Here is a 144,179-nt window from a genome sequence, read left to right on the forward strand (position 1 = left end):
AATCTTTAGGAAATTATAGCTACGTTAAACGCCTGAAACTCCGCATCCATCCGAGTTCAGCCGTTTATGTGCACTTTTGGGAAGGGTTTTGTTAAGCCACAAAGGCGGAACCGTCAAGGCTGCTTGGACGAGAGCGGGCCTCTCCCCAGTCCTGCTGTCACCCAGCAGACACAGAGCACGCCTTTTCCACCGCGTACAGAAAATTTCGTGAGATTTCTGTGTTTTCTAGGGATCTTTTCATTAAAACCACTAAGCCTGTTCCCCGGCAGGATGCGCTGGCGCTGCGGGCGGGACCAGCCTGTTGCGGGCAGCAGCGCTGCCGGGGCTGCGGGCGGCCCTGCCGCGGCTCGGCACCGCTGCCGGGGACAAAGCCGCCGGGGCAGGGACCCTTCCCGGCGGGATCAGTTCAGGGGTGCCCCGCAACGCCGTCCCCGCGCCCCGTCTCCGCCGCGCTCCCCCGCGCGGGGCGGGAGCGCCGCGGCGGCGCTCAGCGGGCGCTGCTCTCCGCGCTCTCGCCCATCGCCGGGGTAAACGCGGCCGCTCCCGCGGTGCCCGGCGCGGCGGGGACAGCCCCGCGAGCGCTGCGGGGACGCCGCCGAGCCCGTCCCGCCCGTCCCGCCGGTCCCGGCCGCTCCCGGGGCGGGGGCGCGCGGGAGGAGGCGGCGGGGCGGGGGGAGCGGCGGCGCTGCGAGGTCCGGGGCGCGCATGCGCGCTCCGGCGCTCCGTGACGGGGGCGCTCCCGCGGCACCGGGGCCCGGCTCGCGCTCCCATAGGCTGCTTCCCCCGGCAGGCGCGCGCCCGCGGCGCGGCTCTTCCTACCGCGCTCGCGGGGGCGCGCGCTGCCCGGGCCGTGCGCCGCTGTCACCGCTGCCCGCGCGCCGCTCCCCGCCCTCGGCGCGCGCCCTGCCCGCGCCCCGCGCCCCGTCCCCGCCAGCTCCGCTCCGCCGCCAGCGGGTTCCTGCTTCCGTCTCCTCCCGCCGCTCCCCGCCCGCCAGCCCCGCCGCCCCCCCGCCCGGTACCCGTGGCAGCGGCAGCGCGAGCTCCGCCGGCGGCGCCGGCACTCCGGTAAGGGGATGCGGGGGCTCAGCGGCAGCCGCCGCGGCGGGGAAGCGGGTACCGAGGCGAGACCGGGCTGCTCCGGCCAGCGCTCCCCATCCCTCCCCCGGGCCTGGCGCCGCCGCTTTTGCGACTCAGGCGCTGCTCAGCAACCGCTGCCGCCGCCGCCGGGGCGGTGATGGCGGGGAGGGGGCCGGTCCCTGCCGTGTGCCGGGATCCCCGTGGGCTCCCTCACCTGAGGGTCGCTGCCGGGGCCTGAGGCCGCCGGAGAGCGCGGCGGGGGAAGGGGAGGCCGGGGCTCGGCGGGCGGCCGGGGCATCACCGTGGGCGGCGGCGGGGCCGGGCCGGGCCCGGGAGGGAGATGCGTGCGAGCCCCGGGCGGCGGCGGTGCCCCGGGCGCGGCGCGGGCAGCGGGGCTCCCGCAGCGCGGCTGCCGCGTCCCGTGCGCCGCGGGCGCAGGGCGCGGGGGGCGGCCTCCAACTTTGCTTGTCCCGGGAACTGCGGCCGCCCGAGGGGACGCCGGCTTTTGGCACGGAGGAGGAATACACGGGGAGCGTGGGCTGTGAGCACGGACCTCCCGCTCTAGGGCCGCCCGGTAGCTCGAGGAAGTGCTTGCCTGACACGGGTACAGAGCCAGCGGTTGTTGCCTGGGGCTTTTCCCACGGCGACCTTTCCTGTATTTCGGCACAACTGGCTGTGGTCGTGGATCCTGTTACTGGTAGGCTCTGGCGATTTACCCCTGGGCGAATTAGTGCTTGATGTATGCTCAGGTCTTTCACACGTGTGTGCAAGTAGTGTGTTCTTGATGCACTGCGAAGACCAGGCTGTGACCCTCTGCTTTCAGAAGCTCCTGGTTGAGGGTGCAAGAGGCAGAAACTCTAGTGCTGTGGTGCAGATTGTACCAAGAAGCCTAAGGGCAAAGGCATGAGCTGTAAAATTGCTTGTTGAAAGACTGTAACTTCCTCGGGGCAGTATCTGCTGTCCTTGCGCCCTCAACGCACACATGGTAGGCTGTGATGCACATGCTGTGTGTACATGGATGTGGCAAACAACCCTGTGCTCACAACAATCCTGTACTTTATCTGTGATCTTGTATTAGCACTTGGCACCTCTTGTTCTGTGTGTGTTTGTATACTGAAACATACACATCAGCTGAAAATTGTATGTTTCAGTGTACATGTGTACTTACATATATATACACACATACTCTTTGTGTCCTGAAGTACAGGATCTTAATGTCTAGGCCTGAAAGTTACTGGAGTAAATACTTCAGAATAAGTGAGCATGAAAAGGTTTCTTGATTTTATAGTATTAATCTTATTTATTTTTCCAAGTAATTTTCCACTGCAAGTCATGAAAAACTTCAGAAAAGTTTGAACTGCAAAAGCAAATAAGTGGCCAACTTGCCTGTGCTGCTGGTGCTTGAGGTGCTTTTACAGATGACTGTTACAATTCCTTTCATTATTAGAGAAAACTAGTTATGAGGAGTTGGTGACTCTGCTTTGATGTATTTCCAGTAGTGTCTGTTTCTCCGGTTATTGCAGGTATGCTTACTGCCAGATTTTAGTGATGCTTGCTAAGTTTTATATGTATATCTACCTTAAGCAGGCACAGTGGCATATTTAAAAGTTTGCACATTTTCCCAACTACATGTAATAAGACAGCCTTTTTCAAAGTTGGAAGTATAATTAATTACTCATATTTTCTGAGCTAAAAGCTCAACAATGAGGGAAAGGCAGGAATCAACTCGGAGTGTTGAATCAGGCAAATTCACTCTTTCAGTGATGCAGCTGCCAGGACATTTGACAACTGGGAAATACACAAGGTCAGTTGTAAGTTGCAGCTTTCTTTCCCTTTTAGTCAATTTTCTTCATCTGTTTAAAATTTTGGCGGTTTCATTAGCTGAACGACTGAAAATATACTAGTTCTAGGTAATACAAGGGAAAAAATAAGTTAGCTATACTTGCTGGAGTAGAAATGGAGCTGCTTCACCTTAAGTGAATTGGTAAAGGCTGTACTAAACCACATAGGGACTTCTCTTTGGTTTGACATCTGTGGTTTATGATCACTTTATTGAGACTTCAAATAGAGACTTGATTGTATAATTGAGTGCTTGTGTATTACAAATATTGCACACCATTCACAGTGTAAAAATTTCATTTTTGGTCCATTTCTGTCTTTGTGTGGCTGTATGCAGTAGGTGCTTTATCTGTCAGATCTTTTCTAAACCAAATCATTTTCCCAGGCTTGGAATGTATGCAGTTAAAAATAATAAATGATAATTTTATTTATATTTTATCAGATCAGTCTGTTCATTGACATTTCAGTGGATAAAGAAGAAGGAGATTTGGATTTGAGTATTTATATCTTGTTGCAGAGTCAGAATTAAAGTAAAAAGTCATTACTAGAATCTTAGGCTGGTCTGGAGGGGGAGCTAGTGTCAAAGCAAAAGTGACTTAATTAAAGCTTGTTGTCTGGTCATAGAATATGCTTCTAATACAATAAGGAAAACAAATATAGATGATGCATGCTATGTATGATTGCATTAATATGCATCTCGTGTATGATGAAAATCATCTGCAAGTGAAGTAATGTGTGATTATTTTTTTGGGAAATACAGTATGTGTTTTGCTATCGTGCAACAAAAACTGTATCCAAAGAACTTCTAAGTTGCAAGATCAAGCTCTTACAAATCATGAAATGGCAGAATCAGAGATTCTTGTAATGTGGCCTATAAATGTAGGGTTAAATTTTACATTTTCCCCTACAATGTTGCTTTCAGTTTACAGCATAGAATGGCATAGATGGCATTCAGTGTGCCATACTGAATCCTTTTTCTTGGTATCAAATAATGTGTGGCCTCAATATTTGTTTATGTGCTGTTCATACTGTACTTTCTTAATTTCCTCTTTTGCTGTTTCATTACCCTCAGTCTCTAGTGCTTGCATGTTTCACTAGTAATATTTTCATATAAGTCTCCAGAGATATATTATGTATTCCTTTGTGTTGAATATCCAATTTAGGACCTTTATGATATGATTTTTCAAAATAATCTATCCATGTTTTAATGATTTATGTGTTCTAAGATGTTTTCCCATAAAGGTCTAATTTACTAACAATAATCTGGCTTTTTTTGGTTGTTTTTAATAAACCCCTCAACAGGGATCCATGAATGCATATCTGGAAAAGACCTCATTGCTTGATTTGTAGTATGGTGTGTGCTGATTTAGACTGCAGGTATAAATACTTAAATCTGTTGCAGTTTAACCCCAAGGTACTAAGTCCATAATTTTGATGAAGAGTGAATTGCTCATTAAAAGTTTGTAGAAGTTTTTGATATATATATTTTTTCTTTTAAAGATAATTTGTGCGCAAGAAAGAAGAACATAAAAATTTCCAGGACAGTATTAATTCCCTCACTTTGCCTATAATACCTGTCTTATTAATAACACAGTTGCCAACATTTGCAGTGCATATGGCAAGGTCCTTATATAATATAATATTATTTATTTTTTTCTAACACGTTCTTCAGTAACACAGCAATAGTACCTTGAGCACAAGGGCACAGGGAGCAAGATCAAATAACCTTTAATTTTTGTGATGTGACTATATATATATATATTTTTATTGATGGTTAGGTTTTTGGTAGTCAACTGTTTAAAACTCCACAAAATTCTGTGCACATAAGCAAAATGTTCAACATTCTAGATTTAAAAAAAAGTCAGAAAACCTGATGGACACGAGGATACCCTCTGTCTTGTGGGATTGCACATATGACTAATATGTATATAGCATATAAGTCTTTAAAAATGCTGAAATTTGTCTATTTTGCCGTGAGACTTATGCCACTTGAGCTAGCTGGGAATGTGATACTAGTAATCTGTAATTCAGCTGTGCTCCAAATGATGTTGTCTGTGTATTGTTTTCTGAGAATTTGAAGTATTTGAAAGTAGAGGTGAAACTCTGTAATCTTGGGCTCTATTCCAGGCTCTGGGAGTGAACATATTCTATTGGATGCTGATTTTTCTGCTTATTCCTTGTGTGATATCCCTGTCCTAATCTTCTTTGCCCTATCCTGAATTTTTTATTGCAATTCTATTTTCCCCAAGTAAACAGTTTGTTTCTTGCTAAAGGGCTTTCTAGTACTGCTGTGCATAGAGGTTCTAACTAATAAATTGTTTATCCCAGTTTCTTTCACTGTTTGAATCACTCCTAGCTTTTCACAGTCTTGTCTGCTGGTCTCAGATTTCTGTCTACTACCCTCAGTTTCACATCCAGTTCTCTGTCATAGAAAGGATCTCTCCTCTCTGTGTTGTGCATTTCCTCTGGCTCCTGTTCTGTCTTCTGTAGTTTTCCCCCTTCAATTTTGTGCTTCATTCTTCCTGGCTTCCCTCATCTGAATTTGTTTTTTCCTTTCCTGCCTGTCTTCCCAGCTGTCACAGACTTGGTCTTTATCCCAAATTCAAGATTGTGTTCATTGTGTCAAGTGTATCAGCTTTTTCCCATGTTGCAGTTCTTTCTTTAGTCAAATTTTATTGGTTCCTCTCTTTTAAACTCTCTTGTTTACATGGATAGCTTGCGTTTTCATACTTGTTGAATCCAGCAGGGGTATCACTGAGATGATAAATTTAGATGCCAGTGATCCATCCTGATAGGAAAGCAAGCAGGCCTATAAAGAGATGAGCTTGACTGTGTGGGGAACTCATGTCTGAGCTGCAGTGCAAAAATGGGATATACAAACAGGGGCAGCTGGGATAGCTACGAAGGAGAAATTTAGAAAAATTGTCCTGGTATATAGGGATGACATCAAGAGAGCCAATGCTCATCTAGAGATGATGCTTATGAGGGAGATCAAGGGCAGCAAGAAGAGTTTCTTCTGGTACTTGAGTAGTGAAAAGCAGGACAAGTAAAAGATGAGCTTCTTTTGGAATGTGATGTGTCATAGTGGACCCAGATAAGGCTGGTGTACCCTGATCCTTCTGTTCCTTACTGAGGCATCACCAGCAGGGTCTCCCCGGCCTCTGTGCTTAGTAACAAGGGTTTGAGGAGAGCAGCTGCCAGCAGTGGCTGAGGATTCGGTTGGGGATTATTGAGATGACTCGAATCCTACCAGTGCATGGGGCCAGAAGGACTGTGCCTGTGAACTTTAATAGAGCTGGCCAGTGTCACAGCGAGGTCCTTCCCTAGCACCTTGGATACCAGAAGACCCTCTCAATGGCTGAAAAAATGTATATGTTGCACCCTTCAAAAAAGGCCAAAATACTGCCCAAAGAGCTACACACTGGGTAGCTTCCTTTTTGTCCCTGGGAAAATAAGGGCATAGGTTTTCTTGGAACACATTTCTGGTCACAAGAAGGAAGTGAATGGGAGCAATCAGCATGGATTTGTCAAAGGTAAATCATGCATGACGAGGCAGATTGCCTTCTGTGGTAAGCTGACTGAATATTTGGAAGAGGTAAGAACAGTGGATTTAATTTTCCTGAACTTTAGCAAGATTTTCAACTCAATCTCCAATGATATTCTTCTATTCAGATTGAGACATTACAGATTGCTGGAGAACTAGAAGATATAAAAAAGACTGGTTGGATGGATGGATGGATGGATTCAAAAAGAAGTGCTTAATGTGTCATATAGGGAGCTTGGTAACAAGAGGGGTACTGCAGTGATTTGTGCTGAATAGTGCCAAAGTATGCTCTTGTGCTTGCAGATGACACCAAACTGGGGGTGAGAGTTGTGCTTTTTGATGGGGCTGCTGCTCAGGGGGACTTTGTCACTGTGAACACAAGGCCCATCTGGAGCTTTATTCAAGAACTGCTGCAAAGTCCTACACTGGTGAAAGAGGAGCACCTTGCAGTGGTACAGTCTGGGGACTGACAGGCTAGAAAGCAGCTCTGCCATAGGCAGGGACACTTCCACTAGAGCAGGTTGCTCAGAGCCCCATCCAGCGTGGCCTTGTATACTTCAGGGATGGGACATCCAAAACCTCGCTGGGCAGCCTGGTCCAGAGTTCCACCATTTTAACAGTAAAAAATTTCTTCCTAGTATCTTATCTAAACTTTCCCTCTTTCAGCTGAAGGTCATTTCCCCTTGCCTTATCACTACATATCCTTGTCAGAAGTCCCTCTCCAGCTGTCATGTAGACGCCCTTTAGGTACTGGAAAGTGCTCTAAGGTTTCAAAGGAGCCTTCTCTCCTTTTCCTCTCCCTTTCCCTCTCACTCTCCACAACCCTGAGTCTCTCAGCCTAATGAAAGGAAGGGCAGCAACATCCTGGACATTATGAGAAGGAACACAGCCAGCAGAGAGAAGGGAAGTGGTTGTTGCTCTCTACTTGGTGTTCATTAGATTGCATTAGAGTGCTGTGCCCAGTTTTTGGGATTCTCAATACAGGAAAGACATTGATAAATAGAAGTGAAGTTGGTGGAGGACTACCAAGATGATTAGCTGCAACACTCGTCCTGTGAGGAGGGGCTGGGAGAAACAGGTGATCTCAGTGGGATCACACAACAACATACTGGTTTTTTTTGAGGACATCACTGAGAAGATGGAGTCAGGCTCTTTTACTGAGGTGTTTGGGGAGAGGACATGAGGCAGTGTTCATCAGTTGAAACACAGAAGGTTCAGGTTTGATATAAAGAAAAACTTTCCATGGGGGTTATTGAAGCTGTGTAGGAGGTTGCCCTGAGAAGCTGTGCAGCTTCTGTCTTAGAGGTTTTCAGGACCCAAATAGGAAAGCTGAGCAACCCATTCTTATATCTGACTTTGAGTGGGGGATTGGACTGAGGGACATGTGAAGGTCCCTTCTAAGTTATGTTATCCTGTGAGTCTACAGCTGTGGATCTTTAGTTCCCAGAAGTCTTACAGGAATGGAATAAGTACAGACAGAATATGTAGGTGGCTCAGCTGCAACATATCAAAACACAATCAGTAACAGTAACATTACAGTGAGCTTGACAAAAGCATCACTTGTATGTCAGAGTAAGCATTTTGCTGTCTCTTAGAAAGATGCATGTACAGCTTAAAGCATATGAGTGATTAAACTTTTTGAAGAAAACCTTTTGTGATGAGGCAAAAGTGTATTTTTATGTAGCTTTCCTTGGAAGGAGGAAAAATATGTTTTGCATATCATGTAAAAGTTGAAGCAGCTTTGACATAGACACCTGGCACAGAGTGGGTCATCTTGAAAAGCCTTTGGCAACTTAAATGAAAAAATTATTCTTCTACAAGGAAGTATCTGTCAGCCTTAAAAATTGGTGATCTCTCTTGGTTGTTTGTCATGATATGTATGTATATTCATATTATGTAGCTCATAATGCATCATTTCAAGGTTATGATTTTCTGACAACCTGTTAAATCAGTTGCAATCAATTCTGATTTCCAACCCCCCCGCCCCCCCCAAATATTATATACTAGATCCCTCAGATGATTATTGTTTCTTCCTGCTCTTTTCTCCCTCCCCTGCCACATTTTCAGGGTGAGGAATAAATAAAAGAAGAGATGTAGTCCTAAGATGCAAGGAGCCCAGTAACTTTTTTGGAAGACTTTTGGCTAAAAGTCTTCAAATCAGAAGAGTTGCCTGTTGCAAAGAACTACTGTGAAATAACACGGTGGGTGTATATGTATAGTTAAAATTTATTTTTCTTTTTTGTTATTTAAGTATGAGATGTTATATGAGGAATGATCTTTTTCTGAGGTTTTTGCCTCTTCATTAGATATCCTCCCTAAAACAAATGGTGATTTCTGTAGCAAAGCATAGTTTCCATGAATAAATGATTGTATTTAGTTCCTTCAAATATTAGATATTTATAAGTATAATGTGCATAATTTATTTTCAGAATATATAACATGGTAAAAATAAATACTTCATCTGTTGGTCATTCTAGAGCTTGATGAAGTTTGTGCTGCTACAATTGCTTTGTGGTAGCAATATTCTGAATTTGAATGCTTTTTAGGAGTGTGCTTTCATTATATGCTTGCTTCATAATCTTATAGTATGATGAATAATTTTCTGTAATGTTAGAGAATTTCTTTTGTGAGGCAGTTAATAGCAATAAATATCACAATGACATTATTAATTCTGCATTCTACAGACTCTTCAGAAGCTTGTGGAACATTGCTGTGAATATCTTACGGACATCAATTTTGACTTGCTGTGAATTAAACTCTTTCTTCAAAGCATTGCTCTTACAAAAGGTTTTGTAGAAGAGCAGTAGGAATTCTCTTCCCATAACCTCCCAATGTTCATCTTTGGTTTGTTATATTACTTTTGTTGTACTTCAGCATAGTTTGTTTGCGCAGTGACAAAGTAACTTTTCAAAGTAAATCTGATTTGTATAGGTACCAATATATTTGTTAAGCTTTTTGGAATTTATTTAAGTTTTGTTTTTAATGTATGTAATAAATATCAAAGTAAGAATTTATCCAATACGCTGTTTATTGAAGACCTCATAAAACATATAGTAAAAACATTTGTTTAAATCATTGATGTATTCAATTACAAAAATTTCTTCTTAAAACCCTTTGTCTCTAAGGAAAAATCTCTTGACCAAGTTCAGAATGTGAGCTTTCAGATTGCATGGAACCTTTGTCTTTAGCTCTGTGCCTCTATTTATGATGATAAAATATGTAGTATACCTGATATGCTATACTTAGCTGATATTTTTTTCTCCTTTTGAGTGCTTGCTAAACAACTTCCTTTGTTTGACAATCAGTGCTCACACAGCAACAGCAAAAACTGTTCCCTCTAAAGGACACAGTCATGTGGCTGTAATGTGTTGATGTGTCTGTCCCCCTCACCCCCTTTTTGATTTTCTTCCACCCCTAGTTGTATAAAACCATTCATGGCAGTGCACCTATGTCTTTAGTTTCTCTCAGCTGCCTAGGCAAGCATTTGTTTCTTATTTAGGGCAAGATTTGAAAATACAAGAGAAAAACTTAAAACCAAACATAAATGTTTTCCTTATTTTTGAGGGTTTAACTGAGATATCTTTGTGGTATTGTGCCATGTCTCAGTATGCTTAGATAGTCTCTGCCCTTCCTTTTTCTGTAGTCTGGGGTTTAGAATGACTTGTTCACAGTTTAGAGTCTTCTCGATGCATGTCTTCACATTTCTGTTCAATAACTAAATCTGTTTCACAGTTATCTTGGGATTTGTTTTTTAACAGTACAGCATCTGACTTTTTGATCTGTCTATTGCTTGGGGTGTTTTTAAGTTATAGCAGCTAGGACAGCATAAATTACACCTTTTTCCTCACGTGGCCCACTGGAGGCATTCAGTGGCATTGAAAGATGTTCTCCTTGAGTTATTCTTCATTACAGATGCCTACTCAGCAGTCTGGATTTTGGACTGAACTGCTAGACATTCTCTTTGCAATGGTTTTTGTCTTGTAACGTCAATGAGGTGGTGCTGGACTAGGTATCAATACTCTGGAGTTTGCTCTGCCAGGCTGTAAAGATGGATGGCAATTTTGGTAGTCTGGCAGCTTACATTACATCCTATGACAGTATTTTCAAATTCTGCAGATATATGCTTTGTGTACTTCCGAGGGAGCGGGGGATGTCCCCTGGCAGGTTGTTGATGTTTTTTTCTGATGTAACTTTTTTTCAGTGGCAGCAGGATCCTTGTAATGCATGTGAGAAAGCCCTTTTATCCTTCTTCACTTAATTACAACAGATAGTGCTCTTACAGATGAGGAATTTGGTATAAGTAGAGCAGAGAAGGTTTGTCTCTCAAGGAGCCAGGCATACATATGAGATACAGAGAGATCAGCATAATTTAAAATGCATGTTTGATTTTCCTGTACATCGTACTGCAGCATCATGCATAGGTAATGTTAAAAATTCTGCAGATTCTGTGTCTACAGAAGAGCTGAGAGACCATGGTCTGTACTCAGTTGGTTGCTCTTAAGACCCTTCTCTATGTGTACACAGTCACTCACAGTTTATCCTTAGGCACATTAAACACATCTAGTTGTTTCAAGCTGTTGGAATAAGAATAGGAAATATCCCAAGGACTGAAATCTGACATAGGGTCATAAAACCATGAATTGAGATGTAACAGGGTATGCTGGCATCTCTTCACCAGAGATGTTTTGATGCTAGACTTTCCAAAGAATGAGTTTGAAATACTGTTTTACAGAGCATTGATTTTTGCTTACTTCCAAATCCACTGTGTCCTGAAGTCCTGCAGCAGATAAGATCCTGCTATCCTGGCTTTGAAGAGACAGTCACAGTTTTGTGACCAACTGTATTTTCAGTTAAGACTTTCAAGACTGTGCCTTTTGTGTTCTTATGCAGATTGAGAGTACATTTACTATTCTAACTGTATCAGTCTCAGGTTTGCTGTTTGGGTGCTGTGGCTCTTTGGGCTGGGCTTGCTCATTTTTCACAGGAATGGAAGGGGAACTGACACATTTGTATGCCTGCTGAGTGGATTAGTTAACTGCATGCATGTCTCCAGTGTTGGTTTGTTCACAATTACAGGTTTCACCTGTGGTTAAAATACCTTTTTATCCAACTTTTTATGTCAAGTGGACACGAGTTGTCATTAGGAAAGATTAAATCTAAGTCCTTTTTAGCTGCAGTTTTTTGTTGATGTGACGTGTTGATGTGACATTTCCCCCCCACCCCATCAGATCTTTGATTGGTCCTTTCATATTTGTTAACTTTGGGGATGCCTTTTGTTGTACTTCGGCCTGTCTGATTCCAAGTTTTCTCCTGCTTACCTAACATCCTGCTTTGTCTGGTGGAGAGCCCTTTTCTTAGAGTAGACATTTGGAAGATGAGCATAAAATTGACTGTGGTACAACATAGTTCAGATTTTCAGGAGTTTTCAAGTCATGCCATGCTGATTAAGGCATTGGTTTGATATCCTGAATGTTATGGAGTCATAGAATGGTTTGTGTAGGAACAGACCTTTAAGATTATTCATTTCCAACCCCCCTGCATGGGCAGGGATACCTTTCACTGGACTCCCTTCAGGTACTGGAAAGCAGCAATTAGGTTATCCTGAAACCCTCTCTTTTTCAGGCTGAACAAACCCAGTTCTGTCAGTCTTTCCTCATAGGAGAGTTGTTTTGCTATAGATTGTTTAGAAAATGAAATTATTAATTTTGGCCATTTGATTTTATAGATTTATATGACTAATTTTTATGCTTTCAAAAATCTGAGCTAGTAAATGGAGTTAATAGTTTAGTGTCCCATCAGAAATGTTAACCAAGGTGTCAATTACATGGTTATATTTAGAAATAAGTGGGAAAAATAGTAAGCAGAATTGTATCTTATTTATTTCATAGTGCTATTTTGAAGGTGCATGCAGGCCTTTTGATGCTGAGTCAGGCCTTTTGGCTTTCTTCATGTTCATATAGCTAGTATAAATACAGAAACACTTTTTCACAGTTCCTAAATTTTCATTTAAATATATTTCCTTGTGACGCTGATGTGAGATGCTGCAATATGGTCATATTGTGTTAGACAGCAAAGGTGCAACCTGGGTGTTCCTGAAAATGTTTATTGCTGAGAAGTTTGTAAATAGTGGGTAAAACTCACTGGCAACTATAAGTCAAACATATTTAGCCAGTTTCTTGTTTCTTAAATGGGTTTACTGTGATCTGACTTCTAGGACAGTAGAAACCTGCTTGTGTACCTAATGTTCTCTGTGCCATTTTGTTATGCAAGACCTCCTTGAAGTCATAAGCAAATAGGAAATCTTTAGATTGCTAACCTTTTGTTAGTGGCTTTTCTCTTGAAGTCTTCTACAGTTGTGTAGTACTTAACTTCTTACTGTCCTTGGCAGAAGCAACCACAATGAAATTGATTATTTATCTGGTTTAAACATATCTTATCTAAAAAGGTTATAGTTTTAACTGTTCTTTTCAAAATCATTAGTACTGTGAAGTGGAAGCATTTGGAACGCTCCTTTGGACAGTTGTTTTCTTGGTTTTTCCTTAAAAATATTTCATTAATATGGTGTTTATTAACTGCCATCACCTGGTGTTGAATTGTATCTAGAGTTCAGAGCTCTATTATGGCTTTTTTTTTATTCTTACGTTAGGTCAGATGTGATTGTAGATGAAAAAATGCTCTGAACTGTGGATTCCCATCTGAGAAATCTTCAGCTGTGTTTGCATATGCTGTGTGAAGACTTACTGATATTTTGAAGGTAGATAGTCCGAGATGTGCAGTTAGTATGTGCTAACATAAAAAAAATACAGTGTGACAGTATATAAGAGTAAACAATGGTAAACCAAAATGGAATATTGTCATTTGAACTGATTTCTAATGGCATTTGTACTATTACAAGTGTCTGTCTCCCCTTAATTACTCTAATTACATATGTGTAATTGGTGACAGCATGTACAGTGTGTAAAGATATTTGGAAGGCAGACTCATTAGTTTTTGAGGGTGCATTTTGAGCTTCAGCAAAACATTTTGTCTCTCATCTGTCTTTTATGTTGTGCTTTCTGAGCTTTAGGCTTCCAGTTTCCTGATGGAAGTGTATGAAGTGTAGTGACAAGTTTGTCTTTCTTTATCCCGTAGGCTCTCTAATGAGTTCAGTGATGGACAGCACTGATGTCAAACTGTGTCTCTGTAAAACTAAATGTACAGTGAGAGCTGCTACAAATTTTGCTTGTATATCAGGTTTAAGATTACATATTACATTTTTTTAATGTTGTCTCAATGTCTTTTCTTTCATGTTTCCCAGAGTTCCTCCATATACTACCTTTTCTTTTCTTACTGTCCTATTCTGGGATCAGGATTTAGCAGAAACCCCATTTTCATAATTCTGTATCTCTTGGTGTTTGAATACTGCCTTGTTTTCTTTGCTTGGTGTCTGCCAGCATCTCTTGACTGATGGGAAAGGGTGATCTATGGTTAAATGAAGCAGCTGTTACAAAGGAGAACAGAAGTGATGCTTGGTAAAATTTGTAAAGTTCTTTGCTGTTTGAAAACTGGGTTATATGTATAGGGTAGATTAAATTTATCCATATTATATGCATATAGACAGAGGTATGTACAAAAATATATAATTATAGCAGATTATACTGGTCACATAGTGTGGCTTGTGTCACAGTCGTTGGGTATTGTAGGGAAACCTGACTTACTACCAATCTATGCTTGCTTTGGGTGTGAATGAAGCACTTTTTTGTGGAGCCTTTAACCCATGGTAAATTCATTGCAGTGTCTGTCTGCTCTCCTTCATACAGTATAAACTGAAAGAGAAAAAAGAGGAAATTCAATTAGATTAAAAATCAACATGTAACTTTTTTGCTTTTTATCCCTAAGTAGGAAGGACATATGTATAGTTTGCTAAATATTTTTTTTATAAATTAAACATGGGAGGAGTAAGAAAATTTTACAAGATTGGCTAATGGATAGTAAAAGTGGGAGATAGGAAAACAGCAACCACTTCAGGAAGAACATTGAAGTGTACATTTGAAGGAGTAGTCTCTTAATATCATGCTGCTTTAGTCTGTTTGTGGTGAAGCCTGCTCAAGGAAAAGATGTCAAAAATTTTTCCAACACCAGCAACTTAAAGACCTCAAATTTCTCTGAAATGAAATGTACCCTAGTATTGGTACATATTTTTTTTCCTAACATTTAGGTTCTGTAAAACTTGGTGTGCAGTATCAAGGAATATATTCCAAGGCATTTTCTGCTGCACCGAATGATATAAATTACATGGGTTTTCTGTATAATATTAATACTGATGGAGTTATATTTAATACAGATTTTCAGCTTCCTTCATTATCAGGCACCTAACAGGCATTGCAGAAAAGTCTTTCGGATTTTGTTACTGAAAATCCCTGACCACTTCTTTGATCTTAATTCCAAGGATCTTAAATTTGATAGTCTTCTTGACTTTGTTTGAAGATTTGTTTGAAGATCTACCTTTGAATAACCTGTCTGATAAACATGGACATTTACCATGTCTGATAAACATGGAGCTGCACTGCTCTCAAGGGAAGCAGTGTTGTGTGTTCCTTTTTTTTCTCAGCTTCCTGGTTGCTGAATGCTGCTTGCATCTGTTCTTAGCCTTCCCACGGAGGAGCAGTGGCAGCAGTACAGAATTGATACTATCTTTGAAATCTGCACAGCTGCTGGTATGGGTCTGAGTCACAGCAGTGAGGTTGACCACAATCTTGTTAATGCACTGCTACTTGACCAGTCAGTTAATAAATGCAGAATCACTCAAGCTGATCGATGATAGACTTTGAAATAAAGTGCTATGATTTTTATTTGGTTCTTCTTTGAAAAGCTTTAAAGAAAAGATGAAATTACGTATGAATTCCTAGTATAATTTCCATAGCAAAATCAAACCATGTGCTCACTGTGGGTGGGTTTGAAGAACTTACCTTTTTCAGAAGGTAGAAAAAAAATGAAGAAAGAAAATGGTGAGGCATCTAAGGCACAATAGAAAATGTGGTTTCTTTCTTTTAATTTACTAAATTAATTGTTTCAATTCATACATAGAGGATTTTTAATAATTCTGTTGGTATTTTCCTTGTGTGTTCACATCTCTTTCAATATAAATTTTTTTCTGACTGTAAAAGACTTGAGTAATGGTATTTGTAGGGGTAGCTGGTATTTGCAGTGTAAGGTATATATTTTTTAATTTTAAAAAAACTTCACCTGCTTTATGACAGAACTTTGATAGTATGAATTAAATTCCACAGTTTAAAATGATTCTGCAAAATTAATAGCAATATTCTCTAGCTTTTTTAATATAAACATGAACCAGAAACAAATAAGACTTTTTTTAATTGGCTTACAGCCATGTTCCTTTGTGTTGTGTTTTCAGCATCACAGTTGTTTTTCAGTAAAATGTATGGTACTATCTTTCTTCTCTGAAGCTTGCTGATTTTTTTTTCCCTGTGGCTGTCAAACATTGTCTTTTAGTAGGGTGGACTTTCTCTTTTGAACTAATTACTGCAACTGATAACAAATAAACTGAGTGAACAATTTACTCCCTCAAATTCAAAGCCTTTAAAAAAAAATTGTTTCTTGACCTGATTTTAAATGAATGGGTTTTGCCAGCATTTCAGCTTGTAGATTGTTGTTTTTTTCTATATGTTGACTGTATTCTCAATTAAAAACATTCTTAATTGGGTTTTCCTGACAGCTTTTTTCCCAGTCTTTTCATTCATTAGCCATTGTCTTTAGAGTGTTCTTTCTGTGTGGTTTTCTTTCCTTTATATTTTCTCATTCTTTTGGTTGAATTTCTAAAGATACTTACTACTTTCTCCTCTTTTTTTAAATGTACTTTTCCAGACTTTATCTGCACTTAATTTTAGTTTCCTTAAGCTGGTTTGATTTCAAATCCCCTTTGACTGCATCATCACTAATAAAGTGGACCATTGTCTGTTACTGAGGACAGCTGGCACAGATTGAGATTTGTCCTTTCTGTTAATCTTTCAGCCTTAAAACAGGTAGCTGTGTGCGCAGTGCTGTTGGAAGTTTTCCCAGCCATGTGATAACCCTCAGATTGTTCCCAGAGGTTGGGAGAGTGCAGATAGCCTTTATCAAAAGTATTTCAGGACTTGTTCTGGCATGATGATTTGCATTTCAGTGTCTGGGAAAGTTTTAGTCTTTAATATATTGATGTAACCTTTCAGGTTAACTTTGTAAATGTAATAGTTAAGCCAGTTACTAACTAGAGGTTAACTTAGTTTTATCTGTGATCTGCTTCCTAAAAGGCCTGCTCTGTGAATCATTAATATTAAATCCTATGCTTTGAATGATTCTGCCAGCTGTCTAGAAAAAAACCCAAACTATACCAAACAACCAAAAAAACCCTACAAAACAACGAAAGAAACAATCTCAACAGTCCATCCATCTCCCTCATCCACTTAAATTTTCTGGTTTGGTAATTTATAGGAGGTCTACATTTTCCTGCTCATTGTAACTTCCCCATTCTAATGTTATGTGGAGTGTTTAGCTTCTTTTGCAGTCTGTATTTCAGAGCAGACTAATTTGTAAATATTCAAGAGAAGACTTCCTTCCCCACCCTATATATCTGTCCTCCCTGAGCCAAGTGTGCCTTCTAACAGGATGGAGGATCTCACGAGATGTGTTGTGTCAGTTGAGTTATATTTTTGTTTACTTTCCAAGATTTGCAGCCACCCTTTTTTTATTCCCATAGTTCTTGTGTTAGCTTGATGCGAAACAGAAGTTTGCAAAGAAGCTCTGGAGATATTCTGCTGTTTGCCACCTTCTCCTCCCTGTGACCCTTTAGCTACCCACGCTTGCCACTCATTCCTTTGGAGCTGTGATCTAGGTTGCCATTTGTAAGTCTTGTTATTTTATTAAAGAGGACAGTCTTTGCCTTTAATTTGCTCACTGGTGATTTGAATGACAGCAGAGTTTTAGCCTGCCAGGCTGGGAAGCACAGATGGCACTTCACATGGCTGAGAAAAAGTGGAACTCTGGGGAAAAGAAGCATATGTTTTCCTGGATTTGAGAGAACAAAAAGAGGTCCAGTGCTTGAAGTGTTTTTCCAAATTTTCCCCAGATTTGCACTACACATGCAATAATGTAATGCATTTAGCAATGTTACTCTAGCATACAGGAAGCTCTGTAAAGTGAAAAATGTAGGCCTGCAGACACTGAACAACAGTGATGTGTCTTCCAGGAATGATGGGATGTGTCAGCTAGGGCCATACAGATAAAAGGGAGAAATGAGTCAACTGGTTGGGCCATTGTGTCTTGAAGGAGAAGAGCAGGAAGGAACTTGAGAACTGTGCAATAATAGGTTTATTACCTTCTGAGTCACCTGCCTGCTGGCAGGTGGATAGGTTAAAAATGTGCTTATATTTGAGATGTTATTTTGTAACTTAGTTCTTCATTTGGCCCTTTAATATGTCCATGAAAGAAGTCAGCAGATTCTGAACAGTGCACTGTTCTGCGTACTGCATCAGTTTTGTAGTGTTCTGAGTTTGTGCCTTGAGAAACCATTAGATGTCAAAATTTCAATATCACGAAGAACCTTTGTACCTTAAAGCAACTATTTTATATTTTCTTCTCCAAAGGATAAGCACTTAATCATAATAAATTTTGTTTCTATATATTATTTGTGCTGTTAAAATGGTGTACTCTTAGAACAAGGTCAAAGTGGCAAAGTACTGTGTTATGAAGAAAAACAAGTGTGGGGAGATCTTTGTATTTTATGCTTATTTTGATGAATATTGAGGGAAAATGCTCCCAGATCTGGCTTGACTGAAAGTGGAATTTCATTGACCAACTTCTATGTTCTTCTCAAACCAGTGGTAATCAAAGCTTATTTGAAGGGGAATTTCCTGTACCAAATTGAACTGCAGAAAGAATCCTGTGCACTTCTCTGCAAAACAGATGATTCCTGGGAGCTGCTTCTCTGTGCCGCAGAAGTTTGATGATTTGACTTTGTACCTTGCATATGCCAGCTTTTTTAGCTCTTAGGAGTAAGGAATCTGAATAAAAAAAGCAGCAGAACCAAACCCCAAACCATTATGTAATGTATGTAGAAAACCGTATATGACTTTTAAAATATATACATTAAAAAGATTAGCTTTCCTTCTGTCTCCATGGGATGTTTTTCTTTCCATATTTGTTTAAGGAAATTTGCTTAGTACCAGCAATTAGCAATTAGCAGTGCTACCAGGCAAATGGATTGATGGGTATAGGAGAAATCAAATTCAATTTTTCTCCATTAGAAACGTACATTATCTCTTAAAACTGGAAAAATAGTGTTCTGAGCCTCACTTGGCCTTACAAAAGGAATAATTTTCCATTTCTTTTTCTTTACCAATGTACTGATTTTTGCTGTAAGTGGTTTTGTTGTGTTTAAATGTTTTAAGTTGTTTAAAATAGATTCCTTTCATGCAGTGTTCTCCCTAACATAGGTTCAGTCATTTCTCTTGAAACTTGAAACTGTAGAGCTGGCAGTGGAAGATGTGGGTGACTTTATTAAAAAGCTAGTCTGTGTGCTTCAGAAATTGCTTGGACTAGAGAAGGTAGGATTATCATGCTTGGGAATAGATTTATGTGATTGGAGTAATAGAAAATGTTTAATAAATAAAAAATAGGTTGTAAATTCATGTACTTGAGCACTGGTGAGAACTCTGGATAGACCCAGACTGGTGATCAGAGGCAGATTGCTGTTGTATGACCCAGCTCATGATCCACTTCCTTCTCAGATGATGTGGCTTGGTGAGAGTAGCATGGTTCTAAACCACACCAGCTGGTTTCTAGCTTTTAAAAACAGATTGTTAGGACCAGCCAATAAAGCATTAGTTGATCTACATTTAGATTGGCATTAGCTCTGATCACAGTCACACTCAGAAAAGAGCAAGTCATTTGGATAAGAAAGAACTGGTAGTGTGATTAAGCTGAACTTGCCTTCTTAGAGGAGAAAGAAAGCATTTGGCAAGTAGGACCCGGGAAGAAATAACAATGGTCTTTATTGTGTGTGAGGGCATATATGGGAGAGAAACATCTGAAAATAAATATATCTGAGGCATAAATTTACAGCAAAATCTTGTTTGAAAATCAGAGGATGAGGTCTAGTCCCAAAAAAGAGGAGAAAGAAAGTCAGTGGCTCAAGATGATATTTTATGAATTTATCTGAGAATACTGTGTAAGATGATGAGGTTGATCATGGACTCAGAGGGTAGAGCAGATAAGGAAATATATGATTGTTATTTGTCATAAAGTTTTCAGTTTTCTGTTCAAATTCTGTTCATCAGATGTACTACTGGTATCCTGTCCATACCTAAAGGGAATGTTAATGGTTTTTATTTTTTTCTCTTCTGTGCATGTTTATATTCTTCTGAAGCAGAGACAATTTGCATTCTCTAAAGGTGGGATTTTGAGTGATGTGTCTGATTGTCCTGTGGTATTGGGAAAGTAGTCCTGGCCTGGCATATGGGTCTAGTGTCTCTGTTCAGAATTAAATCAGTTTGCCCCAGTCAAATGGAGAAAGGATGGGAAAAGTGTTTCCTTTTTTTCTTCCTCCTTGCTGCAACCCTCTGTATTCCTAAGGTGATGCAGGTATTTTTATCTAACATTTCTGTAGCTACAGTCGCTAAAGCATGGCATCCTTGAACTCTATTACCTTGCTCTTGTGCTTTCAAATTTTTTGTCTTTTTGAAATGCAACTTAAATTACATGAAAAGTGTTGATGAAATGTTTTGAACTTGGTTTTGGTTGTAATGCAGGAGACTGGATTGAACACCACAGATATTATTGAATCCTTTATAAGGATATATATATATAAATAGATTAGTTTAAAAAAGAGAAAGAGAAAAAAGGTAATGACTAGTCTTCCCCAGAAATCCAAAGTCAGAACGGGGCATATAACTAAAATTTTCTATCCATAAGTTCACTTCATTACCTTTGTCTCCAAAAAGATCTGTGTAAGGGAGCAAATTTAGCTGGAAGGAGCTGCTGTCTAATTAGTGATATTTGTAAATACTCTTGAGGTGGTTGAAGCAGAAATGCAAAGATTTTTAAAAATACTTCCAGTCTTTACATTATGAATAGAATTAAAATCTCAGGGATTTATTAGTAATACTGGGTTGTAAAATTGTAAACTTTTTGGTAGTTTTGAATGTTTCAGAGTAGACTGGCTGTTTTAAGATAATCACAATTTATGTAAAGTGACTGTATTCTTTTTATGGAACTGTGGGAAAAAACCAAAAGAGCTTTATTTCTGTCCTTTTAGTAAGGTAGAGCACGGTGATTTGCCCAGCCTGGTAGGACTGGAAGGCCTTTTGGTACTGCTTGCAATTCTGTTGCTTACAAATAAATCAACTTGTAAATTTAGTAATAGTTCTTTTCATTATATGAAATTTAAATGTTTCTATTTCATGTTTACCATGAGTCAGTCTGTCTAAATCTATTTTTCCATATGTATGGCTCACATAATGTGCTACCTTCTACTTGTTAATGAGGTTGGAAGCATGAACTTGTAAGAAAATACATCATAATGCTTCATACAAAAGTAAGAATAAGCATCATTCTAGACCATGCTGTAATGTGTTCCCTCCAGGGCTACCTCTTGCAGCATGTGGACTCTGAATTTTGTTCTGCTTGGCTTCTTGAATCACCTTCAGCTGAAATTTTTCAATTTTTGTGAAGCAGGCAGTGCAGCTGATTTGATGAGAGCTACAATAAAATAATGAGTTTATTTTTTCTGATTTTGCTTTTTATACATGGAGCAACTGGGTTGTATTTTTTGATTAGAGTTTCTGAGATGCTTTATCACAGCAAAAGCTATAACCTTTTCATTGAGTGCCTTAGCCAAAGTACACCCAGACTATCAATCTCAAATAGAAGTGAAAATAGGCTATCTCCCTGTTTCCCTCAGGCTTTCCATTTTTGGAAGTTCATGGGCTCTGACTTTGTAGGTGCTGATTACTTTAAACAATTTATTACATGAATAGGAAAACAGAGAATTCAGATTTGTTTTTTATCACTGTTGCTGCTTTTGAGAGCTTTAACATTGCCAATTCACCTTTAACAGTACAGCTGCTGAAGCTTCTCTTTGAAACAGAAAATCACTTAATTTTCATTCAAAAATAAGACTAATTTGGCAGAATTCTCATTGCAGTAAAAGTCAGTTATCTGAAGCAATTATATTTTTTTTCCTTTGTTCCTGGTACTATTGTTGCTTTAGTTGGTTTCCTGTTTATTTTTTTTTCTTTCTTTCGTTCCTTTCCTTGAAGTCAGGTTCACAAATAAGCTTTTTCAACAACCATTTTCTTGCTGTTTCAGAGTCTGATAGTGCAGCTTTTGATTGCTTTTTTGTTAAATGGCCAAGGATCAACGTTTAGTTCTGTAGTGTGCTGCCATTCTGAATTAGTGAGACAACTGTTAGGAAATTATGTACTAACTCCATGCCTTGATAACCCCAAAGTAAGATTTTGTTTAAAACAGTTTTTTCTTCACTGAAAGAGTTGTCAAGCACTCTAACAGGCTGCCCAGGGAAGTTGTTGAGCCTTCATCCCCTGGGTGAATTTAAAAGATATGTAGGTGTGGCTCTTAAGGACAAGGTTTAGTGGTAGACTTGGTAGTGGTAGGTTTATGGCTGGACTTGATGATCTTCAAGGTCTTTTCTAATCTAAATGATTACATGATAAAAACTAACGAGCTTTTCCTCTTCTACTTTCAGAGACTTGTCTATGCTTCAAAATGAAAGTGAGGAAGAAGAATCCCCGAAAGTATTAATTTGAACAATAATTATTGCTTGTAAGTACTTCTCATTCTTTATGATGTTGCCTTCACAATTGGAAACTACTCTTTTGTTGATAAGTCTTTGCCAGCTGAGAAGAGGAAACTTTGCAAAAGAGAGGTCAGGTCCTTCACTTTTCAGTGATCAGTGACAAAATGGGTGAATCAGATACCCGTTTCACTGTTTGTTGCTCTGTACACCTGTTTCTCTCCCTTCTCCTCTTTGCCTCTCATCTCTCAAAAGAGAAATTCTTTGGTAGATTCATTATGTGCCTTCTGTCTTATGTACAAAATCCTGTATTTCTCTGGCAGTATTTCTGGGCCCTTTCCATCTCTATTACAGATATTACAGGTATTTCTCAGAGGTAAGCTGGTCTTCTGCAGAGGCTGGGCACAGGCCCTACTCCATGAAGTTTTTCAAGAGTTATAAGCAGCTAAGCTGTTGTGGGTGGAAATTATTGTGTGCTCTGAGATCCAGTGCTTCAGATTCTTGTGGTTTTGAAGGTCTTGGCAAGTACCATAATAGTCCTGTTTGAGGACACATTTTTTTATTTAAATAAAACTTAGCAGAAAGGTAACTTTCTTCATTTCGAGAAGAATGCTTAAAGAATGAAGTGAACTTTGCTGAAACGTGAATCTGGGTGTGAACTTGAAAACCAAGCATGTTATGACTTTATTCTTTTTTGATGCAACTGTGGAAAAGACTGTTATGATCAGTATTCTTAACTATGACAAGAAAGTTGTGAAAATTTCTTAAACTTCAACAATTGAACAAATTTGGCTGAGTTCAAGCAAATTTGTTGCAAATTTGATGCTTTTACAGTTCCCCCAACTTCACTAGTGGTTGTCAAGCTGGCAACATCTAAATAATGCTCTCAATTATTTTGATTTATTTTGTGCACTTATAACTTTAGAAGTACTGTGGTATTGTAGAGTTTAATGAATAGTTTATTAAAAAAAATAAAAGTGGGATTTCAGATAATATTCTAGGGACCTTCTGGCCAGGCCATAACAAAGAATATGGTGATCGCTTTCCAAGTGTCCAGGTAGGTGTCTTGAAACTGGATTAGGTGTTTTGACTGCTTCCTGTTGGTGAGAGGACTTGTTTCCATTTCCTGAACCCAGCTTTCTTCTCTGACTCCTACTGAAACGAATTAACTATTTACCTCACAAATCCAGAGGAAAGGTTTTGGTTCTTGGCTCTTGGGATGGATCAGCTCAGATGACTGTTCAAAGAAGTGTCCAAATGGTACAGAAGAAGCAGAGAGACTCTGCAGGCAAGAGCAAAGTGTGGCTGTGTGGGAGCATTAACCTGTCCCTTCAGGCAGCTGCCAGTCAGTGGATTTGCCCAGCAGTTTGTGGTAATGCTCTCTTGAAGTTGTTAGGCTGGGAATACATGATTTGATTTTGGAGAAAAACAAACTTCTGTGGAAGCTTCAAACTGGAATTGGCTAATCTTGCTAGATCCCACCCAGCCATTGCAGTTAGTCAGAATGGTTTATTGATATGGAGTAGAAGCAATGATTCAGAGGGAAAAAAATCCTAGCAGGTAACTAGGAAATCTGTAACAGTCTTTCCCCCACCCCACCCTCCAACTCTCCAGCCCCATGTGTAGTATGTGTGTGCTCCAGGCTCTGAAAATGATTCAAAGGTAGAAGAACTTTCATGACTTCTCAAAACCTCACTTGTAGTCAGAATTTGCTGGTCCCTTGTACATGATGTTACGTAAGAGAACAATTTGTATCTTAATTTGAAGTTTTGTAAATTAAAATCTGTTTCCTTGTGAGAGCCTGCTTGCAGGCATGCATGCATATGTGATCGCTTGCTTCTGTACTTCCTGTTGTTCTTGTTCACAGTCCCTTGTGTGGTCCGGAAGCTGCGGTGATGCAGTGACTGTCTTTAGCAGAGATGTGCTCCTTTCTTCAGCAAGAAAGAGACACAGTAGTTGAAAACTTCTTCTTGCCTTTTCTGTTTAGTTTGTGTGGGAGGGTAATTAAAAGGATTTGAGCAGGTCTATAAACTGCAGTGCCTGGAGCTATAGTTAAGCTGGTGGTTTGGTATTGCATTGCTCAACTACAGAGGGAGGTTGAGCAGTGGAGGAAAGCAGATTTGGGCTCAGTGTCTAGGTAAGATCTAGGTCATGCTGCTGGGTTGAGACAAGTAACTGAGCGCTACAGTGAGGTGAAATCTTCCCCGTAATATTGATTATGCAATCCATAGATTGTGTTGAATTCCTGCTTCTGGTCAGATTTTGTAATAAGCTGCATTTGGAATTATTTTCTGGCTATCACAGTATGACTTGGGGAAACTGTATTATCATCCATATACTTATTTGATTTTTTTCCTGATTCTTTTCAGATATAAAAATGTTTCCATGGTAGCCTTTCCTTTTTTTTCCCCAAATCATATTTCACACTTAGTCTAATCCATTCCATCTATGAACTGCTGTTCTGTAGTTTGTTGAGAAATAAAGATAAAATCAACATTTTTTATTGCATTCTCTAACACTTTCTTATCCTTTCTCGGATATTCTCTCAGTTAGATTAATCTGCAATGGGCATTTCAAGATAAACTAATCTCTGGAAAAGGCCTGTATATCTTGAGTTTTATTTATTGTAAGGGCATCTAAAATCTCAGATACATATTCTCTGTTTCTACATATCTATATAGATCAGTGTATGATTCTTGATGGAAAATACCTTTTCAGGAGGGTATGTTGCTGATTTAGCCCTGCCATTTTATTAGAACTGATCTTACTTGCTACTTTCCCTCTTGCCTGAGGATCCGCCAAGTCTGTTTCTTGTTCTAACATTTGGCTTCAGTGTGCTCTTCTATCCTGGTAGGCATTTAGATTGGATTCTTCTTTGAAAGATTGCTTCCTGCTTCTCTGTCTCTCTGAACTATATTCTTTATTAAAAGTGTCTTCTAGATAAGTCATTTCTGATGCAGAGGCACAAACAACAGTCTTTTATGTTTTTCTTTTCAAGAAAAGAGGATGCTAATGGATCCATTGACACACATGTTTACTGCAGTGAAAAATGATACCAGGCTGAGACACTGCAGAGAGGTTGGAAGATTGGAGGAGAATTTAACACGAAGCAAGAAATTAGAATGAGCAGGGAAAAACAGGATTCAAGCCATTAAGGGCAAACTTAAAATCCTGATTTTAAATTAAAGAAAAAGAAAACAGGGGAGTCCAGGACAAGGAATGAGAGTTCTGAAGAAAGAAATTGAGGGTTAAGAGCTACCTTAAATCAAGAGTATCATGCACAAAAAGAAGTTCTGAGAATGTAACATCACACCAGGATGAATAAATGAAAGTGCTGTCATTGAGCACTGTAAAACTGATGTAGATCTCTCTGCACAACCTAGGGTAGAAATGGAGTCACCTGGGTCATTGTGTGCAGTTAGGAACCATGCACTTAATGCACACCAAGAAATCAAAATCATCTTGCTGAAGTGGAGAGTCCAGGAGAAAATAGTATTGCAAATAAAAGGTTTGATCCAAGACCTGTGAAGAGAGGTTGAAATAATAAGAGGCTGATTAAGGGGTAAAAATTTCCCCCCCCCTTAATTGTCTGTCTCTTTTGTGAATGAAGCATAGGGAGAACAGCTTTTTGCAAATGATGCTGAGAAGGAGCATAGGATCTCTTCCTGCATATTGCAGGTTTTTAAAAAAATTTTTTTAGCTTAATACTTCTTTCAATGGACCAAGTAACATTTTATCTTGAATGCATCTAATTTTAAACTTAAATAGTCCAAATCTAAAATATAAACTGAAAATTTGAAAAAAAACTAGACATGATAACCTGGTGGATATTATTTGACTCTAAATTAGTACTATTTTTACAGTGCCTGAAAAGCCAAATTTCAAATACCACTGGTAGTCTATATCTTTTAAAATGTCTAGGATTAGTCTGTTACATGAAACTAAACTTTTGTAATGACAAGTTGTTTAACAGGACAAGATCAGAGGAAATAGCCAGGAAAGAAGTTTCACAATTTGCAAGCTTCACAAGTTTCACAACTTGCTTCACAAGTTCTTTCAGTTAAATAAATGAGGATGTACATCACAGGATTTTTAAAACTTTGTTTATAATATGAAATAAAGAGATAATGTATGTGGGATAAATGTATCTGTGAGTTGTGAATTTTTATTTAATATTATAATTTTTAGATGAAATTGTAAGAGGGGGTGATAGTCTTGCGCACTTTTTGCTGTTGAGTGAAGGAAATTGTTGTCATCATGGGGAGAAGAACAAGATGTGGATAGGTGTCAAGGCGACATCTACAGTATAGAAATATTCTGCAGTTGTTTTGGCATTGCTCTTTTTTTAATGATGTAATTATACTACATTGATAATTCAGTACTTCTTTATAGTTTGGATTATATTAAATAGTGGCTAATAAATACATCTGAAATTAGCAGATCCTGTTAGCATAAGAAAATCTTAATTTAATTTGTTCTTGGTTTTTTTGACTTCAGTCTTGGTGTGTTGGTGGTGTTTTTTTGTTACTTCTTTTGTTCTTAAACAAATGTTGAAATAAGCCAAGTCTAAGGGGAATGAGAAAAATTAGATGTTTGCCAGTATGTGGAAAAAAATCTAATCAAGACAGAGGTTAATTGTAAGGTGATTCACTTGAAACTGATCCTAATGATACTGTCTTAATCACATTGATTTTGCCTAAGGATACTTGTTGTAACTCATGTTAACTGTATTAAAATTGGTTAATGAATCCAAAAACCTGTCAGTAAGGAGGGAACTTTCAAACTCTAAAGAAGGCTCCCTCATTGCTACATGGCAGGAGGTTCTTGGTCATTGGCTTTAGCTCTTGGGAAGAATGCATTGCTCCTAATAAATGTCTAAATTTGATAGAAAGAGATCACTAACTGTTAAATTGCCTGGCAAGTTGAACTGGAAAGTATTTGGATAGAGCCAAATGTGTGATCTCAGGTCTAGAGACCAATATTGTAGATTGCACTTATGAATTAGAGACAATGGTTTTGAATAACACAAGCAGGGATGTAGGGGAGGTGATATTAACTGCTGTATACAATATTAATGGGCTGTGGTGAGTGTATAATGGCTAGTTTGGGGTTCCTAAGATTAGTCAGAAATAGTCTTAAGAGGTTTAGAAGAGAGCTGTAAAAATGCAGGTTCTGGGAAAGTATATCTCATTTTAGAGATTTAAGAAGCCTGTTCTGTTGAAGTGTTACTTGAGCAGTTTTGAAGACGTGAACTTTAATCCTAAATTAAAAGGCATTGGTGAGAGCTGAAAACAGACGTTTGGTAACTAAGTAGTTGAGCAATTTATCTGGGAATCATTTGTTCTCTCTCATTTTCTCTTTTAATGTGTTTGAACCTCATGTATGGTTTTAGTAAAACATGTGCCTTTTCTTGGAGAGCATGTGCGGTGCTGATGCTAGAAATAAGAGAAAGTGTGTGATCATTGGCTCACAAAGCAAAGATGGTAGTCATGATGTATTGGAGTGCAGCAAGACAGTATAGCAGAATATACACATTCGATGGAAAGAAAGCAAGGATTTCCATCGGGCTTGCAGATGGAGCTGAGACCTCATGTTGTGGCTCGGGAAAGGAAGATATTGCAGACTACTGTCAAGCAATCCCAGCCCAATTCCCTGTGCCCTGTGCCCCTCTGGGGACAGGCTATTAATACACCCTTACCCAAGTCAGCATGTTACTGGTTACATTTTTGTCACAAACACCATGTAAAATACAATGTATCACAGTAACAGGAATTTAAATCTGTGAAATCCATCCTTGTCTCAAGGCATTACCAGCTCCTTTTTTGCCAGCCGAATGCATTTTCAGGCATCGTAATGCATCTTCTTATGCAGTGGTTGTATTACTCCTTTCTCCTTTCTAGATGGTGTATAGATTTTTCACCTGTTGAGCTAATGGTAGAATCCTTCTCAATGAATGCTGGCTTTGCACTCTTCCACTGAACATGTTCCTTTCCAGGAAATATGCTCAGTACTCCTTTCCCCTCTAAACTTAAGATTGTCTTAGGAAGGCAGAACGACTGTATATCTCTCTTCTCTTGATTCATCACAGTGTAGAAATTCCCTTTGTTAAAATGTGTTTTTTCCTTCATGTTACAGTTGCAGCACTGGGCAAAGGCCACGTTTTTAGTATCTCTAAATGTATGAGAATAGCTATTTACTTTATATTTCCCTTCAAGCAGATAGTAGTCTGGAATTGCAAGCTTATGGAGGGCAATCTTTCCATTTTGCACCATTGTCAATTGACTTGGATTGTGTCATCAGCATTATGTGCAGTTGTGTTTGGCATGAACATCGTCTGAAGGGTGCAAGGAGGTTGCTGGTTTTCCTGTAACTGTAAAGTGAGTGACCTTACAGCTTGGAGCTTTACTCACAGACCCAAAAGCACCACTCAGCACTGTGCAGGTGGTCAGTGAACACTTGCAGCAGTTGATGGTTTTTGTGCATCATCTGTGTCATGCATCCTTTCTTCTTGATTATCTTCATTTCAATGTGTTTTGGTAGTTGCCGAAGTAAAAAAAAAATACAGAAAAATTATGTATGCTATTGTTATATGTTCATAACACTCCTCTGAGAAGAATTCATGTATCTTCTGGAGAGTGGCTGAATGAAAACTGGTGTGATGAGCCACATGTATTTCATAAAGGGGACACTGAAAAGCTGCTAATGAAGTTGTGGGAAGTGGACTCTTGAGTCCTGATAATTTCCTGAATGCTGTGATTAGCATCCCACAGAGCATTGTAAAACCATTTATAAATCATAGTCAGTGACAAAGAAGGTTCTGGAATGTCAGCTGTGTTGTGCACCTTTCTGTGGTTACAAAATCTTGTGAACAGGGGCCAGAATATTTACAAAAACAAGTATATGTGTGCTGTGATGGGCACTCTTAGCAGCAGTATGACAATTAATGCTTTCGGGAATAAAGAATAAATGGAATAAAACTTCTTCCAATGTAGCAATACTATTAGACTAGGTTCTTAAGTTATTTTGCTAAAAAATTTTTTATGATCTTTGTATTTTTCTGTTACTAAACCCTTTCTATTTTAAATGAACGTTCATATTAAAAATGCTTGCACTAATTTTGTCCCACTGTTTCCCTTCAAACAATTTGTCTAGCTGTTTTCAGTTTGCTGATCTACATATTTTCTTATTATTTTATAACATTTTATCCTAGTGTTCCAGATATGCCAGGGAACTAATTTACATATACCTGAAATCTCTGTTTTTCATTTAATATTGTTGCTGTTAACTAATATGTGTTTTTTAAAATGTGTTCTGATATAAAATGATTAATCTCAATTACTAAGCTCCATTGGATGGGAAAAATTAATGCAGATATTTTTGGAAATTATTTTGCAAAAATGGAAAGTTGAAATTCATTCTACATCAGTGTTACAGTGTTTATTTGAAATGGTATATTTCTGAAAAGTGTTCTAAAGCATACACTTGAATTCAAAAGTCACTAAATCAGAAGTATTGTACTGATCCCTAGATTTTTCATCTAGCAGCTTGTATTTAATTTTTGCTCTTTAGTCCAATAGCAATATTCCAGAGAGTGTTATTAGGATGTGACCAGTGAAAAAATAATCTCTGAGTTTGGGAGAATTTTACAACAGTATATATTAGAGTGGACTCATATTTTGGTGTCTCACCAGAGCAGGGAGCATAGCTTGAAGCAAGGTCAAGAAAACTGATAACTTGAGCTCTGTTTAGAAAATTAGTGGAATGTAGTTCATGCATTCTAAAGGCTTCAGAGGGTATTTTAACGTAAGCTTTCCACCTCTTGTTCAGCTTTTTTTCTTCCACGTGCTTTGTGGAGCACTGATCTTTCAGTCTTGAACTCAGCAAATCCCTTAAATTTGGCAGAACTTGAAGGTTTTCCGTTTGTCTTCTGTTGCTTATTGCCTGCTTTTCATTTATTCCTTTGCATCAACTTTTTCATAGTTGAGTAACTGTAACTGTTGTAAACATGTCATCTAGAGATGGAGTGGATGGCAGAGAGAATGGGATCTTTTCCTAGTGCTTGACAAACTAATGAGTAGGTTTTGTGTGCTTTCCTAAAAATTTAGGGATTTTCTCCAGATCTCTGTGCACTGAGACTGAAATCTCTTCTGTAAAGAAGCATCAGAAAAATTAATTGATAGCTTGATACAGAAAGTAATCAGAACTTTGATGCAATTCAGTACTCTGTGCATGTATGTGCTCTTTCCATATAGTTGCTCACTAAGTAATGGCCAACTACTTCTGTTGCGGTCTTGTATTTCAACAGTATTTTAAACTCTGCCATTTCTCTAGACATGTTAGGAGCATGTATCCATATGCACACAGAAAAGAATTTAAATAAATTTTTATCTATGCCCTTTTTAGCAGTCATAGTATGAAGAAATGTTTTTTTTTTTTTCTGCTTTCTGTTTTGTTCACATTTAGAATACTTTTTCTAAAATGTAATTTATTCTGGTACTCTGCTTAAGGATGTAACTTTTTTTGGTCTAATTCCTGGCCTGTTATGATGAGTAATCAAGTGTTTCTTTCATCTAGTAAGATTGTTGTGTTTATGAATTGATTATCTTTCTTCAGCTGCTAAATTTCTCAATTCTGTTTCTAAGAGTGTTCAGTGTTCTTCAAGGCAAGAAGAATTTTACCTTTTTTTAACTCTGTTCCTCTGGCCCAGTCCATGCAGTCAAATTGTGGAGAGGACTCTAGACTTTTTTGCTGTGTGAGCATGTTTTATCTTTCTCAACCTGTCATTTAATTAGACAAGATTAAGGAATGAAGTATAAAAATGCATTTTTTCTAAGCAAGCATTATTTTTGGAATGATTTGGATGAACTGGTTAAAAAGTGTTTGTGGGAACATAATGTTTTTCTTTATCTATTGTCAGAATTTATTCCCATTCTCCCATTTTCTTGTTGGTAAGTCTCCTCAGACATTTTAAAATTATGATTCTCATTTCTAGAAAGCTCAGAACTGTAAGTTAAGAATGTTTTGTCAGTGTGTGATTGTAATGTAGCATCCATTTTCATGCCTTTTTATTGGTATCCTAACATTCAGTGTTTGATCTACAATTTTTTTGGTCAGGCAGAGAATACCTGAGAGAATGGGGCAGGAGAGAAGAGTCAGCTCAACATTTAAAATATTAAAGTGTCCCAAACCAACAAACAATCAAACTAACAAAAAAAAAAAAAAAAAAAAAAAAAAAAAAAAAAAAATTAAAAAAAAAAAATTGTTCCAAAAGTTTGTATTGCATGTGAGAAACCTTTCTCAACAGGAATACAAAATGATGGCCCACATCGCTCTCTGTAAATGTGATTCCTTCATAGGTTACCTTCATCTTAGTTGACTATACTTCTGTACTAGGATCAGATCCTTTTGATTATAGAACTGACTTCCTCGTGTAACTGTTGCTTATGTTGGTCTCGACACCAGGAAACTGGAAGGTGCTCTACTTAATGGAACATTATTTTACAAGAATTCTGAAGATGGTCCTTGAGTTAAAAGATCTCTAAGTTTAACTCCTGTTAAACATAACCATGAAAAGTTATTGGATGTGTGTTCAACTATGGTATGTTGAAGAGGAGCCAATGCAGAGGTGACCTGATCAATAAACTATAATTAAATTGCCTGTTTTTGGCAACGCTCTTCAACAATTGCTTTTAGAAAAATGAAATTTTGGGGAGAAAAGAGAAGCAGTTTTTTTAATAACTTTGTAGCCCTATAATGGAATAGAAAAAACCAGAATATATGGTTATTTTTTGTAATGGTAACAGTGTAATGCAAGGTTTCATCTTATCCTGCTCAAGGCCCTGTGCTGGGTCATGTGTACTTCATCATAAGAATAAATTGTCTGGAAAATAGAATCTCTTGAGCTTTTCTGGATACAACCTATATAAGAAACTTCAACATTATATTTATGACCAAATAATCTTGGCATAATGTTTTCATTTTAATTAATTTTTTGTGTGTGTGCTTCTCTAATATAGACAGTGAGTGAAGGAAGTTGGAAGTGAGTACATATTGAGATTTGGGAAGAGCTCTTCCTGTGGTCAGGTAATGAATAAAAAATTCAGAATGGTATTAAATGAACCTGTGTAGCATTCCATGAAGATACATGATATATGTTACTTGGTACAGTGTGTCTAGTAATGGATCCATTTAAAACAAATCAGAGTTGTGTGTTTTTTTTTGTTTTTTTTTTTTTTAATTTAATTTTTTTTTTAATTTTTGATCACCTTTTGAAAGTCTTAGACTTTCACCATCATCTCAGACCACCATTACTGTAAAAAACAGGGTATACTGCTAGTATATTTAAAATACATATTCCATTGCATGCTGTTTTAAAAAAGCTTAACTTCTTGTGTATGGCTGAAATGAATAAAGATATTTAAGCTCAACTCTGGACCCAGATTATTTATTTATCTCTGGAAACAGCTGTGTAAATCACAGTGAGATAAAGACAGTATATGAAATTTCTCTTCCATCAATTGTTGCATAGAGAGTTTCTCCTAGGGAAGTCTTATGAAATCAATTAATAAATATTTAGACTATTTATAAGTGATGTTGTATAGAAGTAGGAAGTGGTGGTTCTTTTTATATGTCATTAGGGAACCTTTTTGTAGTGTTACATATTTCTGTGAAATAATGAGTAAATGTTTACAACCATAAATTATATGCTTACCACTCTGTTGTTTTTCAAAAGAAAACAAAAATATTTTGCTACATATCTGGTATTTGAAAATTAGCTAATTTAGCTAATAAACACATCCTGGGCTAGTGAGTAACAGGATGTGAAATTTTCTAATAGATGTCTGGTTACTCTTGACTGTCTTTCCCTCAATATTCCCGTCTTTAATATTGATTTGAAATATATTTAGTAAGTAGATAGCAAAATTCATCTCGCTGTCATATTCTGGTAGCTGTTTTTTAAAGTTTCATTTATTTAAGAAAGCTTGCATCAGTTTTAACCTCCTGATATAAAGAAACTCATGTCCATCACCACTATGCTTTGGAAAAGGGAAGGTTATGTTGTGAAGTAGAGTATCTTGCAACCAGACCTGTAAATATTTTAAAGTGCTAAAGAATTCTACTGACCATAGCAAAAGACACATCATTCACTTGTGTTGAACAAACACTTTGGTACTGAGAGGCAAGATAACAATGACAGTAGTAATTATTGGTGCTGCTCTAGGTGCAAATAAAAGGCACAGCATTCTTGTTTAACCTTGGTGTATAGTTTATTGAAGGAATTTATCACTTCATTTTGTTCTGAAGTTAAAAAGGAGAAATGTTATTGAAAAATTTTGCACACCTTCTGCAAGAAATTCAACGTGAACATTCCTTCTGCCATGCAAGCTGTTTAACTTCGTCAAGGAAAAGGCTAAGATTTTACTCCAAATAGGTGTAGTGGCTGCTACTAACAGTCTTGAAATAGTTTACATGGAATTAATCAACACCTGAAAAGGTGGCTGAACAGACCATAAAACTTATTTTCAGAGGAACCAGTTATAACATTTTCAACCTCAGGTGATGTTATTATTATTGCTTAGCATCATAAAAACTGGACACCCATGTGTTCATATTAGTATTACATTTCAAGTTGGTGCCTTTATGAAAAATCTGAAAACAGCAAATTTATGTCGTCCAAGATTATTTAGATTTATATTAAATTTGAATTAACTGTGATTAGAGGAGACAGAATTAGAATTGCATCTGAAATACTGTAACTATATTTTGATTCTCATGTCTTTGCAAACAAGTCGATGTTTGCAAGTTATAGAGGTTGAGAAAAAGGAGATTGGAAAATACAGGTTATATTGCAGATTTTAAATCTGTAAACTACAGATGGAATTTTGCAGATTTAAAATTTACCATTGTTTACAGATTGTAAAATGCAGTCAGAATTTTGGTGGCTGTTTGATCCAGTCTCTATGAAAGCATATTTATATGCAGCAGGCAAAAGCTGCTGGAGAGCTGGTATATCTGAAAAGTTCAATTGAGCATAAGGAATCTGTTCTGAAGTAAGAATTCCAGTGCTAGTTATGTTGGTAGTATTGTGTAGTGATGGACGGAGTGCAGGGAGAAAATCATCACTTTATCAGTGTTATTTGTCCAATTTTCAGGTCATGTTTCCCTATATACTACACTTCTAGAGTATCTGAATAGCAAACATAAAGAATTTTTAAAATTTAAAACATATAGTTCCCTGAACTTGGAAAACATGCTTTAGTATTATCTAAATGTACTTTTTCCCCCCTCTGACTTGAAATGTAATGCTTTATGATTATGTATATTTTAAATGAAGTCTCTGGGTTTTGATGTTTTGGCAGTCTAATTCTTTTCCTCTGTATAACGTGGTTAGAAAATGGGTGAGGCACTATTGTCCTGAGACACTTTGGATGTGTGTGGATGCTTCTGTGAATGCTGGTTGCAGGATCAGGCTCTAAGTTAGGGGTGCAAAGCAGGAACAGTAAGTCCTTTGAATACAAAAGGACTTAATTATACCAGCAGCAGCACGTGACACCCTGTGAGCACTTTTGTTTTTTACATGGTTCTGAAAAGTGCAGTCTGCCTGTGTTTTAAGTAGTCCATATACAGATTAAGTGGTGAGGTTCCTAAATTTAAGCAGGAACACAAAGTGTTCACATGCGCAGATTTCACTGTGATGTAAAAATCACATACAATTACAAAATTTCTTCAATCTTCTTTTCCTAATGGACTGCTTTTTGGAGCCTTTAACTGTGTTTGTCCTAATAATGCTCTGTTAGTTTGTAGAACATAATAATCACTGCATTTACAAAACTAAATATTTGGATTTTTAAATAAATTTTTTATGAGGGATGGAGAGCTCTCTGATTAGAACAAAGTTACAGATAAAACGTAATAAGTTTGTTTCTTCTAAGCTCCAGTACTGATAGTTTTATAAACTACAGGTAAAATGTTATGTTTCATGTTTTAGGTTACCATCCAAGTATCTTTCGTAACTTTTTTTAGAAATGCTTGTCTCATCTTTCTCCATTTTCACATGACTGGTCACACATTGTGACTTCTTTCTATGTTTTACTGCTGCTTTTCATTAAAAGAAGAGTGTGAGAGAAAGCAATCTTAAGAGTAAAATTTATTTTCACTGTAATGTATATTTAATATGTATTAACATTGACATTGGTAAGGCTTAGTTTTGAAAAAGTTTTCCCTAAATACTCCAGCAGTATGGGTTTGTTGTATATCTGCAGAATACAGCTCTGGCTACCTCCTTCCAAATGCTTGCACATGCACTGTGCCATTCCAGCCAACTCCTAAATAATTGCTTTTGAAATTCGTGCAGTGAAAATATTCTCCCTAACTGGTGCTCCAGAAGTTCGAGTTTATTACATTAGATATCTTGAAGACTCTTAAGAACAGTATCAGAGCTCTATCAGAACGGGTTGAGTTCTGTGGCACTGTTTATTTACTGTATTTTGCTGCAATTTTCTTCACTTTTTTCCTTCACTTACTGAATAGATTTTCAGCAATGACCATGCCTACATAAGATTCAGTCAGAAAAAGTCAGATTTAAAATTAATGTGATATGAGCTTTTGTCTGCAAAGTCTCCCTGTCCTACTCAAATGTCAGTAGCAGTTATCTGTAGAAGTGGAAGCAAGCAGCCATGACCCTTGTAGCTTACTTTCTGAGCTTCCAGGACTTGGATTGCCCTGAGACAGATGCAGTTTTGTATCCATGGATAGATTTTTGTAGAAAGAATATCCAAGTCTGCTTTCTTTTACATATCAAATTCTTTAAACTCAAAGCATTTTATTTACAGTGAATTTCACAATCTCGTAGCGCCTTCTGAAAATCCTAATATTTTACATCAACCAGGTCTCCCTAATTCCATGCTAATTTAGTTTTTAAAACTTAGTCACCTTCTGAGGCATAACATCCCTCAAAAAACCAATGTTCTTTATTTCCCAGCATCTGGTATTGATTGATGTGCCTATTGTTTCTGATGAGTATTGTAGTTTCCTAGCTGCAAGAATTCTTCTGTCATCTTCTTTGTGAATAAAGATTTCAAGGTAGGCATTGAAAGTTCCTTCTAGTAACTGCGAATGCATTTATTTCATTTAACTTTCCTGCTGTAGTCCTGCATTTAATGTGCTGTAATAATAATCTCAAACATAATTTGCATTTATGGCATCTGTGTCAAGTCTTTCAGTTCCACTGTGCTTTAAAAATACTTGCTATAGCTTTTATGCATGTCAGAATTGGCTTCTCAAAACTTCTGTAGACTTTAGTAACTTCTGATTAAGCTTCATCACCACCTCTCTGCTTGGTTTATGTGTGTAATAGGGAGAAAAAACTTGGTCATTGATATTTTACAAAGCATCTTAAATTGTACTCCACAGACATCTTTTCTGCTGCTTCTGGTGATTGTGTCACCAGCTTCTTCCCAGTGTTTTCTAAAAGACCATTTAGTTTTCTTATAAAATTCTGTCTTTATTCTCAGCAGTCATTTCACCACAGAGCAATCAGTGGTGTTAAACAGCTTGTTATCTTATACAGGTGATATTTTATACCTCACTGTATAACCTGCCTCCTATCCTTTAGAATCCCTGGTAGTCTCCACATAAGAAGGATGTCTGTATCATCTATTTATGGGACCATTTATTTTGTCAAAGTTTTCTTGAGGCCCACTTGTCTTGGCAGTCCAGAGTGCTCAAAGTATTAAAAAATTGTTTCCTGTACTTATGTGTCAACGTGGCACTTTGGGACATGGTTTGGTGGTGGCCTTGGCAATGTTGGGTTAATGGTTGGACTTAGAGGTCTTTTCCAGCCTGAAAACTCTTATGACTATGTGAATCTACTTGTCTGTCTAGAATATTTTGCTTTTAACAAAACCAGCTTCAAAAACCATTGTTTCACTTAAGTTTCTCATTTACCTACCTCTGTGTAGATATCATGTGTATAATGCAGCGTGATGGGGTAGCCCCTGCCTTCTAATCTTCTGCTGCCATTTGTTCTAATCTTCATTTGCAATTTTCAAGTGGGGGAGCAGACTGATTTTCTTGTTTCCTGTTGCTTTTTTGATTTTCTTAATCAAAAGCCCTTTTCTTAAGGGCTAGAGGTGTAGATCCTGTATGCCCCCCACTTTGTGGAACTGAACTCTAAATGCCATCCAGTCTCTCCTTTAAGTTACTAGGAAATTCCATCCTGAGACTCAGTTTGCTGAAGCAGGGTTGCTTGCTTAAAAAAGAATACAAAGACTTATAAACCAATAGCCTACTATCTGCTTTTGGGCCTTAGCCAGACTCAAGTAAAAAGGGTTTGTGCAGTGTGTGTGACTCTGGTAGGAGGTAGCTCAGAACCATGGAGAGCTCTTGTAAATTCCAGTATGGGGAATAATGGGCATCCTTGATTTTTTTCTTCTTATTGTTGCTAAAATTAGCCTGACCTATTCAGAAATGAAGGAAGCTGAAGGGCTGGAAAAAGCCTGCACTGAGAGTACGAGCAAGACTGTAATACCTGTTATAAAAGAGTAGTTGGAAAAAGCCTAACTTGCAAGTTAAGGAATTGTGTGATACTACTGTAAAGCAGCTAAACATAGGAGCTGCTGGCTGTGATAGTCACATCCTTATAACGTGTTCACCACAAAAGAAAATACTGCTTTTCTCACAAATAATGAGTTTATACACAATTATTCTATGAAGGAAATGGCTTTCTCTGTGGCTGTGTAGGTTTACTTAGGAAACAGTAAGAATAACACGATTTTAGGTTTTTCCTACAAGTGCTTGACTTCCAAATTGATTCAAATGGTGATTTAAAATTCTATGTTTTGTTACTTATTATCAGTCTGAAATACTTGAATGGGATTTCACTAGAATTACCTTTGAGAACTTAGGCAAATTTAGCTTTTAAGTCTTTTGTTACTCTGACATACTAAAATTTCTTTAATAATTATAGACCTTACATGGAAAATGAATTTAAAATCTTATTTTTAGAATGTTTACCTTATAAAATAAAGTATTCGTTGGTAAAAAAAAAAAACAAAACCAAAAAAACCAAACATCAAGTTTGCTTTAATTGCTGTAGAAAAAGTTAAATATATCTGGGCACAGAGATACAAAAATCCCACCTTACAAATAAAAGAAAATAGCCCACTCATTAAAGCTGATAGTTGCTAACACTCACCATGGTTTGACAGCAAATTTATGCATTAGGGATACTTGTTATAAATAAAAATGGGAATTCTGATTAACAGTGTAAACTTAAAATATTAAGTTTAAAAGGACATAACAGGAGCTAAACAAGAAGCTAATACTTTCAAAGGTGTTTTAAACTCAGCAAGTTTTAAACTCACCTGTCATTTTTCCTTAATAATGTGTCATGTGAATTTTGAGAGGAAAAGGCATTGGCAGCATTATGTGAGGTTTTGACTTGCAACTTCATAGCTCTGTTTCATTCTTAGCCTTACTATTGTACAAAGTGCTTTGAGTTTTTCAGTTCCTTCACTTTTAAATAAATGAATAGATCTTAGATTAGTGGTACACTTGAGCTATGTGATGGTGAGGATCACATGCAGAAAGCAATCAACTTTTGGTGGCATGGAGCTCTACAAAAGCTGTAAACCAGTGTAAATTAGACAGCATAAACCTGTATGCTAATGCAAGTAAATTGCTTCTCATACTTGAATTAGCTCATTAGGTGTCTTTTTTTGGTGCATTTTAGTGTGCACCAAAGTAAAAGAAAACTGGAGTGCCAAGGGAAATTTTTTTCAGGCTAAGATTCGCATATTTTGGCACAGTGGAATTAAAGTTAAGGCAGATGCTTCTTTATCATATGGCAATATTACTATTTGCAATCCCCACTAAAATTTGTCTTGCTCTAATAAAAGTACTGCATAAAACATGGTTCAATTTGAACTAGAAAATGGTGATAAAAAAGCAAATCTGATTATTTAGGTAATGATGCCCTTTGACATTCTTTCCCTGATATGGCCTGCTCAAAACTATATTCCAGCATTTCTGTCAAATCATCCAGTCTCCAAGCCTGCCATATATAAGAAGAAAGTCTTTTAGCTCAGTTCTGTGACTGTTTATTTCCCCCCCACCCCCAGCATCTGAATACCATATAGCCTTCGCTGTGCTTTGATTTTGCAGAACCTCCTGGTTGCAAATATCACTTCAGTTTTCTTATGGCTGCCAAGTGTCATGCATTTTTGCATAACTATTACAAACTCAGCAGCTCTCTCATCTGCTTGTCTTTCATCTTGATTTATAAACATCCAGCTGAGTTGTGAACAGACTGATGTTAAGTTTCCTGGTTATTAGATTTTTGCATGTTGCTTTGATGCCAGCCAAAAGAGAAAAGATCTTACCTCTGATCTTGCTTCTGATGTTTGCAGCCATTAAGGATTGACACGGGGAAGCAAGTGGAAAAGAAAGGAAAGTTTAGTGGAGCGATTCAGCAGAAACAAGAATGGAAAGTCAAATATTACCTTCAGGTTGTTTTTTTTCTCCCTCTCTGTTCCTTTCCCAAGGCATCCAGATTATTCTACTGATAGGAAGGTGCACTTTCCCCAAGAAGAGGCAGCTGTATTTTGGTCCCAGATGAGCAGTGAAACAGGAGGAAAATGTTCTATTAAGTTTTGTTAAAAAAGGATGCACCATTTCTGTTTATTAACTCTCAAATGACTAATGCAGGGTAGAAAGCACTGTTCTGTTCAGCTTCTTGATTCAACTACTATATATTTTTGAAAGCATTTTTGGTGCTTTAATTAAAAGGGAAGAAGCAATGGGGAATCCTTTACTTAACGGAATCATCTGTTTCAGTGGCTGTTTCCTTTATCTGTTTTGCACTTACATGTTTAGGAACTACTTTATCCTACCTCATGAGCCAAATTTATCCAGGTGGAACCCTAATCTTCAGAGTTTTTTATGTTTTTATTTGCAAGTTTGCAAAACAAATCAATGTCACCAATTCTTTCTTTTTATAACACATAAGTTGTGTCCTTCTAACTTCCATAGCCTGTTCTTTTACTTCATTGCTTCCAAAGATTCTCTTCCTGTTTTTTTTTTTTTGGAATGAGGCTTCTGCAAGGATTATCAGTAGATTATTAACTTACTAGTGTGGAGGAAGTTCATGCCTGATGTTAGAGGTTTGAATTTTTACTATTCATCAACTGTGGTTTTATTAGAATAGGGTTCTATGGAGTCAATACAGTAAATAAACAAGAGAAAATAAACCTTTACTATCGTGTGATTGTCCTGTTCATTTTCTGAGGTGATTTTTATCTTACAAAGACATTTCATTAGTTCAGATTAAACAAAGATAACTTCTCACTTCACTGTGCTTCTGGTTAATATATTATCCTTGTAGTTTAAAAGGATTGTAAAAGTGAAGATGGCTTTATCCATTGCTTATTAAAATGAATCCATATATGTAATTTCCTTGGAGGAGTGCATTGTTTCTGTAATTGACTCTTTCATCATTCTAAAAGAAGAATCACCAATAAGTTTTTGTCTGTTTGACAGAAAATCTTGTATGTTTGTCAAGTACACTGCTCTTTTAAAGTACAATTCCCTCTTTTGTTCAAAATTACATTGATTAAAAAAAAAGAAATTACTGTATCTTTTTTGAAGCTTTTGAATGTAATATGTTACAAGAACTATGAGCACTTATATTTATTACTGTATCTAATACGAAGGAGTGCTTATTATTTTCAAACTGTATTGGTACTGTTGATTCTTTTATCTAGTTTAGAAAAGTAATTACTTCTGATTAGATTCTTAACTCCTGATAAACTCTTTCAAGGTCAGTGTTCTATGTATAGCTTTAGCTTAAAAGCCCCCGAGTGCTGTGGGTATGGACTGCTCTGAGCCACTGCTGTTGTGATAACTGAACCATTAGGTGTTCATGTAGCATAATTTTGAGGAATATTTGCTCTCTGATACTAAAAGTACCTAAATTGGTGTTTTGATAGTTTGTTTTTTATCTCTGACCAGAAGCTATGTAGTTGAAGTAGGATTAGTACTTAACTCCGTTGTGGTTTTTCTTATTGTTTGTGTGTGCTTTGTTTTTGTTTTTTTTTTTTTTCTTCCAGTAGAAATACATTTAGTAACTAGAGGGGCATAGGACCCTGAATTTGCCATAAATTTTATGTGGTTCACCTTAGGCGTTCTCTATGTAATTAGCTCTTCAAAGGGAACCAAATGTTTTTTAATTGAAAAAGTGCTCAGTTTTATTAGAGTAACAGTTAGGATAATTAACACTTTAAGTTTTACAAACTCAGTGAATAGGGAAGAAAGAAGAAAAGGGGAAAAAAAATTTACAAGCTTTTTTCTGCCCACATTATCATTGTGAGTGTACTCTTGCTTCTACTTGCTCACAGTTAATTCAGTGCCTTTAAGCCTTGATCTGCGTGAAGAAAGCTTGTGTTTCTTTGGAAGATAGCAGGAATTTCCTTGAAATTTTGGAAGTTGTATTCTTTTGCTATGGAATACTTTTAAAGAGCTGTTCAAATTATTTGTATTTTGTTTTCTCCAAATTTCCAGATCTGTGATTTTTCCAGTGATTATTCTAGTGATTTTTAGAATTTTGATAGAAAGAAAATTCTTTCCAAGGTTTCCTTAACATATTCATAATTTTTATAAATAATAAAAATACATAAATGATAAAAGATGTGAGAGAATATATTAATACTCTTCTATTAATTTTATTAAAATTAATGTTAAATATTATATCTTGGATTTTATTTTTTTATTTCTTTCCATTTCAAAGTTTTGCCTGATATTTTGATCAGGGAGTAATGCTTAGTGATGGGTAAACAATTATTTGACAAAACTGCTAAATGGCTGAACTGCTTTAATTGATTATGCAGATTTATATCTTTCATTCAACATGTATAACATCTTTCAGCTGCAAATTTGATGGTATCTGTAAATATTAATGAATCAACTTCAAACATAATTTTGAAGTTGGCAAATATTAACAAGGGAAATTGGGGCCTGGTGAGACTGACTTGTAAAATGTACTCATAAAATCAATACAAAGACTAAAATATTCTTTGATTTAATTCTTTGGTTGCTAGATCACATTGTATCTTAATCTAGATATAATGAAAGATGGTAGTTAAAAATATTCTGATTGAGTGATTGATCTTTGTGGATAATCTGTGATTAGCTAAATAACAAGTAGAAAATGTGGTATTTTGAAAGAAATCATTAGATTATTTCTCACAGTTATGATGAAGATAAATCAAAAGGAAGTTGTTCTTAGAGAATGTGAAATTAAAGGGATTTCTTTTTTTATTTCAGTTACTAATTTCACTGACTGCTGGAATAGTGGAATTAGATGTCAACCTCCAACCTCCATGATGCAGTTCTGTTTCCTTCCTTCTGTCACGGACAGGGTAAGCCGTTCTTCATCCGTGTTACAAAGTTAGGATTTTTTAAAATGTACTGCTGTTTATGTGACTGATAAAATACATTGCATGTTTGCATGTTATGCCTTTTACAATAATATTTTTTACGCATCAAAAGCTGTAAAAATTATTTTATTTCATGGAATCACATCATAGCTGGCTTTAGGAAGTTTCTTTGGGGATCTTCCAGCCCAACCAGTGACCAAGGTAGGGTTGATTGGAATGCATTGCCTGGGTCTGTGCCCAGACTCCCGGAATGGAGACTTCACTGACACATTTTGCTGCACTTTCACCAGTGTGACCATGTGATGTACTAAATACAAGGAATTTATTCCAATGCAACATGTTGTATAAAATAAGCTATCATGAGAATTTTTATATAATGAACTGGTTATTTGATCATGAAAAAGAAACAACTGCAATTGTCCTGCAGATTTATTTTCTAGATATTTTGAATCAATTTCTACTTTCTACTTTTTCAAAAATTTTGCATCAAGCATTTGTATTTATTATAACCACTTTTTTTGGGTTTTTTTTTTTGTGGAATAATTTCCATTAACATCTGATTGATTTATTGATGTGAAATTTCTTAAGTATGTGGGTTTTGGTTTTGTGGCTTTTTTTTGCTTGATTTGGCTTCATTTTGTTTTGGTTTTGTTTCTGGTTTTCTTCTTAATGGTGGATATTTAGACTTCTGAAGGGTAAAAATCCAGAAATTACCTGGGTAATTTGTACCATTTTGAACAGCAAGGAGATAATGTAAAGGAATATAATAAAATAGAAAGTAATATTAGAAATTATTTTGGATTGAAAGAACTAAGACCTTATTCAGTGCTTCAAAGATTATTATTCTTGATAATAGCTCAGGTATTTGTGGTAGTTAGGGATCACTGATGGAGGAGGAGGAGGCTTATAGGAAATAATTGCATACATTCCTTAATTACTTTCCTACATGATTCTGATTGAATTTAGACTTGTGAGGGAAATTGCACTTATTATTCTCTCAGCTTTAGTTTTTTCCACTACACACCACCTTAAGGACTTGAAAAAAGCAGTAGCCACCTTGGTTTGGTGATCTCTGTTGTGTCTTCGCTAATCATCAGTCTTTTTAGGGAATTTATTGATGCTACTTTGGTTGAAAATGCAGCAACTCTTGAGCTGTTGATGATCTCCTACTTTGTATTTTACATGTGCTCATCCTGTTGATTTATTTTGGTTGCATCAGTAAATATTGACTTCCTAAGAGAAGAATAAATTTGGCACAAGTTACTAATTGGTCATTCTGAATATTTGTCTATTTATTCCTCTGCCTTCCATTCTGAAGGTGTTTTCATTTCAAATTTTTGCAAAGTTGTTTTCCGGTAAAAAAGGCCTGTTAAATTGAAAATAGTTTCTGGGCTGCTCAGCTGAGCATTTTACATCAGATACACACTATAAGCTCCAAAATAATACCAGAATCTTCCCCTACATTCCCCTGCTTTGAATGTTTTGTCTGTATTATATTTTGTATTGTGCTAAAGCTTCTAAATGAATCTTCAGATGACTCTTCTCAAGTTGATTATCTTGCTTTTAGACTTGAGGTTTTAATTCCTCAAGTCCTATTAATTTACCTTCTTCATAATCTCTGTAAGTCTGAAAAGTCATCAAGCTCTTCTACATTCTGTGACAGAACCTCTTCAGTGAAATATCAGGAAGGATAAATCACATTGTGTCTTTCTCCAAAGCTTGTTTGATTGGTTAAGATTTTGTTTTCTAACCAAATGAGTGGACCTGGAGCTTCGACACAGTTAAGGAAGTCTCTCAGTACCATCTCTTCTTCTCAAATGTTTAATTTGAGAGTAATCTGCAGATTCTGTCAGATGCATAGACTGTATTTATTCATGTTCAAGTATAAGAGAATATCATGCAAATTGCTCAGAGCAATCTGTACAGATATAAAATTATACTTTTACATAGAGAAACACTAGTAAAGAGGGAGCTGTGGATGTATAAGTAAATAGTGAGTGAGTCTAATGATTATGTCTACTTATGGCCTCTATATATGTGAATAGAAGTTAAGAAAAAAGAAGTAAATTTCTACAATTATTAAGTGTATATATGGAATACTATGAATTGTGTGTCCTTGTTCCAGAAAAAAGAGGAAGTGGATAGTTTTTATGGGGAGAAAAAATACAACTAAACTAGTGAGCTTGACTAGGAAACAAAATGAACTTCATTTTGGATACTTTTAGAACACAAACATTAATACACGCTCTGTCAATGTGTTTCTGTTCTCTGGTTGAAGAAAACAATAGATATAATTTGTATGTTAATAAAGGTAATTAAAGAGTTATAGATGAATGAAATGCTTTCCAAATTGTTTCCAGTCACGATTCTAAAAATGTTTGCAACTAAATGGGAAAAGGTCTCTTGGGATTGATATATATGAATGCTAGAATTAGAAATAATTACCAGTCCTGGCTTGATCACAGTAGTGTGCAAAGCATGGAGAAAAATTTCAAAGAAATGATGGTTAACAAAGTAGAGGTACATATAAATGGGAAATTAGATAAATGCGGCATAGATTTGTTATCAAAGATTTTTTGATCTGTATTATTTTGGGTGTACTTACTAACTGTTTCACTGGGGTCAATTTTCAAATGAAACACAGTTGGGGAGATAATGTGTATGTATCCCTTTCAGCATTTCTTGGCACGTAGAAAGTTCTATATTGAGTGAGAGAAATTGTGGATGAAAAATAGAATAATTTGTTGGAAAAGGAAGTAGCTGAAGGGATGAAGTGACAGCTTCCTTGTGCTGCAAGGAAGAGTATCAGCCTGGAGGAGAGACCCTGTTAGTGCAGTGGATTACATGTGTTATTAATCTTGGATGTTTTCAGTAGTGACAATGTCACAAAAATATAATAGTTTATAATGAAATATAGGTCACAAAATAGAAGAGGGTTCTGATGGGGTCAGAAAAATGTCCAAGAGTTTTTTACAAGGCATACTGCAGTGATAGAATGGGATAAAGTGTAATGACATAAAAAGCATGAAAAATAGGAATTTCTGTATATAAGATAGGAGCTTGTAAATTTGAAGAGAGATAGATGCAAAAAGGTTTGGATGTATTATGTCCTTATAAAATGGTTGCTGACTGCCAGAGCAATGTGGCCATGAAAAGTGAAATCCTGTTTTGGGATACATCACACTAGGCGGGTCCAAGAGGGAAAAGCAAATATTCAGTTCATATGAGACACCAGCAATGCCTTGTGTTACATGCAGAATTTTGATTCAATTACTGAGTAAGTCTTCATAAAGAATGCATTGCATACACCATGAATAATATTTGTAAGGTTTACTTATTTTTATCAAACACTACAGAAGGATTTACTTGTTACTTTTGTCCTTTGATCCTTAGTTTTATTTTAATATCCTAAAAGGATTATTTCCTTAGGCTCTAATCCTTTGTCAGAGGCTGTGCCATCACATTATTCTTAAATAGGAACTGGAATCAGAAAGTTGGTTTTAATTTTCATTTTTATGAGAGCACAACAGGCTAACATTACTTAGAGTAGAATGCTTTCCTAAGAAGGTAATTTTTATTAGGGAAGTCTTAAAAATATGAAATCTTAAAAATGCAAGTTTAAGTTTACTTTTAAGGAAAACTAACAATGTTATGAGAGTTCAATCTAAGTTGTATGTCTGGTGTAACATACTTTTTGAGTGTTTCTCAGTTAGTGGTAAGTCATTGTGATAGCTCTTAGAGTGGAATGAATTTCATGTTTTGTACATGGTACAATTTTAGGTGATGTACATGCCTTAACTATAGTCCTGTATATGTTATCTATAGTGATGCGTGTGTTTTACTTTTTGAGTAATTTTCTCCTTTTCAGCTTACATAAGGTTCACTTTTTTCCTAGGCCGGTAGGTGGTTGAGCCAAAAGTAGACTTGCTTGGTTTGCTTTGAATTTAATCTAAAATAACTTGAAACTGTACATTGCCAAGAAAAATCATAATGCTATTCTGAGGCAGTAATTCTGTAGGAAGCGAAAATACACAAGGAGAAAATATACACTGCGTCACTGAATTTACTATTGAAAGCATGTTTGAAATAGTACATGAAAAAGAACCTTATTTAAGCCATAGACGATGTCCTTTCATTTGAAATTATATAGTATTTAGCTATTCAGTTTTTTAATTCTTGAGTACCTTTTGAAGCTTTAAAATAACTTTAAGACTTTGTGGGAGCAAGATGAAGAAAGGTAGTATTTTTTTTCTTTTTTTTTTTTTTGATTAATCATTTTTGCTACAGCAAAATGACTTCAATATGGATGCACATTATTTCTCATTAGAGATATTGGTGCTATGCTTCATTTAGTTGTTTTCACTTAGTCATTCAGTGCATTCCATTGCAGCAATGCTGTTTTTTAACCAAATTTTTCCTGTTAATTTGGCAACAAAACATTTTCACATTCTTAAAATCAACTGTGGCTTACATGTTTATTATGCACAATTTGATTTCCTAATTAAGGCTTGAAGCAGACCCTTATTTTAGGTAAATATTCTGTCTCCTCTTCATGGAGTCTAAATAAGTTTGTGACACTAACCACTTTTTCTGTGCTATGCACTTACAATGAATAAATTTAAACTTGGGTTCCTTTCTCACAGTGTTGTTTTTCATTCAACCGATGCATTGAACATTATGTATTCCCAATGATTTATGGTAGCCACTACTTACCAGACCTATTTTGTTTCATTAGATAATGCTGCACATTTTTTAGTGACTTTTTATAATAAACCTACAAGATTCAATTAAACCTGAAAAATAGCTTACTGTACGTGATGCTTTCAACTCAGCATTTGCTTTTAATGTTATTTCATTCTTATTCTACAAAACCTTTTCCTCATATTGGTTTGATGTCTTTAGTAGCTGAAGTAAAAAATCAATTTGTAAGGAGTGATAGAGAACTTCTACATTTAAAACCAAAAAGCATTCATTTTAATCAACATGAGTGTGCTGTTTATTTCTCAAAATTTTTATAGATATCTGTAGTCTCTTCAACTTCTTTCTCAGGGAACCAGGAGACCTTTTCAATTTGTATATGGAAGATTTTGCACTATTAATGTCATACCAAATTGTTTTATTTCATGGCAGCTAAAAGTTGTATCTTTACAAGCGCGCATTGAGGGATGACTGAAAGTTACCAATATCACTGTGGAATCTGCAGTCCCACACTGATACTGACATTAAAGCTGGCTTTGATTTACTATACTGATGGAAGCTGCTGCTTGGACTGGGCTTTCCCTTTCCATCCATGCCTAGCACCTGTGACTGGGATTTCTTGGTTGCTACCTGGGCTCTTAAAATGGAAGATGATTTACCTGAGGGATCAGGTTGAAAAACCCTCTTAACTGTGTGTAGTGGTGAAATTTGTTAAGAAAATTAGCTTGAAACATTGCTCTAGAGCTGCTGGGATGAATAAAGGAACACATTCTTTTTCATTTCATATATCCAGGGTAGGCCTTTTGAAAGAGATGATTTTTTTTTTTTTTAACTTTATTTTAGAGAGCAACATTGCAAGAATGTAGTGAACCATTCTCAGGATCCCCTAGAAAGGAAACAATAACTATTCTAAAACGGAAGGAAAAAAATTACCTAATTACCAATATACTATGTAATGTATTTATACCCTGGAAAATGCAAGTTTAGGGGTAAATCTAATCAAATGTAAGACAAGAAATCATGGTAAATCTCAGGGGATAACTAACTACTAAATTAAAATTCATGGCTTTCTCTCGTAAAATAAAACCAACATAATATTCTCAGATAAAGGACCTTCACAATATAATTATAGCATAAATGTATAATAACACTAACAACTGCTATTTAGATACTGTTCTTTCTCCTGCTTAATAAAATATATTTTTGGTACTGCTCTGCCCCACCTTTTCGGTTTGGTGGACTCTTATTTAGATGTTCAGTGTCAGATGGTGTTAATAACCATGTTATGATCCATGACGAGTTTGAATTGCTGCATTTGTGGGCTGCTGCTGTGGGGTTTTTTTCTAACTCAAGGCTCATACTTTCAGTCTTGGCAGTCTTGAACTTAGTTTACAGTATGAAACCTCATAAACAGCTGTAGAAAATTAAACAAGTATAGATATTGATGTTACATCTTGACTTTGTCAGGCAAATAGCTGTGGCATGTCTGTGTGTGGAGATCTTTCAGAAACCTGGGATAAGCTATAAAAATTTATCCGTTTAAAAAATGTGTTGATTTTTCCTTTGTTTTGATTTATATAAAGATCTTGTGTGAATTTTGAAATAATGAAGCACAGAATATAGAATGGTTTGGTTAGAAGGAACCTTAAAGATCATCTAGTTCCATAAGCAGGGATGCCACTAGAACAGGTTGCTCAAAGTCCCATCCAGCCTGGCTTTGAACTCTTCCAGGCAGGGCATATCCAGGGACACTGGATATCTCATTCCTGGAATGTCAAGTACTTTGACAAAATGTCAAATACGTTGACATTTTGCATTTCCAGAACAGTATGAAATAAAAGAATTAGTACGAAAGCCACATTACAGTACAGAGTTGATAGTTAAGTGCTGTTGGAACTCATGTACAGATACACCACATTTGAGATACAGGCTTTTTAATGTTTTTTTCAGAATGTTCTTCCTATTCATTCAGCTAGTTTGGCATCTGTACTTTATATTTAACTCTACTGTGACCTAACTTATGAAAAGAACAATGACATCTTCAGAGATTGATAATAATCTGATAAAACCTGGGAGGACTTTGTTGCATTTAGCCCAATGCTGAACTAATATTTGGTAGAATTATCAATCACAGCTAAAGCCCATTCATAATGGGCCTCAAAGGTAATTTATACACAACTCTGCACACTGATGAACTGGTTTTTTTCCCATTTTTGATTTTTTCCTCATTAAACATCTTGATGACCTCCAGATCATTGCTATCAGACTTTTTTACCTCATGTTTCACCTTGTTTTCTTCCAAACACTTAGGAATATGTCAAGCTGTACAGAATCTGCCATGGGTACAGAGAGGTCCCTGCTCACTCTTTCCACTTAAACTGATTGTCTGGTCTTTCTGTACATTTCCTCTCTTCTAATAGGGTGGGCAAATACATGACAATCTTTCTTCGTCCATCCAGCTTAGGTTTTTGGAACAGTTTGGGAATCTTGTTGAATGCCATTTGAAAATCCACATTGACCAAATCAATTATGTAACAATTAGAACTGGTTCTAATGTGTTTACATCTTCAAAAGAACTCTAATAAATTTATGGGGCACAATTTGTCTTTCTAAAAGTAATGTTAGTACTTTTTTACTTTGATTACTTTCATCCTTATGTCTGCAGATTTATTTAATCTTAGTATTTCTGCCAGTTGGCTGACACAAATACATTTTTTTCCTGATCTGTAATTGCAGGATTCTGTTCTGTAGACCTTAGAAATAATTCAGTTTACTTTTTAAATTTTCCATTCCTTTGCTACAAAGTCATTTTGAGTAAGAGGTTGCACACCTCTGTTAAAAATTAAACTATTGCATTTTTTAACTTCCTTAGAACTGTTGGAAGAATACCATCTGTTCCTGATGACTTGTTATATCAATTTTGTGGATTTTTGATTGTCTGATCTGCTAACACTCTTGTTTGAGACAGACCAACGCTGCCTCTGATGAAGAAGATACCTGATTTGTGAGTCTGCTTAAGCTTATATTTTATGAACAATAGATTGGGAAAAAAGTCAATATTTTGCTTGCAAAGTACTCTATAAACAATTGTGTCCCGTCTTACTAGTCATAAGTGGATTTTTTTGCCTCTTTTAAACATATGCAGACTACCCCTCTTCTCAAGATAACTTGAGAAATTTTTCAGCATTTTCAGTGCTGTTGAAAACACTAAACATTTTCAAGGTTAGAGTTATTGTATCTGGAAGTGTGTGCTCCAGGCATATTTCCATAACTGGATGAGTTTGGAAATTATTGCAATTTGGGAAGATTTTGCTCTAGAATTCAAATGAATGGGAACAGAGTAAAATAACTAAATGAAATTAAAAAGAAGGTAAAAGGAGGATCAAACAGAAAAGAATAATTTGGGAGAAGGTAGATGTGGATGGTATCTCAGAGGAAATACCATGGATTTAAAGATTTGAGAATTCAAAAAATAGGTTACTTTGAAAATTGAGTCAGAATAGCATATATGTGCTCTTTAAAAAGGTAGAAATGTTATATTGCTGAGAGAGAGGAAGAGAAGGGAGAAGTACTTAAAGAAGACTCTGGACCTGCTGTCAGTTAAAATTTGGTCTAGATAGATGAGGAAATGTGTTCCCTAGTAGAATGATATTTTGCCAAGTAGAAAATGAGGTGAAGTGATTTTGCATTTTTTAAAATGGCATGGTGTTTTTTTTTGTGACAGAAGGTATTGCCTTTGGAGCAGTTTTTCTTTTTTTTATAGTTTTAATAATACCAACTTGTCAAAATAGGTTTGAAAGTTTTGAAGCAGCAGAGAAGTGTTTCGAAAGTCATGCCTGATTTTAAATACATGCAAATAACAAAATACACTGTTAAAATTGCGATGTCATTTGTTAGAGTGCAGTCATGATAAAAATAGAGAAGAAAGGTAGTGAAAGTGAAAAAATTGAAGTTGTATTTGTACTTAAATAAAAGCTACATGTTGTTAGTAAAGGAGTGACGTTTAGGTACCAGAGTGACTTATAAGCTATTTTAATGTCTGAAATGACACATGAAATGGTAAATATTTCTCTTATAAAAAGCAGCATTTCTTCTGTCTGTTTCAAAGCCAGGATTAATTGCATAGTCTTTGTCATTCATTCGTGAATTCAGCATAATGTTCTGTGGAAAGTTAAAAGCTTTTTTCTTTGTCTCTGTGAAAGAAAGCAGTAACATTGTCTATTGACAGTCTTGAATTTTAATGACAATACAAATACGTTTTGCTCAGTTGCAGTCCACTATGCTTTTACATATCAGAATTATAATTTCAGATTTATTTTTATTTTTTCCCACAGAATATAAATGAAGAATGATGCAATATTAATGCTTTCTATGTACAGCCTTATAAGAATCTTCTTTAAGGAGTTGCAGTAAGACAAATACTGAAAATAATTTTTCTCTGGTACAATGTGTTGAAGCAGAGGAGCTGGAATTGTCCACCTTTGTACAAGTTAAGAAAATGTTTGCTATTTTGTGAGTGGAAGCAGCTCTGGAGTGAATTGAACTTCTGAAAATGCGGCCATGGACTGGTTCCTGGCGTTGGATTATGCTCATCCTCTTTGCCTGGGGAACTTTGCTGTTCTATATTGGGGGGCACCTGGTACGAGATAGCGAGCACCCGGATCACTCCAGTCGGGAGCTGTCCAAGATCCTTGCTAAGCTGGAACGGTTAAAGCAGCAAAATGAAGACTTAAGGCGCATGGCAGAATCTCTCAGGTAGGATCTCAAAGTAATTAAAGCTGCTCAGAAAATGTTTGAAATATGAAATAGCAGAATTTAAATTGCAAGGGTTGTTTGTGGGAGTTTTTGCAAAATTATATTTCACATTTAAAAGTATATATCAGTGTTTTAATCTGTGCTATAAGTAGATGAAAACATATTGCAAAACCTTTAAATAAATGATGTACATTTAGTTCTGGTCTAATGTAATCATTATTTAAGAGTCATTTAATGGTGTGGAAGTGTTACTGTCACAATAACAGAGTTCTGTAGGTGATTCACCCCTCAATGCCAACTTCAAACAAGTGCAATTATTATGACATTTGTACAAATTAGAACATCTAGTTCTTTATACTTCTGCATGCAGTAATTGGAAGAGCTCATTTTAAAATTGCTGAAAACATTTGTACAGCTTGTTGAAGATAAATGCTGACTTGCTGAAGATGATCTGCAATAGATTGCTGCATTATACAAATTCTTTTATCTAAGTTTTCTTCCTTGTCTTGCTGCTAAACTTGTAGAAACACTTATAAAACAGTAGGATCATCTCCTTTTTTACAATGGCACAGTCATTGAAATATAGCCCATTCAAATTACACAGTGGCTAGAAGAGAGTAAATGATTTTACTGGTGGCAGGGTACTGTTTACTGCTCAAGACAGAGGCAGTAGAGGCAGGAGATGCTAAGTAGAGGCTAAACTAAATTTTAGGCAGTCATGATTTTTCTAAATACCTTTCAATATTTCACTAACCTTTAGTAGACTATCTATATTCAGAAAAATATTACCTTTTTGGTGGGCAAGGTTTAAATAATAGCTTATGCTGTTGATAATTTTGCATGCTTTATGAAAAGTAAAACCTCAGTTTATATCTACTTTAAACATGCTGCAGTATTTCCACATTCCTTCTCTATGATTCCATTAAAGGTGTCAGGATGCAGGAAATAGATGCAAAACTGTGTTCACTGGACTCCGTTCAGCTTCTTTGGAAATACGTTGTTTAACAATATTTCTGAGACATTTCCTCATAGTGTTTGTATATCATAACCACAGGAGAATCTGAAATTCTGGCATGAGAAAGCCTAAATGACTTTAAATACCATTTGAACAGCCACTCATGTCCAGGTTCAGTAGTCAGTGTTCTCCTGGAGTGAGCCATCTTGAGACTGGAAGATCTTCAGGCATAGTTTTTTGCTGGAAGTAATGAGATTGGTGAAATATTGCACTTTGAGGGAAACGATGCATGACAATATAGGGCCTTTTCATTATTTTTACTGTGCCAAATCCTTGATACTGTTTACATAGAAACATCACAAATAGGTTTTAGAAATATCCTGGTCAACCTGTGTTATTGAAGTATTGTATTATAATGTGGCACAGAATTTCAGTATCTTATTTCTTTGTTTGCCAGATGGATTTAGGTGTGTTGAAAATAGCTGTTAGCTTTAAAACTGTCCCATTTATAGTTTTGTAACAGTGTGTCTGTTTAAAATGAGGCATTAACCAGCAGTCCATGGATTGAGTTCTGTGTCCTGGAAGAGATGACTGCTGCTGTGAACATACATCATAGAAACAAAACACCTCTTAACTTCAGAAATCCAATTAGACAGAAAAGATTACTTTTGCTTCAGTCTACATCTTAAAGTAAAGACGTAATATATTTTAGGCTTTACTGATCAAAGGCAGAAAGACTGGAACTATTATTTGAATATGATTTAATTGCTAGAATATTTTGTTTTGTACTGAAAACTCTAATTACTGATAGTGTCAGTTAAATGTGAGTAGTAAGACAACACGCTCTACATCAATAGAGCTCATATCAGGCATGAGATAAAAACTTGGCTTTGCTGCCCTTTTCCACTAAGATTTTGTATCTAGAGAACAAAACAGCACACTAAAAAATTTGTGGTTAAGCCAGAGAATACATTATGGTATGCAACAGGGCTAAGATAATTCCTGAAATTAAGAATATTCCAAATAAGATCTTAAAGTTACTTGTGGAGCAGTTTATACAAGATGAAAGTGCCTACCTGTGAAATTAGAACAATAGACAAACATCTGATGAACTATACAAGTGAAAGTATTTTGGTACTATTAGATAAAACTTTTGCCTGGTAAAAAGGTCCAAGTTAACAGAATTTAACTTGGTGGGCAAAAAGGTTTTGTGGATGTTAGAAAATTATCATAATGAATAGTTGTGCTATTAATAATAGCTAGCTATGGCAGGCAGAAAGGGGCAAAAGGCAGGTGTGGTTACAAGAATTAGTAGTTTAGTAAAAGTGTAAGTTTTTTCTTAATTTTCATTTTGAAGTCAGAGAAAATTGATAGTTCATCTCTAATTGTTAATTGAAATGGTAAAATGCATTTCAGTACATTTCAATTGCTTGGACTGGACTTCCCATTATAATGGGTTCCTGAGACTCCTCAGACTTCCTTATCACCTGACAAAGGTGTCAGTCTTCTGGGATGGTTGAAAACAGGAGCTGGACTGTGCTTGTTTGCATCTCTCTATGAACGCCAACATGCAATCACAAGAAGTGATCTTTCCACCCTGAGATTTGAATCCTCCTTTGCTGCCAGTTTATGCAGCAGCCCCTCATCCCCAAAGACAGCAACAAAAAAGAAAACCAGAAATCTACCCTATGAAACATACCTTGTGTGCATGCAGCGCCAACCATTCAAACTTGACAAAGATCATATCTGTGAAAAGGTTTTATAAAATCTTTCGTAACCATTTTTCTCTCTGATATTGATTTTGTAATTTTCTCCTGCTTGCTTCTTTTCACACAAGATGTGTAAGGAATAGAATTAGAGTTTTAGGGCAGGGGTAGGTACTTGTTTGGGTTATTCTGGTTTCCACCCACTGCAACTGTTTGTATGTTTGATTTAAAAAAAAAAAAGTTCCTACAAATTTATGATTTTTAAAATATTTCTAATTTATTAACCATATTGCTTAAGAGTAGTTCATATTTTTGCAAGGATTTCTGATAGTTATTTTCTAAGATGTACTTTTGCAAGAATGCAAAAACATTGAAGTTGAAACAGTCACATCTTTTTGTAAATGGCCTGAAATAAAAAAAAAAATCCTTTAGGAACTGAGTACACTTTTCTGGTGCACTTCTGATTACTTGAAATTGGATCAGGTACCACATATTTTTTATGATGTATTTAAAAAGCCTTAGGTGGAAAGTTACTATACTTCTTCTTTTGCCAATATGATGCTTTGTAAAAACCTTGCTTGTGGGCTAGAAAGAGGCACAGATGTATGTTAAGGAAGCAGAAGATAAATGGAATTAAAGGTGTTTTGTAGTGTCTGAGTTTTAGAAATTCTGTGCACAAATATTGTAGTGTACTGAGTTGGGAGAGTTATCATAGTCTGTATATGATTATAAACAATATTGTGTGAGCAGATCTGGGTTATTTTAGAAGCATTCTAGATTTCATTAGTGTAAAATAGTAATAAGTCTGAGTTTTTTATAGGTTGTTTTTTCACTATTCTGTATACAGTAGACCTGGAAGAGCCCTTTCAAGGACACTTACTACAGATGTAGTAGGTGTGACTGCAAAACTGGAATTTTTTGCAACAATTTTTGTAGTTATTTAAGGGAAACTTGAGAGGAAGTAATAATCAAATCAAAGTATTACATAATGTTGTTTCCTAAAACCAGTAGTTTTACCTAAAAGTTTTGCTTACTATTAGGATTATGATGTGACTTCTAACGACTGTCCCTGTTGCATATGGATGTTACAAGGCTTTTAGGAATAGGAGAGCTGAAAATTACACCTTTTGTAATGTCCCATTTTCTTGGATGGAAACTGTGAAGCTGTGTATGCCTTCATCCTAGACTTTCTTTATTTTTGCAATACATGAATGCTTCGTAGTATTCATGTGCTTCTTTATGTATTACTGGGTGGTAGTAATTTTTTTTTTTTTTTATTTTAGGGTACTTTGATGGAAGATAAACCTGGCAGTTTAGGAATCAGTAATTTCAGAGTTCTCCTCAGGAAAATATAGAATCTTGTTAAATGGATTCATACTGTGTTCATATTATGACTACATCACATTTGGACTATATTTGCTTCCTAGAGTCTTTTAAATATTGCATTTTGTAGAACGTGCAATTATTTTGATAAATATGATAACCTGTTTCTTACTCTGAATTAAGAGCGTGTGTTATAAAGCCGAACAGAGGTGGAAAAGGGCAAAATGTCATCAAACACATAAAACCAAACACCTACACATTATTCTTATAGTTCTAAGTGTAGCTTCAGAAAGAAGAGATCAGATTTAATTTTGAAAGGGCACTAGAGGTGCTTTAATGTAACTGGTGTTGAGGCTGGTGGAGAATCCAAACTCAAGATCAATTAATCATAAGCAAGTCTCTTAAACTACTTCTGTCAGTTACTCTGGGCAGTTTTTGGGTCTTTTAAACCTGTAGAAAACATTAAAGAGGCTTGGATAGAACAATAGTTTTGGGTTGATAAAAATTTAAACACTAAAGTACCATTTCCTACTATATGTATTTAAAATATCTCAAGTTTGAAGCTGAGGGTATTGCACAGCCCACTGTGGGAAGAATGAAGATAATTGAACTAAATGGTGGCCACTTCTGCTCTTTTTACTGGCTTTTTGTGCAATTCTGAGTTAAGGGAAGGAAGACATGCAGTGGATATAAATCAGTGCTGATCAGGGCTGTGCTGATCTAAATTGATAAGGGGTATGCTTGCCTTTTATTTGCAGATAACACTGACTCTTTTCTTTCAGTTTTATTTACTGATGAGGTTTTATCTAAAGAGGGTGAAGTGACAGCCTGTATTCTTCTTGTTTGTGTGTGCTAGTGATCATTAATAATTTGAACATTATTTTCTTCTTGGGGAAGAGAAAAAAGTGAGAGGGGAAAAGGCAATCATAATGTGGCTTTAGTCAGTTATAAACCTGCTAGCTCCTTACAAAGGACTTGGATATAAATGAAAGAATGAAAAAGGATTTGAGTATGAACTTGTGAAATCTTACATTTTTCCTTTTGCTGATAAATTATTGTAACCTTTTAGATATCTTGGAAATAGGAAAAGGTTAGAATGGTTTTTATAATTTATGGGTTTTAAAAAACTATTTTTACAATTATTTTGCACAGTATGGCAGTTCTTCTAGCTAAATTGAATGTCACTATGATTAATTTTTAAGGGGTTCTTTTTACCTTCAAAGATCCAGACTAGAGATCCATTGCTTTGTCTTTGCCCCTTTGTCATTGCACCTGAAGGTGATGAGAAAGTGGCCTCAGTCATATGGATTATGTACACAGAATTATTTTTTTAAAATCTGGATTACTAACAAGGGACAAAGCAGAAACAGCTTATCCCTACAACATAAGCTTTTTGATGTTTAAAGTTATCCAGTAATATCTTTATTTGATGAGTTGATTATGGGAAAGATAATTTATGTTTGCTATCAGATGGTAGGAAGCAGCATGCAAACATCACACCTTGTAGCTATTGAGAATTGAAGTAAACTTCATTAGCTTGATTGACCATTTAAGTGGCTTATAGTGGTGTTTATTTTGTATTCATAACTTAATTACAGTTTTACCATAGTAGTAAGTGAAGGATACTCTGTACTAGATACTTATTGATGTGGTTTTTTATTGCTGCTTAGAATCACCTTAGTTTAGATGAATTTACTTTAAACTCACTTCTCATATTTTAAGGAGTAAAATAGTTGTCAGGACTTCGGTAAGAATCTTTTTTCCTAGAAGAATTCCTGTTTTTCAATAGGCATTCTTATTCATGAGTATGCATAATTAGTAGGATATTCAGCACTAGAAGTGCAGAATACCTGCATACAGGATGCCATGAGACTAGACAGGGATTTTAATTCAAACACTTTCCCCCTCAAATGTTATATCCAGCTCAGCTGAAGTACTTGTAGAGGATAATAACTGCCAAGCTGTGCTGGTTGCAGAGAAGAATCTTTTCCTTAATTTTGGGACCGGATGAAAGTGAGGAAGACAGCAATTCCAAATCTGATGAGGTAACAGATGTAGAGATACAACTGAAAAAAAGAATAAGCTATCTTAGTTTCATCCTAAAATGATGTGATTTTTGGAAGTCTAAGCAACTAGCTTAGAGAATATCCCCTCATCCCAGCTCTTTTGTCTAACAGTCTAAGTATAATAAAAATTTTTATTGCAGTGTGCCAAAGCAAGATGAATGTTAAATGGCAAAATGGTACTTTTCTTTTTAAGATCTTAATTATATCAAATTATCAACATTACTGTGCCTCTTTCGTATCATCCACAACCATCCTTCTGTAGAATTCTCTAATTGCTACTTTAGAGACTTATGCTAAGAGGATGTGTGCAGTGTCTCAAGACTTCTTATGGTAATGATTTTCTATCTTTTCACCCTATTGTTCTTCACAGACTCTACCTTTAGGGTATGTGACTTGTATGGGATAAACTGTTCCATTTTTTCTCTGCTAATTTTGTGGTTAGTTGTTCCTTCACAATTCAAATTGTGGTACCAAGCTGGCAGATCACAAACACATTTCCATCTGGTGGTTTGAAATTAGTGTAAGAATGTAAATGTATTTCAATATACTTTTTGAAGGCTTGTTTGTATTGTCTTGTACATGGCAATCCAATACTCTATCTCAGTAGGATATAACACCGTACATTTGTTGCAGAAACAAATGTACAAATTGATTGTTGAAACAGATTATATTTAGGGAGTGCTCATGTTTAAGATTGGGATATTTTACACAGTTCTGACATGCTTGTTTCATCAGTGCATGAAAAAGCAGATGTACGAACAGTTAATGATAATTCCCTTTTGTTTACCATTGTAGTTTTAGAACAGACTTTTTTTTTCAGTAATTTAATTATCCCTAGTAGGATAGGGATAGGATAGCTTTAGTAGGAAGCTTTAAGACTGCAGAATTTTTTTACTGTATTTCTGTCAGGCTATGTAGCTGCTTCTTCCTCCACCTCTCCTGCCCTCTTCTGAAAAAAGATGCTTAAATGCTGTGCTTCATGTGATGCACCTTTCTGATGCTCACATCAGGTATTTGTTCTCTTCAGCTGTTCCAGGGAAAACGAACTTTCATCAGTCCCTGAAATTTTGTCAGCATTTAGTTCTCTAGACTTGAGAGACATTAAAGAAATAACATCTCAGTAGGATATTTAGAATGTTTTCATTTCTTTTTTACAGGGAAGGTGCTCCCTCAAACCACTGTTTTCTCTATGCCAGAGGCATCTTTTGTCTGTCAAGGACTTTTCCTGTGTATGGTGCTGTGAAACTCTGTGTGTTTGTGTGTGGAGAGAATATCTGTTTCTTTTTATGCTCATATTCCTTTATGAAGGAAGAATCTTCATGTTCTGCAAGAATTCTGTATTTGTTACAGTTCTAAAAAATTCCCATTGCACATCTGCTTGCTCTTTTTCTTTCTGGGGTCAGCTCTTACAAAACCTTATAAAATGTGGAATAATTTTTAACCAGAAGGGTAATTTCTCTTGAAATGAAAAGGGTTTTTATTTTCCCTGCATTAAATTTATAAGGCAAGAAGAAGTTAGCATCTAATTTTTAAACATTAATAATTTTGCTTTATTAATATGTGGATTCAAGTAGAGATGATGAACAAACTCAATAATGCCCTCAGGGCAGATTTATGGCTCATAGATTTCAGGATATGTGTTTCCATACTTCTCCTGTGCTCACATATCAGAAATTTAACAGATGGATGTTACAATTTGTGGTGTTTTTTAGGTGATCTACACTTTAGAATACTAGAGTTGTCATAAAAAAATCATGATAGTGGTACATTTAAGAAGGTTGGATCCTTTTCTGAATCCAGGCAATACATTGAAATGATCCTGTGTGGATGTGTAGGAAGACTTAACTGGAGATCAAGTGCTGGAGGCCGGGTTCTCCTTGAAGCTGTGGCCAGGGTTCGAGAGCAGAATGGCTTTGTTTGGGTGCCAGTCAGGTTAACTGTTAAATTGCCATATTATTTTCACAAGCAGAGCGTTGGATTGTTCTTGTTGGTGAGTGGAAGTCTTGTAAACAACACAGTTTAGGATCAGGCTGCATTTCCTTGCAGCTGTGTTGTGCACTGTTTTTCTCCAATGGGACTGTGCTTTTAAAATCTTCTTTATGTTAATGTTTAATTTCATCTGGTTTTAAGGAAATGTGATGAAGGTTTATCAGTAAAACAGTACGAAATAAAAATGATTGGAGAGCTGAATTGTTAATGCAAATAATTTATAAAATAATTATATTTATAAATTATGCCATTTCTTTATTTTCTGTTTCCTAGGATACCAGATGGTCCCATTGATCAGGGACCAGCTGCAGGAAAGGTACATGCTTTAGAGGAGCAACTTCTAAAGGCCAAAGAACAGATAGAAAACTATAAGAAGCAGACAGGAGATGGTTGGTAGATAATTTTTAATTCTATAACAAGTTTTGATGTTTTGTTATTTCGTGTCACGCATGTATTGGCTTCTTAACAAGTAATTCAGCTACAAGTACTGATGCTTTTATGCCTTTTTTTTTTAATAGTAGAAGGCCTTGGAAAAGACCATGAAATACTGAGAAGGAGGATTGAAAATGGGGCTAAGGAACTTTGGTTTTTCCTCCAGAGTGAACTGAAGAAGTTAAAAAATCTAGAAGGAAGTGAACTGCAAACACGCATAGACGAATTTCTGTCTGATTTGGGTCATCAGGAAAGGTACTTCTATTAGTTGGTTCTGACCTTTAATTTAACTGTCATTATGTTGTTCAAAGATGTGTGACAATTATATTTTTCATTGTTGTCAATCATTAGGCCTCTTTATTGTTGGAGTACCTTTTGTATTATATTGAAATCTTCTGAATGAGTTTTGTTTGTGCTGAACAAAATTAATCCAGGAACTGTTAAAAATTCAATGACATCTGTCTTTAAGCATATTATAACTCTGTTCCCAACAGGATTGTGATGGCAGTTTGTGTCTCATCAGTAAACAGTTATAAAAAAATAGTTGAATTAACTAAATACACTACCTTAAATCAATGCCCTGAAAAAAGCTGTGATCTCTATATGTGAACATCTATAATAAAACAAGAGCCTTTGAAAATAATTATATAGTAAGGGGAAAACATCATAAGAATTTTCAATTCCTTAGAAATAATGCAAACACTATTTAAAACAGAAAGACAATATGAATTTGATTATTAATATGGGCAAATAGTATAGTCCATTAAATTTTGTAATTTAATATTCCACAATTCCAAAATCCATTTTGTCACAGATTGATTGAGTTGAAAGTGAGACGGGACTATTCAATTATTGAGAGTTATTATTTATATAGAAGACATGATTAAATTTCATCCAATTAGTTCTCTGCCAAGTGCAGTTTTATATATTTGACTGAAATAAAAGTAGTGCTTGGCTGAAGCGGAATTTTCCAAAAGACTTGAGATCTTCACTTGAATAGTGAATTGGCAGAGAAGTGTCACTTTCCCTGTGCAGTTTGTTTCAATAGTTATCTCCTCTCAGAAATATTTATTTTCCACAGAAGTTATTTCCATCTGGGCTTCTTGAACTTTAGGTCATGGATTCTTATGTACCTTTTAAACTATCTCTGCTAAAAACTGGAGTAAGTAGTCTAATACCAGACTTTCTTACATTTGCCATGGTAACAGGATCACTTATGTGCATGTAATTGCTCTGTTTATAAAGCCAGAATGAGGCAGTCACCACAGTGAAACCTTGAATAATGTTGTGTGTGTTTGGTGCCAGAAGGTTCTCATTTTGCTGCCTCCCAGGATGAGTAGTTTTCCTTAGTCCTATCCATTGTACACCAATGGTTATTAATTCAATCAGTTTTAATTTTCCAGTTTCTGCATTTGTGACACCCTTATGTTCACATGTCATTATACTTCAGGATGAGGAGCATAAACTCCTTTGCATGGAGTTATAAAACTGCCCTGTAGACCTCTGGAAGTTATGAGATGAATCTCACTGTGGTACTGAAGGAAGTTTGTGTATGATGCAAGCAATCATAACTGCTCTTTTTTTTTCCTCTGAGAATTTTTGTGTTAAGTACAAGTATTCTTTCAGTTGTCAAGATGGTTATTAAATATAGAATAATCTGAAGTCTATTTAGTCTTTGTAATAGAGGTGTGTAGGCCTTCCTGTCTGGTGAGGTCCTCAAAGAAGAATAAAGCAATTTAAGCTAAAATCAAAGAGGCATAAACTAGTTTTTATTAAACTGAATCTAGACAATCTGTTTATACAGTGTAGAATTTCAAAGGAATTGCATTAGAAAAGGAACAGATAAAAAATGTTTCTAAGATATTCAGCCTGTGTTCCTGGTGCATTTGCAATGTTGCCTTCAAGCAGTAGAATTATCTTGTGTTGCAGAATGCACAACTTGGTTGCCTCTAGTCCTGAGGAAGTTTTTTCCTACACTTTTGAGGTCAAGCTGTCTCCTTCTTTCACTTTAATCTTTCAGTCTTGTTGTGTGAATTGAGGAAAATTCCCAGTTTGTGTGCACATCCTTTGGCATGTGATGCACTGCTGTCTCTGGGGTGTTCTTTGCCCTTACAAGGCACAGTACCTCCCCTGGGAAGGAGCAGTCCCATCTTCCCTCCCCACTGTCCATCTGCTCACTTCTCTGAAAGGAACAGAGCATAAGTTTGGAATGAGCAAATTACATGTTTGTCATTCACTTTGGGAAGCACACGTTTTTGCTTTGTTGGTTTATTTGTTGTTGGTTTTTTTGTTTGTTTTTTTGGGGGGGGGAGTGTGTTTGTTTGTTTTAGGGTTTTGTTTGTTTGGGTTTTTATTGTTTTGTTTTTTTACTTATTGCCTGTTTTGTTTGTTGGTTTGATTTGGTCTTTTAAGTACATGTGCACTTTTGAATTTAAGTACATGTGAGTTTTAAGTACAGGTGCACATGTGAATTTTTTAAAGGAATTAAGCCTGTTGCCAAATGATCTTTTGTTTACAATGCTGTCTTAAAAAGTTATATTTTAGATAAATGGAACGCTGCAAGTGCTGCTGGTATTACTTACTTTTATAGATATACACACACACTTAAATATACATAAAGGTGTCTCAGAAATTTTAATATATATGTTATAATCTACTGTTTGGATTAGAAAGATTAGTGTTAATTATAAGTACTTAAAGGAGTTTTTAATGCTGTCCTTATGTGGGAAAACAAAGAGGTGCTTATCAAATGATAAGACAGCTATGTAAGGAAAGAGGCTCATACTTATTTTGTTTTGTTTGTAAGGAAAGCCTTCTGTGTCACAGATTAAGACTTGCTTTCTAAGAGATAATAAACTTTAGTTTCCTTGCTTCTGGACAAGTAGTATTAGAGTTCTTTGTTAATTTTGGTGATGTTAAGCAAATGGTTTGCTAATTATATGAGCAGCTTTTTGTTGGATGCCTTAATCGCTGTTTGTTGGCTATGCCCTAGGAGCTGTGTGGATTTTCTCTAGGGTAGTGCTGGTCTCACTTATGTTTTAGCCAAATATTTCAGTACTGATCCCGTTTGAGAAACAGTGTTGCCCGACACTAGATTTTCCTTGAGAATTACATAATTGTATTCTCATAGTTGCTATAGGGAAGAGGGCTGTTGAGAGTAAATTCATCTAAACATTGGAAAGACTGTTTGATATTGAGTTATTAAAACAGTAAATTAGTCCTCTAGTTGTCATGGTTGTTTCCTGTGTTGACAAAAGTTGTTTGCAATATGGCTGTTACTGAGTTAGTTTCATTCCTTCTCCTGGGGAGTAGCTGTCATCAGGGATTCTGTGGTAACTGGCCAACATTTGATGCACAGTGTTTGGACAAATTTTCATATTATTTTCTTTGAATTACATATTTTCCTTTGAGTTTTTATTTGTTTGTGTAAAATTTCAGGAGGTTTAAATCTTTTCATATGACTGGAATAAATGTCTAGACTGATTGTTAAAAACACCCACCCTCCCGCCTTTATTTTGCCAATCAAATACAGATTAAACACAGCCAGATTTTTTCCTCCATTCTGTTTTCCAGGAAAAAAATGCTTTTAAGTGCAGCTCCAAGATTTATTTTTTGATATGAAGCAACAACAGCAACGAGTTGATGTTGCTGATTAGTAGCCCAGTGAAAGACCAAGTTTGATGCAGTAAATATCTGCATTGCCGCTGTGTGAAGTTTCCTGCCCTTTCACCACCTGCAGTAGCCTCTAATAACCCTGTGCAGGCTCATCCTTTGTCTGCACTGAGCTATCTTGGGCTCATGGATCACCTCTCCCTGTGCTTTTAACTCTTGGCACGGAGCATGACCCAGGTCTTTGGTATTTGTGTCTCTTCTAAATCTGTATTAATAAGTTATCACAGTGATCTGTCACACTCTAAACACCCTTGCAGATGTAACTAGAAAATGCACATTTCTGAGCAGTAACAATCAAAGAAAAAGGGACTCTGACTGTGTCTTAAAATAGCACTACCTTCTAATCATTTCTGTGTGATAACACCTGTGAATTTTTCACTTCCTGGTTTACTTCAGGGTTTTATAATTTTTTTTAAAGAAGATTATGGATACTGTCTGAAAACTCTTTCATGAATTCATAACATTTTCTGCAAATCATTTGATACTTTTTATGGTTTCTACTGAGCAAAGCTGCCTTTAGTTAATGTGGTGAGTCATTGAGGCTGTGTAAGGACACTCTCACCCATTTCTCTTACCCCAAAAATTATCAAAGTAATTATAATTCATCCATAAGGCTGATTATTAAAACTAAGCTACTGCCTTTTCTTTGTCGTGGTCACCATAGCCATAGTAATATAAAAAATTGAATTTGGGAAACACTTTTTTTCTGTAGAAATAGGAAAAATTACTTAAGAGCTGACAAAAATTTTAATTGTTGTTTTTTAATTGGTAAACTTTGTATTTTTGGTTATTTTTTCAATACTTAATGGAAATATATTTCTATAAAATATAGGAAGAGTAAACTGATTACTTGCATCACGGGTACTGAAAAGACTTGTTTAAGGTTTGTGAAAGAGCATTTGAAAATGGTTTAAAATGTGGCTATGTGGTTGCACAGCTGCTTTTAATGAAAGAGGATTAAAAGAAAAAAGGTTAATGTTTAAACCTTAACTTTGTATTTTTTCTTTAAACACCCAACATTGTTACATCCTGATTGGGAGGCAAAATATATTTAAGCTCCCACGAAAATGCCTTGGTTTCCTTTTCTAGTATGCGTACTAGCCTATGTGTTTTCTATAAACAGGGAAACATAGAAAACTATGTGTTTTCTATAAACAGATAAAGAGCATACCCTTTATCTGTTCAGTTATCTGTATATAATGCATTGTATTAGAATTTGTCCATCATTAGTTCTGTTCTAATTCTCTTTAAATTGTGTGTGCATGATACTGTACTATGTGTCTTTAATAGTTACTGATTTAAAGTTAGTTACCCGGTGGCGCTTTAAATGAATTTTTATGCAAAGCCACAATAGGGTGTTTCAAGCTCAATTACCTTGTAAAAGAAAATCGAGTTTATATAGTTTCAGATTAGAATGTAGATAAGGTTCTCCCAGTTGATTGACAGAAGATGAGGATTACTGCTGCTGAATAATTTGGGTAAAATATTTAATACAACAATAATAGGTGCTATAGTCAGTGTCCCTGTTACCATGTGTGGAAGCATGGGGATAAAGACCAGAATGAGTGTATGAGAATAAAATTACAAATCCATGAATCCAGTTATTAAATTAGCAAGAAAACTTTTTCTGATAACTCTGCTAATAAATCAAATTAAGGCAGCTCTATCTTTATCTCGATGTTTACTCCTTCAATATTGTGTCATTGAAGTAGTTTCCTAGTAGGGATATGCAGCCTGCTCCTCTCAATTATGGATAAGGGGTAGCCTTACCTAATTGGATTTGTGCTTCCAGTGCTAACAAGTGCTGCCAGCAGCTTGACAAGACCACTTCAAATGTTGTTATGAAAGGTATTTTTCTTACCCTCACACTATTTTTTGGTCACCTCCCAAATTTCTCTGCCTTTGTTCTGTTGCTTCTCTTTCTAGTGCTCAAACTTGTGGTTTATCAAGAATTTCAGGCAATAAAAGCAGCATCTGAAGTACAGATGAAAGTATTAAGAAAAGTGGGTCAAACTTATAACTTTAGCACTGTTATGAAGGAATATTAGCAATATTTCCAATATGTAAAAATTTAGCAATATTAAATATTCTCAGTCTATGAAACCAACTCTGAAATTACTGGTTCTGAGTTGGGCCATCTTTTACTTTTAGAATAACCATTAACATTTCCAGAAGCACTTTGAATTATTTGTCTCTAGTTTTCTATTTCTTCCCAAAAGCCGCAGAGATTTTAAAAAAATCTTTTCCAGGGTGTTACTGTTTGGACAAAATCAGTAATTTTGACTTATTTGCAAATTTTAACAAATGTCATATAACATTTTAATTGTCATGATGATGAGTTCTTATTCTCTTATTTAGCTAATGAAATGCTATGACCCTAAGAAGATAATCTCTAATGTATTAGGTAATCTCAATTTAGTATTTGATATTTCCTCAAAATTCATGTTTTGTAGTATGGACTTGCATGGCCATGAGTCTGTTTAGAATTTTTAGTTTTTAATTGCTAATGGGTGTGGAACATTTGTTAGATGAAGGATGCAGTCAGTCTGTCTTGGCTGCTGTTTAAATTGTGCAGTAGGAGGTGACATGAAGAAACTGATTTTGAAGCTGCAATAGAAATATCTGTTTAATTTGACTTTGACTTCATTTAATGCTCCAAATTAGTATTGTTAAGATTATTTTTCATTGTTGTTTATAGGTCAATAATGACCGACTTGTACTACCTCAGTCAAACAGATGGAGCTGGAGATTGGCGAGAAAAAGAGGCCAAAGATCTAACAGATTTGGTACAGAGAAGAATAACTTATTTGCAGGTAAGAGGATAGAGCTTTTGAATCAAGGTAAACATTTTTTTCTTCTTATATACATAGCTAAAACCTTGCAATAGAATAATTACATCACAGTTTGAAATTAATGTTGGTATATGAATAAATTACGTTGAAAATAAATTATTGCATTTGTTTCAAACATTATTTTTTATGTATTGGAAGGTAATATTCCAAGACAGTCATTGGGGTTTGTATTTTTGTTGTTGGTTATTTTGGTTTATTTGTTTCTTTGTGGGGGTTTTTTTTTGCTCCATGGTTTTTACTGGGCTGTTTGAATTCTTCACTTTATTGTAAAAGATAATTGGTTGATTTTTTAAATTTTATTCTTTAGAGTATCAAAATATATTAATATGTTTGCATGGCTTTAAAACAATATTTAGAAGTCCTTGTATCAAACTTCTTAACTAGCAGCCCATTTTTGAAAACATAAGGAAGCAAAATTGAAGTGCTTGTATAATGTATTGTCTAGTCCTAGATTGTTTCAACAGATGTTTGAGACTTCTCGAGATATGCATATTTTTCAGTTAAGAACTTTTTAATACATGTGTTCGTGAGTGTGGATAAAATCTAAATAAAACCTGATCTAAAGGTGTTGGGACTTTTTCTCATGACTGAATGCATGCAGCTATTTATGTAGTGATCAAAAAGATATTTAATGTAGCTTATTTTATTCCTACTTGGTTTATTTCTTATGGCATGTGTCCAGCTGTTTTGTATGGTCACTCCTAATGCCTGATCTTTTCTCTTGTGTAAATAGCTGAATTTGAATATCAGATTTTCATTGTTTCACAGTTCAACTGTTGGAACCTTCTCTTCTGTGACCAAGCTATGTATTTGTTGCTTGTTAAATAAAAAAAGACACCCCTCTGAGGAAAACACATCTCTCTAAATTGTGCAGGAGTCATCACTTTATTGTACTTCTTCAACTCCTTTCTGAGAATTGTTCCTTATTTTTTCATTTTGATACCACTATTTGGCAATAGTATACTGTAACTGCTTTTCATGCTGATAAATGTAGCCTTTCTCTACCTTTCCTTTGTCTTTCACTATCCATTTGTTGTCCTATTTAGTAATACAACTGTGCAAGTCATCAAAAAGAGCACAAAGTTATTTTCTTTAACAAATACGCACCACTGTAAAGCAGTCAAGTGGTTCAAAATTACACACATTTATATACCTCTATTAATAATAAAACTGTATTAAAAATAAAATAAATTTAACAACCCTTGCCCCTCTAGTTGGTGCCAAAAAGAATTACATGGGACATATTTGTAATTGTTTTTTAGTTAAGTATGAAAGTATTGCATAGCTTTTTTCTGATACATGTTGAACATTGACAGCTGCATTATTTTGGGACATCTCCCTGGGAAGTCATTTAGCTGAATGATTGTGAATAGTGATGACTGCTACTTCATTTGGATGACATTACCATAAATTTGATTTAATGAGGCTACATGTAACTAGTTTCCTATAGTTGGAGCAACATTTAAAAAGCTAGGACTTTATATTTAACAAAAGGCCTTATTTTCAGAGAGGTTTTTTATCAAACAGATGAAGAAAATGTGCAAGAGAAGTCAGATAAGAGCACCTGTAGTGCTGTAATCAAGTGAATAACTGATTATGAAGGCAGCAGTTTTCTGTCCCTTCTCTTTTGTGCCTATTTTTGTTCTGTTTATTTTAGGAAGTTTGTGATTCAGCATGCAGTCTCGCAATAGCAGAATATTTTTGCCTCTGATTTAAAAAGAAACTAAAACTTTTTGTTCAGCTTTGAAGGTTAAAAATACAATCAGGTGAGAAAGGTTACTAAGTACTCAACAACAGATCAATTATATTAGTCATAGTTTGCCATGCTCAAGTCATATTCTGCCATACTATTTAGCTGGGGCTTTGTATGTATGCAAAGAAAAGAAAGTTGATCACAAGACTTTTTTCTTAGCTTTCTGGACTTCAAAGTATTTTTGGTGGTTTAATGTGTCGCTTAGATTTTTCTGTTTTAAAGTGTATTAAATCCCCTCCCTCACATTAAAATTACTGTTTCATATTTCTAATAAAAGTCCTCATGCTAAATTGACAACAACAATTAAAAAGTCTTTGCGCACTTTGTATACATGCATGGGGATGCACCCCATACAACTGTAATCAATGAAATCAAAAGTATATTATACGGTTTAGTATAATAACCACCTCAGGAAGTGTGGTCACTGCTGATATCTGTGTGAGGTTTTGTCCAGGACTGAGTACACAGTGTGTTAAAGTCCATCTGCATGCTGGGATGTTTCACTTAAGCTGAAACTTGTGTGTCACAGGAGGGTAGGTGCAAACTAGAGGAATTTATATTAGAGGAAGGTTTGAGATCTCTGGCTCTCAAATCAAATACCTACTATTTTTGACTAGGGAGAGAAGAATGTCTTCTTCCAGCATCTGGAAGAAACTTGTGGTGGTTCGTTTGGTTTTTTTGTTTCTTTGTGTGGATTTTTTTCTGCCCCCAAACTCTTGAGGGGAGCTGGTATGAAAAGGATGGATTACAAATGACATCACAAAAGAAGGGGAATAGAAGACAGTATGAATTACATTTCTGATAACTAGGATGAGAAACAACAATTTTTTGACATATTTCTCAAAAAAAATGGGGTTTTACAAAGATTTTGGGTGGGATTGTCTTCTCCAGCAGACTGTGTAGCATCAAAGAATAAAATATCTATTGAAAATCTAAAAATAGAACAACTTTGTTAATGAGCATCATACTGTGTTTATTTGGTTACTCAGTAAATGGTAGCAGAGTGCTTTCCCACTCCACTCTAATCTGTTGTGACTCGTTGGATTAAGTACATTTCTCTGAACTGTGTTAACTTCATTAACAACACAGCAGTTTCTCATGCAGTAAAATGTATGTTAAGGATCAGGGTTTACTTTTGCCAGTTTGCCATTGCCATTTTGATGGCTGACTACACACCTGAAAGTATTGGAAGATGGTGAGGCATTGAGGCAGCACTTGGGACATCATTCCCACCTGAGCCTGCTTTCTGTGAATAGGCCAGCCAAGGGCCCTGCAAGAAGAATACAGTGGAAATCCTGAATTTTGTGAGAGCAACAGTATATGCCCATGTTCTTCATGATGAAAGACCATTAATCCATCTTGCTAGTTGCAAAAATCTACTTTTATTTTAAATGGTATTCTCTTCCACAGAAATAGGTAATTCTAACCATTTTGCTATTCTGAAAATTTGTTAAATTTTTCAGTTGTGTTGTTCATAGAAGTTATTCTGAGGAAGATTAAAGGTGTAATCTATGGAGCGGCTTGATGATCTAGTCTTATATATATTGAAGTATGTTTTGTGTAATTGGTCAGCTGTAAGTTTTTTTGTTTGTTTGGGATTTTTTTGTATTTCTTTTTACTGAAGTTTTATGGTTGTTACATTACAGGGCTTGACATTCATGGAGGTCCCTTTCAGCTCTCTCTTGATTATATAGATCATTAAATTGGAGATAGGAGTGTGATCAGCAGTGTCATTAGGGTTGAGAACAGAATGTACTACCCACTCAAATCAGGGATTTATAATCTTTTTCTGTGACTGTGCAAGGAGGAAAACTCTTTTGTCACTCTTCATTGCTTTTGAAATTGTTATCTTTTATCAGCTCAATACTGGTTGCTTTAGTTGGCAGTTTTGGTTACGAACACTCAACGTATTCTGATGCTTGAAATGTAACTTTTCTTCCTTATCAATGGGTAGTATTTCCATCTTTCCCAGGAAACACTAGTTGGAACTGCAATATATCCAAGTATCTCTACTCTCTTTTTCTTTTAAAATTCTCAACAGACAATTGAAGCTCAAATACTGCTTTGTCTTTTTGCTGCTTGAGTATAGCAATTTGAAAAAAACCCACAGTCATAAAGAAATGAGTTAAATAGCTTCTTTTAAGTCACAAACTAATACTAATATATATATAGCTTTTAGTTAAGTCTACAAATAATGATAAAACCCAAGTGCATTATATTAACATTGGTAAGCAGTCACACTATCAAATTATGTTTCGTTTTGTGATTACTACTTGATTTCCATAACATTGTTCATAAGCTATTATATGAAGCTTGCATTTACATGAAAGAAAGTGAGAAGGGCATACCTTGACAATACTTCAAATATGCCATTGATTAAATGCTTTCATTTTAGAGGACACAAGCATTTGGAGGTAATGGCAAGTGTAGAAATCTTTATCTAAGGACATTTTCCAAACATTCACAGAGATTATCCTTTTCAAAAAGAATAATGATGTTGTGGCTTTATGCAAGCTGGCAACAAATACCCCTCATACACTCTTCCTCCTCCTTCGTAGGACAGGGAGGGGAATCAGTGGGAAAGAAGTCCCAAACAAAAAAAAAACCACCCACAAACAAACCCCGTTTTGGCTTTAGATAAGAACAGTTTAATAACTGAAACCAAGCAAAATATTGATAATATTATTGATAATAGTAGGAATAAAAATATAATACTGCTGATAATCATGTTATGAAGAGTTATTTTTTAATGGAATTTTTTCTGTGTGGACTTGTGCAGAATTCTAGAAAGGCCCTCTTTCTCTTCTGGAAGACTGTGGGAAATGCATTTGTTATAATTTCAAAAGATACCCGTTGGATTTAGTCTCAAGTTATCCATTAAATTTGTGATGACAAAAGTACTGGTCTGAGGAATAACAATTAGAAATGAAAATCTTATTTCATCTATTGTTTTCATACCTATATAGGCTTTGAATCAGGTGTATTTAAAATGAAAAAAAAAATTCTGTATAGCACATTTTCTAGAGTTTTGGATTTGATTTGGATGTTTTATTATTCCCTACCTCCACCCCTCCTCCATCTGAATTGTCCTCTCCTCCTTGACATAACTAAATGCACAAATCAATTTTATTTTAAAGTATTCTAGGATTCAGAATATTCAGATTATCTTTAAGATCACTTGAAGGAGGGATCTCAGTTCTCCAGACAGGGATCATTGTTTTTTTTTAAGATTTGATTTGACTGTTGCAAATTTACAGAAAATTTTAATTGAAGTTTACATGTGAAAGAAACAGAATTGATATTGATTCTCAAATATCAGTATTCTTGTACCTTATGTGAAACTTTAATCCTGGAGATTTTATGGAAGATCATTCTGGAATTTAGAGCTATGTCTAGAGCCATGCAAGTATGAATATGTACAAAAGGTACTATCTTTTACGTAAAGAAATCCTTCTGTTGATTATGATGTTGTGTCATCCACATACCTAAAAATTCCACATACCTAAAAATATTTATTAGTTTGTACTTTGAAACATAGCATTCATACAATGTAGGCATTTGCCTCCTATCTTGTGGTTTCTTGGTTTGTGGAAGTGAAATATGTTATTTTATAGAAAGTGTATGCAAATTAAAATTCTGCCCTTTATCAGTCTGCTTGGAAATGTGTTTTACAGTCTGTATTTACTATATGGTCAGCTAGCCTGGGAAGCAGTCCCATAATAAGCATTTGTTTTATTCTGTACCATTTGTTTTATTCTGTATGTTGTAGACAGGTGGAATTTTTTTTATTGGATGACATGCATGCTTATTGAAAGAGAACTAACAAACTTGAAGAAATGCCAAAGGAAAAAGCATTGTAACACTGAGAATCATGTTGATGAAATGTGAACTCAGAGTCCAAATGTTGGCTTTTTCTGACAGATTTACAAATGAGAAAGTAATTTAAAATCTTGAATGTATTCTATTTTATATTAGGATAGTGAAGTATGTTCAATAACTGTTCATGTTCACAGTGAAGAATTCACATAAAATTTTCACGGAGCTGAAAGTTACTCATCCATTTTAGTCAGAGATGTGTTATAGCAGGGTGGCTTCTGTGATTTATGACATTTGCCAGATTCTCAGGAAACGCAAGCCTTTGGTGTAGCTTCTCTTCAGCTCCACTCTTTCACCCATCCTTACAGAACCCGAAGGATTGCAGCAAAGCTAAGAAACTTGTGTGTAACATCAACAAAGGCTGTGGCTATGGCTGCCAGCTTCACCACGTGGTGTACTGCTTCATGATCGCGTACGGCACGCAGCGCACGCTCATCCTGGAGTCGCAGAACTGGCGCTACGCCACGGGCGGCTGGGAGACCGTGTTCCGGCCCGTCAGCGAGACCTGCACCGACAGGGCGGGCTCCACCACCGGCCACTGGTCAGGTAAGCCCGAGCCTCCCACCTCGCTTCTCCTGCTCTTCTGCAGCCTCTTCCCATGGAATTAATTTGTTGTCTCTTTCGTGTTGGGTGGGGCATGATAAGTGTGACTGCAGCTGTGTATGTAAGCACCTTTTGCCCTTTATTTGCCCACTGTATTAAAAAAAAATTCTTCATAAGATAGCTCTGCATTGGTAGAGTTTTTATAATACAAAAGTTTAGTATATGAGACTTGAATTACAATTTTTCAGCAGGGTGCTGCTGTGTTCTCTGCTAGGTATTAATCTAATTTTCATGGGAGGAGAGTATTAAATAGAGGCTGTTGTCAATAAACTTTTTAAGAAATAAGGAATATTTCCTTATAATATTAAGCAATAGAAATGTAAAAGAAATGGTGTCCAATAGTCACACCCCAACAAAATGAACAAATAGTTGAAATAACTCCTAATGCAAGCTGAACGGATCCAAATTTCCTGCTATAAAAACAATGGCGATGTTAAACATGAATTTTGAGTTGCAAGCTGGTCCATTTTTATATCATGCTGAACAATTTGCCTAGACTAAGTAGATGGACACTGATGTTTGGAGGATCGGGTAGCTTTGTTTGTGTCCGAGTAAACAATGTTTGTTTTGAATGATATCTTTCTCCATGTGATTGGTAATCAAAACGTATCAACATCTTCAGTCTTTTCACTAGGACACTGCATACCTAGTGCATATGGAATCTTAAAGTAACTATTAAAGTTTTACAAGTCTGAAATTAACTTAATCAGATTTACAAAATTCAGTTTACAGATTGCATGTAAACTTGCATGCTTACACATTGAAACAGCATTTGCATATTGAAATAGCATCTGTTTTTCAGAGCTTCGAGATGCTACAAAATTAGCTCTGAGAATTCTAGTGAGTTTTGTGAATGAGATTTTTTTTTTTGCAAAAAAAATGCTACTGGGAAATGGTTGGGTGTTTTATAAAAACAACTCTAAATGGACAACAGATATTGAGAACTCCAGATGAAGTTTTATTTGTGTTTGGCAAAGTTATTAAGTGAGACTACACACTGGACATGGCTCTCAGTGGACTCCTCTATGTGACTCCAGAATTTAGATGCGGGCATTTTGTGAGCAACTTTTGAGCACAGTAAGCTGGGAAACAGTTCATTCATGCACACATGGCTTCAAAAGGTCATATATTTTTGTGAAAATTGATTTAAATAGATGATGATTTCCTGCAATATAGGCTCTTGCTGATGAAATTACAAATAATGCTTTATTTTAGGTTCCTACAGTGTGGGTTCATTTTTTTTTTAATTTTTTTTTTTTTTCCTTTTCAATTAGTTTCTAGATCAGGATGAATAGGTTGAAGGTTGAGCATATGAAATACCCTGATGAAAGCAATTATTTTTTAAATAATGAATGCCACTAATTTGAGTTTTGGTATTCTAGAGCTAGAGGGCTATGAAAGACAATCTTTCTGTAGCTGGCCTGTTGGCCAGGCACACATGCTATAAACTGTTAAATTCTCATCTTGTGCAATGGCTTGGTCAGTGAGGATGAATGATTCTGACAAGAGATCTCTTTCCTAGCCTCTGCCTGGCTTCAGTTGTCACTGGATACTTAATTGCTGCTAAATTTTAAAGACAGTGTATCTTGCTGAAGATTTCTGTGCGCTTTTTATGTCGCTCTAAATCTATATAGATTTTTATTTACTTTTATATCTGTTTATTTGTTTCCTGTTTTTTCAGGGACAAATAAGTCTGAAATTCTTAACTCTAGTTAGGAGCAGTTTGCAAAACCACAACTTTATTTTTCTCTACAAATTCTGGAATCAGCAAGAGATTTTCTATATTTGCAAAATAAATACATTAAAATGCACTGAAATTTATCAATTTTCATTTTGCATAAACAAAACTGTGTAGTTGTAGGGATTTTAATTTTTTTTCAAATTATGTTTCAAAAATATTAATACAAGTGAATAATTTTAGCAAGTGTTCAGTGTAAGTATGGAAATAGGCCAACAAGTCAGAAAAATATATCCTCTAAGAGAGATGCTTTTGTGTAATTTGCAGACCTAAATAGATAATTTTTAATTTATTTTTTTTTTAACAATTTAGATTGTAATACCTTCTCCAAGAGTTAAGAGGCTTATATTGGCTGAGATTACCTATAGTTCTGGAATTTTCTTTGTCTGGTCCTCTCCTAACTAGTTATAAAAGCTGAGCTTGTTTTTGGGATTTGGGAAGTAAAGTGACTTTGAATGAGCAAGCTGATATTTGCCTGATAGCAGATGATCAGTAAGACGTGTTCTCATCAGTGAGGAGTTAAGGGTCAGCTCAGCCCACATCATGTCTTGCAGGAGTTGTTCTTTGTGTTTGATGTGGTAATTCTGGAATCAAGTTCAGCTTTTCTGGCTTAAACATATCAAATGATTGAGAATTCTATTGCAGTTTTCTGTAAATACAATAGTTATTTTACACTGTGGCATAAGTTTTCCTTGTCCTTTGTTTCAGTCATACTGTCATTCTAGAGAAAAAAATCTTGAGAGATGGATGTATATATGCTCTTCCTAGTTCGAAAATTATATCTTGCCTGTAATTGCATCTTGCTTGTAGTTTGTTTTTCCTTTGATATCTATGGTCAAACTGTTTATGAATAATTTAGGTAGGAATTTCTATAAGAAGCATGAATGATTTACTAGTAATGAGAGCCAAAATGTAGAGAACTTGTGAAGACATATTTGTAATGAAATTTTTGATTAATTTTCTTTAAACTAATTAGTTAGCCAGGTTATAATGTTATTATCATTGCTGTATGCTAAAACAGAGCCTCTTCTTACAATTTTTTACTTGCTGATTTATGATGTTATGGTGGCATTCCCCAGTAATAAATTGAAAGAGGACTACAAAATAACTGAACCAAAAAATCCTAAATGAAAAAGAAAACAGATGAATAGGAAGGACAGATTAATGTACTGTTAGAAGTCATATCTGCATGTCAAGCTGGAGACTGAAGGGATGTGGAGGTAAAGAAGTCATCTACTTCTTTTAAATAACAGTATGTGTCCTTCCCATAAGGCCTAAAAACCAGAAAGATGAAAGATAACTTGAAAAAGGAAACCTGAAACAAAGTTTCCTGCAGTTATCCTTGAATATTGATTTCACTGCCTCTAACTATGGTTTGATGAATTAATGCTTTTGAGGAAGGGTTACCCAGAGGGGAGAAAATGGCAGAGCTCTTCATTTGTTGATAGTGCCAGTTTTTAAGTATTAATTGAACTACAATCTTAAAATATGAATTAACTAATATGTTTATATGTATAATTCAAGAATGAGGATACTGTGGGTACACAAAATGAATGTTTAATTTATTAAAGTCTATCAGGCAACAGTAATCAAAAGGACCAAATGAAAATTGCAAAATCAAACCATAAAAAGTTGTACAGAATTAATTGCAATAAATTAAGTAGTTTCACTCCATGAACTAGATATTCCTTGACAGTAGTTTTTTATGGAAATCAGCTGAATATTTAGTATTGGCCTAAAAAAACCACTTTAACTTGCATACAATTGTATGAATTATGTTTTCCTCCCACATCTCACTCTTATTTATAAAAATTTGCAGAAAGAAAGGATTCATTTCCAGTTCTAATTCTTAACATTGTGTTTATACAGTGACTTTCATTAGTTACATTTTAATTCAAACAAGTTCCATTTCTATGAAGCAAGCTGGAGAACAGTGATTTGAGAGTACAGAATGGAACAGCAACCTCTCTGAATTTTCCCTATTTTCAGTTGTGTTAATCTTGAAATCAAGCTACTGATGCTGTGTAGATTTTTTGTCTTCAAGGTGCCTTGTAAGATACTCTGTGTAAAGATATTTGTCTGTGTAAACACAGAAATATATTTGGGAAGTGGTAACTTCTTTTAAAAGGACCTTGGAATTCTAATGAAGTAGGTCTGAGTTTTCAGAGCAATGCAGTAGCCTAAAAGAGCTACGTGTGATCCTTGTTCATGTCTAAGTGGAGGGTTATGGAATAATAGCAAGAAGTTATTTTCACTGTGCAGAGCAAAGACAGGCTGCAGGAAACTGTCTACTTCTGTTATCTGGCCTTCAAAATTAATATTGATAAATATGAAAGGATTCTGAGAAAGATCTACACTGATTCAAGGACATAAAAATCTGCCTTACAGTCCAAGATTAAAAACCATAATTCAGTTCTAAAATAAATCAAGTTTTAAAAGCTGGTCCTGCCACATTTTATAGGTATTTCTAAAATACTATATTTCTACTTTTAGACAAAGATGTGTCTGGATTATTTTAATTAGAGATGAGGTCTGCTTTTTAACAACAACTCACTGCTGCTGTTGACCCCTATTATGGCAACTGCTCAAGAAGCAGAAAAGCAAAAAAAAAGCATGATCTAACATTGGAATTACAGGAGATGCAGTCTTTTCTTGTAACCAGTTTTATTTCTTTTGGGGATTTTCAACCAGAAGAATATTTGCCTTTGGTTTTTTGGAGTGGGTATGGGGTTTTTTAAAATTTGTTTGTTTTGTAGTGATACTTTTAATATTGTCTTACAACTTGTGTCATGAAGTTCACTTGTGCAGTCCCAAATCTGCCATACTAAACTAAATTAATTTGTATTTTAAGGAGGTTGTAATAGAATACATCTGTGTGTTCTTTCACACTATAATCAATCAAGCCAAGTTGATCCTAATTAAGCCATTTATGTGGCCTAAATGTACCGCTGGCTCTCATCTAATTATATGAGGAATTACATCAAATCAATTCTTGGTAAAAGAATGGTGTTCCTGGAAGTTGTTTTGCATGTCAGTGGCATCTCTTACAGGATGGGAGATAAATGGGAAATATTTTCATTTAAATAGAGCTATTGTCCTGTAAATTTTCTGGTACCAGAAGTAAGAATTTCTGTATTTCTTTAAAGGTTGATGTATATAATCACGCTATCTATCAGAAATGCTCAAGAAGCAGAAAAGCAGAAACATTGGGCTTGTATGCAGTGAGTTCTCTTTATGTCATTGCTAATATAGGTTAAGATTTGATATCTGTATAAAATGCGATTGAGTATTTGATAATAGTTCCTTGCATGGGCAGGGCCATAAGCAGATTAGCAACCATTTTCCCTGAGAATTCTTTAACTGTGTTGAAATGAAGGAAGGTAACCTAAATGTGCCCTGACTGAAGATAATTACTTTCCAAATAGCAGGAGCTTCTTTCCCGACGTTTCTTGATAAGGGGAAGCTGAAGATTTAGAAATCCAGAATGCATGGAGGTGGGGAAAAGGATTCTTAGCTTTGTTCTGTTCAGTGGTAGGAATAATCAATCTCATATTAGATCACAGATCTTAGCTGTTAATATGAATTACTACACTTTGAAGCATGGCTTTCCCTTTTTCCTAACAGATTGGTGTTGCCCCCCCACAATGTAGTAGCAAAACTAGTACCTGTAGGTTAGTGGTTAATAGCAAACTTTCCTCATGAACATTAAATCACGGATGAAAAATTACAAATTAGTAAACAAAATGTCCATTACAAACTGGAAAAAATGTTTTTCCTTAACTGTCACCCTTCTAAGGATTGTTTAATAAGTAAAAGAGCTAAAAATTGGCTCAATATTAGAGTTTATTTGATTTTTATTTTGAAAAGCTTTTTTCAAAAAACTTTTCCATGAAAAGCTGTACTGTAGCATGCACATTAGGGAAAAATAATGTGTTTTGTACTCAAATGAAAAAAATCAGTTTTGTTTTTTTTTTAATATGAAGAGATGGCATGAGTTAAACTAAATATGTTAGGTCTCAAACAGACTGCAAGGTTTGAAATGTTAATCTGAGTTATTTGTTTGGCTGCATAAATTTCAATCCAAAGCATTGTTAGGTTTTTGGGTAATTAGAACCTGCATTCAAGTTTTGAATAACTTTCTGATGTATTACACTGGTCATTACAATGTTCTGGTTAAGTAATATTACCTATTTTTAAGTAATCTTTAAACAAAGGTAACCTGAGCTGGCAGGTGTGGAGTTGAATTCAAGTGATCCAAACCCTTCCTACATCTTGAAAATGACTACTGCCATTTCCAGGTGGGAGACATCCTAGAGCAGAGCCAGCACTGTGGCGTATGGCTCTGGTGCTTGGGAATATATAAATTATTTTGGTGGCCATTCTTCCTCGTCATGCAGCTACTCTTCGTTCTTTACAGTAGCACAAGGCTGGGCATTTCATTCGTTTCAGTGTAACTTCACCAAGTCCTAAAAGGTTTTTATCTTTTTGCATTTGAGTAATGAATTAAAAGAGAACCATAAAATGTCAGCTAATTCTCAAGATCTATCTCTTGTCTAGATTCAAAATGTCATATTGAAAAGTTGCTTATAGGCAAATGGTTCTGAATAAAGTTTTTCTACCATGTGAAATAACTGAAAGTTATACTAAGGCTTTTAATGCAAAAATAATTTTTTAAATTTTATATTTTTGTTTCTTAATCTTTAGGCTTTCAGCCCACTGATTTATTTCTAGTGTTGTGAACAGACAAGAAATTAGAAAAGCTGCCTTTTATTGCACTGATTTCCTACCCATATTTGAAGACCCACATTAATTTTAACATTTAATTTAACTTAGCATTTCGAATGAAACAATAAATATTTTATATTAAAAGAAAAAAAATATACTTACTTTATTACCATATTTTTGGCACTACATGTCCGTGAATGTGATTGTGCTAAAGTTTTATAGAGAAATCTTAGGAAGATGTTTTCCTTTATCTGATATTGCATAAATCCTGTGACAAATCTGAACAAAACAGGTTTTTTTTTGCACGTACCCTTATTTAAGGTAGTGTTTTTAATTTTCTAATAATGTGCAATTTAATAATAGTTTATTACTGTGATAGTTATGAAGAAAGCATCTCTATTTATGTGTGATTTTTCTTGATTTTTTTAAAATGCTTCCCTTACATTTTCCCCTATGACTGAAGATAAGAAAAATGTACTTTTCCATTATTGCAGGCTTGCACTCTTGATTTCTCCTTTCATGTTGGTAGACCTTATGAAGTATAATGAGTCCTTGTTTCTTTCAATTACATTGTTAAGGTGACATGTGCCTCATCGCTATGAATCTCAAACAACACGGAAGGTTTATTCTCTTCTGTTTTATTTATGGGTAACTAAAATGTCCTTTTGTCTACAAATACTTTGAGATCTGTGTTCCATCTGGACTTGCATATGGAGGTACTTTTACTAATTCGTTGAAAGAGGAGTCCTCCAAGTGTTTAAATTAGAACAATACAAGATTGGGAGTTATATACCACTATCTCAAAAGGACAGTAAATATCTTGTCTAAACTGGGAGTGCTTCTCCATTAGATGTCTGGACAGGCAGCTGCAAATATTAAGCTCCATTGTCATGACCTGTTGGAAACTTCTCGTCATGAGATATGGAATACTGTCCGCATGTTGTCTTGTGTTTTACATGCTTATACATGCCTGTTACAGGCTTGAGTGCATGTCCAGTCAGTATATGCATGCAAGAGATAAGTCCCTGAAGCTGTTGAAGGATTATTATAAAAATAAGCTATTTTCTCTTCCAGAAAAGATAACCTAATATTCAAAGCAAGTATTTGTAACTATTTTCAATATTTAATAATTAACATTAGACTGAAATAGAGAATAAGCTTCAGTGCAATTGTTTGAAATCAAATCCAAAACTGTTTTTTCATCAAAATAGCTGTAATGATCTTTTTTATGTGTTCCTGAGTTATTTCAACTATCCTTACATATGTTCTTACTTTTAAAACATCAATTCTGTTTACTTGTTGGGTAATGTGGCAAAACCCTTTTGCATTTATAAAAGTGTATTTGCCTTTGCAAATATATTTCATGATATTTTCTGGCAGCCAGGGAATTGGAACTCCTCTTTAGCGGGTACCCCTTTCATATATTGGCTCTTTAGATGAAATAGGGCATTGTTCAAAAGCAGTTTGAATGTATAAAGATAAAAGAAAAAATAAATTGCTAGTAAGCGTCTTGATTTCTACCTAGTTTGATGGTCTTCTGACTGTTCTGTGAAGTCCATTTTTGCAATCTCTTCATCTGTAAACTTTCCAGCTGACATGCTGGGTATCTAAACAATTGAGGATGGGAGAAATCTTTACTTTTTAATGTTCTCTCAAAGTGATGTGACAGTTGCTGCACAAAGCTTCTGGTAAATGATGAGAAGTTTTCATAGAGTGAAACAGAAATACAATGCAGTCTTTATAATGCAGCTCACCTGAGCTGCTAAAAAGGGAACAGAGGCTCTAAAGGCACCACTGCTTTTATTTTTTAAGAGACAGAGCTTTTGCAAATGCAGAAATTGTTACACTCAGTTGAGTCCTCCATCAGGTCAAAAGGGAAAATGTTCACTGGAATCTCATCATTTGTTAGGACAGTAAGCACTGTTCATTTTTGTGCTATGGTGATTATGGGTAGGATTATCAAAGAACCGGAATAACATGGGAAAATAAATACTATTTCAAGACTCTCACTTGTGCTACAAAGACATGTTGGTAGTTCAGTAGCTCTGAAAGTTACAGTTTTTGCAGGAGCAGAAAAGACTATCATTAAAGTTTTAGTTTTTGGGAGGGAGATAATAAAATAATATCTTTACAGATTTATTTAGACAAGTTTCTTCTGAGAGCTAAAGCTTTGTCATCATGCTTTACGTTTCTATATGCTCTTTTTCTTCTTTAAGCCTAACTTGGTTTGAGTCCTGAATTTTGGACAAATTTTGGCCAAATTTGACTAAAATAAATAGGTCTTGTTAAGGTCTCTCAGAAGTCTTCAAAATAGGTAGACTGGGTGTGTGTAAAGAGCTACTGAAGTCAACATTCAGGGCTGTGAGGAAGTGAGAAGCAGTGACTGATCACAGATGCTGCTTTTCAACATGCAAACGGTACCCAGAGAGGTAAGAGACATGAGAGCAACCGAGGGTAGTTGCAAGAGTTGTGCTGTAGAGAAGAGGAAAGAATGCAGGAAAAAAGCCCTGGAAGTGCTGGATTGAGAAAAGTAATAGAAGGCATGTTGGCATATTTGAAAACATTTTGGTTTGTTCACTCCTGAAGGTATTGAGATTCAGCCCCTTGGGATGACAAATGGGACCACACTATCCATATGGCATGTGAAACCTGGGGAAAAAAGGACTATATTCACTTTCTTTAAATCAGACTCGCACCAAATTTATTCAACACCTGTCTGCCTTAAAAGGCTTGATTACATAAAGGATGATTAAAAACTTAGTAATTGGAACACTAGTGAGAAATAATTAAGAAACCAAGTTCAAAAATTCTGTATTAAAATTGTACAAAGCAAAAGCTTAGAGAAAAAAACCATTTAGATGTATGAGTTGTTTTTTACATTGACTAGTTTAAAAGAAAAATATGATTTTTACCTCATGGCAATTCCATTTTATAATTCAACTATGGCATAAAGCTCTTGTGAGGTAACTTTATATTCATGAAGAGCATAACATAATATAACTTTGCATAGTTGTCATTTTTTTACTGTGTGTGAAAAGCACTGAAGTATGGATGAGCCCTGAACCTGCTGTCCTTTGCAATACGTAACAGGAGCCACCAGGACATTGAGGAGCCTTGAGAGAGTTCAGCACAATCCTCTCACCATACCCTGTGCTAGTCAAACAGCTTTCCCAGCACTCTGACATATCTCCTGCTGAGTTGAATTTAGAGTTTTTCACTTGGGTAAGGTTCCAAATTGGCAGTCAGTCTTTGTGCTGTAGAGCTTGGTTAAGTAGATCTGTGATAATTTTATGCAAGTTGCTATCAACTTAATTAAGTATATTGAAGAAACAGAAGAGCAGGGAAGCTATTACATTTTTACATCAGTTTAGTCAGTCGTGTTTCTAACAAGACAAACTGAAATTAAATTGAAATTCTCAGTTACAAGACAGGAATGTCCTTAGCATGGCGTTCCTTGGCATACTTCTAAGGACTTCTTGAAAAAATTAAAGTTAGCTGATGAATTTTGAAATATCAGGGGAGTGAATGATCAAACAGGTTTTCAGTTAACATTAACTATGTTAATAGTTAACTAATAGTAGTGATTGCATGATAAAATGTCATTCTCCTTTCAGGTAATAAATTAATCAGCACCCAATGAAAATGCCCATCCAAGTGCAGGTATGAGCCAATGTTCAGATGGCAGGAAGTAAGCTTACCTAAAATGACAAAATTCCAAAGGTATTTTTGAGTCAAATCAACTTTTTCAGGCTTACAAAAGAAGCTGATAAGAAAGATACAAACAGCAAAAGTTTTTAAATGGGCTTTAAATTAGAGTAAGTTTGAGAAGTAGACAGACGGTAAGGTTATGCCAAATCACAAAAATTATACAAGTCCTGAGGGCTATAAAGTGATTAAGGCACATTGGGATACTGTAGCAAAGGAAAGTTATGCTTTTCATAACACACAGAGCTCATTTCAGTACTTAAAAAGTATTCAGTGTGTCTTGTGAAAATTGAAACTGTGTTACTGATGTATTAGTGATGAGCATCTCCAAAAACTGGTAATAAATAAGGGCTAGATGGTACAACTGACATAGGTCATCTGAATTAAAATAATTTTCTGTCCAGGACCTTCCTCCTGAGTATGCTGTTATGCTAAGAGTGAGTGTTTTCAATATTGCAGTATTTTATGACTATTGCAAAAACACTCAATCTTTGGTTACTCACTGAAGCAAAATCCAAATCAGGATTAAGTTGCAGAACTCTGGAAGACAATTTTTATCTTATTCCAAACTGAAAATAGCACCTGGAGTCATATGAAAGTTAAGCTGTAAATAGAATTATAGTCACAAATTTTGACAACTGTCAAAGTACAATAAATCACATCAGAAGAAGAAACTTGAAGTATCGCTGACATGTAAGTTATGTATAACTTACCTGTCAACCTAAATAATTCTACGATTCTGTATCAAATATCAAAATTGTACCACCAGTGAGCGGGGAATCAGACCTGACTGACATGATGATGCTGTGATTTAAACTACCAACATGAAAAAAATATGCAGACATTAATATGGATTATTACCTTTTATGCCTTATCTGTTACTTAACAAAATACATCTGTGAAGTAGAAAAACATTTTACAAATTAGAGAAAATGTAGTTAACAACTGAAGTGTGGATTAAAAATTCATTCTGTGTTTTTAACTTGGTTTCATTATCTTCAGTTGAAAAATTCATTTGAATCAGTGATGTGACATTGTTTTCTAATATATCTGCTTGTCTATTGATCTGAGTTTTGGTTATCTCCTGTATCATTGATTTTGATTGGAGCTTATTTCTGAGTAAAATAAAACAATATCCTGCTGTCCAAAAAAGGATACAGTTTTTTAAACTATGCTTGTTGAAAACAGGACAAGCTCATGGCCTATTAGGAAATAGTACTGGAAAAAAAAAAAGTGATCAGTCAGGTAAGAATGCTGTCTCTTGCCTGTGTGGCTGTTGCAGAGCTGTTTATTACTTCAGGGGTACTAAAGAGTTACTCTACACTGGTTTTGTCCAGTGCAAAAGCAAACACTTGCTTTAAGTTTTCTTTCGCTGAATCTACTATCTCATATTTTTAAAAGTGAATGAAGACCGATAGGGAGTTTTTCCTTCATTCAGACATGTTGATATAGGTAATACAACCTAGAGAGTTGCCATAAGGTTTTCTGGAATTGTACACATATCTACACATATACATCAGCAGATGATAATTGTACATAAGCAATTAACATGGTACAACATCATTGAAATAGCCATGACCAAATTTATGATTTGGTTAGTAATTTTTTTTAAAGACAACACTTGACCTAGTAGTTTTCAACAATCAAATTGTTTTTCCTTAATGAAATGTATTTGCAACTTCATTACTATTCAAACAACAGAGCACATAGAGGTTGAAAGCTGCAATCTGATTCTTTTTCACAATCTTCTTTGATATTCTGTCATTTTGGTATACTTTAATATAGTTTGCTATATATGCTGAGAGTTTTCTTAGTTATTTCTGGCCAATCTCATTTTCTTCAAAACCTTAAGAACACTGATCCTTTAAATAGGATGGAACAATGTATTGAGTGCTTTTCAGGGTAAGTATGTCAAATAGTAGGTCAGATTGCTCAATCAGCTTTATCAATAGCAAGACTTTACAAATGACTGTTTACAGACCAACAAATTTATTCAGTCACAGAACAAAGTTTTAAAGCTTGTCAGTGATGCTGTACTTAATAAAAATCTACCTTTTATATGCAAATTTGCATTACCCACTTTTTTCCCCTCAAAAGGTTTGCAGCAAATTTCCTTCTCTAATTTAAGATTGAAATATTTTCTTTCTTGTCTTGGTTAAGACTTCTATTGTTTTATTTGCCACCCTGTTTCTTCTCCCATTCTTGGCTGAGGGGAAAAAGGTAATGAAACCTCAAGCACTCTTTCATACCATTCCCAAAGTAAACATTTATTGTCTAAACTTTTGCCTGATACTTCACATCTGCACCAGATTTAGCACTTCTCTGGCTTCATGCTGCTTTTCTTTATTGCAGCTTTCTGAAGGCATGCTAATAAAGTATTATCCATCATATTATAAGAAGATTTAAATGCTCAATATTTTTGCTGAATTGATGAACTTTTATTAAATCCTGTGAGTGTGATTTAATAGATGACAAAAAAATGAACTGGCTTCTTGAAATAAAAAGAATTATCCATACCTGTAGTGTAGGAAGTTCTTCCAAAGAATCCCTTAGAGTGATGGTATAGAGTGCAGTGATGAAATACTGACATATAGATACATTTTAGAAGACAGATTTCCAAATCTGGTAAAAAATGAATTGAAAATATACCTGCATCATAACAAACATTCCTTATTTAAATAATCATATCTCAGAGAGTTACTGCAGAATTTTGACTAGCCTTGCAAAAGTATTCTAACCTTTGGATCTTTAACTGTTCTTAGACTCTTAATTATTCCTTCCTTGAATTGATTTTTTCAGCATTAAGATTTTCTTGGTCATCAAAAATTATATGAGTTTAATTTGCTTATATTCAAAGCAGGTTTTTTTTCCTGGCTGGTAAGCAGTAAAGGGAGAACCAACCATCTTTGCTAGTAAATACTGCAGACAATGGAAATATTATTTTGGAGGAAATGGGCACACTAGGAATATTAGCTGAAATGTTCAATGCTTTAAAAATGCTTTTTTTAATGTTGTCATGTAATACAATTTATTTCAGTATATGAACGTAGCTTTGAATTATCAGTTATGTAGGCTGTTATGTTTGTGTAATTTTTAAAAACTCTTAAAATATGTTTGGTGACTATTTAGCCTTGAATTAAAATCCCATCTAAACCATCGTTATATTCTACTGTAGTTAATATTTAAAACATAACAAATTCTTACCTGTGTGTACATCACGTGCTTATACAGTGCTTGTGTTTTCTGTGGTCTATTTAATTTACTACTTTTTAGTTATTTAATTTACTACTTTATAGTTTAAATTCTTGAAGACAGGAATTGTCTTTCTCCTAACAACAGTGGTTATAAAGATGACTGAAATTTACTGCACTAAAAGGGGGTCAAAATAGCAGCAGAGTTGTAGTTATTTTTTTAACGATTTCCTATGCCTTAAAATATTTGTTTAATTTTTAAACAAGTAAGTGAATTTTAAACATTTTAGATAACCAGATAAGACTTCACACACAGTAATGGTATAATTGTATATGAGAAGGTATCAATATATAAGCAGGAACACATATTTTATTAACTACCAGCTGCTAAGAATTCAAGAACCTTCAATTTTGTTCTACTTCAGGTCATTGTTAGATACAGCTTCTATATAATTCTAGTTTAAAATTATGATTGTTATTAGATTTGTTAATGCTGTTTTTGAAAAAACAGAGCAAGGTTTAGGTAGTCCTTTTGAAATTGAAGATACAGGTGAATTGATATGTTTGGGTTATTATTTGCCAATGGTAAAGCTTATTAATAAACTACTTGACTCATCTTAGTATGTATTTTAAAACAGGTGAGGCTAATGATAAGGATGTTCAGGTGGTGGAACTTCCCATTGTTGACAGCTTACACCCACGGCCACCCTATTTGCCCTTGGCTGTCCCTGAAGACTTGGCTGATAGACTAATTCGTGTACATGGGGATCCTGCAGTGTGGTGGGTCTCACAGTTTGTGAAATACTTGATTCGTCCACAGCCTTGGCTAGAAAAAGAAATAGAGGAAGCCACAAGGAAACTTGGTTTCAAACATCCAGTGATCGGGTGGGTATTTAGTTTTCTTTTTAACTGTCTGTGCTTTAATACGTGTATGTAGTGATTCCTGTTCAAGAAAAATTGTTTTATGATGCTAATCAGAGTCTCAAAGTATTTTGTGGGGAGAGAGGGTGATTTCTAGATGAAGCTCTTATTTTTTAACTGTGCATAATACAAGTTGATTACAAGTACTTCTTCAGCACACTAGACTACCTGCAGTTGGACAGATTATATAAAATGCAGCTCAATAGATGGTTTTTTAACATGTCCTTCCACATCTGGTAATACAGAATTTCATTAATGTAATTGTTTTACATCTTACATTCCAGGCACTTTACTGTCTGTGTCTGCTTTCCAATGCCTGTAGCTTTTACATTGAGGAAAGAAGGCTAAGCCTATAATTTACATGCCACAATTCACAACGAATTTTATCACTGGCTACATATGAACATGCTGTGTGTCTCTCCCTTCCCTGCTGGTGTTTTTGCAGTTGTTGTTTCTCAGCTATAATGATGGATTGGAAAGGTCTGTGTGGAGAGATATGGGGAGAAGGAAGAAAAGCAGTAAAAAACAGCTTGTGGGAGAAAGGTTTTTCCATCATGTAGTCTGAAAAATGTAGCTGCTGCTGTGCTACAGTCTTCTTCCTTTGCCAGAATTTCCTTTAGTCCTTAAACTTTCTTTTTCTAGGAGTACGCAGTAGGTTGTCCAAATGTTAGTTGGCTTTTGACCTTGTGCCGGTAGGGTACCTCACTGCTGCTGTGTTTGGAGACTTGCTACCTTTCAAGGAGGTCAAAAAAATGCATTTGTAACTACCTTAATTCAAACTATGCATTATATGATGCAAATATTCCTATTTTCCTTTTGACCTGTATTGATCAATCATTATCTATCTACAGTAGATAACTTAACCTTGTGCACAAAAGGAATGCCACCTTATATGTTATAATTCAATGTCTTTCATTCCTTTATTTCAGTTACCCTTTGCCTTCCTTGTCAGATTATTGCTTTTGAGAACAGACTTCATATTGTCAGTGTGTCATGATGGACATGGATGAGTTTTAAACCCTCATTATTTTATGTATTCATTCAATCTAAAATTTCATTTGCTGAAGTTATGTATAGTATTTGTAAAGGTAATTCCTGTTTTTTCCCTTTTTCCAGTGTTCACGTCCGAAGGACAGACAAAGTGGGGACCGAGGCAGCGTTTCACCCCATTGAAGAGTACATGGTACACGTGGAAGAGCGCTTCGAGCTTCTTGCTCGCAGGATGCATGTTGATAAAAAAAGAGTGTATTTGGCTACAGATGACCCGTCCTTGTTGCAAGAGGCAAAATCCAAGTAAGATTAATTATATCACAGTTCCTTCCTTCTGGTTAGCTTTACAATTTCTGACTATTGTGCACCAAAAGTTTTAGTATATTTTTTTAAAACCTTTATTCAGTTCAGACTGCATTTAATTTTCCAGTGATTTTGATTTTTCTCTCAGATATGCTTTTTGGGGATTTGTTTTTCTCCCAAGTACGCTTTTCAAAGCTTAATGTCAAAAATCTAGAAGAGTGGAGCAAGACACCTGTGACTATGTAAAAATGAATCAATGCTGTAGAAGGGAGGTAAATAAAAATAATATACATATAAACAATATAAATATAAATAATAATCACACAACATTTATTATTGAACATACGTATTAAAAAGAAACTACTTAGAAATATTGTAAAACCTGGTTACTATATTAAGAAGTGTATAAAACCTGTCCAAAAATATGAGCAGTTGTCAGAGGAATTTTTGTAAGTGGGTTGAAAAGCTTATGATGCAGCTCTTTCCTCTTTCAGAAGGACTTCTATAGTGATAACGTAGAAGACTTTCATCCTACATGTTGAATAATTTTGTTATTAAATGTAGGGATTCTCAACTTCTTACAGTGTGTTTGTCCCTTTTTTTTACCTTGTATCCTCTTCCAGCTCTCTTGAACGTGGGTACACAGTAAACATTCATTTACTCCTAGATGGCCTGCATTTCCTTGTAAATTAATACTTCTAATTAATTGATTAATACTTTCTAAAATAAAAGCAACTCAGTAGTGGAAAATTTTTGAACTGTTCTATTGTTGGTGACATTCTTGGAAAAATATGTAAGATAACATGCTACATAACAGATTTTCTTTAGCATATGCAAAGTAAGCAGAAAATGTTATTTTGTAGTAGAATAATTTTCTACAGCATTGAAAACCTGTCTATTTTAACTGTGCTGTTTCTGTTTTTCTTTCATATTTATAAAAGGCTGCTGTTTAAAATTATGGTGTTTTGTGAAAACTAAATGAACATACTCAACTCCAGATGATGGCAACCTAATCCTTTTTTGTATGTGTAAAGGCAAGAACAATAGCAAAAACAATTATAGCATTTAAAGTGCAAATCTAAACAATGAAAAGACAGGTAATACAAAGTTGAGGTTATAATATTTAATTCTTTATATTGTCCTAAATAACTCTAAGTACTGTTTGTAACATAACAGAATTCAATATTGAGGTAACAGTCTTAGTTATGCATTTTTTTTGTTTTGTTTAACTTTCAAACCTTAGCATTTTTTTTTAATAATAATGAGATGCTTTACCTGTGTCAACATATCATCTCAAGTTTTTGATAGCAACAAAAACTAATTGTAATTTATTCACTAAAACAATACTGAATTTTATTAAGAATTACAGCTCAAGTCCGTTCCAAATCACAATTTTACTTTAATATGGTAAGATACAGCTCAGTTATACAGCATTAATTTTATGTTTTCTTCATAAAAGGTATAGAATCTGTAAGTATTGAAGAATTTTTTGTGTGTCACTGCTGGGTTTACAGGTCACAGCTTACGCTGAAACTTAATTTCCTACGTTGCTTGCACCCCACTGTTGCTTGCATCTTCAGATGCCTTGAGTAGAAGACATTTAAAACTTCCTGTGATTTCACAGAAGGCAGGATGCAATTTGATGTTTGGGCATTTAATAACATCTGAAGGCAGGTTAAGGTCATGTTTTGGCAGCAAAGAAGCTTTTCTTTCTCTTCTTGTGAAATCAACTATAAATTGGTTTACGCTTCTGACAAAAATGTTCTAGTCACATTGAACTACCAAGCTTTGATAGAAACAGCTGTCACATTGCAGTAGCTTATGTTGCATTCATTATTTGGTGCAATAATATTAGTAAGTCCTAGGTACTGTATCTCTCAACGAGAGAGTGACTGGCTGTCAAACAGCGTTGGCATTTAAGTAAAGAAAATTTAGCCAACATTCACATGAATGGGCATGTTGTTTCTAGCAAGAGAAGTATTTAAACTAATCATAGTCATGAAAACAGAAATGTTTTGACTTAAGTTTCAGAAACTTCCCTTGCAGTCAGATGTCTACCAACTGCAAGTAGTAAAGATAGTGCAGTCACTACCAACAGTTTGTAGAGTGTTTGTGTTCTGTTTGCAAAAGAAGGAAAGAAGTGATATATTTTCAGAATTAGGATCATGTAGAACAATTTTAGTAGAGAGTAGCAGGGTTGAGAGTTCAACAACTGTAATGTTCAGGGGATTAAAGCGTTTGACAGTTTCTGATAAGCAGAGGTCGTGGTATTTATCTTGCATAAGTGATGGGTTAGGGATGGTGTAAATTGCTTTTTCTTTGGCTGATTTAATCATTTTCACATGCAAATTTTTGAATGTCTAGTACATGTATTTTTAGTCCATAATACTACTTAGAGACTATCTTCACTCTTTAAGGTATTCAAAATAATACAGATGATATATACATAAATCCTTAAAGAGACCATATTGAATATATTTCTGATTTGCATATGAACCTATTTAGGTATCCTTCTTTTGTACATGAGCAAAAAAATTCAACAAATCACGTTCTTCCTTCCAGAATGTTTTCCTGTAAAGTCGTCTGTATTTTCTTTTTTTCTCCTTTTTTTTTTTACTGTTTATTTACTTCCACAATAGCAGGTTAATGTCTTTTCTCCCTGTCTACTATCTGCAATTTGGCTAACCCTCCCCACCCCACAAGTCATAGTATGCCTGATATATAGAACTCAGCAGTGCTTCAAAGTACTAGAATTTGTGGAACAGCTCATATATTTTCCAACTTTTTCAGAGCAAGACCTGAGAAAACACATTATTTCTTACTCAATCTGTTTAAACATGCATTCACAATCTTCTTTCAGAGGGAAGAAAATGTTCTATGCCTATTCTGGACACTTCCACAGGCCTAGCGATTGAGAACAGGAGCCTGGGACTCGCTTGATTTGCACCTGCAGTGATAAGCTGTAGTTACACAACAAGTTGATCAGCTTCTGAAATCAGTGGAAACTCGAAACATTCCCATAACTATGCTTGATTTGTACCCTTCTCTGTGGCCATTAGATGCAGGGAGGAAAGATTTTTAACTCTCCCTCTCTCTCTCTCTTCCCCACCTTCTTTTGGTTTCTTGTTTTTCCATTCCCATAAGAGCGGGAAAAAAAAAAAAGGATTAAAAAAAATTTTCAGGTTATTGTTGTTACATGTTACGTTTTATTTTAATATAATATAAACTAAGGTTTCATATTTCAAAAAATATTTTGACTTACAGTAGTACTAATTCTTTTGTAAAAAGTCAAGAAAAGTGTATTGCCATGGAATTTTAAATCTATTTCCTTTTGACCAGTGAATTGCAAAATTTGTTCTTCATATGGCCTTAAGAATTATGAAAGACTTTTTTTATCCTTTTCATTAGTTTACATGTATTTATTTAATATGTCCCTTTCACAGGTGACTGGCTTTTTTGCACAGTGTCCCAATCAGTATCTAATAGTATGTTAGTAAGTGCAGCCTAGTAAAGTCAGAATCCCATATCCTATTTAGCAATAGAGAAAACTTAGTGGTCTGAGTATATTTCATCTAAAATCAGCATAGTTTGCAGAATGTGGTATATACTTCTTGATGTGTCTTTCACTTCTACTTTGTTACGTATCTGACAGATGTACAGGATCTTTTTATTTAATTATTTTTTCTAGATAAAGAGAGGGCATGCTTGGAGGCAGCAGTGACATTCCAAAGGGTTCAGCAAAATTGTAATTAATTTCCTGTAAAGCAGAGACTCACTTAAAATTAATTAACAACCCTATCTTGCAGTAGAAGTCATGCTTCTTAAAAAAATAATCAGAACAATGCTATTAACTGTGATTGTATTTTCACAGGTATCCAAATTATGAATTTATCAGTGATAACTCCATATCCTGGTCAGCAGGACTCCATAACCGATACACTGAAAACTCCCTAAGAGGTGTCATTCTGGACATTCACTTCTTGTCTCAGGCAGACTTCCTGGTCTGTACATTTTCATCCCAGGTAATGTGCAATGCAGAGACAATGTTGGTTACATGCACCAATTCTAAATCTTAATTTTCTTCATGCTTCTCTTTATAAAAATTTGTTTTAAGACAAAAAGCACAGCAAAAAGTTACTAAGCTAATGTGGCTAATGTGCTGATCCACCTAATTCACATATGACGAGATATGATTTCTATCAGATTCAGTGTTTTTTACTAGCTGTTGTCATTATTCTCTTAGGTGACACAATCACACATGATTGTACTGTTAGATGGAAGCGGATACTAAACTTAAAAGTTAAAATTTACTTAAAAATTAAATGTTTTCCACAGCCTCAGATGTAAATTTTCTGCTGCACTGTAATGACAAATAGAGAACAAGAACAATATTAATATTAATAGATGGTCAATACAGTGATATATTGACCTCGACAGGCACAATTCTTAATAAAATTGCTGTAGGAAGAAGACAGCAAAGCTACAAAAAGTATAGAAAAGCCTCTTATCCCTCTATCATGCTTGTGCATACACTTTATTTACCATTCACCACATCCTGCATGAGATGGTGAGAGAGATGACATTTTATAGCATATTTAGAAGGTTATTAATACAGGCTGTTTCAGACCAAGGACCTGAGTAAAATCCAAAGTAAAAATCCTTACTAAGAAGAGTTGTGAGGAGCCATCCACTTTAATAATAATGTTTGATTTAGCTGAAGCACATCCACTGAATGCATATCACAGAGAAAGAAACAAAACCTTCAGCTGTATGTCTCAAATGCCACACATGCATTGGTGTAGAGACAGTTCATAGTCTGAAGGAAGAATTATGTAGTCTTGGATAAAGACTTAATGAAAAATCTGTAACATTTTCTGCCATTGTTATATGCAGATAGCTGTGTTAAAAGTGATAAATGTTTGCTTTAAATAAAACTCTGGGTATAAACATAGTTTAAATATAGCTGCAAATGGCTTGGCCAGAATATATTGTAATTGAATTTTAAATGCTGGAGTCATTCTGAAAGAAGAATATGTGTTTAAAATACATCAACACAGTGATATGACAGGTGGATGAGGACCTCTGGAGAGTACCTGACAGAATCCCCTTTGAGGTACATGGTGTCTTTGAGCTCCACTCTCATTCTCTTTCACCATGCATTTGGCAGTAGACTTGTTTGTTTATCATGTATTTGGTTATCCAGAGTTGCAGAAAATTATACTAAAGTATAGGAGATCCAGTATTAGAGTGTTATGTCAATAGCTGGACCATGAGTTTGGTCCAGTAGTTAATTTATTCTAGGCAATTTATTGTGCTGTAATAATTCAAACTCCTCAAAAATAGTTTAATACCAGTTTTTCTAGTCGTGTAATGATGTGGATCTCTACAGAATCTTCATATATTGGGTTTTTCTAATGTTGCAAGTTTTCCCACTATTCATAAAGTTTCCTTTTAAGGAGTTTTTAATTTGATTCTCTTATCTCTATGATTTGAATTGCTATCCTTGTCCTTTCATGAATTAAGTAAACTATTTGATATTTACTTTGGCATTGAGGTAAGCAAAATAAGGCAGTTAATGGCCATCTTTTGTCCAATAGATGTGAAGAGAAAATAAGGTTTAAAATGTATTCTTATTTATTTCCATTGTGGTTTTGGGCTTTCTCATTAATCAATTCTATGCTGACTATTTTTTCCATTTTTCCAAAAAGACTCAGAACTTCATTACAGAGGTATTAAGAGAAAATGACGCTATGTTTGAATAGAATCAAGAATTCCCCTGTATTATTTGGGAATTAATCAACTAAAATTAATTAACTAAAAGAACTTTGGTAGAAATTGAAGAATAGGTATTTCCTTAAAATACTGTTGTTAAGGAGTTAGTCCTATCATGTAATGGAGAGTCAAGGGAAACAACCTACCTTGGCATTATATTTCAGCAATGTCACATTAATTGAATAGATTAATTTAATTTTGTAGGAAAACCACATGGGGGTTACAGAAATCATAATACAATAGGAGAATTAAGATTACACATTAGAACAAAGATTTTTTTTTTTTGTCTCTTGATTCTTCGTGTAGATGAAGTCATAGCTCCCTCTGACTGACATAACTTCATTTCCTTCCAGAATTTTTTAGTCTTTGTTTTTTTCATTGTACAGGTAAGTATACGGGCTGTAGAACATGGGATCTGGGAATAAAAAATGGGAGGCTGGCTTCAGCTATGTTTCTGCATATGGATGTTCTGCCTGTTGTCCTCACGGTTTACAGTTTAGTCACCCAGGTTTGGTGCTACAAAGAAAACACTTGCTGAGGGAAGGTGTTGAATGTTTTGTGCCAGATATGCAGGACACACTTGCTTAAAGCATTTCTACTGAAAAGATTTAAAATCTTTATACTGTGTATTATGTATTTCTACTTCCTGGGGTACTCACGCATACAGAGAACAAAACAAAAACAGTCACAGAGGATATAAAATAAATAGCCTTTTGCAAATATATGGGTAATCAAACTTGTTTGTATATTATGATGTGTAACAGGTACTTTGAAATAATTAACTTCAGCCTGATCTTCTGAAAGGTACTTCTGAAAAGTTATTTTAAAGTTCAGATGCAGAGGGATAAAAGGAAATCTATTACATTTTTAAAGCAAATGCCTCTCTCAAAGGAGTTAAGGAAGTACAAATATGTCTCATATGACTGATCAAAGTTTTATTCACTGTATCTTCAAAGGGAGAAAATAAAAGTAAAATCAAGCTTTACTATATTAACATAGACTGAAAATTATGAAAAAGCTCAAATGCTTCTTTTTATCGAAGAAATCTGCTATATTGTTAATCAGCCTTTATAAAACTGATGTGAAATTAGAGAAGGATACAGTAATGGAGGTCAGAAATCAGAAAACCCACAGCAGCCAAGTCAGACACCTGACACAGAAGAGCCTTCTAGCCAGTTGTTGAAAAAGCTTTTTTGCTTTTTTTAATATAGTGATATGCTTTTGTGTTTCTGGTAACTCTGAGAAATGCAGCATAATTCTGATGTGGGAACATGTGTTCAGTCTGAAGAAAATTCCCTTCATAAAATGGGGTACAACGACAAGTAAAAATGCATCTTTCTTCTCACTGACATAATTACTGTCTTGATGATGGAATTCAGTTTCATTTATTTGTCTTCTAAGTTGCCAGCAGTTCTGTCACTATTCTAATATAAACAGCATTTTAAAGCCTTGGACTTGTGGAACTCTTTGGTTGTGAAAGTTGGAACTTCCTTTAGAAAAGTTAATGCCAGGCCTATTATTGCAGGATAAATTTGAAAGTGTAAATTCTAAAGGTTCAAAGGGAAGTAAAATAATACAATTTTTGTGGTAGTAGTAGAAAAAGAAAACTTACTTGCTTTTACATTTGATTGGTTACAGATCATTAATTTTAAAAAGCAGAGTTGCTAGTGTTCATATAGATGTTTTCATTTTATACTGAAGTAGACTGTACTAATTATTTATCTATCTATTTATTAATTTATTTGTTTACCAAATCTGATCACCAGAGGTCTGCTTAAGATTCTGCAAAATTTCATGCTTTTTAGTAGCAAATATGCAGGGATTCTGTGGGGTTTTTTTGGTGGGATTTTTGGTTTGGATTCACTTAGTTTTTTGAGAGCTATTTTTGTTGTTTGGTTGATTAATTGTTTTTTTTAACCCAGATATTCCAGACCCTGACATTCTTGAGAAGTGTTATTATACATTGGTTGTTGATTTCTGTGGTATATTTCAGTCACACACAATATTAATGACTTCTGTTTTATTTCTAAGGTTTGTCGAGTTGCCTATGAAATTATGCAGACGTTGCATCCAGATGCTTCGGCGTATTTCCATTCTTTGGATGATATCTACTACTTTGGGGGACAGAATGCTCACAACCAGATTGCTATTTATGCTCATCATCCACGAACTGCTGATGAAATTCCTATGGAACCTGGAGATATAATTGGAGTAGCTGGAAACCACTGGGATGGTTATTCAAAAGGCATCAATAGGAAATTAGGAAGAACAGGCCTGTACCCATCCTATAAAGTTAAGGAGAAAATTGAGACAGTCAAGTATCCTACATACCCAGAGGCTGACAAGTAGATTAAAAGGAAGACATTCAGCAGTTATTATAAAAAACTCAGTTTTGATTGGTTCAAACCAGTCAACAACACACTAACTATTGGTTTCTATGGGATTCGAATTTGCGTTTCATCATGCGGTTAAAATCAAAGCCTTTGCAATGAAACTGGACAAGAAGCTGAGAACAAGTGGATGGGCTATTGTCTGAACTTACTCTTAAACATTTTTGTTATATGCACTCTCACACATGCACACACAAACCCACGTACAACAGGAAAACTGTTGTTTTATACTTCTTGTCTCTTTTCAGGAGTTGTCCCGGTCATTAGTCTTACATGAGCTCTGGGCTCTTTTCTCCGCCATTAATTGACAATAATGTTCAGACTTACAACACTGCCACATTGTGTAATTTGAGTGACATGAACATATTTTGTATGTGCAAAATTTGAAACATGGTGCCTATATTTGAAAAGTTTGTGACCTTTTTAGAAGAGCCATGCCTGTTTCACAATGGGCAAGAGTCCACTTTCATCTGGTGTTACTGTGACCACTGAACTTGCTTCAAACAACAGATTCAGATTTCAGACTAGATTTCTTTACAAGTTTGGGGTTTTTTTTAGCATTCCATTGATTACTTCTCATCATTAATAAAATAAAGGTTACATCCAACAATCAAGTAGTCACTGTCTCTTAGGAGCTTTTGTAAACAATGCCATGAACAGATTCTTTAGTAGTGATATTTTCTGGACATTGCCTTTGATTGAAAAAACCAACAACACAAAATCCACAAAAGAAGGGAAAAGTATCCTGAGTTTCACTGAATTTTAAAACGCTTGTGTAGTACAGCAGTTGCATAGGACACAGTGCTGCTCAGCTTTGTGGACAGTCAATAACAGCAGGATTATTTCAGTGGCTAAATTGCTTACGTTTACCCTCTGACACTATTTTCTTTTCTGTTTCTCTTCTGAAAGTAATTCAGGATTTAGGGTATTATGGATGGCCACTTAGCATTTTGGCATTGAATGTCATTACTTTTAAGTAAAATACTTCAGTTTATCCCATTTATAGAACCTGTCAGTCTGGACTACTTTAAAAAATCTAACAGCTTACCCAAAAATAGTAGGTTACAAGAAAATATACAAGGATGAAGTTTTATGCATGTCATAAGATTATTAGTACTTCTTACTGTTTTGAAATCTCTTGCCAGTCAGCTCTCATTAAGAAGAGAGATAATTTATAAAATAATTTTACAAATAAATTAATAGATTTGATGGTTGTATATATAGATACATATAATATGTAAGATGACAAGAGATTGTTTCCAAATAAAAAGAATATTTAATAGCATTTTATAGCTTCTAGTGCAATCCAATTTGGATTACTGGAGAGCAGAAAATGTTTACTGTTCAGAGGCTGAGGAAATGCCACATGAGTAAAGGTTAAAACAGCATGGCTAGTTGACCTTAACAAAACAAAAATATGCTTAATTATATTTATGAAAAGACCGAGGACAGTGTTTACATAGCGAATGGATGCACTTGACCATGAATAAATTTTAGGCTGAAAACAAAAAGGAAATCTCTGGCAATGTGCAGTTCAGCAGCAGGCTTTCAATTGAAGTAGTGCTGAGATGGAACTGGATTGGTATGTGAAGGAATTACAAAGTAGTACTTTCTGACATTACTTTCAGGACTGATCCTGTAGATCCCCTTCAGTAATATGTCCCTCAAATATTTTGCATTTTGAAAACGAACAATAAAATCAAAGTTGAAAATCTCTGGGGGAAAAAATAGACATTTATCATAGTGTTAAATAGACATTTCATTGAAAATGAACTTAGGTACCAAATGAGATATAAAGACTGATTGAAAGATAATGGAAAGTTAGTAAGAGCAGCCAGGAAGTGCTAAAGATGAATTTTTGTGACAAAAGATGCCTAGTCAACTGATGTTTCTGTATTTTGGATTTTGGAGCTGCTAAGGAAGCAGCTTTATGTAAGTGTCCTGTCTAAGTGATACTGATAAATTTTCCATTAATTCAGGCAAATACGATATTTCAGAGGTACAAATGTAGGCTAAGTAATTTACTTTTTTTAACTTTATTTTGAGCTGTACATGTAAAGCTAATGCTACTTTCCTTTTCAACTTGAAAAAAATAGAAACCCATGAACATTTCTTTCTCAGCAATTAGGTCAATGCTTTTTTTTTTTCAAAACTAGTTCAATTGTTTCTCCACAATTACTACATTAGCTAATTGGTATACATTTATAGATTTTGAAAATGTTTTATTTTTAAAGCTGTTTACTTACAGCTTCAGAGCCCATAATTTCTAGCTCATTTCTTAGAGTGTGATTCAGAAATAGTATTAATAAATAAATTGACAGTAAAGTTTTCCTGTAGTTAGGTAACTCAGTTAAAAATACAATGAAAGAAGAGAAATAACAGCATATCTAAGATGAGCCTAAAGGCAGAACACGTGTGGTAAGGAGAGAACTGAAAACACTGATGTTGTAGAAGCTGTACCTATATAATGTGGCAATTCCTCAGCAGATTCTATCTGACAAAACATTGGCAAGGTACACATGCCTCCTTACATATTCTAAGTACCTAATGAATTATTAGGTCATCATCTTTGAGAAAATGATCATGAAATTATACAAAATTACAGCATTACTGTTATCAATTCAGAAATGTACTAATGTAGATGCTATGATCTTATTCCCCAGGGTCATATGATACTCTAGTGCTCAAAGTTCAGTACTTCTCAGAGGAAGAAATCTAGCAATTCCCTGCTTGCTGGATGCATGTTTCTAGAGATTTGTTTCCTTTAAGACTACCAATTAGTTATGTTTTGGAATCCTGGGACATTGGTACATTAAAACTGATTTTGTTTTATAGTAAACAAAATGAATATTTGAGACTTTATTCTCGCTGTACAGTGGGGTCCAGGTAATATAGAAGGATCGATGGGTATGTGAAAAAGAGACCCCCAGATTTTTATTGTAGCTCACAGAAAAGTGAAATAATAGGAAATAAAAATTTTGTCTTGAATACCTGGGAGAAAGCTGAATCTTTTGAAGGCTACGAACTCAGTAAGTTACTAGCCAGAATGCTTGTGAGGAAGCAAGCATACATCATGTTTCTTCTGTTTACCTTGTAGCACTGCAGCAATCCAGTCTTGGAATTTTTGCCACATACCAAACACCTTCTCTGATATCCTTAAAACAGCAAGCCTTCATACCCCCTTAAACAGCTGCTGTTTAATTAAATTTTTTCTCTTTAAGAAACTTTGGTGCGTGTGTGTGTGTGTGCATGTTGCATACATAAAACCCAATACGAGCAGCGCTCTTGCGTTCTTTGCTATTTTACATCATCACTGTCACATTGTCTAAGAACTTACTTTTCAGGTACATGTAATCTTTGGAAACTTCATATTCTACATGCTGCTTGGAAGCTAAGAAATTTGAGTGATTCAGTTAAGTGGTCTTCTGTGACACCGATGTACCACGAACCTGAGTTCTTGATTTTCAGGCCAGCCCACGATCAGATGCATGGGATTTACAGGTTTTCTCTACCAACATCCTGCCCATGTGAACTGCTGAGTATTATGGATTTGTTCATGAAGGATGATGTTTTATTTCAACGTTTTTACAGGCTTTTTAATGTTTACCTTCAGATAAGTCTTTTGTTTACCCCTTCTGTCACTGAATTTTAAGAAAACTTTAGGGAAAACAGATTTTTCTCCCTTACCAATTCTCTGAAAGGAGATCTGATGATACCTTTTTTACAGAGAGATAATCACAATGTAAATGTTTTCTTCATAATGGGTTTTATGTTCCTTTGGTTTGTAATTATAAAATAAGGGTTTTCTGAGCTAGGAACATAATAGAAAATAAGTGGATAATTTTCATTACAAATTCTTAATAGGAGGAGGGAGATTTTTCTTCATGCCAGTGGAGTAGCACCTACCATTTGGAACCTTTTCATACAGTGAATGGAACCTGGGTTTTCCAGGTCATTAGTTTCTTCACAATGTAATCTCTGATGTGACTGGGGAACCCATATTAAAAAAAAATTGCTTAGTTTGGGAAATGGGAAGGAGAGAGAGTCTGGTAAGACATGATATTGTGCTTTTAATATGAGTTGCTACATCATCTTATAAATCCACACATCAACATTTCTGTGCTGGGTTAAGCACCTCTGCTAGTGAAATCATACATAGAATTTGCAACCCTCTTTTTGATTTTGCCTAATACCAGTCTAAGTCGTGCATAAACATCATGGTCATACTCTGATTCTTGCTTGTTATTATACTTCAGTGTCATTCCTATTTTGGTGGCATGGGAGCAGTTTGGCATGGGAGCAGTTTGTCAAGGGGTTTAAAAGGTTGTTTGGTTTTCTTATTGTATGGAATTAAAATTGCATTTAAAACTCACTTAAATTCTACTTCCCTAAGGTGCCCCTGGCATTGTAATTGTAGTCTCCAGACTTTTGTCAAGGTTCTGCCCATCTACCTCCAAGCTTACCTGGAGCAAGACTGAAGAAAAAAAAGTTATTTATAAATATGAAACGTATACAGGTTGTGTTTGACTTCATAGTAATCTGTTCATTTCTAAAAAGCATGAAATGTGGCACTGCAATGATACAAATAAGAGGATACTATAAAATTCCCAAGTCTTTAAAAAAGAGTTACTTGTTTGCTTGCTTACATCACTGGTTGCATTCACTGTGTACAAGATTATTTAGGAATCCAAGTACATGAGGCAGAGGTCTTTCAGCATTACTACTGAACCCCTTCCACTGATGTTTGCTGGTCTTTAGCCCTTTTGGTACCATGCACAGACAGTGCTGGTGATATTTGCTATTCAGTGGAATCTCTTTATTTTTTTATGCTTGTTTCGTTTGACTCAGCTGTCAGCAGAATCCTATTGCCACTGCAATTCAAACAAGTTTGGAATAATGCAAAGGCATGTCAGTTGTTTGCACAAAAATGTTTTTGCCATTGCTCAGAATTAATGTCACACTCAGGCTGCCTCCTTGGGAGGTGCTGTTGAGGGAAGGAGCCATCTCTACTGCACTATACTGTATATGTTTTATAGCTGCTGGCAGTACATGTACTGGTTTTACTTTCAGTTTTGCATGATTTTTCCACTTTATCCAGACTCAAGGTTTTGTTTAGTATATTTAATATGCTACATTTTCTTCAAGAAGTATAACAGACATCATCCCATCCCTCTTAACTTTCTTAAAGACATACTTTGGTTGCACCATTTTAGTAGAAGCAGCTAGATTGATGTTTCCTGAAGACTGTGACTTTTTTTGCTCTTCTATTAGCTCTACCACCTCCTTGTATCTGATCTTGATCAGCCATGGTTATATGAACCTTCTTCACACCTTTCTACTTCACATATTTTGATTTCTCTACCCAGTGGTTATTACTTGACCAGGATTCCAAGGGACAAGTCTGTATTTGATGTTTCATAATAACAAGTGAAATTGTATTTCTGGCATATATGCATTTTTGTTTTTATTTTTTAGAAATGCATTTTTATGTAGTCCCTCGTTAGTATAGTCAAGGATTCAAAGAGGAAACACTATAATCTGCTGTGCCTGATAAGTGTTTAGGAGGCTTACAAGGCATAGAAATGTCTTTAATAATAAGGTTTACACCTCATACCGTGACAAGTATCTTGACCAGATGAAGGATGTATTTTCATAGCATTCCCTATTCATTTTTGGCTGCAGCTTAATTTGCAAGAGACACAATGTAGGTGCAGTCTTTATACAGGACCATACAGATAATTTGCTACTCTTTCAGCCTTGGAATCCTTTTTATTAACTTAATTTTAATGTTCCTCTCTGGCGGGTTGGGGGGGTTTTTGTATAATCCAGCTCCACCATTCTCTAATTAACTAATTAGTCCACTGCAAGCAGAGCCATGGGGATGTTGCAGCTCGGCTGTGAGAAGCCACTGAATGTAGAGATTGCTGTCCAGTTTGGCTGTCCATAGAAGATTCATCTCTTAAAGAAGCCAAGTGTATTTGCTGACACCTTTCCAAGCAGTAGCAGACTGGAAGACTGGAAAGAGACCAAAAATCTCTGATGATGAGTTTATAATTTTAAGTCTCTGGTCAGTTTGTAACATCTATAAAATTTTGTTTTCACTTGAGAATAAATTGATATACACAGTAAGTTCAGACTTGTGGAATTAGACAGTTTCATTCTTGCTTACATGGTGTGTTAGGTTTTCTTAAAATGGTGGTTGTTTATGAATAAGATTCAGTTATTCAGCAAAGAGAGAAAAAGCTTGTTAGGCTGGCTTGACCATTTTTTAACCTCTACATCAGTAGAGATTATACAGGGGCTAGAGAATCTTTACGTAATAGATACAGGATTGATAGATTTGTTCCCTTAACCATTCCTTTTGTTTATAAACAATAGAAAAAAATTTTGTTAATATTAGAAAGTTATAGTTGCAATGTATCTCCCTGCTCAAAATGTATTTCTTTAGGGCTGGTGATGTGCTATGATTGCTTTTTATTCCACTGATTCATATTAGCTTGTTTGTATGTTTCTGAGTGTATTGCTCATTCCTTTTGTCCAATGTTTAGACTATAAGATTTATGATCCAAGAGTTGCATTTTTTTGTGTTTCCATCTCTTTGTCCCAGTGGGATTCTTCATTCAGTAGGATCCCTAGACAGTACAGTAATATGAATAATAATGGTAGCCATAAAATGGCCTAAACATTTATATCTATAATGCTGAGTTCAATATGATTTTGTAGTGCTTGCTTTTAATTATGTAGCCTTATTATTTTGTTCAGTTATATATATTGCTTATTTGCCATTATGTGCATATGAAAACAAATACTTAACTCTCAAGGAATCCAAGTATCAGAAGTCAGATTCAGGAAGTTATCTTGGATATGTCCTTCATGCTGATGACCTTTGTAATCAATATTTACATCTTTGGTTCTGAAACAGCACAGTGATTTAAGAAATTATGTTGTGTACTTTTTGTGCTCTCACTCCTCTTGGAAGTTAATAACTGACCGTGTGTAAGCTAAATCTACTTAAGTGTCAATTGAAATAGGTTCATTTCCATGTTGATTCATCTGGTATATACCAGTCAATGATAATTTTGGCAGTAAGCAGGAATGTATATCCTTCATTTCTGTGTTTTAAAACTGAGTAGAATAAGTGAAGGAGCCATTGGAATAACAGGCTGTTCTCACCTTTTGGTGAAATGTCTAGAGTTTGCTCATGCCATTTTTCATTCTTGCACACATAGACAGTTACGTATCTTACACGAAGGAATAAAATCTGTTGAAGCATCTGAAGAAGCCTTGAGAAGACCAGGGTGCAACCAAGGTAATGTTTGGCTTGATACAAAGGTGTGCCAGTCTTGTAATTAAAAGAAGGTCCTGTTGTTCTTCTCTTCCTGGGCTGCCCCTTCAGGATTGATATAACAGACAGATATTATTTTGTTGTGACTTCATGCTGGATGGACACTAGTTCTGGAACATTCTCCTCCTTTCTGATAAGATGCATTGTGTTGATGCAGGTTTTCTACTGCACTGCCTCTAGTAGTAAAACAGTCTGGGTTTCCTCAGTGCACTGGTGATGCTACTTCCTCTTAATAGTTTCTCTTGACGGGTTTCCTTTTGGTAAAGCCACGCACAGTGGTTGGAAAAGAAGAATCTTTACTGATAAGAGTTGGATATTTTATTTCTGAAGTGGCTGTGATTGGCTTTGCTGGCATACAAATCCACAAGGTAGATTTTAACTTTGCTCCTGTAGCAAGTAGCTTACTGCTGTTAGCTGTTGCCGAAAATTTGGTGTTGAAAGTAAGCTTTAAGTCTCTGAAAATACTTCTGTCTCTTTTTACTATCTGAAAAAAGAGTGGTGACCCCTCCTGACAGCAGATGTATGGAGTCCACATGAACTAGTTAGGGCTAATTCCATGTGATACAATTTTTTCTCTCAACGTGGCCACTCTTGCCCAAATCTCTTTTATCCAGCTTGAATTAATTTTAGAATTTAGAAACAAGGAAATAGTGTTGTCTGACTGAAAGGGAGTTGTAAATAAGTTTTCTTAGTATGCTGCTGGTACAAGGCACAATACTGTCCAATACTCTCTTCTTTTATGCAATAACTTCTCCAGCAAATTTTCTATTGCTATTGCAAATTTCTTTTGTTTCCAACTGATTGCCTCCCTGTTTCTGCTTATACATAGTGGTCTTCTACTCTGTGCCTTTATATCTCAAAAAACCCCTGCATATGAACAAAAACTGAAAACAAAATTAAATGCAAAGATATTATAAACACATCTGATTTTTTTCATCAAATTTTATATTCTGTATATCACATTTTTAAATTTTAGGTTCTCAGAAGGAAAAAAAAAAATTTTTGTTCAGCCTTCTTAATCCCCAAACAACAGACAAAAAAGTTTCTCGGAGGAGTAAACCTTTTCTAGAAACAGTAAATCATTTAGCCCTAGCACAAACAATGGAAAATAGAATGCTTATTGAATTCCCGAGAGTAGAACTGCATGAAAGAGTACTGAGAGTGCCAGAGTGGAAATACACAGGATTATAATTTGGTTTTCCCCTGTTGGTTTCACAGCTCATCTGAGTTGCAGTTTATCTGTGAGGAATCAGCATTAATTTGCATCTGTGGAACTGGACAGACTCTTTAGTGTGCTGGCTGCTGTCAGAACAGCTCTGTGAAATTTAGTATCAAGACTTTTTAATCTTACTACAAGATTACCTTGATGCTCTCTTAGAGTATTTAGTGTTTTTGTACCTTGAGGTTTTTGGATCACCACTTGTGAGTGGTATATAACATGAATGATAAAACTTTAAGTATATCCATCTGGAAAATGTAGGAACAGCTGTTTGTGCATAAGGCAATACATTGATCTGTCATGTTAATTAATCATTTTCAAGTCATAGGAAGTACAGCGTGTATCAGTGTTTACTGCACAGCAGTATGGCTGGCAAATGATTTGTGAAATCACTGTCCATTTTAACTGGGATATTTTCAATAAAGGACAGTATCTATGACCAACAGTTTTAGGTCGAAGTTTGCCACTTGCTTATGCCATTTGGCACACACTCAATGACTGAGTAATCAAGAATGTGAACTACATTTTACTATTGGAGACAGGTTCAAAGAGTAGTTGAGTCTTGCAAATCACTTAAGAACATGTTATTGGACAAAAATGCTTATATTGATTTCAGTTAAAACTCTTCAGATCTGGAGTTTTGAGATTCTGTCTGGGGAGGATTCAGTTTTCCAAGTGTGTGTCAGAACAATGCACTGTACCCATGTATTCTTACTATTACTACTTGTCTGAGGAATTTTATGTTGCTGATGTAATGCTTTCTCAGAATTCGTCACGTAGGTCAAGCTTCTACTTGTGTATGACAATACAGTAATATATACATAAGCAGACGAGGATGTTCCAAATTCCATAAATCATTTTTCCTTCTGTATACATTATTATTAGTGCTCTGGAATGGACGCCTGAGAGCATAATCATATTATCATATCAATACTAAAGCTAAGTATTTCTAGCATGCTTGCAATTAGAGAAAATGTTTTTCCAGGAATCACAATTGAAAATTGCTTAGATGAGTGATCCTTATTTTCAGCAGTAGTACCATTTAGTGATGCATCTGTTTGCAAGGGAAGGCAACAAGCCTTTTATCAGAGGCTGTTGGAATACGTGTTTCCCTGAGGATGCATTTGTGATTCCAGGGAGGTGTGCTGATGGAAACATTTCTTAAAATTCTACTGCTACTGGATGTGTCAGAAATTTAGCTGAAGCATTTTATTGTAGCAAGTTCTTCATAGACACGAAAAATAGTCCACAGGGTAGTTGAAATTATCTGAGAGCTTTGTGGGGGAAACAGTGATTTTCTGACTGATGACAAAGTATTTGTTTCATGCTGTAATATTTTTCAACAGCATATAGGAAGATTGCTCTTGTATGCATTTCTGATCTATACAGGCTACATTCAAGTAAAGGTTAATCTGAATAGCAGGAAAAATATTTACAAAAAAAATTAGATATGGAAATAAAGGTGTTTGTTTAACTGCATCTTCTGATGATAATGAGTGTAATTTTCTTCATAGTTTTCTTTGTAAGTTTTGGACCACTCCAAGGATTTACTTTGTGCCAGCAGTTAGTCTTCTGTCCCTTAAAAGGCAGTATCCTTGTGTTACACTCTATTAAAGTTTCTAAAGTTTTTTCTTTGCAGTGTTCTTCATGCATGTGTTGCCTTTCTTTGTCTTTTTGTGATATGAATGTATTTTTTAAGACTGCAGTAGCTAGAAGAGACTTTTGAAAGTTTTGGTTTCAGAAGGCCCTAGACACATGCAAATAGTCTGTGTTTCATCATTACAAAATTTTCATTGAATCCTAACCAAAGCTGCTAAAAAATACTGATAAATATATACAGCTCAGGTGCCATAATGACTGTAGTCTTCACTTGGTTTTGAATTAAGCTGTTCAGATTTTGTCTCTTTGTTTCTTTGGAGAGTCTTATAAGTCTTACAGTTTGCACCAGAAAATTTCAGACTAGATATGAGTGGAGTGCAGTGCTGTGAATGATCAAGGACAGTACTGCTCAGTGTAATCCAAGCATGTCCAAAAATTTTCACCAGTATTACTCATGGGCCGGGACAAGAAAATAACATAGACTTCTCTGGAGACCTTTCCCAAAATATTTTTAACAATTATTCTGGAACTGATGGAAGTAATTCCTTCCATTAGTTCTGAAAAAGGACTGATTCCTTACCTCACTCATTGATTGAAATAAAATGTCAACTGAATAAGAATAAGCAGGTCAAGAAAGAGAAAAGTTAATTGCCTCTAACAGATTTATGTTTGTAGTGTGCTGTTCCCTAATGTATTCCAGTTTCCCCAGCTTTCCACTTGCTTTGTATTTCTTTATACCTCATGAACTCCATAATGAAAAAGAAATAAGTAGAGAGTGTTTCCTTTATGTTGTTCTGAAGTGTACTTAGGAATTGAAGAGCCTCAGTTTTCTCAATCTAGGTGCAGGAACGCCTGCCCAGCCCCAGTGGAGTGCACACTGTAGCAAGATATCAGGAAAAAACAAGATACTTTATGGGTATGTATTTTTTAATAGGGTTTTAATATTGAGATAGTTGTGCATCTGCTCTTCTCTTGAGAGTTATATATTTATTCTGCTCTTCAGTATGGGGTGTCATGGATGTTTTAGTTATCAGCCACTTCATTCTTGTACTGTAATAGCTCTTTCTGAGGGTTTAGGGCAAGAAAACCAGATCAGTTCTCTGTCAGTTCTTTCCCTTGCAGCCTAATTAAAAGATGAAATAATTAGCAATGCATTTTCCCCACACCGTTTTTCCAAATTCATAGTGACAGTTTTCTGGTTTAGCCATCACTGACTAAAGATTATTTATCCATGTGCTAGAATGTGTGTATATATAATTTTGTCTATGTTATTTTTATACTTTGTATTTTCAGAAAATATTTATAGGGCAGGCTGAGTCCTTTTATAAGAAAATTTTTGTAACTCATGTTAGGATTTTTTCCCTTATTGTCCAGGTATTTAGAAACAATGTTGACTACTCTAAATGTGCAGATAGCAGTGTGAATAATTAATGTTTTTACCATTTAGCCCCAATTCTTTTGGTTCCAAGATCCCTGTAGTTTTATATTTTGATCTTACCAGAACTGGAGCCTGCTTAATTATTTTCTTGAAACCAGTGTAAGATTTTCTTGTTCATTAAATTATATATAATGCTAGCATGAGGCCCTAAGGAGACCTGAACTGCAGGTCTCAAAATTTTGAACTAGATACGAGGTTTAGCTCAGCATAATTGCAGTGATTCTAGCACTACTGCAAAGCCTTATGTCCATTAGCACCAGCCACCCACTGTCCATAGCTATTATTGCAGTGTGGTAATATAGCTGAGAAAAGTTACAAAAGCCCTTCTCTGGCTCAGCAGAATTAAACGATGCAGATTAGTGAAACCCAAACAGTTACCCCTTGGAGAATTTAATTGTTTCAGGTCAAAATTAGTTTAATCTTCACCCAAGTTTAGGGGACAGGTACTAAATTCAACTCAGCTAGCAGTTTGCTTTGTTGTACAATAAAACCCTCACATCCAGCACTGTTCCATGTATTCTTGTGGTTAGAAAAGAAATCCCAGAAATTTATTTTCCAAATGGTTATATCAATAGCCTGTGCATAAATAATGCTAGAATTGTTTCTTGATGGACACTGCACTTAGACAATATAGTATCTGAAATGGTAATTGAAATGTAGCAGTGTCTTTAATGAGGGCCTTAGGTTTTTGTGTGTATGGAGAAGCTTACTGTAAAAAACTGGTGTTCAGAAGTCTCACTGCAGAAGGGGATAAAGGAGCAGGAGCTGAGCTATCCCTGTAGGTATGGTTGTAACCAACTACCTCCAGCCTGCTAATTTTTTTGCTGAAGTTATAACAATGTCTCATATTCAGGTTGATTCACTACTTTTCCATTATCATTTATTCAACTGCATTGTCATTTATGCATACTATGGTTTCTCTTTAGTTCTCTATTTTCAGGAGCCACGTTGGCCTCCAGAAGTTGGCACTGATAAGGCTGTAATGGCTGGGAAATGTGCCTAATTTGAGCACATATATTCTGAAAAATGCTAATGGTCATAAACATTACTCATGAAAATGTCACCAGGTGGTGATCTCTATTTGCAGCTGCCCTGACATCATTTAGATTAGGTCAGTGGCAGGACTAACTCAGCTTTCAGCCTACCAGTGTGTAATACAAGCCTTAAAATATGTGAAACATAAGAACCTCATGTTTGAGTTCATACTGTGTCACCATTTATTTACAGTAATCATTTAATAAGTTTTTGTTAAACAAAATATTACTGTTTTCTAAGTGTGGTCATGTACATTTTATATATTTGCAATCCAAGTAATTGACAATTTCTTGTAAAAACAAGGTAGAATTTAAACATGAGGAATGAGAATGGGAAATACAGATTGAATTGCATGTGCCAAGTAAAAGCACAAGCACTTAAACTACTCCAATATCCTTGATTCCTGATTTTATAGGAAATGAAATGTGTCAAAGACAAAGAGGAGGAGGAATTCTGAGCCCTGAAGATTAATGATAGTGCACTCTCTTTCTGATATGAAACCCCTCATAATTGGTCTTGATCCTTATTTTGAAATGTCTTCAAGTGGTTCAGCTCAGTTTGAAAGAGAACTCAAGTTTATGTTCCAGCTTCCAAGAGATGTTAGAGGATTTTGGTATTATTACAGTTTTCTATGTTAATTAAAGGCACAGATACTCATTCCCATTTCAGCACATATTAAACCCCTGTTGGAGAATGATTCCCCGCAGCATCACAGCTCAGAGAAGCAGGTGTTTGACTAATGTTCAGTGAGGATGAAAACATTTCATGACAGATGTTCAGAGAAAAAGAAAACATTATCATTATTGCTGCGTTATTATAAATTAATTGAATTTTGCTGTAATAGTGCCTTAGTCCATAACTGCTGGAAGATGGTGAAGCTGTAGGAAAAGTCCTGTTCATCATGTATATCCATTTCTCAGTGGTCTGTTGCCAGTACTCCAGTGTATTGTAGTCAGATATACTTCAGATAGTTTTGATACCCCAGGGAGAGAAACAGCAGCTAACCACAGTAAAGTGAAAGTCATCATAGCCTGATGACACCTCCTGATTCAGTGTAACTCTAGATTAAACACACCTACACCTGAAGTCATAATTGTAGATGCACTTGAAAAAAATTAGTTAAGATGACCAGTGGGAACTTGCTAGTTGCTCTTTTGAGACTTTGTCTTGAAGACAAAGTTTAATGTGAGGTGCTCTTTTTAAACTCCTTATGGCTATCAAGCCTAATAAAAGCAGTTTGAACCATCCAAATATGGCTACCTAGTAGTGCTTAAATACTAATTAAAGATACTTATCATCTGGAATGGGGAACCTTATTGAAGTCAGTTCACAATTTCTGCTGACAAGCTATTATATTCTAGAAATGATAGGTTAATTAACATATCATAGCCATGGGGGAGGTATGGTTTGCTCTGTTTGTCCTTGAAAGAAAAATGACATCTTAGCAGGTAAACTTAACAAGCAGTGTTGTGTCCTGTGAAGAGATCTTAAGTCAATGTGCTCTTTGAAAAATGGAGTTTCTCAAGTCTGTTTACTTGTGACAACTGTCTCTCTAGGAAATAAATTCCAAGGGGGGACTCAAGGATATTTAATGAATGTTATGTTTTTAATTGAATAGAATCTTTCTCTATGTTTGTACTTCATTTTTCTGTCACTCTTCCAAGGATAAGGTAGTATAGATGAAAAGTTTTCTTTTTGTTTGCTACCTGTCATTTATGACCTGTTATGCCTTGATGGTGGATCCTTGTAAGACAAAACTTTTCAGCATGCTCCATTATCCCTGTTTCTAGTTCTTTGGATGCTCACCATTTGAATAATGTTATGATTATCCTGAAAGCATGAAAAAAATTTCTGCTGCAAACCAGAAAACCCAATAGAAGGAATAATTTTATGTGGGTTTTTTTCCCTTAGGCAAAATCTGTTTTCCACTTTGCCACACAAGGCTCATGAGATCTTATATGCTCTTTTTTTTCCCCCAAGTTTTTAATTACTTATTTAATTTTTATTTAAGTCATATAGCTCTTCTGCAAAGCACTGCTATGTTACATTCCTGACAAAGACAAGATTCTTCTTTTACTGATACTCCTTTCTCTATAGTATAAGTGGGGAGCCCGCTGAGGTAACATAATTTGAGCATGACAATTTTCTCCGCACTGTTAAACACTGAAGGTTTATTTCCTGATCATAACCTCAGTCCAGAGGAAATGAAACTGCTAATCAGTTTTCCTCCCTTAGTCTCACGCACTCAAATGGTACTGCAGTGAATATGTTCTAGAAGATTCACTGGGGCTGTGTTGCAGTTTCTGATCATTGTATTCATCATTCAGGTTGATCTGGCATAAAGTAGGATTAGCAAAGTCCCCATCCAAGGTTAATTCAGGCACCCACTGTGAGTACTGATATCTTCTGTCATCTTTGACAGGTTCAACACAGCCACACCTTCTTGCATTTAAAATGGAAATGTGTTGTCTGAGATTGGTATCTCTCACTGGTCTCAGACCAGTGGGAAAGTTTGGGGCAAGGAAGATTTACACTTGGTAAAGGACAGTTGTTTTAGGGAAGATTTAAACAAATTGGGCATCCAGAAATCCATGAGCAGACCTGACAGCAAGCACTGATGGAATTGGCTTGTGTCTTTGTGAGGTCACTCTTAAATGGTTTTCAGCAGTCATTGTGTTTGGAGGAGATTCCTAAGAGCTAGAAGAAGGCAAATGTCATTCTTATCCTTGAGGAAGAGGATCTTGGTAGCTACACTGGCCAGCCTTGCTTCAAGGGAAAGGAATCCATGGGGCTGATGATCAGGGAAACAATTTCTAAACATATTAATGAGGGAAGGTAATTTGGAGTTGGCATGCAATTGTGAAAGGACTTTCTTGCTCAATCAGCCTGACAGCCTGCAAGGTTGACTGGCTCAGTAGATGAAAGGAGAGCTGTGAACATTGTTTATCTTGATCTGAGCTTTTGACAGAGTCTGAATGCATACTCAAGTCAAACTTACAAAGTATGTTATGACTAAAGAAGTGGACAGTGGGATGGAGTGAAAATTAGCTGCTATATCAAAGCTTTTTCATCAGCAGCACAAAGTCCAGCTGGAATCAGGTCACTGCTGGTGTTCCCCAGAACTGCTAGAACCAATACTGTTTAGCATCTTCATGGAATACTTGGATGATGGGGGCAGAGTGCTTGTCAATTTTCCCCCCTGATATTCCAGAGAATGGGCTGCCATGAATCTGGTGAGTTCAACAGAGGGAAGCGCCAAGTTCTGCACCTGGGGAGGGGCAACCCTATGCGCTAGAGCAGCATGGGAAACCAAAAAAGACCTTGGCAAAAATAGACCTGGGGGTTCTGCTGGATGATAAGATGAATGAATCAGCAACAAATGTTAGCGTTTTTCTCAGACTGCATCAGGAAATTATTCCCCCCAGGAAAAGTGATTATTCCCCTCTACTCAGCACAGGTTGAGGGCAAATCTGAAATGCTGTATTCAATTCTGGGCTCAACAGAACAAGAAAAATGTGGACTTGGAATGAGTCCAGGGAAAGGCCATGAAGAAGATTAAGGGATTGAAAAATTGGCCATGCTGAATCAGCTGGGATTGTTCATCCTGAGGAAGACTTTAAGGGAAGGAAACCTATCAGATATTTTAAAGCAGAAGGAGTATCCTCCTTAACCAAGGACACACACTGAGGCTGCCTGTGAAGGTATAAACAAGACCTTAACAATCTGAAAGGTCTTTCAAAAATAGGCTGGAAAAGTTGCTTAATCATCATAGCACATTTGTTGGGAAGAATGTTAGTGGTGGCTTCTACTGCTCTGTTATCACGGCAGCTTGTTGTAAGCCCTTGTATTTCAGAGAAAAGGTCATTTAGGAGATCTACCTTGCTTTTAAAGCCCTTTTTGAAGGCAGCCAGCCTAGAAGAAATTATTACTGATGGAGACTCGCATAACACAGTCCCCAGTATAGTCCTGAAAAGTAGTCCAGTAGTAAAAATTATGGTCTGTATCCATGGTCTTGGAAAGGCATCAGCCAACCAAAGAAGTTGTATATAGCCAGATTGGTTTTACAATTTGTGTAGCTTGATCACACATTAACTGTAGATACTTCCACATTAGGTTGCTTCTGAGTTTAGCTGAATGATGCAGCTGACGAACATGCTTGGGGGTGTGCAGTGTTTTTTGTGCTTCCTGATACTCCTGACCACAGGGGTATTGCCCTAAATTTCCTTGTGTACTGAACATAATGCATCTGAGAGAAGAGATTTAAGCAGTTCTGACATTCCTCTTTGCATATTTTTTTGCTTCCCTGAGCCAGAAATGCTAAATTCTGGGATCATTATCCAAAGCTACTGTCTACATAGACTCGTGGAGCTGCTTCTTTCCTTCCACTTCACAAATTTTTCGTCTTCAACAGTATTAACATACGCACTCATCTCGCTATTCGAGTCAGAGTAAATGTTCCAGCACTAACTATCTTCTTCCTGTCTGCTCTCAGCTAAAATTTAAACTAATCATGTAAAAAGAAACACGGAGCTCTTTAGCATGCATTTCAGAGTTTAAGGAATTTTCTTGAAAGGACCACTTGAAATTTAATTTTAAAACTTTCTGGTGTACTTGTTTTTTCCTGTAATAGGAGTCGGAGCAATTGCTATTTTTGATGGAGTTACTAAAGGAACAACATATTAATGAATGGTGATAATGGCATTTTGTGAGATGACTGAAGGGAGAAGGGAAGGCTTTGTGTAACATCCATGTTTGTTCAAAGAGCTCGCTGAGTATAGGTTCTTAAAAGTTTATTTTGCCCTTGTAGGAACACCTAGAAGCTTGGCTTAGGGTTTTGGGAACTGTATGCACATACAATTAAATACATCAATGCTTTAAAAGATTGTAGCACATTCAAAGAAATCTCAAATAAACTTCATCAATAAATATAAAATAACAGTTTCAGAATATAGTTTTTTTGGGACAGTTATAAGGACCAAAAGCTTATTTATTACATTGCATTGAAAAACCTGAGTTCTTTTACCTCTATCATAAGCTTGTTTATAAGCTAGAAGTTGAAAAGGTACATATTTTGATAAGACCTCTAAAGGACTTTAAATTTTTTTGGCTGCAAGGGAAGAATAGACCTCATTAGGCAGAAAATAAAAATGAACAGTGAGCTACCAATTTAGTTATGAAAGAAACAAAATAAGAAATGTGGAATAATTATTAGAAGCACTGATAATGAACCATCTCTTTAAATTGCCTAGCATTTTCCATTATGTTAGATTTTTGTAGTCTGTTAGGCTTTTTTCCTCAAAACTTAATACCTTATTGTTTTCACCAACCTTTAAAGTTTTCCAGGCTCAAAGACCTGCAGCAGGAGACAGTTTTTTTGTAAATACTTCAAAATTCTCATTGAATTATAAAATGTTACAAATTACTACTTCCCTTACTTAATTTGCATTTCAGAAAGAGGTTTTTGTAGGTTACTGAATATAAAGGCTGCAAGTCCATGGTGCTGCTGTGATGTGATAATAAACTATTATTACAAACTTCTGCAAGTAATTAGATTTTTAAAAAGTCAGGATCTTAAATTTAGTGAGTGTAAATAATAAGTGCAGTATTTTGAAATTTTTAAGAGAAGTAAACACAGCTATATATATGGTGATAATTTTATGCTTCTTATTTTAAAGTGTGTTCAATGAGATCCTTGTATGAAAAAAAGACAATTTATTTTTTCTGTTAACAAACAGCTACAAAAAGTAGAAGACTCAGACCCTGACTGCTAAAGGCTGAAAATTCTCAGAAGGTAGGTAGGTGTTGTCACTGACGATGTCTGCCACTCTAATCTTCAATTCTGTTGATATTAGCATCTATGAAATAGAAAATGCAGGCAAAGCACTGGGCAAAACCAGTTAGGATTCCCATATTTATTTACTGGATGACATTTGGCACCCTAGTAATGAAAGATCCTGGTGAAATGCCTGACAAAGTCTAAGCAGAGAAAATATACATATGGAGAGGCTTGGTGTAATACTCTGCACTAATTAAGGCAAATTTACATTTACCTCTAATTTTGACACAGATGCTGTGAAGGCTGAATAATTGATGCATAAATTCTTTCTGTTGTGCAGCTCAGAATGTGAATGATAAAGAATTTATGACAGTGACCTGAAACTCTATTAGAACATTGTCTTATTCAGCCTTCAGTCTCCATTGTGAACTTCGGAGGAAATACGGCCCTAAAAAATAGACAATGTTTGAGAGGAAAAATATGGGGGTATTTTAAGTTTAGTTAATAATGCATAATGTAAATAGCAGCAAGTTATGAAAAAATGCATACTGTGCTGACACTGATTGGGTAATCATTTGGAATGCACTTTGGTGAGAAGCAAAATCACGAGCTGCAGAAATGCCAATGGTGCAGATTTTTCTCCATTTCTGGGGACTGTATGTTTTCTGCATTTATTCTGAAATGCATAGAAGGCATTTCATGATTACATTTGCAAGTAGGTAGATGGAATACACCCTCTTCCTGATGCAGTTAGTAATTTAAAGCAAAGAAGTTGTCTGGTTAGCCAAGGAGATGTGCGCTGAGGCCTTGCACGTGCTGCACACAGCTGCGCTTACCTCGGCTGGGTTTGTTCTGCTCTCTACAGCTAGGTCAGGTGTAACTGAACCAACTCTGACCTAAGAGTTTGCAGAGATATTTAAGTGGCATTTTAGGCATATCATTTATATCAGAACTTTTTATTTTTTTATCCTCAGCAATAGCAAGGGCCAATTGTTTCAGAGTTTTATTTGTTGTTTGTTAATGCACTGATGTTAAAGCAGGGCTGTTGATGATTAACTTGCCTGCCTCTGAGAATCATCAAGTCATTTGTTACAACTGACTTGCAAGTTCTGTAATAATCCTCTTGGATATTGGTGTGCCAAGGAGCAAAGCTGTGTTTGTGGCTTTCAGATGAAGAAAGTAGGATGTGTATGTCATTCTCTAGGTCCATTTTCAGAGTCTCTGGGAAAATGATCTATACATTTGAGTCAGAACACAAGCATATGCATTACTAGGGCTGCACAGATCTGTGATTTGAAGTTCAAGAGGAATAAACACATGAACTATAGTAGGTTTGTAGCTCAAAATGTATTTATGTGCTATAAAGGTTCCATAGGTTCTGCTGGTGTTTGATTCTAGCTAGCACTGTTCACATAATTAAATTTTGTAAGTCTGTTCTTTTCAGAAAAGTAATCTTTTTGCAGTGTTCATGTCAAAAAACAAACCCAAACAAAACCAAACAACAAAAAAAACCAACCTTCTGAAAATCAATCCTGCTAATTTTAAACAGGTTATATTTACTTTCTGAATTAAATCAAGGTATGGATTATATTTCTATGTAAAAATGTTGGCATGAGCTCTGGCCTTAGAGAATATAAAAATTGAATATGTGAGATCGTTTAAAAAGAAACAACTGTTAGGTAGCATCCCTGATGTCAGTTTTATAAATTGCTTCTGATACAGCAGTGATGTGTATATTTTAAATTAAACCCAGTTTAAGACAATTTCTTTTTTTCATATGAAAAGAAACTTCTTTTTTCTATGAAAAAAATTTTTTTCATAGTCCAAATGCATTGAGTCAGTGTAATTTTAACAGCCGTGTACTGGTGATATGGTTACAATGCCCAGATTTACTTTCTCTGGAAGAAATAAATTTAAAATAGGAATTGAAGAAAGAACTTTTTAAATAGAATCCATTTAACATTCTACTTGTTGGTCACTGGTTTAAAATATAATAATTATTTTTTATTAGCATATATTGTAATGGTATTTTGCACAATACACATATAATCAACAAATACATATACACTGTGTTAGCAGAATTCAGCTCTGTGTTTCTTGGTGTCTTCCACTGAGAATATCAAAGACAGCCATAAATGTCAGAGGAAAGCAGCCTAGTTAGATTGTGCAGAACTTGTAATTTATACGTGAAGATCCCATATTCTGCACACAAGATTCCCTGTTATCTCATCTAGCAAACAAGATATTCCTAGGCATGGTCATAGGCAGATATTGTATTTTCTGATGTATGAATGGGTGAAAACCTAGCTTCCCTAATTCAAAAGGAATATTCTGGGTGAAGCCAGGTTTGCATTTAAGTTCTTTGTGGAACCTCTTTTATTTGGGATACTAATAAGGATTTTTCTGCTGCATACTCCACTTAAAGTATCAAAGATTTTGCAAAGCTTTCAAGGTTGCTTCTGTTGTGAAATGAAGATAAACCTTTTCAGATAAATAACTCTAAATAAAAAGAAATATATTTAGCTTCCTCCATGCCAAGAATCTTGTAATCAAAGATAATACATAAGATTAGATAATTTATGCCTGAGTGGGAGCTAAAATGATGATTAAATACAGTTTTTCTTTCAGTTTCTCTGTATAGGACAGTCCCAGCATTTTATCTCAGTTTTGTAGACAGACCCTTTTTCAACTTAAGAATGGGAATTCTTCATATGTCAGAGTGATATGATAAGAAAGGTTTGTTAATCTTCTAATTTTAGTTTTTCTTGGATGCCTTTACTGTGCCATTTTTGAGATTGGCTGTTATATTGATTTTCTGTCTTTTAAAGCCCCTGATTTTTTGCATTCATAACACAATAAATAGCTGTCCTCTGAGCAAAGGTCACTTTCATCTATGTTATTTAGACTGCAACAGCTTTCTTTTCAGATTTTGGAAAGTGTAAAGCATCTGTAGTAGCTGCAAAACAGAGGCCAGTTTGTTTTGTCCGTGTCTGAATTGACCCTCTTCCGTCTGAGAAGATAAAGGTGAAAATTTATTGAAGTGTAGAAAGACCAGCAGTAGTATAAATGTCATTACCTACATACACCTGATGCATTTTCTCTGTTCATGTTACAAAATTGTATTTTTCTGAAGTAGCCTAGAAATTGTTAGTGAGTGAATTGAAGAAAAGTCAGAAAGTAGCAATGTTGATTCCAACAGCCTGGATTGCAGACAAAGGCTCTTTTAAGTACCTGCAATAGCAGGGTAGTGCTAGAATATTTCTGACCTTTTCAAGTTAATTGTTTTGAAAGTCACTGGTATTCTGTTTTTATTACTAAAGCTTTTCCCTTGAAGTGTTCATAATTTAAATGTTTTCTGAGTCATGCAGTTTAGAAAGTTTAAAATTGCACAATGTAATAAAATAAAGAGACCCTTGATATGAAACAAAGGAAGAATTATGTAATGTCAGGTTACCTTTCTTTCTTCTGACTGACTGCTTTTTTTTTCTACACCTCTCTTCTTCAAAATGTAAGTAATATGTTGTTCGACCAGGGCTGTGATCTTGTTAAGCAAATAACAGATGTATCTGAAAATGTAGGAAAAGCCAGATCTAATGCAGATCTAGGTACTGCCATTCTTAGTTTCAAGGGGGAATTGCTGTCTCGTGTTAACTGTCTGTCCACCAGGAAACTCAGATCCTTTACTGCAAAGCTGTTTCCCAGCTGCATCACCTGTACTGGTGCATGGGGTTATTCCACCTCCAGGGCAGGACTGGGCACTTTCCTCTGTTGGATTCCATCCATTCCTGTCAGCCATTCCCCTCACCTCTTGAGATCCCTCTGAATAGCAGCACAATCCTCTGTCTTGTCAGCCACTTCTCCCAGTTTGTGTCATCAGCAAATTTGCTGAGAGTGCACTCTACCCCATCATCCAGATCATTAATGAAAACATTGAACAGTTTTGGACCCCCAACTTATTTGCTACATCTATTGCCACTTATGCACTTGCAAAAGATTTCGCTGGGTTCAGCATGCAGCGGACTTTGGCTTTTCTGACTGTCTCTGCATGCTTGGGACAGTGTCTCTCTATTCCTGCCAGGTTCCTTGTGCCTGTTTTCACCCTCTGTACACGTCCTTTCAGTCCAGGGCTGTGATCTTGCTTCTTTCCAGTCTCTCCTCTCAGGATCCTGAGCTCCATTATCCCATGGTCTCTGCAGGCCAGGCAGCCCTCACCCTTCACCCCCCTGTGCCTCAACCTTCACCTCTTTCATAAACAGGGTCCAGCAGAGCCCTTGTTTGCAAACAATGCCTGCACCAACCCCACCAAGCCGTAATTTTGAAATCTCTGTGTAGTTCACAGGGGTGCATAATAAATACATGTCCAATAGGGCATCAGTTGACCATCAGAGATCAAGCACATCTTCTGGCTACTCTTCCCAGAGTCATACTGAAAGGAGTTATTCTCTGGGGCTTTTAGTGCTCCCTATGTGAGAGCAGGAGAACATTAATATTATAAGTTACATATACACCTAAATTTACATTTTAGGTCAAACCAACTAATCACAGGATTTGTACATGAAATTTTTTCAAGACATCTAAAAGGAGGGGAATGTGTAAATTTTTCAGAACTCTTTCTCTCTGGAGTTTTTGGGGCACCTTGTCAGGTTGTACATAAAAGAACACTTGGCTATGGTTCTCAAGAAGGTTCAGATAAGGTAAGTGTTCTCTGAATCAAGGAGAAAAGCTAACATGATGGAGCTGAGACAGACATGCTGGACATAACTGGAGATGTGGGTGGGGTGAAGCCTGTAGGTGATGATGAACTTGAACACTGGAAAGCAAGACAATGCATGACAAACTTCAAGGAGGTCCATCTGTGTCAAATTGTGTGTGCTTTGTGAAGCTACAAGAGTGAGCACTGTCTGAGTAACTGTTGTTTCTGCAGGATTTTTTAAATTCTTCTTACTTCCAAACTAAATTTCTCCTGTGTGGTTGATTGAATGTTACTTAGTTCAAATGTATTTTTGACAAAAAAGTCCTTCCAGGTTTTGGAAGTCTTCCAGTTCTGTTTTTTTTAAGGGCTGCTTTCTTAAATCTATCAACCAGTAGTCTCTGCTTTACAAGACTGGATAGGATTGAGAGATTAGTACCAGTAATGGGGAAATTGGGATTCGGAAGTGAATACCTAGTGGAACTTCTTTTTGCTGTATAGAGGAATGGAAGTCAGACAAACAAATATTTACCAGATTCAGTTTTCAAATTATATATTAAATAGTAATAATAACAGTAGTTCATTGATTTTGTGTTCCCCACAGCCCACTGGGAAAAGCAGAAAGATTTATAAATTTGTCTAGAAACTAATGCTGCCAAGTTTTCATCATAAAGGATAGGGAGAGGGAAGGCAGAAGAGGAGTCCAGTTGTGATGGTTTCTACGATATCTCCATCCAAGGGTCTGAAGGTCCATCAGAATGGGTAGGGTATGTAGTGTTTCATTTAACTGTTGTGAAGTTAAAATTGCACAGTTCTGGACAACAAACTTTCTAACACTCTTGGTCTAGCCTGACATACTTTTTTGAATGAATGCAAAACACGCGCACAGTTTTCATTTATGGTGAATAACAAAACATATTTGAGATAGAGGCAGCAAAGACTCAGGTGTACCTTACAATCTACAAAGCAAGCAGAAGAGAATTTCTGGTGTGGTTGATTTATTGATTTTAATCTACAGTGAATTGACAGAACGTTTCTGTCCTACAGCACACCTGTTAAAAAAATATAATTGCAGAGAAGTATATGAAATAGATCATGGAAATGTTTCCTTCTGGCTTTCCTCCTTGGCAGATGTGCTAAATTGTTATTCCTTTCATCATATGGTTCTCACACTGTAAAATATAACCTGCTTTTTCTCTACTGCATAAGTCAGACAAACTGCCCATGCACTAGTAGAAAAAAAATAGATGACCTTTCTGAAACATTGAAAATTTTCAGGGCTTTTTAACTGGCATTTCATTTGTGTGTGCTGCAGTCACTTGAATTGGCATACTTTCTGTGACTTCACATTTCTCCGTTCTCCACATCAAATATAATTCATTTTGAAAATGAGCAGTGACATTTTATACTGAGGCTTTATTAATCTTTGAAGTTATAAGATCCAGTCTTCCTTTGAGTGGAACATTTATAAACAATATCATTAGAATTCTTCTAACAGGTCCCAATTAAGGATATGGAAAAAAAAAAACAAACCAAAAATTGTTCTATTAGACTTGTGAAAGTCCAGATCTAGTCTAAAAATAGCAAACACACCCACATGGATGTACTGAGGACATAATCCTCTTCCTATCTCCTCCTCCTCCTCTTCCTATCTCTGATACTTTACTTTTTTGAGATAGTGATATAAATGTTAAATAAAGAATTGGCATGGAAATAAAAAAAAATATTACTTTAACTATATTCTTAAGAATTTTGATTGAGGTAGTTATCTTTTTGTATCTAATTCAACTCTATTTCTGATTCATTAATAGTTTGGAAATTGCAGAATAATGAACATAGGCATAATAATTTAGAAAGGTTGGTTCATTTAAATGAATAAGTGAGATTGTGTGTGTTGTTTATGTTGCATGTGTTCTCTAAAGATCCAGCAGATCTAATAACTTGAGTCTGAGTGATGACAAAATATTACTCTTTCATTATTGAAGCCAGATATTATTTTTAAAACATTCAAGGAAAAAAATAATTAGCCCATGTCTTGCGACTGCCACATGAATGTCCTTCGGTGACAAATTACTTATGTATTTGATATTTCTTGAATGGCTTTAATAAAGCATATGAAGCATATTAAACCAAAATTCTCTCAGAGCCCTGACACGTGCCAGAGGGCAGATTAATGAAAACTGGATAGCCAAGCCACCTGCCTGATTTTTGTACTGACAATTCACTGGTGTTTTAAGAAATTGTTAAATGAGTCTGATTTTTCATTGCCAGAAGTACAGTGTCTTAGACTTTCCTTGGGTTCTTGACCAATATAAAGGGTAACAAGAGAAAAGCAGTCTTGGCTGCAGGGGCATTTTTACCACTTCTAGCTGTAATATCAATATAGCTGCCACATTTGTCACCTGACATGGTAATTATGTGTTTGTCAAAGAGGAGGAACGTCAGTCAGAAAGATTATTACAGAAAAGTCCAGTTACTTACAAAATTGACACATAGCATATTACAATCAAAATTAGTGTATCACTTACTAATTTTCTGGGCTCTTAGATAGCTAATAAAGTCGTGCTGTTTTGCTACTGCAAACTTTTTTTTTTTAAAGAGTGGGAGACTCTCCTGATGCCCATAGTTGTTGAAAAAGCTTTGATTCATGGGAAGATACCCAGATTGTTTCAAAAGACAGGTCCCAGGCAGAAATCAGACAGATAATAAAGTTGCCATTCCTTTTTAATTCAATTCTACACTGTGAAATCTTGGTATGCTCCCCTTCAATTTCAAGTGAAATTCTGTCTACAAACAGATTTAAACTTATGCAACCTTAGATACAGAGAATAGAATAGAATTGAATTTGAATATTTGGCCAAGTAGGATTTGAAAGCAGTTAAACTCGAGTAGGCCCACAGGCTAGAATGAAGTGTGCCAAAGGTTTGGTCTTCTGATTTAAGAACTATTTAGGTGTATCACAGCTACAGTTTTCCGAAAAAGAACTGGCTTCCTTATCCAAACTTTCCAGGAAAGTAAGCACCATTCACTCCTTAGGCACAGGAAACTCATAACAGGTTTTTTGCCCAGGGCTACAAGTTTGACTCCTGAATCTTGAGGATTTTTTTTCTTTTCTGGATTTTCTGTGATTTGGTGCTGGGCTTTTTTTCCTCATTTTACTACTTCTACTGAATTAATCACTTGATAGGGAGCATTTGGAACTGAGTAAGATACAGGGAATTCAAACTGAACCTGAGCACATTCATTCTCACTGCAGGGCAGTGTGAGAAGCTTCCCTGATGCAGACCAGGTTTCTCACACCAGAACAATCTGCCTTCCTCTCACCAACCTCCTCAGGGAACCCTGAGAATACAAGAGTCAGCCTTGCTCTCTGCTCCACCCAGCCCCATCCCAGAGGTGATGGGTGATGAGACAGCCATCCTACAAGCTGCAGTTCAGATGATGGGTGCAGATTTGACTGTCTGAGAAGACTGGTTGCCAAGCCATGCCATTGGAATGCTCTCAGTGCAGCAGTAGATGTGTGCCTGTTACAGGATCAACCACCACAGTCTCCATCGTGTGATCATTGTGGAATGCAGTGATGCATTTAGTGTAATAGTGGCATAACTTCACATAAGTAGAAGGGTTGGGAAGATCTGGCCCTATCTGCTTCCATCAAAGCCTATGGGACTTGCTTGTGCCAAAAATAATTCACCCCATTGTAGAATAGAAGAAAATGTGTTGTTGTGTTTGCTGTGAGATTTGAAGGAAGTGGCTCAGAGGAAGGAAATTTATGTCTGTTCCTCTCAGCTCAGCCAGAGAGATTGCATGTAGCTCAGTTCTTGCCTACAGAGCTTGTCTCAGGTCAGTGCCTACACAAATTAAATTCCCAAATTTGACAGATGGGATGTGTTTGGTGTGCATGTTCTCAGTTGCGTGCTTTGTCCCTACATGAAGTAGCTGGGAAAGCAGAGGCGTTGGAAAGGACAGCAGGGGCTGGGTGTTGTTTTGGGAGAAGGCTCCAGGTCTGGCAGGAGGACTGTCAGTGCAGCCTGGGAGGCTCAGTGTGACAGAGACCACCCTGAGGAGCACAAGCAGGACCCAGAGACGACCAAATGAACTTCCTTGGGATCAGAGGACAGGGCAAAGTTTGGTGTGATCCAGAAAGCCACACAGCCTTCCAAAGTGATTCCTATAAGAAAGGATCTCTCTCCAAGGTCACAATGAGGAGAGGAGAGATTTGTTTGGAAAACTGTTTCATTTTCATTCTGTCAGAGGTGGTCACTTGGAATTTTTTGCAACTTAAAAGCTGGGTTATTTATGTTTGTTTCATACAACCTATCACTTCTTCAGTTTGAAAGCTTTTTGTCTCCTTACATTATCTTCCTGTAGAATGTGATCTAGGCAGATCCAGATCACACAATTGCTGCCTTTCTATAAATCAGTAATTTCTGGGCATTAAGTATTTGTATATTTCCTGTCTGTAAAGGACACTATCAGCTGATCTTTGGTGTGGCTTTCTGTTGGTTTTGGTGTGATAATAGAACTGACAATAACTTCCTGCAGGTGAAACCTTTGCTTTGCAGCTTCTGCTACTTGAGTGCTGCCTTCTGCACCAGCAGTGTACCTGGTTCAATGATTTTGACAGAAATGTGTATCTGTTTCTTTTCTGGCCTCTGTATTTTTCTTGGCTACTCTTCTGCATACTTGCTTAGGTCTGTAAAACTTTTGATGACTCAGCTTGTTTGAAATGCGCAGTTCTTTGTGGTGCAAGTAGGAAGAGACCTAAGTAAAACAGTTGACTGTGACAGATTGTAGGCAAGCAGGGCTCTTCCTGCGCTTCGTAAAATCTGCTAGGATGCGTGGATTGTGAGAGGAAATGGTGTCTTGGGTCTTCTCGCCATATATGGGTCTGGAGAAGTATTTATATTGCCATGTAGGGCTAAGACGGATTTGTTCCCAATTCATTTCTGTTCTTGCCGCTCAGGTCTGTTTTTATTCACACTTACTCATAGCATTCACACACTTGCACAATCACACACAAATTTGACAGTCTGCATGAAAAATTAATAGCAGATTTGAAGATCATGACGTTATTTAATGCTTTAGGGAACATGGTACAGTGAACTTGTTATGCAGGAAGTGCATCTTATCAAGCAGGTGCCCTTGCCATGTTCAGCAAATGATACTTCTACCTTGTCCCTGGCGGGTGGTCTCAGAGCTACAAGTGTTCAGTTCATCTGGCCCTAGTGCTTGGGGACTGCATCAGCATAAAGACTGCCATTTCTAATTACTGCCAAATCAGAAAGTGCAGTGGGAGGATCTTTTTAGTCCTGCCTTCTTCCGAGGCATGTGCTAGTCCTGAGCTGTAGCAGTGTTTAATTAGCTGGTGTGCATTTGTTCTCTGCAAGGTCCTTTCATAGGGCCTTTCAAAAAAGTCTGCCCCATCTTTATGTATTCTTCCTAGACTATTCTCATCTCAAGAAAATATGGCAGGAAGAAGGAATTAGAGCTATAAAGCACTCTGATAAGGAGATGAAAAGATGGGAAGTAAATCATCAGACAGGTAGAACAATATCGAAAGAGAGCGCTTCACTGTCATTTATCAGTCTTAATGTTGAAAGTCCTTAAGCCAAAGGTAGAAAGGTACATCCAAACACCCGACCATAATCTCCAGTGTAAGAAGGCCCTAGAAGATATTATGAGGTCTTGAGAACCACTGTCCTTGTCCATCATGGTCAGGATACTTAGTGCTTGTGGATATATGGATATGAAAGAATGATTGTAAAAGAATGAATGAGTTAAAACCATAAAAGAAGGACAGTGACTGAGTGAAATTAATTTTGACTGAAATAAAGTTCCCTTTCTTTTCTTTATGGTCTCTCACCATGTTTAGTCACAATACTTGTGTAACACTGGTGCCATCAGTTAAGTTCAGAAATACATAACCAATTTTACATTGTGTTAGTGATATTATAACATTCAGAAGAGGTAGGAGAAGAGGCTCATTATATTTTGATATTGAATATGTGTAATTCAGAACTTAAGAGTGAAGAAGCAGGAGGACAGCATTATTATTATTATTATTATTATTATTATTATTATTATTATTATTATTATTATTATTATTATTATTATTATTATTATGTTCCTTTCCTTGACATGTGAGTAGGCAGATAAGGAGGCCCTGTCATTACTAATTTAATGTTAAAAATGTATATTCTGTTGAGAATTGTCTGCTTTCACTAACGGCAAGTAGAATTGCCAAGTTCATTTTTCAGGGGAAGCAATGTTGCTACTGGCACTGAATGTATTCCTCAACATTTCCAAAAGTACATTGTTACATACATTATTTGTGTAGCATTTATTCTCATTGTTTGCTGTGTTTCTCTATGTGATCACAGTGATGAACTGTACTGTTGAATTCACAGTTCTCAGTTTGCTTTTGGGTCAAATGCTGGTGTAAAGTGCATCATTCAGCGAGAGCCATAACACTGCTTAGCAGTTGTTGAGGCTCTGAGTTTTGGTTTTCTGTGGGAAGAAAAAGACACATTCCTGCATTCACACACTGAAGCAACAAATGAGAAATGGGGTCATGAACTGGGAAATATAAGGGTTTTATATCTAAACCACTGTCTGGATGCACTTCCCTTGGGGAAATGTGCTTTGGGGAAATGCTGATGCTGGTGCATTTCCCCTAAGCTCAGTGGGAAGGACACTGCTGTGTTGCTCAGCACTGCCTTTGTGAAGTGCCATGTGCTCTTTACAATGTCACGGACCCCTCTGTGCCAATGGGAATTTCGCCTGCTATGAGCCATTAATACTGAGGTCACCATCTGCTTCTTTCTGCTTCTGGGTGCAGACAAGGACTGGTTTTTTTTTTTTTTTGTTTTGTTTTTTTGTTTTTTTTTTTTTCCACATGGTCTGCCGCCAATGTTTGGGTTTTAATGTCTTTAGTAAAGGAAGAGAAAGAGGTGCATCAAATGAATAATTATCCTAGAGGCTTTTTGTGCATTAGTTACACAGGAAAAGCTGTCAGACTGCAGTTCTGAAACCAATAGTGGGAGTTTATAGTATTTGAAAAGGTGGCAGCCCAGACTTTTCTTCTGTATTATGACTCTGTGAATGTGCTGATGTGGTTTTACACACAAAAGTATTGCTGTCAAAATTTTAGTCCTGGCACTCATGTAGTATCTTCTACAACACAAGACATAATGCTGCTTTCTGATACAAAAAATATTTTTCTCTACATGATCATTTGCACTCTTCTTGCAGAGTTTAAAGCACAACAATTTTTATTTTCTAATGTTTAATCTTATTTGTGCAGAAGCACTAATTACAAAGATACAGAGCAGTAGAAAATCTCAGTCAAAATGGCAGTGACAGTCTTCAGCTTGGAGAAACACAGAGTCTCCATTAAAGTATCATTAACCTTTGGCTGAATCCTGGACCAAAAGCTCTCAAAATTAATATTAACAGGGAGTTTGCAAAATTAAATGCTGGAAAGATGAGTAAAGAACCAACCCAGTGCATTGATCAAGCTAATTTTCAGGGCATTTAGTAGAGCAGTGTCGTTAGGGAATAATGGGCACTTTTACTGGTAAACTGAGCACTTTTAGTATAGCTAATGAGACACAATAAACATGCAGGTTCCTCATACAATTTTTCTTACCACTTTTCAGATTAAATTGGCAGCATACCATCTTTCTTCTGTATTGTAATACAATATTTAATTTAAGTTTGAGCACTGCTTTGAGATACATTTTGCATGAAAGATCTTTCACAGAATAACATTGCTGTATTTTTACACTGTCAGATACAAGAAGCAAATGGAGACACAGGAGATATATCGCAGAGGTTGTTTGAGGTGAGAGCTGAATAAGGTAGACAGCAGATCCAGTATCCACTCACTGGAATGAAAAGAACATTGAATGCCTGGGACAAAAACTGCGGAAGTGTGTTTTTGTTTGAGTGCTGTGAGTTGCACCCCCTGTGTTAACTTAATCTTTCCTGCTGCAGTTTCTGCTTGTTTAAAGAACTGTCTAGTTGAAGTCTTAATGTGTCCCCTACTCCTTTGCATATGAATGTTTATTGACTCATTGCAAGAATTTTACAAGTAAAAACAACATTGGGGATTATTATTTTTTTTTAATCATATTCTAAAACTGCCTAAGTGATCAACAAAGAATTTTGATACTTCAGTTGACATTTAGCTTTTGAATAGTGTCAGGAAGCAACCAAATATTTCCTCTAATGACTTGTCTGGGAATCCCATATAAATAAAGCCATACTTCAATGTAGTACGTTTGCTTATTTGTTTAGACAGATAAAACTGAGGAGTTTAAACAACATGCCAAGGGTCCCCCAAATCTCACTATTTTTATTGTCTCTAGATGTCACTTTCATAAATGTAATACCTGTTCATTGAAAGGCTGAGGTCAAGAGAAGGGTTTTTCAGTGGTATCAGACAAAGCTGCAGTATGCCTTTTATGACAACAGAAATTCAGTGTAAGATGAATGCAGCACAGAATACTAAAGCTCAGTATGCCCCAGTTTTGTGGCTGACAGGAAAGCAGGGCTGTTCCAAACTGAAGGTAGAACAGTGGGGGGTTCTCCTTGTTTGTCTGCCAAGTCCCAGCTATCCTCAGGAAGTGGAGCACTGCTAGAGACTATTACAAGTCACCAATACTTGAAACACCTCTACATTGCACTATATTCCTTTCAAATATAGGAACTAACATGCAGATTATGGAAAAATTAAGCCTCTGTTGCATATTCTTACTTGATGTCTTTGAGGAATCAAGTGATAGCTTTTCACTGATTGCCATTTTCTATGCTAATTATGATAGGAATAATAGTGATATTGAGACTTAAGTTTCTATATTTCATAGAATCACAGAATGGTGATGTCAGAAGGGACCTCTGAAACAATCTGATCCAACCCCCTACTCAAGCAGATTCGCCTAGAGGAAGCTGCTCAGGAACAATTCTAGGAGGCTTCGGAATGTCTGAGGATGGTGACTTCACAGCCTCTGAGCAACCTTTGCCAGTGCACAGTCACTTTCACAGGAAAAAAAAACTTCTTCATATGTTCAGGGAGAATCTCCTGTGCCTGTGTGTGCCCATTGCCCCCTGTGCTGTCAAGGTGCTTGAAGACATTAAGTTGTTTTTCTCCCCAGTATTGACCACTGGGGCACACTGCTGGTTACTGGCCTCAAACTCAGCTTGGTGCCACTGATCACCACCCTCTGGGCCCTGCCACCCAGCCTGCTTTCAACCCACGTCAATGCTGCTTCACCTCAATTTGCTTCAGATTTTCTTCATACTGAGGATTATTTGTTACTCAAATCTAAGCGGAACTGAAACCATCATATATCAAGAGAAACAGTTTGGTCTTAATATATTTAATTTTAGATTGTAGAGGTTTGGTAATGCAAATTAATGTTCAGATCTGTCACTATTGTTTTGTCCAAAATCCTGGAAGAGTTTTCTTTTAGATAACTGCTGGTAGGATATAAAATACTGTTGCTTTGTATTTGATTTTCTTCCTTCACCTGACTGTTTCACTACAGCATAGTGTTTAATTTAATTACCTTTTCTGTTTGCTGCAGGAATAGAGAACATACTTGTAGACCACCAAGCTGATATTTGCATTACCACCTGTAGAGATGAGAAAGCTTCAGCTACTCATTTTGTTCTTGGCTTCCTAGCAGTTCATGCTAGGTATGAACAGCTGGATACTTTGAGGTGTCCCCAAACCACTGAATTTTGACCATTTAGCAGTTATCAGAAAACAGTTCTCCTCAGTGATAATTTGCAATCAGAGTAATGTCCTCTTTCTAATTCCATAAGTGTTGGACTAACTCCTGTGTTTGCTGGTGGGTTGTGTGTTCTTCATCTGAACTTTCAGGTTTTTGCATCAGCTATCTTGTAATGTGGAAGTATGACTACAAACTTTGTCCAGAAAAATCTGAAACCCCTAATATCCTGTGCTTATGCTTTTCAAATTAACAGAGACTTCTGATGATGGAATTCTAGTCAGGTAATTTTCAGTCTGCTAAAATGAATTTTTTAAATTGACATAAGGTATCTCTAAAATAGGAATGTTATTTAGTCTTTGGAGGAGATTAAAGAATAGTTGTGTAGTTTTATTCTGCTCCTAAACCTTTCATTTTCAGTGTTCCTTTTATCCATGTCTTGATGTGACAATACTGAGAGTACTTGACACATTTTTTCCTGAGAAGTTGCTTTTATTTTGTTTTCCTTATCTTCAGTATTTCTGACCAGTGCACAGAAGAGCTTGCTTGGCATTGCAAGTCACAAAAATTCAAGATTCATAAAAATATCAAAGTTTCTTGGTTGGTGCAGCATCAACCCTTTCAATCCTTTGAATTTTGTCTACAGTTTATAATATATCTCAATCACTAGACTGTGCAGGGTGTGTTCCTAAGCCTTTTAATGTTGAACAGTCATTGGAAATACCACAATTAACATGACATTACTTATTTTTAAACTCACCTTTTGTCAACAAAAAATCCCTTTGAGCTGTTCAATTAACTTGTTGGGTGTCATGCCTCTTGTCCCAGGGGAACCCATTCCTGGCTGATTGTGCTGTGTTGTGACATTGACAACTTTGTGCTGCAGGGAATCTTTACATATTTTTCCCAGGTAAAGAGACAGCAATATGATGACATTTTAGCTGTTTTGGGGAATGGACACAGTAAGAAAGGCAATCACCAAAGAAGTACAGCTATGGGGCTCACAGGACTAGCACATAGTTGTGAGCCTCTGTATTCTATTCCTGGCTCTGTCATTGTCTGGTGCTATTGTGAACCAGTAAATTAACCTTGTTCTGTGACTGCAGCACCATTTATTAAGTGGGAATGATAATACTTAGCACCACAATGGGGCAGTGTAATTCTTTGCTAATTAATATTTATTAAGTGCCAGATTCTCCATAACTCTGCACCTTTGAAATCATTTACATCTGTGCAAAATGAAGACAAAGTGGCTGAAAAGTGCTGTTGTATTTTATACCTGCTCCTTGCCAGTGTGAAGGGTAGTACCAAGATTGCAGCAGTGGAGGATCTGTCTCAAATAATTTTCGAGATGCATTTGCCTGTAGGCACAGACCTACTAATTCAAGAGTGGAAGCACCCCTAACAGATATATCCACATTTCCCCTTAGAATATGGCACAGAGCAAAGGTACTGTGATGTTAGTTAAGGTGTAAATTTGCAGGACACTACTTCACAGCTTACTGCTTATGTGCATATTCTTAGATCCTAAGGTAGCTTATCTGCCAGTGAAGAAGGATTAAAGTATGTTATTTACTGTGACAGTGTGAAAATTAATACCCTAGCTGAACCTTGCAATAACTCTTTTGTACATTCAGGTATTTTGATAAGCTTAGTGATCACATACTTTTAATTTTGCTGCAATATTGTAGCAAGTGTTTTAAATATGATGAGCAAGGGAGTTCAATGAAACAAAAGAATTGAAAACTTTTGGGTCTTGGTTCTTTGCCTGCTTTCTTTATATATGCAAGAAGGCTTTGGATGTGAGCTTATTTTCCTTCTTTCCTTCAGTAATATTTTCCTTCTGGAGATCTTTCAGTTGTCCCCAACAGGTGAATAGAATCATTGCTCTGTCATGGTTCCTGGGGAGGCTGCCCAGAAGACTGCAAGACAAACTGGCATCTTAATTAATTGATAAAACTGACCAAAGAAAAGAGGTAACAGAAAAGCTATCAGACTAGCACAGAGGATGGGGGTGAGGGGGTGGGGGGGTTGTCATTTGGCAAGATCTTTGCAGAATCTTTTTGGCAGGTTGATACTAATCAATGCCTGTTTGCCATGCCTGGCCCAGCTTTTCTTTCAGCTAAATATAAAGCTTCTTTTGAAATCTGGCATGACTGCATGACTGCATATTCTAGGCTATGAGAAAATGAATAAAGAGTGCCAGTAGTTTTCGAATTAAGAAAAGGAAATGTTATGTACTAGATTTTGCATTTACTGTTCTCATAGGCTGAAGGCAGAAGGTTATTACAGCTTTATTCCTGCTCAGTTCAGGTTTCATTTGAGAAATTATGGAAATAAGACATTTTGTTCATTTTCTGTCCACTTGTCCTCAACGCTTTGCTTTGCATACAGCAGTGGCCAGAATAATGTATATGTTAATCACAAAATTGCTTTAGTGCACATTCTTATTGCCTCTTTGATTATGGGCCTGTCACCAAGAGCTGAGCTGCTCAGAATACTTTCTGATTAATCATGTTCTCATCAAACACTTCACTTGCAGAGTATCAGATAATGATCCTCCTCACAGAGAGTTAAAGGTTTTCCAATAAACAGAAACTGTGGCTGTTGAGAACTCCAGACAGTGTGCTATCCAATAATTAAAGCGATGGGAAACTATTCTGTCTGTGCTTGTCTCTAGAGGATTAGCACATTAAAATATTCACTCTTATGATTCCAAGCAAAAACTAGGGTAAGAGAAACACCAGATGAGGTGATATGAAGTAAGCATGAGCATGATCAGCAAGTATGAATCTATATTAAATGAATGCCCTACCTTGCAGGCTCCACAACAATCCTCCATCTGCTGTTATTGCACAAACAGAAATGTGTTTTCTTGTGGCATCTGTTTGTGTTTGTGTTTGCTCATAGAGAGTATCATGTAGCTGAGTAGTCCAGCTCATCCTGTCATAAACTTTATCCTGTTCAGTCTGCCTGCGTTAGCCACAGTAATGTGTGCTCTAGTTCCTTGTCCAGTCTGTAGCTCAAGAAATAGGATTTTCCCTGGAGAGTCCTCTACAGTCTGACACTGTGGGTAATAGGTATTTTATATTGCAGATTGAAATGGACCAGTTAGAAAATAGCTCTTGATATTCTTTAGTACAGAAAGTAAAACAGGTTCCAGAAGGCAAAATTGAATGAATTAGAGAGCAGGAGGGGAAATCTGCTTTCATGTCTTGTCTGCTACATAAATATTTTGAATATTCAAATATTTTTGTTGTATATCCTGCTTGATTTTTTACACTCTGCAAGGCTGCAAGATGAAGGGACATGAAAAATCTGGGGCTGCCCATTTCTGTGATGTGATGATGGATATAGGGCACATTTTATTTTTATGTATACGATATACTCATTATAAGTACATTATAAATGCATTTTGTAATTTGGAAAGACATTAACTCACTAATTAAAATAGTGACCACTTAAAGATAAGTCAGTAATCACTCAATATAAATGATATCAGTAGTTTGTCAAGGTTTTTTAGGTCTTGAGCAGAGTGAGATATACCTCATCAAAAGATAAGGTTTATCAGGTAGCTGAGTTACCAAGAAAGCAGGTTACCAAGCTACCACATACTGCCAGATTTCAGTACTATTTATGAGTTTGCTCTTAGCCCATGGCAATCATAAAGTAAATTTGATTCAGTTTAGTCAGCATTGAAGGAATCTTAAACTGGATCAGATTCCCTCATATTGAGGGCAGAATAAGGGTAAATTCACAGAGTGTGGCTCGGATGAGCCATGGTAACCTGTCAGACTCCAGGAAGGTGACTGTTTGCCTTATTCCTTTTTCTGCTCCATGTTGCAGACCACACAGGGAACAGAGAAGTGGTTTAATAGAATAGCTGATGTAAAGATCCTGAGTGTCAGGAAACCTTCATTTAGTCTCTGCTTTTTCCACTGAAACACGATGCTGAAAAATCGTTACGGACCCCACACCTGAGCTCCTCCAAATTCTGGTACTGCATAATAATTCTCATCTGCTCTTGTAAGACATTTTTATATCCTCTGATTAAAGGTTGAATTTAAAGGTGTATCCTTACATAAAGACTAATGAAGCCTGGTTTTGTTATGTATTAGATCTTTATGAATAGGTCTCTTAACAGAGAAAAATTCTCTATGTTATCAAATAACTGACTAAATGTAAAAGGCTTTTTAATTGTGGCTTAAGGGCAGCTAACACCAGACACCCCTTTAATCAAGGGAGTGGAAACTATTAATGAGGGTGAAACTGAGCCCTGTATGTCCAGGTAGTGTGAGACTTACACACTGAGTTAATTCTGTTGAAATTTAATTTTTTGCAGCACAGTGACTTCCTGGGAGGATGGTGAATCATTCCCTGCATGTTTTCTTGGCTGGAGCTAAGAGTCACCGGGTTGGTAACCTGTTCTGCTCCAGGCATGGTGCTAGCACTCCAGTCAGAGCTGATATTCCTTCACGTTAATCTGGGAAACAGCACAAGTGCTTCTCTCTAATCCTGTCTGGGGGAGGTAGAAATCATGCCTGTGATTTGTTTCTGTTCTCATAGGGCATGCACAGGGAAATCTGGCCTGTTTCTTTAAATGTACATCCTCCAGTATATTTTCCTGAGGGAAAGAAGGCTGCAGATCTGTGCTTGGCAGTCTGAGCAGAAAATGGTAGTTCTGCAATAAGTAGGTTTCCTATTCTTTGGGGGGTGATTGCACTGTCCTATGATGGTTGTTAAAAGCCCTCTGATTTCTGCCCTGGTAGAATAAAGTGAGCTCTTCTTGTGTGTGTGGACTGTTGGCCCTGGATTTTCTCTGGTACAGTTAGCATGGTCCCTGGGCACCTCTGTAGGGACAGAGACTTGGAATATGGCCCAGCATAGAACTAGGAGAGAGAGTGGATCAGATGCATGGGTGGGATATTGTTGTCATCTGAAATGGAAAGAAGGGGCAGAATGAGAACTCAGGGACAAAGGTTTAATTTTAGAAATTATCACTGGAAGCAGTATTAATTGAAACAAGTCAAACATTTTCTCTTAAATATTCCCAAATTTCAATCCTATTGCTGTAATTTGGAATTTAGCATTTTAAATATACCAACACATTTTAATCCATTTTGTGACAATTCACTAAAGTCTTTATATGTACAGCTGCAATGAAGCTTAATCTGAACCTCAGCAAAATCATCACTTAGCAGGTTTCTGCAGTCTGCCCATATCTGTAGAAATGAGGAAAACATTGTTTCACCTGCTACATTTGAGATAGGAATGGGCTGAGCAAGTTTCCCAAACTTTAAGAAACAAAGAGAATTAAGAATGGGAGATAGAACTAGATTAGTTCCTGCAAGCCTCATTAGTTCCTACCAGCCTCATTCAGCTCGTTACTGAGTCTCTCAGTATTCTACAATGAGCTGCTTCAGGGAGTTAAACTTATTAGGAAAAAATCAAAGAATTCAGATTTTCTCTTCAGAATATAACTATTTTACAAACAGAGGATTGAGTGATCAGTGCTTGCAAGTGGGAGAGAACATGGGTGAGGGTGGAGGAGACCCAGTTCCTCTTAGCTGTCACACTAAATTTGTGTTCCTCAGTCAAATCACAAAACCACCAGTAGCCATACGAAGTTACTGAAATTTTATTCATTGAAGGCAAAGTAAGAAATCTTTCAAGCCAAATGCACACTAGTGCATGAAATAAATTTGAAGTGTTCCCTTTGATGAGTTTTCTAGATAAGAATTACACTTATGCCAAAATATTGTCATCAAGTCTTTGTTTTAATTTACCTTTGAATCAAGTCATTATGTCATGAGGTTTTGTGTTCACGGTTCAGCTTTTCCAATGATTTTTTTTTTCATACATTATAAAAAAAGGTGTTATTAGAAACATTCTAGTAACAAAACATTTAGTAAAAAAGTTGCTTCAGGATAAAATGAGTTTTGAAGGGACACAGTATTGCAGTGGCATGAAAATATATATATTTGATAGAGAGAACAGGTAATTTCAAGTTATTTAAACCTATGGAAGTTGTTGGTTGATTTATTTATAACATGTATTTCACATAAATTGTGAAATACATTAGAGGAAAAATGACCTATCAGAAGGGACAGAGAGTTAGAATCTTTCCACATTACAACAAAAAGGCAAACCATCATCCGAAGTTCTAGAAACTTTAAATAATTTTTTGTATTTTAAAAATGTTAATGCTCTCATATTTTAATTAATTTTATACTTATAAATTGGTAATTTGTTCTTTAAAGTAGTGTTATGTTTCCTAGGTGGTTATGAAAATGAAATCCTCATTGATAATATCATTTGAGTAAACTATATTCTACCTGATGATTCATAATTGTTATTCTAACTCATGAAAGGAAAACATAATGGTAATTGCTGTACCTTAATTTTCAACCAAAAAGTCTAGGGAGCTCTACAGATTAGTACTTCATTCTAGCAGAAAGTTTTGAGATACTCTATTTGAGACTCAAAAGGTGGTTAAAATTTTGCAGTTTTCTTTAAAGAAGAATTTTAATAGTAGTAAATATCCTTTGCTATCACTTTATACATTTCTCCAGATGCATAAATTCAGCATAAAAATCAGTAAACTTTGTATTTAAAATGAATTTTCTTTGTGTGTATTCCTTTAGGCATTTGCTTCAAGATTTTCATCTGCACCTGACCATGAAGTTCTGGTTTTGCTGTGGTACCTGGTTTTCCTGGCTGGCAGATTGTTCACATTTCCTCTTGTAAAAATGCTTCAGAAGAACAATAGTCCTGAAAGTGGTACTGGGTATTTCTAGCTTAATGTTCCATCTCAGGGGAGATGAAGAAATCAGGCAATGCTGTATTGATAGCAAGATAAAACATGAGGCCAAGGTTGGAAAATAATTATCACATTTAACTCTGTTGCATCTTGCATGTAGATTTTTTTATGCATCTAAGAGCATTTAAGTCAATGTGACTTGTGTAGGAATCCTAGATGAAAAGAAACTTAAAGTCCTAAATCCTTTTCATACTCACTTTATTCACTGTTGACTTTCTCCTCTTCATATATATATATATATGTGCATATATGTGTATAGATATATATAAATATATATATATATAATTTTACTTTTGATTTGTTAGTCACAAATAAATGAGTAACTACTTTTTTTTTCCATTGAATTATTAATTCATGTAATGTACGGCATGTTAGGGAACACATGGTCAGTAACTTCACTGCAAGAAGAGCAGGGGCAGTCTGAACTGAACTGGGAAGGTTCAGAAGGATTGTGGACCTTGCTGCTTTTGTAGCACTGGAGGATGGAGGCAGATGGCTGTGCTGTGTTGACTTTTTTCACTGGAGCATCCTGGTGTATGTTTCTCTGTGAAGCAGAGAATTTCTCCTTTTTTCTATGAAGCAGAGAATTTCTGCATTGAATGTTTTCCAGATTGCACAGAAGCAGAGATAACAAAATTTCAGTCAGGATGACCTGGTAGGAAAAGCACAGGGTGGGGAAATCAGAATGTGTGAGTGCTGTTCCTTGCTCTGCTACAGACACCTTAAATAACCTTCAACAAGCCCATGAGTATTCTTTAGTATTTCTCCTTGCACGATGCCTAATCCTGAAAGAAAATATGAGCTTTATTATATTTGTCTTTGCCAACACTAAGTTCTTTCTGAAAAGCAGTTATTATAACAATGCAAAGTATTAATTCTTTGACATTTTTAAAAACTAATGACAAAGGTAATACTTCTTTTTTGTAGTGCAAAATTAGATTGGTAGCAATGGTTGAATCAGTACCAAACTCATCAGATCTGAGTCAGCAACTTAAAACAAATTTAATTTCCTATTTCCAGTACTCTGAATTCACTTTTATGGGGAGAAATTGATTGAGTATTTATGGAACAATACTGCAAGGAAAAACCTTTTATTTTTTCAGTACTGAACCTTTTCTACTCTGGATATGTAACCAACTTTGCATTTTATTTTCAATAGAAGCATCAACTAAGCTTGAATAATCCATACTTCTCTAGCCTGCATCTGATTAAAAATGATCAATTCACTGCACCATTTTTCTATCTACTGTTTAATCAGTAATTGGTTTCAAGTTAAAAAAAAATACTTCTGTCTAAAAAAACACATTAGTCTTCTAGTGTCTGATGAGAGATGAATACTGAGGAATACTGATGATGCATATGTACAGAAACCTAATTCTCTAATTCCTGTTCTTCTGCAGCCATCTCTTTTTCATAGAAAACATCCCTCAGAGTCATTAATGAAGAAAAAAATCCATATGTGGTAAAGCTGTTAGGGGGTAAGCAAAGACAGCCTGATAGACTTAGTACCCTCATTGTAATGTCTTCCCAGGTTTCTCTGGACAGACAGGCCTTTACTAAAAAAAAAAATAAAATAAAAAGTTCCCGTTTTACTGTCTCACATTTGCTATATTCATAGACTTCAAAACTTCAAAGGAAATTGGCCTGGTCAGAGCACCCACAGCAGTGATGGATGTGAGTAGCTCTGGCTCTTAAAGCATTAGTGGCCTGTCAAGAGCAGCACAGGACAGTTATGAAGGATGGATGGCTGATTTTGGTGAAGCTCTGTAAGCGTTTTCTGCTTATCACTTTCTAGTGGATCTGCTTATCCATTTTTATCACTGATGTGGACATGTTGATGGTCCGCGTTTTCTGTAAGAGTAAATGTGTAATATCATAAATTATTCATTACACCTGTGTGCTTCAATCCGAAGAGGAGACAATAAACAGCAAGAAAACCAGTAATAAGGGCAATGAAAGCTGTGTTAGAGTCCATTCTTGTTAAGGTACTGGAAGACATAAGAGATTGCTCCAAGCTGTCCACGCACATATTCTGCTTATTTTTATTAGGTAAAAAAACCCTTCCTATTAAGCAGTGCATGTCATTGATTCCTTGTGGAGCAACGTAAGGATTGAGCAGAGTTGACACTTTATGAATGGGACAGAGTTACACAAATGTTCCATATCATGACTCATATTTTTTTTCCCTTCTAAATCTTCTGAATAAACTCATTCCTGCAGCCAAAATATTATCTTTATTTAGTTTTGGCAAGTGTGATTTATATCAATTAGGGGCTTACTTAAATGCAAAATATGTTTTAAAAATATATATATATAAGTAACATTGATTCATCAGGGTTTTTTAATGCTTTCATACCAGGCTAAAAACTCTTGGCTATCTTCAAGTAAGCATCTTAATTCAGGAATCATGTTCTGTCTCTGACCCTATGATTGTCATTGCTAATTCTTATATTAACATACTCATATATCACGAGGTTACAGTCAGACCATACAATAATCTCTGGCTTTCCTTGTTAATTTTCATAATAAAAGGTTATTAACTCCAGAATTCAAACACTGCAGAATTGGAAAAAGGAGTGAGTTTTGATATCTAAAGCTTTAGTAGAACAATTATACACAAGACTTAATGAAGACATTAGGAGAAAAAAGACACTCTGTAGTCAAGGATAGATTCATCCTTTTTCTGATCTTGAAACACCGTAGTATCTTACTGCTTTATCAGATAGATTTAGTCTTAGTGCCAGGCCTTGCTTCCCCAGAGTCTTATCAGTAGCATGTGTATAAAAGGATTTGGGAGCAGAAGTCAGTTAAGTTTATAGTATGACAGGACAATTTGGACTGGAAAGAAGCACAGGAGATCTCCAGTTCCACCTTCTTCTCCACAGGGTCAGCTGTGGTTGGACTGGAACACTCAGTTGAGCCTTGCAATCCTCAGAGGAGGGAGGCAGCACAGCCTCTCTGGGCAGCTTCTTCTGCTGTTTGACTGCTCTCATGGAGAAAGGTTTTTCCTTATATCTGTTCTGAACTTCTGTGGTTCCAGCTTATGCCCATTGTCATCCCAGCGTGCAGCACTGTGAAAAGGAAGGCTCTTTCCCATAACCTCCTAAGGGTGTAGACAGGCTGCTGCTGCTGTAGGTCTCCTGAAATCCCTGCTTCTCCAGCTGAGCAAGCACAGCTTCCTCAGCCTCTCCTCCCAGGACAAGCAGCCCCCGACCATCCTGATGACCCTCTGCTGAACTCGCTCATCTTCTTTCCTGGCAGACCAAGCCTGGACACAGCCCTGTAGCTGTGGTCCAACATGTGCATAGCAGAGGCAGTTCATCACTTCCCTTTATCTGTGCTGCTGCTGCTGCTGACACAGCCCAGGAAATTGTTGGCTTTCCTTACTGGCAGCACACGCTGTCCAGCAGAGCATCCACCAAGGCTCCCAGGACCTTGGCAGCACAGCTGCTCTCCTGCTTGCCAGGAAGCACTCTTCAAAGTACAGACCATGAAATGAAGACATGGAATATTTTATTCTGAATCCCAAGAAATATATTTTGACATATTTTTGTTCTTTATGTTTTCTTTGAACAATTAAAGCTCAATTACATTGATCCAATTTTGCAAAGAACTAGAGTTATGACAGAACTCTACATCATCCTGTCTGCATGTCTTAAATCAGTTGTAACTACTAATCTATCCTTCCCAGGAAGATCCTAGCAAAAATTTTAAACAACATTGTTCTATTTATTGAATTCAGCTTGATTAGAATGTCTTATGATTCTCATATTTTACTAATATTTTATAGGAGTGGAAAATATAATATGTAAATTGACTGTGCAGGAAGAAAAATTGTCAGAAGAGGAAAAGTGAAACAAAAATAGTATCTGCCAGACAACAGCAGTTATTCTTTTGCAATTGACTTGTAAAACAGGAACAGGATTTGTGTGTTTCAATCATACCAGTAAACAAATAAATGAAGCCCTTATGCAGCATTTTATGCAGGATACTGTGGACTTTATAGCTTGTTTTTTTGCCATTTGTAATGAGAAAGGGCAACAGATTGGAAGAAGGCAGCATTAAACCATAAATTAATGAACTGTAATGTCTTTAAATCCCATTGTGAGCTAATGTTAGATTGTCATTGGTTAAATGCTTTCAAGGACTGATATTAATAACACTCTAAAGGGAGAGATGTCAGCTCCCTAATGGAATGGGGCCATTCAAGCAATATATTTGAAGACTGGTCAGCAAGCTAGCAAGAGCAAAGTGTATGCATGGAGGCAAGGGAAAAGGAAGATCAGAGGATCATCACTTAATCCTTCCATCTTAGATTGTCAGAGATGAGAGAATAAATCAGTTTTTCACAAGAACACTTTGTCCTGCTGGGCTTGTATGATGCTGCAGTTCCAGGAACAAAAGCGACAGGGGAAGATATTTATTACAATACTGCTCTGAAAATGAAATAAAAGGAAGTAAAAAATCCTGCTCCCTAATTACAAAACAGAAAGTTGTTAAAAATATCTCTGTGTCTTCCATTGTCACAGTAACATGCATCCCACAGGGGTTTAGAGATTTTCTTCACTTCCCATGCTTACAAATGGGCATACATTTCTGCCATGTTCCACTGCAGCTGCTTAAAAAATGGGCACTGGAAATGAAAGAGAAACAAGTCTTTAAATGAAAATGCAGAGGCATTGTAGTAGGACAGGATGGAATTTAGCCAGTTCCTGAAATAATAACTGGATTGATTTTTATTTTTTTTTTTGAGAAGATATAAGACTATACCTGAAGGCACATACTAGTAGGTCTGTCAGAGTATTTTTACTTTTTTTTTTGCAGAGGTGGAAGTCCATGTGGGTCAAAACCATATGCTCAACAGAGACTGGGTCTCCTGTGCTATCTTTCTACTGTTATAATGTTTTCTAGGTCCAGAGACCCTTCTCTCTGAGCTGTGTTAGCTGTGACAGAAAATGACACTGGTGCGGGGTCGGACGGTTCGGTACGAGCAGGGCACTGACCAGGCTGCACAATGGGAAAGCCAAGAGGGTGCTGGAGGCTTAAGGATCGCTGCAAAAGCATGAAGATGGCTTCTGTTAATTCCAAAAAGATGGCATGAAATGGGAGGAGGAAAAAGTCTGAGGTGGGACATGAGTTGATATTTTTATTGAGAACTTTTGCCTAGATTAGTTATAATTCTGGACATTAAGATTTCTCATGTATTTACAGGGATTGGTGGCATCTGTACACAGGAAGCATCTTTCCCTTTGCTGTTACAAAAAGGGTGTTCCTCTGGGAGAAAGAAATGGAGAAAATGCTTCAATTTTAAAATAAGAGCTGTGGAGATTACAGGGTGGGTGATCCAGGGATAACCAAAGATATGTAAGGATGTAATTACTGTCTGTTAAGAGCACCATATTTTAAAAACAAAACAATATTTTTCATAATGCAGGGGTTTCATCTTAACCTAGGCACATACAGCAGTGCAAAGATCATTAAAAGGTTGTATCATTTAATTTTTGGAAAAAAAGATCAGCAGATCACAATGTGTTGGTGGGCAGGTAAAGAGATTTAAAGTCTGCATAACAAACTTGGGAGCCATAGATACATCCTTTGGGACATTTTGTCTGTGTGCCAGGGAGCACTCCCTCTTGCAGCACACAGTGTGACAGATGGTTTTAGTTATGGCTTCAAGCTTACACCCTAGTATATGGGGTTGATCGCAAGATAATTCTGCCATTATTGTACCAACTGTACGTTGGTATGGCACAGATTTCTTCTCAAATATAAAAATATATATATCCACACTGATCTATTCTAAACCTAATAGTAAACTCACAATAGCCAAAAAGGTAATAACATAAACACCCTGAAGGGTCTTGTTCCCATTTAACTTTGGAGGCAGATGGATTTGCCTTTCAAAGGATTTTATTGGTTAAATGTAATCACAAAAAATAGTCCAGTCCTCACAAATATTTAGAAGATGGTACTGTGACCTATAAAAGGAATGTATTAATCTCTACCTTTATTAGTTTTTTACATGAAAGACTGTCATTTTCTGTTAGAAAGAAGCATTTTTATTAGTTGTCTGAAAGCAGTGAAAGAGTAAATTTTTACTTTTGGTTTAACAAAAATAACATTGTATACTTTTGCAAAATATTTCCTGGGAAATACACATTTGAAAAAAAAAAGAGGGTAGGAGTTATTAAGAACACTGAGACTAGTGATAGGAGATCACATGGGAACCTAAGTGATTCTGACAGCTTTTCTGTTTTAATGGTATTCTTGTTTGAGAAGATCCTGGATAAGAACTTGCACTTCTTGCACTTGCCTATTCTGTGTGAAGCAAAGAGTTCAACAGTTCAGGTATTCCTGAATGCAGTTTGCTTGGATTTCCATCATGCAGAGAGAGCTGTTCTTGATCATGGTGACAGCAGAGTGCATCAGGCATCAGTGCAGAAGGTGGCATGTGGCTGTCACAGACAAAAGGAAAGGAAGACAGCAGAGATTAAAATAGTTTTTAGGCATTTTTGAGGATGTTTTGCAATGCCCTGCAAAAAGTTTAAATATCAGTAGTGGTCCACATATTCATTTGGAAACCATCACTTCAGAGACGACCACAAGGGCTCATGAGTCAGGGATTGTCATCTACATCTTCTGCCCGGGTGTGCAGTGAGGACTCCAGTCCCTTTTTAGGAAGACAGAGAGCAGAAATTGTGTATATGTCTGACTGCCGGCACAACTTTGGGACTGACAGGAATGGTTTCTATTTTTCCTTCCCCATATGGACTATCAGAGGAGCAGTGAAGAAAAGCAGTTATTTCTGTTTCCCATACTTCAATTTTTTTTGTGCAGAGAAAAAATAAAATAGAGAGAAAATCTAAATAGGAAAAGAAAGGAAAGGTGAATAACAAGGAAGGTCAATTATCAGTTGATGACCATGAATATTGAAATATATGTTCATTCCTAAAAGACACAATTTGTGGTGGCTACCCCACACTTTAACCTTAGCAAGTGTGAGAGATTTCTTGTCTTTAACAAGATTCCTTTCATCCTGTCTGCAGGAACTCTTCAACACTATGTCTGCCCATCCCTAAACTATAAATTCAACTCCCAAACTCAAATCTGTCCTCTTCTGCATCACTTCAGTCCTGTTATTTTTTATCGGTGTTAGTTGTAATTTTTCTCTTCTCTGGCCTTGTTGTGCCGAGTGATGTCTGTGTTTTCTATATCTGACATAGACTGTGCAGATGAAAGGCTCACAGGATGTGTTCCCACCACTCATCCAAGTGAAGAGGTCAAGCTTGAGACAGAACTGCCCTGATCTTCTTCACCTCTCTGCTTTCCTCCAGCCCTTGCTCCTGGGAGAAACATGTGACTCCAAAGAAGAGCTCTTTTCCCCCATTTGCAAAGGACACTTATCCAGAAGGGTCTTTCCAGGGGA

The 144,179-nt window shown here is 36.1% G+C and overlaps 1 protein-coding gene and 1 long non-coding RNA gene across 8 annotated transcripts; both read left to right on the forward strand.

The window, feature by feature from the left end:
* The first annotated feature begins 760 nt into the window (after window positions 1-760).
* On the forward strand, window positions 761-100,437 carry FUT8 (fucosyltransferase 8). 7 transcript variants are annotated; one of them, XM_064424908.1, is made up of 13 exons: window positions 761-1,065; window positions 22,200-22,276; window positions 42,567-42,661; window positions 50,250-50,381; window positions 51,712-52,132; window positions 60,445-60,560; window positions 60,693-60,858; window positions 66,974-67,088; window positions 73,065-73,302; window positions 87,357-87,603; window positions 88,756-88,932; window positions 92,804-92,954; window positions 96,736-100,437. In XM_064424908.1, exons 5-13 carry the CDS (start codon window positions 51,930-51,932, stop codon window positions 97,051-97,053), a joined length of 1,731 nt encoding a protein of 576 aa, XP_064280978.1. In that variant the 5' UTR covers window positions 761-1,065; window positions 22,200-22,276; window positions 42,567-42,661; window positions 50,250-50,381; window positions 51,712-51,929; the 3' UTR covers window positions 97,054-100,437. The 7 variants fall into 7 exon arrangements, with proteins under 7 accessions (XP_064280978.1, XP_064280972.1, XP_064280977.1 ...); XM_064424902.1 differs by having other exon boundaries at window positions 767-1,065; window positions 60,690-60,858; XM_064424905.1 differs by lacking the exon at window positions 761-1,065 and adding an exon at window positions 1,750-1,774 and having other exon boundaries at window positions 60,690-60,858.
* A 17,695-nt stretch (window positions 100,438-118,132) lies between these two features.
* LOC135302135 (uncharacterized) lies at window positions 118,133-129,205 on the forward strand. The gene is made up of 3 exons (XR_010363834.1): window positions 118,133-118,242; window positions 127,992-128,042; window positions 129,067-129,205. It is a non-coding gene; the product is annotated as an uncharacterized LOC135302135 (long non-coding RNA).
* The last annotated feature ends 14,974 nt before the right edge of the window (window positions 129,206-144,179 follow it).

This window comes from Passer domesticus, chromosome 6, assembly GCF_036417665.1.
Source record: "Passer domesticus isolate bPasDom1 chromosome 6, bPasDom1.hap1, whole genome shotgun sequence".
NCBI classification, from domain to species: domain Eukaryota; kingdom Metazoa; phylum Chordata; class Aves; order Passeriformes; family Passeridae; genus Passer; species Passer domesticus.

Excerpts from the sequence above, each read along its gene's own strand:
- FUT8 (XM_064424902.1), top strand. The coding sequence starts at position 51,930 with ATGCGGCCATGGACTGGTTCCTGGCGTTGGATTATGCTCATCCTCTTT. Across the intron at positions 52,133-60,444 it reads CGCATGGCAGAATCTCTCAG|GATACCAGATGGTCCCATTG; the intron begins GTAGGATCTCAA and ends TCTGTTTCCTAG. Across the intron at positions 60,561-60,689 it reads TAAGAAGCAGACAGGAGATG|TAGAAGGCCTTGGAAAAGAC; the intron begins GTTGGTAGATAA and ends TTTTTTTAATAG.